This window comes from Pieris rapae, chromosome 10, assembly GCF_905147795.1.
Source record: "Pieris rapae chromosome 10, ilPieRapa1.1, whole genome shotgun sequence".
NCBI classification, from domain to species: domain Eukaryota; kingdom Metazoa; phylum Arthropoda; class Insecta; order Lepidoptera; family Pieridae; genus Pieris; species Pieris rapae.
This window is the reverse complement of record NC_059518.1, coordinates 8,997,335-9,141,513: the sequence shown is the minus strand read 5'-3', so window position 1 is coordinate 9,141,513 and position 144,179 is coordinate 8,997,335. Positions and strand designations below refer to the sequence as shown.

Below are 144,179 nucleotides of genomic sequence, written 5' to 3'. Positions count from 1 at the left end.
TTTTAACGATAGCAATAAGCATAACTTGCTTATTGGTATTAACAATACATATTTTTATTTATTTATATTTCCTAATCTAATCTAGTGTAATTTATTTTGTTGTTTAGCTCATATAGATAAAAATTACTATTTTATCATTCATTCATCGAGATTTTTACACGGCTCCGACGCAATTACCAAATTTGAAAACCGAAAAATTCTTATATCAGTATTTTAAACCCACACTTTTTTTTTGTACAAGCACTAAATTATTAACTGTCTCAAAGCTCTAAGTAAAATAACAAACCAAACTGTCCTCACAACAAATAAGTAAGTATATTAGTGGTACCGACAAGCAGAAAAGTGGCGACATTAATCTGATCAGCGCAAATAGCTCTCGAATGCGGTGGACGCGGGTAATGCGGCGTGCGGGTAGCTCGAGCAGAAACGGAAACGGCCTCGATTCACTCACACCCGTGTTTATGGTAACATTTTATTTTGGCTTTCATAAAAGTTATGTTAGTTTCGTTAAAGGTTTTCGCAAAAATTGTATTTTGACGTGTCAACGTCTTATAATTCGATAGAGCCGACGCATGCAGTTACCTTGCTATTGACTTATGCGGCGTTACCTCACTTTGAGGCGTTCCATTTCAGGCTTGAAGTGCAAGCGAGAGCGCGGAACGAGCGACAAAGAGGCACAATCGGCCACTGCGTTCGACAGCGTTAGTTCGTTAAAAAATTACATAATTGTATTTTATGCGTATAAATAAATGTAACTGGATGAATTCTATTGTGATTTTTATCTCTTTCTCTATATCCATACAAAATATCTATTAAACAAATAAAAACCTTTTCTTGTTTACATGATTAAGACTATGTCTTTTCAATAATGCATGTTATGCATAAATTACATGCATGATTATATTATTAGTTTCTTTATTTTAAGGTCCAAAGTCTCCTATTATTCCTATACTCCTAATATTACTAATCCTCGCCACCTAAAAAGTGCCCAAGCGGGGTAAGCAGAGGCCCATGCGTTTAATAGAAGGGATGGTGATCCATCCCGGCAAGTACTGGTCGATCGGACCCAATCTTCTAGCTGTAGTATGTTGTGTACTGTGTCAAGTATCTTCACAAATCAACAATGGGCGTGGAAACGCGGAGGCAGACCGCTGCATCGCATATCGGGAAGCGCATAAAGCTCTGCTGTAACCGAATCCCGCCTAAGGCGATTGCTGGTTATGCCTTGGGGTTTTATAGGTATGCACAAAAGAGAGTCCTACATAACCCTCCCGCACTAAGCATTCGCGCCACGGTAGGGTATGCGCGAAATACATAGCCAACCCAAGTAAAAAAAAAACTACATACAATGATACTAAACAATTCGAAGCCGTTTTAATGCGGAGCCAAGATTATCAATAATAATTATTAATAATTAAGAGCGTATCAATTCTTAAAAGGCCGGCAACGCACTCGCGAGCCCTCTGGCATTGAGAGTGTTCATGGGCGGCGGTATCTCTTAACATCAGGTGACCCTCCTGCCCGTTTGCCCCCTGTTCTATATAAAAAAAAAAATATAGAATTAGTCTATAGTCTACACGATGTAAGTAAAAATTATATTGTACGATCTTATCGCGAATAACGCTTATTTAAAAAATACTCTAACTATCTTCAAATAAGACTATAACTCCGACACCTTATCGTCTAGTTAAGCGATTCACTGATTGCTGGATTGAGCCATAAGTCTCTCGACACGCGATCCTCGAGGCTTTCACCGCGAATATAGATAAACAAGATTGGATAACTGATGATAAGATCTGTGAATGAGTGGCTCTTTGTAAGGGGTTTTAAGTTTTGTTTAATTGTACCCACTTATAAATTAAGTAAATGAGCACAGATTCGAGAACATCATAGTATTGTCATCTAAAAGTTTTATCGCCTTCCCCTTAAAAGTATTACTCACCACTGATCTATAACTTCTAGGAAGATGATTAAATAGTTTGTTAGTGCAACCTGCGGCCATGTTGGATCCCTCGGTAGGTGGAGGCAAGTTTCTTTAATTGTTTTAAATAATTTTCGATGCTTTTTTACAGTTATTACTGCTTCTAAGATAATGTACTGTCAAAATACCGAATTCGTAAAATAAACGTCTTAAGTTTACAAGAGGCCCAATAATAGCTCTAATATAATTCTGAGTAAAATAATATTTATTTACCGAATTTCTCGGAATTTAGTAAACATCCAAACTTATTATATTAATACGATTTGTTTATAAATCGAAAACATAGATCAAACGATAACAAAGTAACATTAAACCAAGACTAAACCTGTCAGACAACATACAATTGAAGTAAATTCATAAACAATTCATAGATTCCTAGAGATAACAAATTATACTTAAATGTATGAATTGAGTTATTGCAAAGCAAATAATTTTATTGCCATAATATCCCCGAGCAACATTTATGCGATGTTTCGTATATCGCACTCACAATGAATATCCCTTCTAACAAGATATTAATTTTCTCTTTGATGAATAGTTACAATAATTAATTGTTTTACAGCGTCGACATAATTTACCATAGACAACTATAGTCATAAATTTAATGCGTCTTCTAATTAACGATATAGAACATATTTGATGATAATGGCTTATTAATGTAATAGTATTTCTATTGTGTGTAGTAGTAATATATTAATTGTTCATTTTATTTGTTGTAATGTAGAACTTTAGATACTTGTGTGGATATGTAAGCTCCGCCTCCCATGAATGGTTCGGCCGTCTTGCAGGTGGAAAATAATAAACGAAAAAATATAAGAGTCTTTCTACCATCTTTGCTCCCTTTGGAGGAGACTCAACTGCACTGATGCTAATTAAAGGTTATGTTGTCACCTAGTAGATAGAACCTCATACCAGAGGTAGTTTCGTCGCTCAACGAATAATTAGTATTGCAATATAGCGAGGAATGCTGCCAGCATTAAAGGTACACTGCAGGCCACAAACATTTTAAATTTGTTTTAATTTTCTATTTATCCATTTTTAATTGTTATTATTACTAGGTTAAGAATGCTACAACCATATATTTTTAGGTGATACTTAGACTGGTGATATAGGAATATATTAGAATTAACCCAAAATGTCATTATGATGATATTTTTCTTTTGTTCCACCAAAGTCGAAGAGGCACTGGAATAGCTTCTTCAGCAGAGAAGATTTTTTATCCAAAGTACAAATAAAATTAAATATAACTTTGATATACGTAACATAATGGAGACTTCTGAATGTCAAAAAATATTAAACGTTCTAACTTTGTTTAGCTATATACAAATCAGTTTTTGATTACCTCAAATCTCTAAGATTATGCATTTAGACATCGCGCATGACTTGCCTAGAGCGTTTGTAAGAATTCATAATAATTACATTAGAAAAATTAATAAAAGTAATCAACGTTTAAGTCATTAGTTATGATTTGTTATACTTCTGTTTCATTCAATATCATAAGGTGTAATATATAAATCTCCTTACATACGTATCTACGACTCGCTTATCTGCTAATTTTAAGGGTCCAGTGAATAGGCTATCTCGCTCTTACAACTCTATTACAAACATTTATGAAAATATTCATGTGTTTACCAACTTACCTTAACCTTATTTTGCAGGCTCTTAAATCTTAATGTGGTTTAGGTTTCATTTTGTTTGTTAATATTTATTTTTATCTTTTAGTTTTAGTTATTATTGATATTTTTAGTTATTATTTATTTGTTTTTGTTTATATAGTGGTCGTTTCTTTAGTTTTTTCCTTTGATATACTGCTTAAGTCCTAATGTAATTGATGTATATAAGTGTCTTTAGAATGTATATATAAATAAATAAATATATAAATTTGTAATACAAAATTCATACACTTGGCAATTAAGAGATTTGACGGTAAGTATTTGCCAGTTCTTCTGGTCTACCTTCTTGAATTTATGACGTTAATCAGCGTACAAAATTACCTGTATGAGTATATAATACATGAGGGTACTTAAATACCCTGGGAACCATCGTCCACTAATTAAACATAGTTTTTGATATACCCAAATACAAAATAATTAAAATAAAACTTTAACGCTCCGAACTTTATCCAGCTTGATAACAGGAAACGTTATTTGCGTTCTACATTTCGTATATATTTTAGCGGCAAAACTGAAAGGTTGATAACTGTTAGGAACAATTACTAACAAAAGCTACCAGCATAGAAAGGAAAAGAATAAAATTCATCACTATTTTTAGAAAAATAATTTGATAAGGGGAAGTTCAACTATTACGTCACGCAATTTTTGGAGATTAGTTACCCCCCCCCCCCATGTAATGTAACGCACCGTAACGTACTTCTGTACCAAATAGTAAAACGATACCACCCAGGTACTTATTACTCCTTAAAGTTGCCATTTATGTGGTGTGAAGTATCGGAAAGTCGAAAATAATATTAACAATAACGCATAATTTATTCCCCGCCCCGGATCGTATCCCAACCCCCTCCCCCCTAAAATTCGTTACGTAATACATGAATGCTCCCTAACATAATAATATATTTTAATATTGTGATATGTAGTGATAATGATAATACATATAAGAATTGACTATGTGGCGCATAACCCCATTCTAGTTGGATTCAATTCCCGACGAAACCAGATTGATTAAAATTGTATTAAAAAAAATGAATTATCGCTACCACCTGGTATTTGAAATGTAATGTATAGTATAAGCTTATAAGCCTTTATATTTTATTGTTATATAACGATAAGGATAAACGCGGCTTAACTTTAATATTTGCGAATTAAATGCAGTACTTTATACCGGGAATCAATTCCACGGCTCATTGACGCAGAGGTAGGATCATTAATCACCACCCGTCGAACGTTACACAGGTTAATCGCATAGCACTAACTTATTTATGCTACCAATATATGCCCACTAACGTATGTTCTAATTACAGCTATTACAGAACCTGACCCTTAGTGGTCAAAATCCCCATTAGCTAGAGGAATTTAATAGGTTCTATATTGTGTTATTCATAACTAATATTAAATGCCAACAGTCAAACTTTCCTTTTAATTCGAAAATAACCCATAGGTCGAAGGAAAACAGCATGAGGAACTCTGTAAGTGTTTTTGAAGAACTGGGGGCAAACGGGGAAGAGGCTTATCTGATGTTCAGTGGATCTCAATGCCAGAGGGCTCGCGAGTGTGTTGTCGGCCTTTGCAGAATTAATGGACCCTAAGTCGAATTGGTTTGAATCATACTTCGTTCGAAAAATACTTGAATTGCAGCTATTTCCATATAGTGGTAGTGCGCGACAAAAAATGTTTTAAAATGTTTCAGACCCAATTGACAACGCGTGAAAGTTTGCGTATTCTTTACGGTAATCCAAAGATCTTCTATTCTTCTAGTGCCTCTCCATTACTGGTGGTTGGCCGTCAGTCTCTTGAAGCGTGTCTTGCCTTGTGCCAGATGTAGCTGCATCTGGCACAAGGCAAGACACGCTTCTGGCCGTTCCTGGCCTGCCTGTGGAAGGCCGTGCCCGAGGCAGGTCTGTTCCGCATTTGCAATACTCGTCCAATACGTTGCAAAGCCATGATTCCTTTCTTTTACCAACACGCCGTATACCCTGGATTTTAACCATTATAATTAATTGAAGAAGGTGGTAGCGGTCAAAGATTTAATTGCGGCTCTTGAGAAAGATAATCTTAACTTAATTATACCAAACTTCTTATAACTGGGGTTAGTTTAACTCAAATGTTAGTAATAGAATTTCTTTTTCAGACCTGGTTGGCTGGCTCTAATACATTATTGTCCACAACTAAAAGTGACCTATTTAAATGTATCCGTGTGTGTAACGCAATGCAATGCTATATGAATGATATCGTCAGGGGATACATCCATCTGGATTTTGAGCGGTTATTGCGAAATATCAATCGTTTTTAAAAATGCATTGGATAACTTTCGTACGTAAAAAATGTGAAATATCGCTGTGAATAGGTCGACGTACCTGATGTAAAAAATTGCAGTTTCCTATCACAATTCACTGGTACAATGTTCTTTAAAATATTTATTCCAATCATGCAGTGTAAACATTTTTCCCGGCGGGTTTAAATTTCGTTTTGAAATGAAAAATTGAACTTGTGAGACTAATGGTGTTTTGTCATTATTAATTTTAGATTTGTCGTTTGTATAATATGTCACCGCTTAATTGTTAATACCGTTAGGTAGTAATCTATCTCGCGATATTGTGAAACTGCTTACAGTACGTTGAGGTGCAAAGATCATTGAGGTTACATTAAATTGTAACGTTATTTTATTCGGTCAAAAGGCTCTCCCTGATTGGTTATCTCAAGAGTTGACCGTAGAACAAACAAAACACAGCGCGAGGCTTGAAATTGTTAAATTGTAAGCAGTACTTTGCGGTTCAAAAATCTTTCGACAGTTGACAATCTTGCGAGATAGATTACAACCTAACCGTATTTACAATTTTACGGTGACATATACAATCGTATGTAGTGTATTGTTAAATGGTATAGATCTGAATTCATTTGTGTAATGATTGCTATTTTGTATGGGTAAGGGTTATCAGGCGTACAATATTTAATTATAGTTATAGAATAAATTCTCGCTTATTCAACAGTGTTGTTGTAAGTAATAACTTATCCACGTTCTTTATGTTAAGCCGCTAATGTGCTCGGAAATAATCCCTTTGAAGCGTTCGGAATTTACTGAGCCCACAAGAATATAATCCAATATCCAGCAAAATTCCATTTAGATACCAATTTCGTCAACCAAACTATTCTGGCGGTTCGAAATGTTTAGCCAAAATTGATAGAGGTTTTTAGTGGTTGGATAAACTTACGCACATTGCCAAGTATTTCCATAAATGTGTTCCGGATTAACGGATTTAATTATGATATTGCAATTATTAGGATCACTTTTATACTAGTGTTCAAGCAACACTTGAAAGGTGGGTTGACTTTGGACCTTATATGCGACAAAATTACACTCGGCAGTGTAAGAATAAGAAAATCGCTTTTCAAATAAAATCATTCTATTCTATTAAACTTTCCCCTTTTTTATGACTGCAATCATAAAACAGTAGCTAGGTACATGTAGGCTTCTTCTAGCTTTCCACTAAATTCAATCCCAGGCAACTCTAGTCCACACAGGCAGCGGTTTACACTTAATGACTATCTGCCCTAGCTTTCTTTTTTTCCCATCTTGAGGCTGCCATTCAATATCCAATGCCAATCTATTCAATTTCTCACGGCTAGCTCTTGTCATGTGTCCCCAAGCCAATCTGCCACTCTCTTATCCCAACATAGCCATTTTCTCTAAAGCATCATCTTTGTTTAAAGAAACGATATTCTATTAAATCACATATACAGTTATACACTTGTAAATCTCGCACACAATTTAATGAAACGAGTAACCTCTAGAGGTTACAGGTATCAAGTTATCAGACGTCAGAAGCTCATATAAATTCCATCACACGTGCTCATATTGGAATATGTTCGGTTCGGAATGCTCGTGGTATGCTTTTGAGTAACCTGACAAAAGCATGAATTCCTTTCATATTTGATATTAAAAGATATATAGTTTTATTTGATTTGATATCAGAGAAGGTGTTTTTGTTTAATTTATTTAAATGAGTTCATATAACGCTGTTAGTTAAATTTACAGTTTTTATTTTTATGGAACAGGGCGCATCATCTGATGTTCAGTAATTCCGCCCATCGACACACATGGACATGGACAATGTCAGAGGGCTCGCGACTGCGTTGATGGCCTTTTGAGAATTGGTACGCTCTTTTCTTGAACTTACTGTACTGCAAGTTAAAAAATAAAACAAATTTACAATTTCAATTCAATAAACAAACGACTTTAGACACGTAATGAATAGGTTTCTTAATATTATTGGGTTTAGAATGTTATTGTGGGTTATTAGCTAAAGTACTAACAGTTTTTGTTTTGAAGCTATGAAAAAGCCTAAGAAAGTTAAAAGTGCCAGCTAAAAGGCCGGCAACGCACTGTCGAAAATTCTGTCAGTGATACACAAAAAAGAAAGGGGTGTAAAATAGTTGTTTTGGAAAAGTAAAATTAATACACTTTTTTAATAAATATGTGTAATAGATGCTTTGGTAAATAATATGACTTATTCTACAATGCACAAGTAAATAATCGACAAAATGAAATAAAAATAAATCATTCACAAGTGTAGCTAAACTAAAGTGTCTGACATTATTATGTATACAAAACTTGCGAACTATTCTCATCTCTCCATTGTGTGCATCCAAGACTGATTTGTTCGTACAAAGTTCGAGTGTGGCGTTAGAAAGTTGTTTCCTCTGACATTGAAATATGATGGCAATTCAGAGAACCATGAGGCGGGTTCAGAGTCAATCCTGCGCTGATCAAAACCGAGATTGTATTGAAATTGTTCGAAAACTGTTTTGTTTCAATAACACTTCAACATGTTTTTATATACTTTTTATGTCCCGTGTGCTATAAGCACTATTATATATACCTTAGTATTTGTAGATAGTTCTTTTAAACAACTTTTGCAGCGCTAAGTTGGTGTGTTGGGCTTACACGACAGCATACATAGTCTGAATCATATTTGTTATAATAAGTTAAGATCATTTTTGTTCACAAGTAAGGACCCTCATCTTCTTTGATATCGAATAAAATGGATTTTGTATGTTTGCGGTACATTACGGAACTACTAGCTTTCTGCCGCCCAGTATGTGGAACCAGCTGCCCTTTAGGGTATTTCCAAAACCAATCAGACTTAGATGACCTAAAAGAGCAAATGCAGTCGCGATTTTCTTCTGGCATTCAAAAATTTCCGGCATTCTGAGGGTCCACAGGCGTTGGTATCATTTAACACTAGGAGAGCCTCTTACCCTTACTAACTTACTTAATAGATAATAATTATTATTTTATAGAACAGGCGGTTCCATTATATTTTTTCTGTTCAGAAAGTATGTGCTTTTAATATTCAATATAGTTACTAACATTGCCTGGGTTAATTCTTGCTATAAAAGTCTAATACAACGTTCCTTTTCTGCAATTAAGCTTAAAGCTTCACAAGAGTTCGAGTTTCTCAAAGACAACCCTTTATCAAGGAAAGTGCCGTGAACAATTGTCGAAGTCACACAGAATCTTCGATCCGTAAAGTGTCGTCCAATCTTTATCACAATACATGTATGGGAGTAAATTAATAACTATATAAGATATATTAAAAGCTTCTCTGAAAGATAGCTTTATATCTAGTAGCATACACCGTGTATTTAAAATATCCATGCGATGTTTTATAACCTTTAATTTTTATTTCGGCAAACGCCTACGGGTAGCCCTAAAAGGGCAATCTTTGCAGCAGGGATTCGATTTTCGTGTTTTCCGTTTCTGCGTTTCCGGTCTTAAGAGCAGGGTATTCTATATTTAAAAACAATTAAAGATCGTAGCTCCCAGGGAAAACCCCTACCAGGAGTAGATTCTAGAGTTTGCTAGTTTTCAAAGCTAAGACTACCTCCACATCGTGGTGAATCTCATTAAATTTTGAGTTAAAAAGTTTCATACGGTGATCAAAGAGACAGGATCAACACAAACAACTCTTCAAATTACTCATACTCATGAGAGCCCTTCGCCAGGAGAAAAGCTTGAAACTGGTAGTAGTAAATTAAATTTTATTTATTTAATAAAATAACATCGATATCTCATCTAAGGTAGATAATTCTTGTATATCTGTCGCAGCCGACTAGATTAATTGGCCGTTCAATTAACAGCCTAGCCATTTAACTAAACGACGCTGTTTAACTAACGGCCTGATATTCATCGGTAGTGTTTGTCACAACATTTAATAACCTGGCTAGCTAATGCTTAGGCCATTCGTATGATAGAATCAACAAACCACACAAAACCATTTTTAAATTAGTGGGTATATTATGAGTATTTATGTTTCATTATTACCGTAGCATTATAATATTGCATGTGGCGAAATTAATTTAAAACATATTCTAAACATTATCAAATCACTCTCACATTCTGTACGGGTAAGATAAAATAACAAAAATATAACTTAAATAAAACAGAAACGACGCTAACATAACATAAATTAATTTAGCAAACCCAATTTCGTATCAAAGTGGTAAAGGATAACAAAACCTAGGCTGAGCCTTAAGCGGTCATAATCCAAGTGTTTTACTGTTTTCCAGAATCAATTCACCAAAATGATAATTTTATTCATAGAGTTCCAGCCAGAATCGTATTGCTTACTTTGTTCGTGATTCGATTCAGAAATATTTTATGAGGAAGTCATTGTCTATGCACATAATACCTAGGCTTAGGCAGTCTCAAGTTTATTCATGAAACCTGGGATCAGACAATCTCTTTGAATTCAACCTGCACATAAGTTTTTACTCGGCGATTTTCACTTAAAGTAAACATTTTATATTAAATATTCCGTATTCCCGGTTGTTAAGTAAGTGAAATTGGTAGAAGTTTCTGATTATATAATGATACGCTTTATATTTAAAGCAAATGGCGCAGATATAAGATTCGATTCCCGCTGAGTAATATTATTTTATATTAGTAATCTAGAAGGCAAATAATCATTTTCCCTTCAACACTACTGAATTAGTGTAGTAGTTTATATGATTTGAATTGAACTTTTTAAACTAAACTAATCTTCCGTCCTATTCTATAAAATTGTATTAACTGTGTGATGAAAAGAGACGGATGATTTTAGTTAAAACAGTGCTTCCAAGTAATTTATATTTAATAAGGTGGTTGGAAAACCATGTATTTAAAATTAAAAATATATGAATTCTATAAAACATCCAAGATTTTAAAACGTGCAACAAAACACCTGGTACAACCAGACCACGAAAGTACTGCAATAAACTCAATTCAAATCAAGAAGAGTAATCGCAGCATCGCAGCGAGAAACCGCAACGTAGGAAAAAATCTTCTCATTTCTAGAACAAAACAAATGGGTCCTATTAACTCGGCAAACAACAACTGTCATTCGTACAAGCTGACCTCGTCAGGAATGTAAAGTAGGAATACAAGATAAGTAGGTAAGTAAAAGATGTAGAATGCTCAAGGCACACACCCGTGAGTAATGACGCTCGTTTCTTTTCCAACTCGTTATGAACTCGGTATATCCATGTCGAACAAAATTTCGTTATTCTTTGTTGAAATTTGAGAAATCACTCGGGTTAATTTGAATGTGGAATATTTTGTTTTGTACTTGGGGCTATTGTTTAGAGATGGAATATTACGTCTCATAATTAGAACATTTAGAAGGAATTTTAAAATGATCGGATTTGGCCTTTCTGGACAAGACTTATCTGTCAAATAATATTGTAAATCGATTTTACGTTAATTAATAGATATATGTGATACGATATTTTTATTATAATTTATATTACTATTTTAATACTTTCGTATAAATTTATTGTTATGAAAACAATCTTAGTTTCATATCATTATATTACGGTTACCTTATTTTTTTATAAGTAATTAATATGAAGTTGTTGTAAAGTAGAATATAAGGTTTTAAAATAAATATAATATGATCATACCCTCTCTCACTATAGCAAGTAATATTTCACGTAGTATACGTAGAGCAAGCTGCCCAATGCAGTACAATAACAATTTCTTAGAAAGTTGCCAAAGCATTTGCCAGCCTCCATTCGATGTCCATGGGCAATATCACTTAAAAGTTCGGTAAATATCCTGCCCCTTTGCCCCGTTCTAAATAAAAAATTAAACAAACGCTTTCAATCAAACTTGTACTGAAAGGACGTACAGGTTACATAACATTCTTTTGCATACATCGAAGCTACAATATCATGTATTGAATTTCTCCGAAGCCTAGATCAGCCTATTGACGTATCAACAAAGTCGCTATCAGGTAGGCCGGTCACCAATACAAACGAGGTGGTAGACGAGATAAGGGCCGTAAGTGCCATTGTTGCAGCGAACAATGCCCCCCGGTATTATCTGTAACGGTCGGAACATGCTAATGGATACCCCCTGAACATCATTTCTAATTGTTTTAATTTTCTCGAAGAGGACCCTTGATCCCTTCAGGTTTTTGCGGGCTAATTAAAGGAGCGGTTATTATTTGGATTAACCGTTTTAATTAATGGAAAAAATGCTGATTCACTCGAGGTAGAATTTTTATGTTATTAAACAGTTTCAGCGGTCTTAACAGTTTGAATTGTTTCTTTAAATGAATTCTATATTTTACTTCAACAATTCCCAAATGTACAGTAATATTTTTAACCTAATAATATTAATTAAAAATAACATGCGACTTAGCCTTGATTTAATATCGATCTTTAATTAACTCTCTGATTTAACTACTTTCCTGCGACATAAATATTAAGTAAGAGGTATTTTTTTAAAGCGTAAACTTAATAACCTTTTTTTGGATTTCATTTAAATATATCACTATATTCGCACAATACTCGCTGTATTGCGATTCCTTTTCGTTCAGTAAGGAAGGCACTCTCTGCTGCGTTGTTGTCTGTACGTTCTACCAGGCGCCAACTTAAATCTTTAATTAGCGCGACTGTACTTGAACCTTGGACCCAAGAGGCTTTAAAGAGAACAAAATCAAAGTTGGAGAAAAGAATCTTTTAGCCGTTTTGGCCAATTTAGTTTCGTGATTTTGTCTACATAATAATAGTTTGTGTAGTTACAATTTGAATAAGCCAAATAAATTTAGGATTTTTTTATATAAAACCACTATAATTCAAGTAATAATTGTAATTGTGTAGTGTCAAAATGATGTTTTTTTTTAAATATGGTTCTCGTATAATAAATGACGTAAAATTTATGCTATATTCACGGATTTCTAATACCTTTATATCTGTTTAAATATACTTATCATATTTTAACTTAACTTATATACTTATACTGCTGGTATGATACTATTTGAAGACGGATTCACTACACTAGAACGCCCTACGACAAGGACGGAGCAATGTGCGAGAAAGAGATAGATAGTACGTCGTTCTAGAATATTGTGCAATCGCTACTTAGTAGCAATCCTATCTAGAACTTGAAATGATTCTACGGCATTTTCTATCTCCTCGCTCGTAACAACAAAAATTATATTTTTTTAAATTAATTACTTCGATTATAAAAACACGTGCCATTTTAATTTAAAATTCGTCATTGGATATTTCAATAAATGATTTTGCATAAAATATAAAATACTATTCCGTAAATTCTCTTTACGAAATTTTAATTTTAAAAACAGAATTTTGTATGAGTGAAATCGCCCTTCTCACTCTCTCTCAATCGCGCTCTCCTTTTCTTTGACAAAAACGCTGCACATCTTCGTGATATTCCGTAATATATTTACTCTCATGCGGCTAAGGAAGTTTCACTTCAAAATATTTGGAGCAAGATTGATATCTTATTCAAAATGGCTTTTAATTAGCTCGTTATTCGTTTCTGCCGTAGCTGGTTTTCATTAACCTTTTCACCGGTTTTCTGCTTGTGAAAGCTGAGTTTCACTTTATTTAAGCTTTTCCAGGAAATGAATGACAAAATCTGCTGAGACTTTAAGAAGAGGTCTGCGATGTCTGAAGTATATTTTTACTACGCTCAGTTTTTCTGTCTCCCTGTTTGGAAATTACTCTTTCAAAGAAGCGTAAAATTATTATGTTTAACATAAATCTGTTTAATAGTTTTATTATAATTAATTTTTTTAAATATAATGTTCAATCTAATTTTACATTACTCTCTCTGAAGACTTCTTTGAAATCAGCAGCAATGTTGGATAACTTCCAGTAGTATTTAGAATTTTAATGCATTAAAACCATGGCTCGCTACACAGTCGGGACTTAAACACACGACTAAATGGAAATTTTTTATTTTGTTTTATTGTACGTACTTGACTGAATATCGATCTTTAATTAACTGTCTAGAGAATCAATTAACTCTCTGATTTAACTACTTTACTGAGACATAAATATTAACAAATAGGTATTTTGTTAAAGCGTAAACGTAAAAACCTTTTTTTGCATTTCATTTAAATATATCACTATATCAAGTTTCTTTGCATATGAAATGTAATTAGCACTATACAAATCGTTGGTGTAAAACTTTTTTTCAATTTTAGAGAAATGGCGATGATGAAACTCGGCTACCGTTCCGGCCGGAAGGAAATAAGGCGGCGGCAAACTTTCGTAATTATAGTTATGAAAAATAGAGCTGCACGGATCAAGTATTAAAATTGTAAAGAAATCGTAGCACTGTTTCGAAACCACGATAAAACTTTAATTATATCAAACACTTTAGTATTGTCTACCAAATAAATAGCATAAAACCAAATTAAAATACTAACATTAAATAAACGATTAAAATGCATTCATTATTTCAATTATGATGAATCGTAGTTTTCCAAATTTAAATTTAAATTGTGTTCGGTGGCTTTTGTTGATATCTTCAAAATTATGTTTAATGAAACACTTTAAGGCTGGGTGTCAAGTAGCTTTAATTGTTTAAAACGTGAGTTTTTGATAAAAATCTAAAATTAGGGATTGCGATGCTGTTTTAATAAAGAACTAACTTGATTTATTGAACAGTAAGAACTGACTAATTTACAATAACATGAGTGTCATCTAAATGACACTAATATTTTATTAATAAAAAAAATATGACTGGTTGATGGTAAAACTAAAGGACTCATTGTGGTTTGACGTGTGCAATACTCGCTTATATTTTGTTTACACATCTAGTTATTAACTAAAATATAACTTAACTAATGTTAAGTTACCCAAGATTAAATAAATTATAGCGAAAAATAATTAAAGTAATTTATTCACAATAGTCAATATTAGATATAATTCAACGTCTTATACTTATGGTAATAACAAAGGTTCTGAACTCAACTAAAGTGGAATACCGATGAAAATATTCAAGACTGAAGGGTCATAGTTTTACGTAGAACTACTACGTGGAAAAACGCGGGACAAAATGACAAAGGTAAAACGGGAAAAAGAGGTGTTGATTAATAAATTCCACGCTAGCCTTTGAAATTAATTTTTCTCTCACTAGATCGATTAGTCTTGCTCAAGTCCAAAGCCCATAAGAAATGGTGGCGGATTTTTACAGACTATAGTGATCGGATGACATTTGACAATTTGAAACGATTTTCTTATCATATTCGGTGGCATAAGAGGCCCAGGTGCCACTGATTGACAGAGTAGTGGAGTCAGCTCTTGGTAGGATATGGCACAGGGCAAGAATCTCTTCGTTTCGAATGTCAGTATTTTGGTAACCCCGCAGAGTATTAAGAAAGGCCTAATAATTTAAGGGTGGTTTTGTTAAATATTCATATATGGCAATAGGACAATGTGACGAGTTTTTTTTAATAATTTATGTAGATTAAAATACTATTCCAATTGTGCATGCCCCTGTTTAATTTTGAAAAAGCCAATGCTTAAGTTTTCCATATAATAAGCCATAATTAATTATAACTATTTAATGTTCCATTAAAGTTTACCTTATAATTTTACAGATAGAGACGAAAAGTACTAGTCATTTTATCGTGTTTGTTCTTTTATCATCGTAAAATTATGTTATCCTCATCAGCATATCAGAATTCAACAATAATATTGAAAGTGCATACAATTAATTCGACGTGAAAGTGTTTTTTTAAGATAATAATATGCTTGGATTTTGCTGCTAAATTGATAACCTTTTTCAAATAACAGCTATTTTGATGGATGTATTTTACAATTCGTAAGCCCTATGTATGTTTTATTTTCAAACCCAAAACTACTCATCATTGAGCAAAAATTATAAACCTATTTAACATTTACATAACAGCATTTAGGAACAGTGTGTATATATATATATATATCCATACCTTTCCTTTTATTTAAGATTCAGTCTTCATTATAAAAGTTTTGATATTATTATTGTTACCGCAGTCACGGCCAACTTCCGCCATTTTGCGGCCTGTTATTATGGTGATTATCCGCAAACTTATCGATAAAAACGAAATCTTTAGTCTGGCAATCCATCATGAGTGGTGACAGAGGCGCGGACAGCCCTCTATCGAACCATACAACATTTTGCAGAATATATTTTACAATGAAATTAAAGAAGCTTATTATTATCTATGACTTCAAGAGTGTATACAGAGTCGAATAATTATAAATTTGCCAAAAAGTTTGTAAGCATGTAGGCCGAATTAACATGTTATGAAATTCTTAGATAAATGACGTTTACAATGACAAGAAATTAAAGATATAGTGCTTTTAAATCAATATTAGATTAAGTTTCTCAGATATGACAACTAATAATAATCTGTCTTTGAAATTTTAATCTCTTACTCGAAATATTGAATCTGAAATTTGATGATTACATTGATTATACCCGCCATTGTTCATGTTTTTCATTTAATTTTATTACATAATTAGTACATACGAGTATATTGTAGTTTAATGTTAGAGCTTTCTTAGCTGTGTGATCCAAAAGACCAAGTCCTAGATTTGGTCCCTGGCGCATAACAAGCTCAGACAAAGTCCTAAACCCAAATGCTAGTGTGTTCAAGAAGTGATGACGTGTCCATAAATTATGTATAAATCAGAAATTTTGCTTCTTTCCTTCATGCATAAGCTACTAAGTTTATTGTGTTATATCTTCTACTTACAATAAAAAAAATGTGATAGATATTTTATTAGTTCTACATTATCGAAGTCAAGTCTTAAATCAAAATATTTAATATTAAAAACACCCAGTAATATTACAAATTTACAGACTTTATTTATTTAATTAAGATGCCATATATAAGTTCTTTATAAGTTGATAAATCGTCTATGAAGTTTCAAACGTCCAATCAGCATTCAGCAAAAAGTTGTTAAACTAATTTAGTAAAGACTTCGCAACATCGTTCGTAACTCCAAAGTAATTTGGCTACTTATTCAGAAAGGCTTCATTTTTAAGATTGCTCATTTTATGAAAAACTCATTTCATTTCTATACATAATATTTCAATCGGTATCTTGAAGATATACAGAGGTTAATTGCTTTTTTAAGTATACAATATTGCCGCCTACCTGGATGGATACCTTGCCCTGGCATTATTGCATTGGCATTATTTAAATATTTTTGAAATAGATTTATACTATACAACTATCGTAGCACTGTAATGGTCAAATCATTAAACGGTGCAGTAGTGTAATAGGCAAGTATGGAGTCAAAAACAAAGTATGGAGAAGATATTTTGAAGCCCAAAAAACCCCAATGGCAAACGAAACGTCATTGGGACAGATAATTGTCAGCCTTTGTGGTTATTAAAATATTTATTGTTTTATCATCGTACTTATAACCTCTGAGCTATTAAATATTTGAAAGCTAAGCCACGGTGATTAACTTTGAATAATACATGTGTAAGTAGTAGTTTAAAATCTAAAAAAAAGCTATTTATTTTTTTAAGTACTATTTATGACGTTTAAAGGTTCATAATTTACATTTACTTCCAGTTCCCAAATCAAGGTTGTAGAGCGGGCCCGAAGAAGTGGTATTAAACTCTCCATCGCTCATTTTAGTTACAACACTTGTTAACTAAAATTAAATCATAACTAATGCGTATGAACTAGCAGCATGGTGATATAGATTAACGCTCATATAGTGAGAACAAAACACAAAGACGTACCAAATGTGAAAACTATGTGACGTTAATAATCACTTCACATTTTGATTTCAAAGACAAGTTTTATATTTTTGTTTAAAATTTATATTCCTTTGTAGATGGAATAGAAATTAAAACTATAAGTAGGAGAAGTTATATGTCTCTCATAAAACTGAATATTCGATTATATACATCACAAAAGTGTATCTAGTAATCAAATAATATGTGACGTGATATGAGATCTGTTTGGCAATCTGGCGCGACACGTTTCGTAATATTAAAATGTGCCATCTCGCGAGCTCGGATAAAAAGTGACAGAGTGAGATTAATTCATTCTTGTTCCGACGTAAAATAATAAACAATGTTTTTATTTAATTTTCTCATGTTTGAATTATGGTAGAATTGATTAGTTGAATGACGCCTTGGTTGTGTTGTTTAACATTTAAATGTTGTATGTCTAAATCATTTTTGAATTTATTTTTATGGAAGGTAACGATGTGGCAAACAGAATAAAAATTTGGTTATAAATATTGTTTATTAGGTGAGTTATGCAAATTAAAAAAAAAATATTTAAAAGCGATAAATTTTATATATTTTAATTTATTTACACATTGATAAAAATATACAACTATTTGACGATTAAAAACATGTACAAACTTTGTAATAAAAACCCAAGAGGATATAGGGGATTGATATTATTTATTCCTGTTCTGAGGCTACTATCACTAAACAGTTATTATTTCATTGATAATCATACCCAGCCCGCATCATCAAGAATATATGATAAATTACGTCAATATTCCGTATGTAACAAGTACCCAATGTTTAATTAAAGACGCCTTTACATTTTTGAGTTAGGCTTTATTATACATAGTGTACTCAAGGCTGACATTCCGATAATTATAGTTCAACATCCATGTTATACAATACCGAAGTTTAGTTCATATAATGTGTTTATTGGGTTTCATCTTGAGAGCTCTCGCGCGCTGTAGGTATCTGTTCATATTACATTTCAGAACTACAACAGGTGATTAGAAGTTTCATCGTTATAACTAGTCTTCACTTGGACTGCGATGAGAAGTAACGTAATTCGAATAGTCAGATGAATTAAAATGTTATTTTTCGAATTACATTTTATTTTATTTTATTTATTCACACTTCGTTGCTAGAAAGAAACACAAATAACACAATATATATAAATTACAAGGGATGCAACGGGCGGCCGTATCGCTAACAAGCGATCTCTTCCAGGCAACCCTAGTAAGAAAAGAAAACAATAAATAAATAAAAAATGATGAGTGCAAGAAGTGCATAACCAGAAGTTATATAAAAAACAAAATATATTTATAGTAATCTATAGAACCTTAATCTAGAGAAAATAAAAAAAAAACACAAAACGTAAAAAGTGCACATGAATCATGATAATCCAATTCAAGATCGGTCTCACGTCAGTTAGTAGTTAGTACGCAAGTTAGGGATATGACGTGGACAGGTAATGTTTATACAGCAGAAACTTAGAGGAAGATAGAGAACGAGCTAAGCGAATAGTGACGGGAAGTGAATTCCATAGCCTAACTGCTGAAACCTTAAAGGAATCGCCTAATAATAATTATGATATCCGCTTTTATTTATTCAGACACATATGTACAGTAATATTCACATAATAATTATTATTAAAAATTTACAAAGGGGAAAACTAATAAGTCGCGACCTTTTAGCTCTAGGCCTCAGATTTCTGAATCATTTTCATGATGATTTGTCAATATAATTAACAAGTAGGTGATCAGCCTCCTGTGCCTCACACACACCGAATTTTAGTGTCGCAAGCTGCTTTCCAAAAAAACTGTTTATGGCGAAAGTAAAAATTTAAGTTTATTTATAAAAAGGATATCTCACTGCAGCTTTTAACTTAAGTAATATTTCGTCGTAGCGAAATACGTTGAAACCTCTTTCTATAATATGACCTTAGTAACGATTGTTATTTACTTTTGATGCTGGTACTTCTGCAAAATTCTTGGAGAAACCTCTCGTACGAAATACGGTCCTTTGTTATAAATTATTACTTTGTTGCTTATTTTTCCTTCTGAATTCCTCTAATTCTCCACAAAGCAAAATCATCCTACTTAAAGTGATAGGGTTATACGTAGGCTTGCCTACAAATATTTACATATAATTGTTTGTACTAAGGCATATTTTACTGTATTCAACAATAATTTATGTTATACTTCTAACCTTTATAATATTTTTTTACTTTTTTGTTAAACTACTGCCCCAGAGAACAGGGTAGGTATTTAGGAATTTTATGTATATTGTACATGAGGTCAAGATTCTGTCGTCCGTAATTAATTTATATATGTAGTAGATAAACATTAATTAGCTATTTATTAGAATAATTGATAAATACCTGTACGACCATATTTTATCAATTTGAAGTTTAGAATCCGGGCATAGTAATTATATAATTGAGTAAGTACACATTGCATATATAATACGGCAATAGAAGCAATACTCACACTTTATAACATACATTCCGGTTGAAGATCTAGTTATTTGGTCAATCTAGTGATAACTCAATCCAATAGAGTACAAATACTGTTTGTCCACGTTTGCTGATAGAGTTTTGGCCGCAAAATTCACCGGCGGATATGCGTATGTTTTCATATGGGGATCGAAAACACGATTTCATTAATTTACTAAGCAAATTTCAAATTTGGAACGAACCCCGATTTGAAGACTGATTTTACTTGTGCTAAAATGATTAGATCTACTGCTTTCGATGGTTAAATTTTATAGAAACTTGAAATGTATTTTAATTATTAAATTTAAATATAATATAAATTCAACTGAAAAATAAAAACTACATTTTAATAATTCTACTATCGTACTTCATAGCTCGATGACCCATTTTGTTAGTTAGCTAAACAAAACTAAAAAAGATACTGAAAACTAATTTAATAGATTGTAAGATTATCAGATTTTACTGATTCCTAACTTTATTAATTTAAAGTTAATATAATAATTGCAGTTAATTTCACTGCTATTATTATTATTTATTATTTCTTTTACACTTACACACTCACACAAATCAATAGCATTCTTGTTAGGTATCTGTGTGCCCTTTTATGGCGAAGACCCTGCCATTCCTCTCTACACTGTGTTTCTCTCTGCCATTTACCACCTGCTGTTTTTTGAATTAGGTCAATCCACCTTATAAATAGTCTTCCTCCTTTTTGTTTATTTTATCTTAGGCACCAGTCTAGTACTTTCTTCTTTTTCTTTCTCTTCTTTCCGAACATTTCCACTTAAGTTTTTTTTTGTATTGTTTTCAAACATAGTTGTAACCTGTTTTCTATATTTATTTATTCTATTTATTGAGCTGTAATAAACCATTTAATAATAAAATGGCCAACAATAAAATTTTCATCCAACTATCTATATCTAACAAAGAAAGCAATTAACTAGCTAAACTTAGTCGACGGTAGTATAACTCATACACTACTTGCTGTGTCAAGTATATTCACAAACCAACAATGGGCGTGGATAGGCAAACGCAACCGCCGCATCGCATATCAGGAAGCTGATAAGGCTCTGCTGTTGATGCGGTAACGCCTAAAAAGATTGTTCGTGGCGCCGTGGGGTATGCACAATAGGGTGTCCCACATAACCCTCCCGCACCAGGCTGTTGCACCGCTGCAGAGTATGCCCAATGCATCTCCCCAATTAAAAAAAATAGAAGTAAAACTCATACACTTACAACAACTTCTTCCCTATATCAAATCAAATCAAATCATTTATTCATATAAGTAACATAATGTATACTTATGAACGTCAAAAAAAAGAGATATACATTAAATGATTCTAATTTTACATTTACTGCCAGTTCTCAAATCAAGGGCATAGAAAGGAAGAGAAGAACTGGCAAAAAACTCTCCGCCACTCTTTTTAATCGTCAAGTTTTTTTACTCAATATTTGTAAGGAGCTGCAACCATTACACCATGTTCCATATGACATCTTGAAACACATCGTTCCGTCGATGTTTCAGTATACAGTGTTGATATACTAATCAAAAATTAAAAAGAGGTTTTCCACAGTCATTGGTCAAAAGATTTATAACATTCATTTCGATTAAAAAGATTGCAGAAGAGATAAATGTTAATCGCCGGATCGTCAGCTTGTTGCGTGACTGAAAACGATTTATGACTTAATAGGTGAGGAGGTTTAAGCAGGCCTTAGATAAGGTGCCCCTAAGTGAATGTCGGAGCGCACAACAATCGTAATTACTGAGCTGCTATCTCCTTTCAAACGCACGCGAGTTTTCAAACTTGTTAATTGGAGAGAAAGTTTGAATTTGGATGCCTTTGAAACGATTGTTATAGATATACTGCTTCCGCGAAATTCGTTTCTCTTTAATGCCTAGCCTATCCTTTTAGTACATACCAACATGGAAACCTCTGCTATTCTACCCAGAGACTTTTCGGAATAAATTTTTTTTAAGGTCTTTCTGTGATTTCTATCTATATAAACCTCAAATTTCAATTAAGATTATATGAAAATTAAGGGTTGTATGTTTTTTTGTTTGTTGTATCATAAAATATTAATTTTGTCAAAAAAATAAAATATTTTTATTGAGGTAGACACTCATTCCAGAGGAGGAATATAGAAGATTCTCAGTTGAGCTGTTTCGGAGGAGTATAGGAACGAACATAGTGACACGAGAATTTTATACTAATTCTTATTCTTAATTAATAAATAACGTATTATCTACTAGTGTCTCTATTATCATGTGCACTATTTTTAGCTTTATTGCTGTTTGTTTGTGATTATTTGTTAATAAGTTTATGAATAGGTATTTGAGGGCGTAGTCTGATAAATACATGATCTTATTCAATACTCACAACATTTATATCGTGTAATGTGCTATAGCTATTTCTTGCAGCCCCAACCACTTTGAGTGTTTTGAACTCATTGCAAGATGCTGCATATCATTATATTTCAGTTTTTTTACATAAATTACAGATTTATACATCGATCAAGAATTTTGGTAAACACTGTGCAGTAATGCGTTCGATAGTTTTTAGGTTCAGTGAGTTTATAGTATCAGTCAGGCGCGGCCAGGGTACTTCGTTTTGTTAATTGATAGAAATATGATACATTTTAACAACAAGGCAATATCGCTTACTAGTGATCTCTTTCAGGAGTTAGGGGAAAACTAAAAAAAGAAATATGTCACGTAAAATGCAAGAAGTGCTATAACAAATATAATATTATAGAACCTTAATCCAATATAATACAAAAAATAATAAAACAAACAAAAACTCAAAACCTAATCTCTCCCAGATTCTTGAATGGCGATGCGATACAAAGAAAAAGGAAATACAAGTCACGATTGATCAGAAGGGTATAAGAAATTTTTATGAAGAAGAGTTTTAAAAGACGCTAAGTAATGCAAAATAACATTGTTCACAACAACAAAACCACTGGATAGGTATAAGTCTATAATTAAATATTTTACTAGAACCAGTGCCGAATGTCGCTTGTTTATTGCACACAAATCCATGAGTAATACTTGCAGCATGCTTGCGGTGAGCAAAACATAAGGTTTCTATAAACATAAATAAAACATTTGAGGTCCCAGGCGGTAATTGACGAGTTCGATAACTAAATATTTTGTTAACTTCGCTTTTTGCCTCATTTGGAATTGAAAAGTTTAACAAAGACAAAAATGTGTTCGTTTTTCCACAAAAACTTTGTTTTGTTCAGGAAACGATGCTTTTATTGAAAATAATGAAGAATAAATGAGTTGTTCTCAATGCTGGCTCATTTTTTATGGCTTTCAAAAGTTACTCATAAGTCGAAAGTTGGGAATAGCTGGTATAAAGTGGTGTATAAAAAGGCAGCATTTTTGACAGGTGTGTTTTTATTTTTCACAGCGCCCAAGTAAAAGGAAACGTTTATAGGTAACGCAAAGTATCAGTGCAAAGATGTGTCAAAGGTTTTGCTCCAGCTAGGTTGTTATGTTTGCGTAACTAGCCCTTTGATACGTCAAAGCAACGTGCTTAAACTAACTTCATCGGTGCTGTAAATAAAGTATATCACCAGTAGTAATGCTATATAACTTTCGATAGTTGAAACATTACCAAACATAACTATATATTTTGCAATATCTTACAAATGATGGCCACTCGCAGGAATATCCTAGCCCAATGCTAATATTCGGAGGTATAGGAACAAAACTGAAACGTAAGATATACTATGAATCAAAAATTTACCTGTCTTTGAGTGTGCGTGGTGGTGATGTATGAATATTCACATTTCTTTGGGTTAGTACGAAAAATGTGAATAATCGAAGTAAAACGTTTTAAAATAGTTTACTCTTATAATGAAATCTCTTGCAAAATAGATCTTTGTATTCGTGTAAACTATACAAAATGAATAGCTGTGTTGGTGTCTAAAATTATCATTATTATATCAACAGAGTCAATTTTTCATATGAATACTTAACAACTATAAAATTGCAAACTGAAAAACGTGATTTGCAGAAATCCTTATAAATATAATAAAAAATCGCACATTGAACTTACTGTATTTGTGGTCTAATGCTCCGAAGAGCATTGAATGTCAGTAAATTTGAGACGATTTTAAATGCGCTCCGTTTCATTGCCTTCGTCAAGAAATGCAACGAGTGAATTCTAATTTCATTTCTACGGTGCGAATACCTTTTATATTTCTTTAAAGTGATTAAATAATGCTGATAATTAAAACTAACTATAAAATTTAGTTAATTCATTAAATTGGTATTATTACCGAAGATAATTTTCCTTTTTGATGTACAGCTTTTTCTATGAAATACATTATATTTATCATGCTACATATAGAAAGACGAAATGATGACTTAATAGTACATTATAATAGCAATATTGTAGACATGTAGATATTATGTTATTGTAAATAAAGATTTATACGTAAAAAATCATATAATTGGTTGATCTGTACTTGTTGCTAGAGATATCGTTTTGAAAATTAATAAAATGAAAATCAAAACAAATTTAAAATGTTTGGTCGCTGTGGTTGTGTATTTTTAACGTTGGCAGTGTTTCCTTGCTGTATTGTGATACTTATTCGTTGAGCGAGAAAAGCAGAACCCCAGTGACCCCAGAACTAGTCTGGGGTCACTACATGTGCCAACTTAAATCTTTTATTGGTGCATGTACACTTGAACCCCAGAACCCAAGATCTCCAAAGGGAACAAAATTTAAGTTGGAAGAAAGACGCTTATTTTCCGCCTGCTCTGCGACAGCGACAGCGTTTTTGCTTGTCCAAGGGAGGTGACGCAAACGTGTCCACACATGTAGCATCCCATAACAACGCCAAACAAACAATGTTTCGTAAACATTGTTACCTAACTCTATTTATGCAGTATTAATATTGTGCGGGATTATGATAATGTGTATCTAGAAGTCTGGACGAGGAATTTAATAATATAATATGCGCAAAATAGATTCTAGAACTTTCCTCGTTTTGTGGTCAGCTTAAGCTGAAGTTTGGGAAACATATTCTGAAATGAGCTAATAGTTTCAGTTGTGAATTACCGTACACTTCGATATTATGTAGAGTATTATATTAAATAGTTGTACTTCATGTTAAGAAGTATCATTTTATTTATCTACTCGTATATTTGAAATACTGTTCAAAATTATAAACATGAATCGCTGTAGGTACTAATGCAGTCACTTTTTTGAGCGAAACCAAGCAAACTAAAATCAATAAATCTTTTAATTTAAATACAAACACACACTGAAATACTAACCACGGTTAAAGACTTATTATTTTGATTTAAAACCAATATATGCATGAAAACATGAACATGTGTATTTCTTTTAGTTATATTTATTTACGGAATAACGACTTGTAATACAAAGTTAATTTGTCCCCATGTTTTGGGCAACCTAAAAACTAATCTAATTAAATTTTGTTAGAACAACACAACCTCTTGACCCCTATATTTAAATTCACTTGAAACAAGGCGCGTATATAAATCACCTTTTACTAAAAAATTCCAACAAGTTTAATATAATTTACGGGCATAGCGTGAGTTGTAACCTTTATAGTCTGCTAATATTTCAAGGTAGTATAAATCAACTTCAACCGCCTTCATATAGGTCTGTGTTTCATATTCTTTATTCTCCGTTCTGTACGTTCTTTAGACGATCTACGTCCTATGTTCTGTACGCTATGCTACGTGCTGAATTACGTTTTACGTTTCACATTATACATTTATACGATTTCATTATCCCTTGTAGCTGTTTTACTCTATAGCCCCATCTCATATGATATTGGTACTGAGTAAAAGTTAAACACAAACAGTAAGTCCAATTATAATTGACTGTTCTTGGTGATATACTATTTATTTTTAGTTATATTTAATTAAGTATTTAGTAATCAAATCTAGACATGTCAAAACTGCAAATCTCATCTAAAGATTGCATAGTTCCCAGTTTACCTCATTATTAAATTAAGTTAGTTAATGTTAAACTTCGAAAAATGATAACTTAAGTTTTTATCTGTTTTTTTTAAGTTTTTAAAAAGAGCAATACGGCTTTTAAAAAATGTGTAGTTATAAGTTTGTTACATTCTAGGAAATTAATGTACACTGGACATGTAGTACTTTTAATTGTTGCTGAACATATTGAAGAGTTTTTTAAATTGAAAATTGAATTGCAATTGACACAATTTTTTTATCAATAAGAAAATTAAGTGTACAAAACCGGAGCTAGACACGGGTTTGAACTAAGAAATGAATTCAATTGAATTCCTCAGTTCCGACCGCAGTAAAAATGAATTTAAATTCACAAGGCTAATTAGTGAGTTAGATAGACTTCCGGTTATACCCTTATTTCTCTTTCATTATGCGATGAACAATTGTGTGCAAATTAGCGACAACTCGGGGCTTCAAACCGCATTTGATACATACGATCTTGTACATTTATGCAGGCTTTTAACCCTTGCATTTTTAGGGATGTTTGATTGTGGATAGAAGGACGTAGGCAGAAGTTGATTTAGCATCCTATTTATCAAACCTTTTATTTAGATTTTATGAATTTTCATTGTTAACAGATATATGGAACTTCAAGTTGAGCCTCACGTTGGATAATTAAAATGTGTCCTATACAGTCTGCTCAGCTGACAAGAAAATACTAACACATAGAAATGAAAGTAAAGTAGGTATGCCAACAGGTTCACATTTAATGACGTGGAATAAGTGATACCATGATCCAAATAAACGTATTTCATTTCATTTCATTTCAAAGTCAGACTACTTTTTTGTAATGCACACAGAGACATTGCATTAAGCCCCTGGAAAACTATTACTGCATTAGAAGGACAATTAAATACACACTTTTATAGAAACCTAAAGAAAAACATAGTGCTTATTTTTTTATGGATTTTAGCCAACCTACTTGTGATATAATAAAAAAATCATGTCATGAACTCAAAACGTCTCCTGATAGATGTGGTCATAGCAGCTTATCGTATAGCCATAGTGATAGTGATTTCTACTTCAATATTGAGTTTTAGTGACTTTCACAAGTATAATACTCGAAAGAGAACTAATTTAAGTGTATGACCAACCAGGCTCCAGAAAATGAACCACTCCTTATAAGTTGTATTCTTTTTTTGTATTATTTTTAATCAATGAAGCTTATTAAAAAATTTACTATATTTAAATGATCCTAATCCTTGGGATTAATTTACACCAGTTCAAACAATTTGTATGACTCAAAACTTAGCAACTAAAGGAGTGGCGGAAAGTTCTTGCCCGCTCTATGCCCCTGACTTGGGAACTGGTAATAAATGTAAATTAAGAAATAATTTAACTTCATTTCTGTCGTTCATTAGTGTAACTGTATCTAACTTTATATATTTTTGTTTTATAATACTAGAAACTGTAACTGTAATTACATATAATTATTTAACTCATGTATACAAACGTAATCTAATATGTAGTTTCTTGTCCATTCTTCTCCACCCGAAACTACATTTTAAAAGGCACAGAATCATATTAACATTTTATTTAAACTTCAAAAGTTCAATTTTAGGTGGTCTAATTGGAATAAATGATTTTTTACCTTTACCTTTATATATAAAGTTATTTTGACTTTGAGTTTGAGCTAACAACAGAATAATGAATTACTTACAGTCTCAACATAAACTAAGCATCGCAAAAGCCATACATAATTCCATTCTACTCGCAACTGCACTGTGTCCTACAAAATATTAATTATGCCTTTGCAAAGACCTCCATAATGAGACTCAGACAGTAGTTACAATTATAATTATTCCCCTTTGTTAGCACGTCCTACTTTTAGCTATGCAGGTATTTTAACGGGCTCCCTAAAGAAAAGTTACAGAGTTAAGATATCGTCTAGAAGTTGTAATAAAAGATGTTCTGTAGGTGAATCATTGTTTTCATCATCGATAGATAAGAAGATCAAGACACCTAAAAAAAATTTACAAAAAATTTGTTACAATAAAAAAAATGTTTATAAGTCTTATATCTTCAATTTTCTTGTCGTATCATAAGAATGTGCTAACTAAACCACCATTTTGTTTTCATTTCGAGGTTTATGTCCGTTTCAGTTTTTAGGTAATTTGCACGAGAATTCGGCAATAATAATTTGGTAAAGATGATATCAAAAACTGCATATTACCTTTGATTTATTTTTTAGAAATTATAATTAACCTGTCTTATTCATCGAATGCCATCAATAAACAATTGAGTAGAAAGTATTAGCTAAACAAAGATACTCAATATCAACAAAACCAATAAGAGGTATTAAAAATATCTTAGTCACAATCTCATTATTTCTTCGCTGGCGTTTTTAGGACTCTCTAGGGGCTAATGCGTCAAAATTGTGAAAAATTTCCTTATGAATTTCAATTTCCATTTGAAACATTTGTAAAAAATGAGGTATATAAACCAGTGTAAAATAATTGCTGATAAAGTTAGATTATTTATGGATTCGGTTGGTGGTAGTCACCAGCGATGACAGACCTGATAAACATCTTAATGCCAATACCAGGTTCAATTGTCAGTCCACGTTATTCAACTAGGTTACCTATCAAATTATATTATATATATCCCCGAAACTTGGTAAAATAAAACCTTTTTAAAACTTTTTATAAAAAGGCGAAAAATTTATGGTTCGAAATTTTTTTAGAAAACTGGATTTTCACTGACTGTATTGGAGGTTGATGAAAGCCGAAAGTGGTAATGACTGGAGCAACATACAAGTCAATACAGTTTGGTTATTGAGTGACTTATTGGATATGCGGTCATCACAATTTAAAATAAAAAAAATATCATTTAGACTACACACTTATCACTAAACAGTGACTTCACCGTCCACGGAAACTTACACTATCAGAAAGCTCGGAAATGCGGCGTTCGTCTCTCAAAAAAAATGTTTGTGATCGCTACCGTACATCATGTTTCTTATCACACCGCAAAGCATTTTATTGTAACGAAGAAAATAGTAAATAAGAGAAACAAACGTTTTATCTCTATCATAATTATATATTCAACTCTATTGTACAGTAAATATATTTATACGTGAAATATATATGTATATATATTTGTTTCAATAAGTTCTTATGACTACAGTAAGTTACGAAGTTTTATTTATTATCCACTCATGAGTCGCAATATAAACTTTTTATTTATTTAAGTTTTCTCTTTGTGTTATTTTATAATCTTCTAAATGCATTTGCCATGAGGATGTTTACGCAGTTTGAAGAGTCAATTTCATTAAGTAAATGTAAATATGTTTCCTTTTGTTCTCAACTAACTCTGCTATAACATATATTAGAGATAATAACTATTTTTGTAATTACATCAAGTTACTTACGCAATAGTTATAGTTAAAATGTTTACAGTACACTTTATTTCAGAAATGTTGGAATAATTTCGTTTTTGACCTCAGAACTAATACACTAACTAGCACTATGAGATTTATTTCTATTTAATTGAAATCTTCTTACACAACCATCTTAACAGTTAGAGTCTAAAATCTTAAAAAATACAGCTAAATAAAAAAGATTTTATTGAAATATTGACTCATTTGTATATTACTATCGTAATAATCTACTACTACTACTACTAACTACTGAGAATACCGTTGTTTCTCATTAGGCTTGCTTGGAAGAAATCATCTTTTGTAAACTGTTTTTTTTCTTTTTGTTATATGTATGTTTTTGTATAAAGGATAAATAAATAAATAATCTATTCGTAAAAATGATGTACAAAATATAAACATATTCAACGGATTATCTAGAAAGCATAAAGTTAGAGGGATTTTAACTTTGCTTTTAGCCAGCCGGGCTTTGTACTGACCACTTGTCGTTTAAGTGCAACAATGACACAAATTGAATTCACGTGTACTTCACACCACCAACTTTACGAGCTACAAAAGAGTTTTTAGGAAACAATGCTCTTTTTACCTGAAAACCTTCTGTATTCATTATATTTTCGCTTCAATGTATGATAAAAATAAATGCCTAAATAAAAATATTGCCTGGGCGTAGCCTGGTCAACAGGGCTTTGAACCCTGATATTAATGATCTCTGGTGTAATTAACACTTTCTATGTATTTGTTTTATTTAAAGTAGATTTACGTATAACAGTCTTTCAAATATCACATTGTATATGTGAATCAATAAATAAATCAGTGGCGCTACAATATCTTTAGGTCTTGGCCTCAAATTTCTGAATCTGTTTCATGATCATTTTTAAATCTAATAGGCAAGTAGGTGATCAGCCTCCAGTGCCTGACACACCTCGTCGACTTTTTGGGTCTGAGACATGTCAGTTACTTCACGATGTTTTCCTTCACCGTTCGAGCACCTGCATTGGTGCACAGCCGGGGATCGAACCTACGACCTCAGGTTTGAGAGTCGCACGCTGAAGCCGTTAGGCCAACACTGCTGGATTATATTAATAATTTAATTATGTGATTATATAAATAATTAATTTATGTTTATGTAAAGCTAGCGGAAATAACAGCAATATACAGAATATTTATAAATTATATTTTATATCATCAATAAAAAATACCCTGTCTGTTAATGTACATAAACAAGCCTTCGTACAGTTTAAATTAATTAAATTATGTCAGTTATTTATGAAACAGTAAAAGGCGAAACTAAATGATGAAAATTTAAAAATTCATTCTTGAAAATGAAAATCTAAGAGGTACGATGGGAAACTTTAGTACTACTTTCATAATTGCTTCAAAAGTTTGAAAATGAAAAGACCCCGGAGCTGGCGAGTTAAAATAACGGAATCGACATGAAACAGGAAGGAAATTTTGATAATTTGTTTTATTACTCAAATGTAATTTCATAATTTAACTGAGCTTCCTTTTATATTCATTGAAATTATTTTATTTACTACAAATAAAGATGTTTGTATAATAAAAAAGACGGTGATACTTTTATTTAATTCCTCAAAGCGATAGAATTTGGTTAACGAAAGTATATAAACATTTAAGAAAAAATAAATGCTTCATCTCACCATGTAGGTTATTCAACGTAGGCATATTTATAAATGACTATTACCCACGGTTATGACTACTACACACAAGTTCAATATTAATGTATGAGTTAATATGATGTCACTAAATATGTTAGAGAACGATAACATTTAGATGATACATAGACATATAGGATAAATTTATTGCTTATTTATTTCGTAATCCTACAGCTGACATAATTATATATAATGATAAACAAATAAACTTAAAATATAGCCAAAGATGGAAAACATCATACATTTAACTACAAAAAGGTTCAAAGATTTACAAAAGGGAACAAACAAACAAAAAGTATTCAATACATTTAACTAATTGTGATTCAATTTATTTAACTAAGCCTTATTTGGTTGTGTTGTGTGATGGTGTAAAAGTGTGGGTATGTACGTGATGGTGGGTATTATAGTGCAATAATCTTTGATGGAAACAATTGACAGAAGAAATAAAAGTGCGTTTTATGTATGTATGTATGAACGGATCGCATATCATGATGCATGTCAGAGCTTATTCGACTAGAGATATTGTTACCCAAATACAATGAAGAATGATGTCGTTTCGTATTTTATTTTTAAGTTTTTCATCTTTTTTTGACGTTTATAAGTAAGGGTACATTATATTATCTAGATGAATAAATGATTTTTGATTTGATTTGATATCTCAGGGTTCTAAATAACCATAAGCAAAAATAAGCGCGTTTATATTCCTTAAATGACATCAGAGTATATTTTTAACATAAGACGTATATTTTTATATACATCAAGTAAATACGAATTTTATAGATACAGTTGTGTTGTGCGGCTTTTGCAACACTCGCTGCATGTAGTGTGACACACAGACTTGCTGGTACCCACTTCTGTCCTATTATTATATGTAAATAAATATGAGGAACCAAATCGCAATAAAAGAATCCCAATTGAAAGTAATAAATGCAATTAAAATATATTGCTGTATATTTTTATTTAACGACAAAATATAAAGTATTTTTAACGGGAAATGAAAGTTTATAACGAGTTGATATGTGTTTTATTTTATAACTTTGAAGCACATTTCCATGTTTGAATTTCAATTATACTTTTTCAGAGTTTTATGAAAGGGTTATACATCACTTTAACCTTTTGTGTATGCACATGTTTATAATGCATAATAAAAGGTGTTCTAAGCACTTGTTAAGATATACATTCCACAATTGAAATATTAGAATTAACAATCATTGTATTTATATGTATTGCCGAAGCCGCGTACAAATTATTTGAAGAAACCTATTAGGTATGAGGGTGTGCAATTATTTAATCAATTACCATCTGAAATTCGCAATATTGGAGTGTTTGACAAATTCAAAAAGGCATTAAAGATGCATGTTAGAATGAACATAGCTGACTAAAATTGTTATGGCTAATGGCGCTCGTATATAATATATACATATTAATATTGAGTTTCTCATGTAAATAAAATATTTCTGTTTTGTAATGTGAAATAATGTTCTTTAAACATTAAACATTGTATTTATTTCCCGCACAACTACTAAAATTAAAACTAATCCTAAAAGGTTTGGATTTGGGCACTGTATTGCGACACTCGTTCGTTGAGTGAGGAAAGCACCATTAACAATTAGTATTATATAAAAATAAGGAGCAAAAATTACGGGTCTTTGTTGTTTGTAAGTAGTATGTTACCGAGAAAGAAGGATCGAGAAAAAGATAAGAAATATGAGGCTAAGAAACAAGTGCTACCACTGGTTTTTTTCCTTATATTACCGCTATAAAGCCAACTAACATTTTCAACGTTAATATAATATGTCTTTGTTACAATATAGTAGTCTATTTTTTATGTTAATTCATTAGCATTTCACATTTTCATGTACCAGTATATACGTAAATAATTACAGCAGTAAGGCTTTTATTATAATAATATACACTTGTAAAGGAATATCCAAATTTATGAGATCTTTGACAGTGAGTCAAAATTTCAGTAGCAGAAACAGACAATTCACAATTAATTCCAAAGCGAGGATACGCGGTGCGGCGGCTACTTATTGCAATGAGTTACCCAACGCCCCTAGCTGTTGCATGAATAAGTTCAACACTTAATTATAACAAGTATATTGTTACGTTTCTTCGTTAGTCAGCCAAAACATTATGTCTTCATAAGTAGCATACGTCTAAAAGTCTTCCGCCTTTACAAAATTCCAATAGATACTTTTTGAGTTTATCCATGCCAACAACAACAGGGAATGGATTTTGTAAAACGAAATCATAATATAAATACTTTTTCTATGATATTTAAATATAGAATCAAAAAAGTACATTGAATTATTATAATATGCTAAATGCATTATCAATTATTTGTAATTTGAGCGAAAATATAAATTTAGGCCGGCAACGCACTCGCGAGCCCTCTGGCATTGAGAGTGTCCATGGGCGGCGGTATCACTTAACATCAGGTGAGCCTCCTGCCCGTTTGCCTCCTGTTCTATAAAAAAAATGTACAAAATTGACACAGATCTGTTAAAAGTATACTCTTGCTATAATATCAGAGTTTAAACAAGAGTTAAAAGAGAATGTATAGAAAAGACATTACTTATACACTTTAATTTTTATTATAAAGGTATAAACAGCTTTCAATTAGGATAACGAGTCATAAATATTAAACAGTCCGAATGAGCAATAATCTTCTGCCCATTTCCATCGTGATGGCAGATTGTTAGTACGTGGATAGACTCTCGTAAGGATAACTTTTTGCTGCTTAATGAGCTTTGGGCTTTCGCGCCATACTTGCGAAAGATAAATTAAAGTTATTATACGTTTATTTGCGCTCACAAAAGGGTTTAAGTATGGCGATTACGCGTTGACGAATATTGTAACTAATTAACGGGGTAACACGATCCTTAAGTATTACATTAAACAAAAGATATTCAACCGAGTTTTGTTTCTGTAATTTAATAAAATAAATTTAAATGTCACATAGTTTATAACTTACCTTTTATAAACGTATAAAAAAAATGAGTAGTTACTGAATATAGTATTTTGTATTATATATGTATGTTCGATCAAAAAGATAACTAAATTATCAATCGTGCAAAGGCCTTGCGGAAGTTAATAGAACCTGTAATAAGAAAGTAATACACTTGGTGTGAATGTAAAAAGAATTACGATTTGATGCCGTTTGCTTAAGTGAGTAAATAGCATCTCTTAGCCAATCACAGACACGCATCACAATCCGTCTTACCGTTCGGCCAATCATAGTCAAACGAAACTAGCCATTATGGCTTGTACTGCTGGTCGAAATTTCCAGAACGAAAAAGTTAGAACCAAAAACGCACTGATTTTTTTTTTGCGATACCACAGTGCCGCCACACACGTTATTGTTCCTTCGAGCCGTTTCTGCAGCACTAGTGCCACGGTGGAACTTGTACTCTTAAATAACTAACAATAAATTGTTTTTAATGTATAAATAGAGTGATTAAAAAAAAAACGGAAAAATTATATGAATTATGATTTTCGAAAAACAAATGCACGAGTAAGTTGCTGTAAAAAATTCAGTTCGGAATTCCTAACTAAACAGGAGTACTTAGGAGAGGTCAACGTGGCCAGTACGACAATAGTATAAAGTTTTGGTTTATTTGATTGGACAAAATATATTGGTAATCCCAATCACGCGGTTTTTCATGCATGATTACAGATTTTGGGTGCAAGACTGAAATTGTTTACAGGGGGTTTGTTACATAAATATGTTAATACGTACCAACCGTGACCGCTGAAATATATATATGATAAATAATGAAACTTGAGTGACATTGGCAAATTAGAATGTATGTTTATTTCTTTAGTTTAATTAATATAAAGTTGCGAAAAAATTAAATTAAAAAAATATTTATTTCTACAGTTTAACTGTTACTGTACTACTAAAGTTTTACTGGTAGTTGATTGATTGATCTATAGGCCAGTATCAGAAATATGGATTACGAGCTATGTAAAAGTGTGAGTCTTGGCAATGAGTTTAGCCAATATCTAATTGAACGTGTATAACTTAATCCTGTATTGACGAATTCTGTTTCTTGAAGCGAGATTAAAAAAAAATATTCAAAGTCTTGACGGCAACAGTATATCAAACACGATAAAACAATACATTGTTAATTCAACCACTTTTTTTATGATTTATTCCATGTCATGTATCTCCCTGTAATAATCCAGTTGGCGATTTAATTAAGTGCCAAAGGGTTAGCGATTCTTCTCGTCCGTTCTAAGCCCTTGATATGCCGGCACTTAATGTAAATTTGAAATAATTAGTTTTTCTGTCGCATAAGTCTACAGTTAAAAATAAATATGTTTACTTTGACTAATAAAATCTACATTTACACATTAAAAGATGAATATTAAGAGTAGCACAGCCTTTGCTCCTTCGATCTAACATGTCAATACACTTGCTTATCTCAAAGGAATACGCAGCTTGGAGTCACGTATTGTGATGATAAGGGTTTGGCATGCCCATACTCCAATATTACTTGTTCCTGGCTTCCTTTATTGTTTTTGATTATGTTTGCAAGTCTGAACGTGTTTGCAACCTAATGTTTTCAGTGCGTCAAAGCTACAATATTTTTAAAGACGCAAAGAGATATCGTAGAAGCGACTTCTACAAATCTCGCAAAGAACTACTCCACTGCTGGTTAAAGACAAAGTGGGCATCGTGTGTCTTACCGGAAAAAAACGCAAAACGTGTGTATAAGTATGATTTTCGTTTAGATCATTAATATTTATTTATTTTGTAAGCCTACAGCTAACATAAATTATATATAATTACAAAAAAATACACTAAAAATATAGCCATAGATGGAATACATGATACATTTTACTAGAAAAAGATTTACAAAAGAGAACAAACAAACAAACAAAAAGTTTAACTAATTGTGATTTAAATTATTTAACTTAGCCTAAATTGGTTGTGTGATGGTGTATAAGTGTGGGTATGTACGTGATGGTGTGTATGTGGGGTGTACTCATGATGTAGGTGATTAATATGTAATATTGCTCGGTACAAATAATCAACACCGAAGTTCTGCAACAACACTAAAGCCTCTCATTAACATAGCCATCGTTATGTCCTAAAAGTAATTGCTAGTGTTTCAAAGTAAGATACAAGACAGCAATTAAAATTTCCAAGGGACGCAAAACTCAAATTATGCATGAATAGAAAACGGTAGCCGGTTTGCCCGCGACGATTAATATTAATGAACTGTGACACGGCTTTCGGCCAAGCCTCTACGCCATGCTTCTTTTGAATGCAAATCGCGAGTTTCGTCTCGAACTTGTTGCTTTCTGTAAACTAACGAATTCTTTTGAATTTACACAAACAATGTGCAAATTAGAGTCGCACGAGTCACTCCGAATTGATTTAATTGCGGGTAAACAGTGCGAGGTTTTAAGTTGTCATGTCTAGGATGCTAACGATGTGGAAATGCACTCTATTCAGAGATTCCGCAATCAAGGATGTGAGCCTAGTTTTGTATAGTGAAGTTGAATACACGAACATTATGTCGCTGAATATATGCTCGTGATTTTGTTTATAATAAATATAGATGTATGATTTATGTCAGCGAGCAATGCATAATATATTTACATAGTTAATTATATATTTACATTGTACAGACAATTGGAGTCTTGTAAAAATACATTATAAGAATAAAACTTAATAAATAATAATAATAATAAAAGCCCGTTTAATTTCCAATTTTTAAAGAGAACAATTTACATCTATATATTTGTAATATATACATTTTTTCCTTGCTAATATAGCCTAGCTTCCTTTTAGTACTGTTCATCGGATCCCCTTTACGAGTAAAAGCCACATCTAGCTTTTTCCAAATATCTTTATTCATTTTTATTTCTCCATATTTCAATTTTATTATATATATAGAATTTCAAAATAATCTATACGCAATTGTGACATTACAATCAAGTAACATGACAGAGTAAAACATTTTAATTCCATTAAGTTCTCTTGTGAATTGTAAAAAATATGTCGAAAATTTATGACGCCTACAAAATCTACAAGATGAAATCTCGTATGTGCTAAATGGCCTTTTCCAATTTACTTCACGTATTTTGGAGGCAAAAAATATCGCGTAGACGTTGTGTTAATGCTTTACGCAATAAAACCCCCACGGGCCAATCTTAGAGCGCTTTTATAAGACCTTTCGGTTTTATGACCCCTTTCAATCTTCGAGCCCTGATTTAATATTTTCTGTCCATTTTTATTTTAAGTGCATTCGTGGTACATTTGTGCGATAACAGATTCTAAATATTTTCTTCTTAGACATTGTATGATTTCAATATTAAAAAATATTATTGTTTTCATAATAAAAAGGTTTGTTTATAAACTTCCTACTTTATACGATTTCTTCTGGGTTAAAAAAAATAGGAGAAAAATTAGAAAATGTTAGGATAGTGAAGCTGATTGTCTTCTGGATGGTACACGTGCACGTTGAGTTTGAGTAACGAAAGTGGCACGGATCAGAATAGCAAGCCAAAACCAGATTCATGAAGAACTGGTAAGATTAAGTCAAAAGAAAGAAACATACTGGAAAATAAGATATACCCAACTTTAGTAGACAAAAATGAGTAACTACTGTACTTACTATTAGCAGTTTATTTTGTTAACTCGGTTTACTAAAGTATTATAAAAAGTAAATTTGGAAATAAATTAATATGTTTCATTAACCTTTTATAAGATTTCTTTATAGAAAAGTAGTAAACCGTTGCCATATATATTTTATACAACATGAAAACGAAAATGATATACTAATTTGCGTCTAAATCAAACAAAATAAGTTACCACACTCGTAATGTATGTTAAAATATTCTAGTTCCTTTTGGGGCATACGACAACGTTGACATCCGTAGTCGCAGAATCTCTGGGGCATAGGTATCTTGTTCCTATTTTACTCTATCTATCTTTTTATTTATTGTATACATAATCTTAAATAGAATAGAATTTGGTGTTGTGAACATAAACTGGACACAGTTTTTCTGTCCACCTGGACTACGAACATATTTAAATAATTATCTTATGTACTAGAGCCAGTAATACACTGCACTTTATAACCATAAAATTGCACGTTGAACATCACAAACCAACTGTAACATTGACGTTCCATAAAATTCAAATTTAATGACATCGACCAAGTGATACCTGTATTTCATATTCTGAAATAAACATTTTCTTAAGACGAGACATTCGAATTAAATATCATAAAAAAGCAAATTTGGAACACAATTTTATTGTTTCATTAACCTTTTATTAGCTTTCTTAATAGAAAAGTATACTATACTGTCTTAGAAGGCAAGGTGTGCGTTGTTTACTATTAATACGTAAAGTAAAAGGTGTTTATCCATTTATAAGTATGAAACTTATTAAAATTTAATGTTCAGTACAACTTTAGTATGTATAAGACTATTGACGACTCTTCGGTCTACCTATAGTTAGTTCAGAGCGTAGATACGACTGGCTAGTTCTGTCTAGCACTCTGTTTTTTGGTGTCCAAACGTTTGCGAAGGATTTTTTTTTATTATTTTAAAAACAATTCCGTGCGAGCCTGCGCTCGTTAATCCCCTAGTATATAAAAAAATGCCAGCCGAAATTATGTGTCAGGTACAGAATTGGTATAACCTAATTGTCTACAAAATTATCACAAAAACAAATTCAGTTTGACTTATATAATATAGCGGGTAAATAAAACATAGAATAAAATATTGAAGCTTTTATTTACAAAATTATCAACATATAATATTATCACTTTGGGAATTTGCAGTTTTACTTGCATAACACCATAAATATAACTAGTATAAAAACAATAATGGTTACAATTCCTTGATAATTTCTAAATAATTGAGTAATACAGATAATATTTTTCAAATAATTCCATTGTTAGTTAAATAATACAATGAGATATTATGTTTTTAAGAAAAATGTACTTAGTACTGTGATCGATGTTTAGTGTATATTCTTTCACAATTCATCAAAACCGGTTAAGCCAATTGAGCATAATGGATATTTTGTTGAGAGTAAGGAAAGGTCAATGACCTTTCACGTGAAAATTTTGATATAAGAAGTTACATGATATTACAACTGTTTTATGCAATTTTATGAAGCCACGTATGGACTACGAAATACCGATGGTTATTAGCTGAATACAAGTTCAAACCTATGCATGCAATTCAATGTACGTTCAGCACTAATATGGAATTTTAAAATTATGAATTAGGCCAACTATGATAAAAATCACCAGTCTTGTGTTAGTAAAACAAGAAGCTTTAAGCTTTTTAATTAAATAAAAAAAGGTATTTTGGCTTTTCTATTCCTACAAAGCGTAATATACATTTATTGTCACAGGTGTGAATGAGAAGATGACAAAATATATTTGGGAAATAAATTATTATCTAATATGACAACCGATTCCTATATTCAAATAACGGATGCACGTTAAGTTAAATATAGGAATTTAAACATTATATACATCTTTTTACATATTTACCACGAAATAACAATGAATGGTTATTATTACATAGATATGTTCGTTTTATAATAGGAAATAAGTTTAAGCTGATAGTGAAATTAAATCGCTAATATCAATTAAATTATTATAAAAAATAAAGTTAGCGACGCGGTTCACCCGCTATTATATTCTTATTCTAAACCCGCATTATACAGAAGACTAGTTAAACATATTCAACCGTACTTAGAATCGTTCATTAAGATTTAACCCCTAAGTCATTTAATGAAGATTTTAGTAATTCATCCACTAGGCGAAAAACTAATTGTAATTTAATCGACCATTTAATTAAATTGCCTAATTGTTATTTTCCTCAAATGTAGGTATAATTATATTTATTGACCGCCATTAGAGAAACTAAAAATTAATGAACGACTGAGTACGACTTCAATTAACTGTATATACGTTGATTTATAATTTGCGAATAAACTTGATATAATTTAAATGACTTAATAACAACAATATATTACGAAAATATTGAATAAATGTAATGGAAGACGAAGCAAATTAAATGTTTTCCTTATTAAAACAATCTAACCTTATATATTTACATATGAACAATGACATGCCTACTAGACCTCAGAAAAATTATTAGTAGAAGGTACGTAGTATCGAGTAGAATATAAACAAATATAAGCGTTTAGAGAAATAAGATTAATTTTATATTCCATTACAACAATTTCATAGTGGCATAGAAATGCCAAAGAAAAAGCCACTCAAATGTTTTGAACACAATTTTGAGCCTCTATTTAATTGACTTTTGCGAAATGCCTATACAGATGCGAATACTTCAGCACAAAATTTGTACTTGAGTGATTAGTCCGTACTAAATGCATGTTTCAAACTCTTTCATACAACAAAATGGTGCAAGAAATTTAAAAGCCGAGTGTAACCTTAATGCATGTGCACAAAAAATGTTTTAGCTGAATAACGTACCAGAAACTCAAATAACATTAAACCATGAATATAGCTTGTAAGACAATATACAATTTATTCCTATAATTGATCCATTTATGTACTAAGAAATTGTAATCAAAATTAAATATGTAGTGAGTTAAAATGTATCGTTATATTACTGTTACTATTCAGATTACTTACTAGTAGAGGAGCCCGAGCTATGTCGAAGAAATATAATATTATGCTCTTCCATATTTTTGTATGCTGAACAAACTCAAAGTATTCGTTAATTCAAGATCATATGACATCTATTTGAACATTTATGTAATTACATTTAAATAATAGTTTGTTTAAGTATAAGTTTAATATCAATTATGTAACCAAATCATATATAAAATAATCGCTATTAGGAATACTTCTTGATATTTTCGTATGGCACCCATTATCTGCTGTCACAACGGCGAAGGTAACATGTGTTTTTAAAAACAGCTTTTGGTTTAATTATAAATTTTATAAGAATTAAGTTTATAAGGATACTAAACAAAACCTGTCGTAAGTTAAGTATTTGTATAATTTTGAAACAAATGTATAAATCAACATTTTTGAACTCATGAATAGCTTAATAATTATTTTGATAATTTTTTACGTAATTTACAGTTTAATTATACTGTAATACTCATATAACGACTATATATCTTATCATAAAAACCCGGGCTCCCCGACTATATGAAATAAATGTTATACATGTAATTAAAACACGATCAAAAAACAACATTTGGCAATTGACTACTTCTTCCGTTGATTGCTCATTAATGTTCTCACCCGCTTGAGATTTGTGATAGTAACTTGGTCGTTAGGTTGCAACTGCAACGCGCGCCTGTATGAAGAGGCAGCCGCTACATACTTCCCGTTCAGGTGCAGAATAGCGCCAAGATTCGAGTGGTGCTCAGCTTCCTGGAATTGTACGCGAAATATGCTATTTGTTTCGAAAATGTCTATTGGATGAAACTCGGCGGGACGAAGAGCTTTTGTGTTTCGATGCATTGTTCAATTTTAAGAAATAAATGCTATGAACATTGTTATTCAACATTTTAATCTGTTAAAATTCAGAGTGAGAGGTTAAAAGGAACCTTTAGTTTAGTTATGTGTTTTATTGTTAATTTATAAATTACCATAACATTGTTTTAGTTAAACTCATTTAAAGGTTTATATAAATATTTATTTAATCTATACATATTGTCTTTATAACTTTATGTCTGCTTCTTTATACATTATCTTAATTACACTGTTAGAATAAAAAACATACAATTTTCATCACAGTTTAAATTAAATTTGAAGGAAAGCGACTAAAGAGTACTTTACATAAAACGATGCAAAACACCGAGTTAGTTGTAATACAATCCTTAATACTTACGTTAGGATTTAACTCTACTGCCCTCGCGTACCAGCGCTCAGCGGAACGACATTTTCTTGCGTCCCGTAGCGCACGCGCAGCCGAAGCCGCTCGCACGCTATCGGCCGGCGATAAACGCGCTGCTGTTACAAACTGTTCAGCCGATTCACGTAATCGACGTTGTGATCTTAGAAACATTCCTAAAATACACGCAAGAATATAGCTATATACTCGCACACAAACACGCAGTAAACAGATACATAATATCAATAAAAAAAATATTTTACTCAAGTAATTCTTGGTAATTTTTATAATAAAGAAACTGTTGGGTACCTATTAAATAAATAAATAATTTTTACATTGATAAGATATTTACCAAATTGATCTCGAACCGCCGGGTCATCAGGGGCTAAAGTAATTGCCTTCTTAAACCACGTTTCCGCTTCCATGTTTCTACTTGTCTAAAATTTTGAAGTATTGTTAAAGTTAGGTATAAAAGTGAACTTTAAATTATGAATAATGTAGGCCATATAAATACTCACATTTCTAGCTACAATCTGAGCTAGGCTTAAATAAGTGGCCGCGTGACCAGGTGCGAGAGCTAACGCTGATAAAACGCTGTGTTCAGCCAGGGCCCATTGTTGCAATTGTATATAAATATCCCCCGCCATTGTTAGGACATTCTACAAAAATATATGAAGGTAATTCAGGAAAAACATTTTTCAAAGCGACAAACTACATTTAGTTGTTTAAAAATATGAACTGGGAGACATTTTGACTTGTTATTCTTTGGACAGACAATCCAGCGAGGCTTACAAAGGTGCTCGTTGAATGTCACATTTATAAAAATATGGAAATATGGTAAGTGCTTCGTTCCTTCGCTCTAGTTTGTAACACAAAGAAATAATAATAAACTGCACTTTTGCTAGCCTTTCTGAAAATTAAATAACACTGGAATCGCTTCATAATGGAATCTTATAAATCATGTAAACTCAACGTACGTGTCGGGTCCAACCCACAATTGGTGAGTTCGTCACAGGAAGTATCTGTAGCGCTTCCTTGTATGATGATAAGGCTTTGTGCCAATGCCCTCTTCGCGAGTGCAGAGCAGCGAGCTGAACTAATGCTGAAACGCGTGCTGCGTCATGTTCTCTGCGATCACGCACGCGAATTCCATCGGCGCGCGCGCCCGCCCGCAGTGCGCTAGTCGCCTCAGCTAATCTCCCGTCAGCCATCAAAGATGTGCCAAGATTTACATAGGCCACTAAATTAATAAAAAATGATACATTATATAAACACTTTAATAATACATATAAAATAACTTTGAAAGCCTATATACATTATACTTTATCGTTACTAAATTACAGTTTTGAATAAGGTACATTGTATTAGTTTGTGTTAGCACAATTATTTTTACATCAGATGACTACTGAAGTAGTAAAAAAATTGTGTTTAACGTTTTATTGATATTACGTACAATGTTTACAAAGATGGCGTATAACCAGAGAGGTTTGATTTCTGGTAAAATTATTATAGCTTAAAAAATATTATTTATAAATACGGTATGGGATGTTGTATCTTGTTATAAATAACAACCCATTTTTATCTTTGTTAATTAAATTATTTTTCATAAACAACAGTAATTATTCTTATAGAAACGCTCAAGGGAAAAATATATCTGTCGTCATAAAAGTATGTTCTGTGTGACATCTGTTTTTTTCTTTTCTTAGTATGCTCTATTTATGTTGTCACATACATCGAAATCTTATAGAAAATACTACACAATATAGTATCTACATTTTTTGTGTGTATCTACGATACGCTTCACCGCGTAGAGAATTTGTCTACCCCATGATCTTAATAGTAACGTAACAGAACGTAAATATACTGTTATACAACCAATTAACATTTTAATATTGCTTAATTGAAATTTAATAGTGTACATAGTAAACGTTACTCGAGATTTATCGAAGCAGAAAACTGTCGAAAGTAACTTAAATTAAATTAATTACGTAGAAATTGAATATTCACTTACAAGCCATGGATGGTCGAAAATAAATTGCCTTTTCGAAACTTTTGATAGCCTCGGAGTATCGCCTCTGGTTTTGGTGTAAAATGCCTCTGTAACAAAGTTATTTCTAACTTAATATTTTAAACACTATGGGAGCTTGTGAAACTGAATGAAGGCTATTAATTTTATGTAGATTTTCAGTTTGCTTCATGCCACAGCTAAGACAGAAAGTAGGTTTATTGTTGGTAAAAATTTGCAAGAATATACAGATATACAGTCTCGACTGCTATGATACGTTTTATTCCTGAAATCTTGTAAAGAAGCTCTTTAAAAATATATAACAGGCAAGACAGGAGGCTCATCTGATGTTACGTTATACTGCCGCCCTTGACGCTCACATTGCTAGAGGGCTCGCCCGTCCGGCCTTTTAAGAATTGAGGCGCTCTATTCTTAAAGGACCCTAAATCGAATTTGTTCAGATATTTTCCAGAAGCAAATCTCTTTAATCAAAATATGCAGGTCAAATGAAGAAATATCTTTATTTATTTTCCAAACAGTCATTAATCGAACATGTTACTGACATTTAATATGCTATTATAGTATGTACTATGGAATTGCAAAACTAGCGTCCTACGACACAACAAATTGAGGTTATAAGCTGGGTGTAAAATAATGAAGAAATTATAAATGTTTTATTAAATAAATAAAGAGCAAACTTATAATTATATTCAAAAACACCGATATTTCATTAATGCAATTTTGAAATGCAAATGATGTTATTTTCTCAAACATGTTCGAATTAATACAATTTAAAATAAATCAAGATGATTTAATTTTCCGATATGTAGGTTCGAAAAACAATACAAATCAAAGCCTCCAGCACGCAACTCATGTACCAATAACACAATATATGGAAACTTTTACTCTTTGTGTCATAAAATATAGTTAATATTATTTTATCTACAAAACATTATTCTGATCTATACAAGCCTCTGGCTGGTGGTATAAACTTAATATCGCTTGATGTGGATTAAGATATACAAGGTAAATATTATAAGTTATATTTAATACAGTGGGTATTTTGCTGTTGGGTTTATAAGCTATTAATAGCTGTGTCAACAGTCAATTGGCGTTCATATATATCGTAGTAATTACCAATAAGAATAAATAATCCGTAATTTGATATACTGGTAAGCGACTACGCCTTACGACTGGTCGTCGTAGGAGTTTAAGCGAGGGGTTTAATGTGGATAATCTTATCTGTATCCATCTTTCCGTCTTTACATTAAAATGAAAATTTACTCGTTCATTTTTCGATGAGTTATAATACTAAGAGCTAAGAGCAGTGTTGGCCTAGTGGCTTCATCGTGCGCCTCTTTCATAGATACATATACATTTACATGTTTTAAATGTATAATATGTATCTATCATTAAATATTTTCTAAAGTCAAAAGTTGACTACATATTACATTTTGGATAAAATTATTGCTGTAAAGAGATTTATTTTCAATATTTGCGTACTCAAATTAAAACAATATATGTTAACTATTCCCTTTTAACAAATTCATACATTTTGAGGGCTCAAAATGCAAACTATGGTTTCTCGTGAAAAGGGATGATAAATATCCGAAAAGGGTATCTGGGTCGATCATTGTATGAAAATCACATTCCAAATTTGAATACATCGGAAATGTGTTGTTCACATGAAACTCTTGTGATATTTGTTTAATTATTAAATGAAAATAAGTAAGAATGAAATTTTTTCTCACCAATAAGATATAATTTACGTTAATTAAGTAACTTCTGGGAAGGTGATTAAATAGTTTTATAAATGATACTTTGATAAAACTTTTCAGTACTTTAGTAAATTTACAAAAAATTAATAAACTAAAGAACAGTGCATACGATTCGCTTGGTGTAGCCTATCGATTCTTCATACGTTTGAGCACCAGCCGAACAGTTTAATATACTAATACCGGAACAACTGCATTTGTCATTTCTTATAAAAAACTAGTTTAATAACATAGATGCGGCAGTGCAATATTGTCCGCATGAATAATGCAGGCTCTAGACTCGGCTCAGCGTGGGCTCAGCGAACACTAATGAGAATGGTCCGACCCGGGCATTGTACCTCGTCTACGCCAGCAATAATTTGCTCCTAATTCCCCTATAATTATAGTGACGTGCTCTGTATTACATTGTATTATTGAAATACTTTTATTTCATTTAAGTTTGCGATAACACCCAAATTGCATTAGTTACCTGTAGTTTGATATCGAGCAATTACATAGAGAATTCAATGTGGTGCTGAGAAGTTGCACGGGCTCTCACTACAAAATAAAGAATGGGGCTACGGAAGGGAGAGAATTGTATCAAAGCAGTATTGGAGGCAGGAATAGATTGAGATCTTTGAACAATTAATAAAATAAATATATTTAAATAATGCATAAAGTCTGACTTTGATACATTATATACGTAACATATAAGATACGTCACAGATAATAATTGTAACACGACGCTTCACGAAACTAGTGGCAAACATAGAAAGAATATAATCACTGCGAATAAGATTTCTAAAATTACATGTAAATAATAAGACAAAGATAAAATGTAAAGGGGATTACTTTAAACTATACAAAATATGTAATATTTTACCGGCTAGCCTAACAAATCTTCTACTTGTAAACAATCATACACAGGAGCGTTTATCTGATTTGATGCATCATAAAACTGGCTCAAGGCAAATATCCAAAGGTAAATTTGAAATACCCATGGTACAAAACTATGGAGATAGAACATTGAAAAAACGAGTCCCATACTTACTCAATAGTTTATCCGGGGACATGAGCCAGCCTAAACTCGCTAAATTTAAAAGTTCATTAAAAAAAACACTTGTTAAATACTTTGTAACTATTTACGTAATTTATTTGTGTTAATGTTTTTATTTAATAATTTATAAGCTATGTTTATATAAAGCTAGTTACCTGCAGTCAAACTGCGTATGTAGTTTTGCAGGATATGTTTGAATTGAAAGTGTAGCTTTTTATGAATAAATACATTACATACATACATACCCACTGTGTATGGATACTTTCTTAAAAACGTAGTAAATTTAGCTACTGAGTCTAAATATATATAACATGGTTTCCCTTTCAAATGAAACGTGCAACAGTAAAAAGTAACGCTTAAAAGTATTTTCGTGTCCATTTTATTTAATTACTTAGAGGTAATTACACGACACGTTGTATCATTAATTTATTTTACGTTGATTAAAAATTCAAGTAACAAAAGAAAGATAATGCTTTTACATTAAGAGTTTTAATGTTTAAACGTTATATATAAGTATTGGCATTTTTGATGAATAGGACCTTTTTATAACTTATTTAGAGTGGAAATTTTGTACTAATTTTGCTTCTGGATTTATACTTGAGCTGTTTTTATTGTTGAAGGACTAATTTCTATTACTTTTTCATTCACGGTTTAAAAACAAATGAAGATTAGTAGATCCAGTCATAAACATTGAAATCTGTAAGAAAATAGACATTTCTAATGACTTTTATTTCAGCTAAATGTAAAAAACCCGATGCTTTTGACGTGTAAAAACCTATATTTGTCCTCCAAATTAGTGCCCGTATTTCGCTTTTAAATATTGACACATTTTATCCAAATAGTAACAACAATTTAACTATATCTACACTAATATAAAAGCTTTTGTTTGTTTAAATCCGTGAATCAAATTTTTCGAATCAGTAGATTACAAATGGAAAATTATTTTCGTTTTGATTGATCCATTTATAAAAGAAGGCTATGATCGACTTATATCTACAGAGATCATCTAGTTATAATTAATATTTTGATTACAACATACATTAATATTAGCACAAATTTGTTTACAAGTTCAAATATCGAATTCAAAGTTAGCTTTACAATTGAACAGTTGAACGATTTGATTCAATACAAAACAAAGTCTTTAATATTTGTTTGATGTGGTTTGAATCGCTCGGATCAATTGTAAGTAATTTATGCAGCGAAGCCTCACGAACAGAGCCTTCCGGGCGTCACGCGATCGCGACATTCCGCGATTCAGGTAAGGTGACAAATTGTAAATTGAATTAATGTTTAGCTGCTCACTTAAATTATAACCTGCGTTAACACAGGTAAGGTTTAGGTACAATCAAAATATTCAAATGTTAGTTGCGATATTAGTTTCGGCAACTAGATAAGTTATTTATACATTTCTTGAATCAAATTAAAACTAAGCAATTTTGATAAGTTTCTATTAGCTTCAGTTAAATTGTAAAGGTTAGTTAATAAGGTAATTTTAAGTAATTTATTAAATAATAACTAACAACAAAAATAATTATACATCTACAAATTAATAGTGTATGTGTAAATGAGATGAACAATATCTCGTTTTTTGATTTGAATTTTAACTGTTTGCATCTGCTAATTCTGAAAACATTGATGGACACAATCCAAATATCGAAACATATTTAGGCTAAACGATTAAATCCGTAACTAAAAAAGAAAACATCGAACGTATGAGAGGAGGCGAAAGCCCGTAATCCCATTAACAAACCATATTAGTTCTTGCAAATGCGTTTAAAACGAAATTGTTTCGCAAACAGGCGATATGCAAAATAGCTAGGCGTTGTCGCAAGTCTAGCTGTCGGGAATGTTAAATATGTGTGTGCAAACATGAGCTTAATCTACGTCTTATCGTAAGGACACGGTATGTTGTACTGGTACAAGTCCCGTGTGTACCCTACATTGCTTCCATTTTACCGTAATGGAAGCGGTGTGAAGTGAATTTGGATTTGCATTGGTGGAAATGGATTTTAACACACCATTTAGCACCTACAGCGCAGATAGTATCGTGAACGCGATTTATGAGCTAGAAATATTCTAATATTTGGCGTACATTTATATAAGTGTGCGGTTAGAAATCAGCATGTTGCTTTAATGGCTTTATTACTTATTAGGTATAACTACAAATAATTTAATTACATTTTATATTAAAACTGATTGTAAAACATAAAATGTTACGTTAAGGATAAGCTATTGATTATTAAATAAATCACAATTATGATTATGTTAATTAAGTGAGGGCCAGCGGTGAATCCCAAAAAAAGAAAATACATTTAAATTCATTTAATTAAATTACTACACTAAACTGACTTAACTATTAATATGATAATTGACTAGGCCTGATGTGAGATGCACGATCAAACCTGCTGGTATCTGTTGTCCATTTCGTTTTATAACGGTGTTGAGTCAGAGGGTGCAGGTATTAGTTATCTGGGGTAAAGGGAGTGCAATGGATATGTAAAATGTTACTTCATTGTTTTGTTAAATAAATAATAAAGAGTAGCTATACTTGATGACGATATCAAACAAACCTCATACAATATATTATTATATCAATACTGCCATGCAAATAAAAATGTTGATAAATTAAATAGGACGGGCGTTGGTGTGAGATTTTGTGTGGACACTTTTGGTCCCGTCTCACCGCCCTTGGACAAGCAATAATGCTGGGGCGGCCGCAGAGCTGACGGAAAATAATAACCGCTCAAGTATAAACGTCCAACTCCAACTTCGATTTGTTCTCTTTGGAGTAGAGGCTCTTGGGGCGTGGGGTTCAAGTGCCCAGGCGCTAATTATAGATTTTAGTTTGCGTTTGGTAAATACCGTTGACCCCGTCCCTCAACGAATAAGTATCGCAATACCACAAGGAAATGCTGCCTTTAGCTGCCTTTCCTAGCTTTAAAGGAACACTGCCACAAACAGACAGGGAGAACTTAAAACTTTATTTTATTTTATTAATTTTTAATTATTTTTATTATTACTATGTAGGTTAAGAAAATTGTAAATACTTTATATTTAGTTTTATTTATACAAATATAATATAGATACTGTATAAATAGTATAAGTCTATGAAATATGCTGACATCATTGTGATAAATATGATATTTTTTATACAGAACATCTATTAAGTAGACGAAAATCCTTGTATTAAATAAATTATTAGCGAATACTCGGGGAAACAATTGTGTAGACACGTGCCTACGTGCTCAAGTGACTGCGTACCAGCAATTGAACTGAATGAATCTACTTATACCGTAATTTACATGATTATTCACAAATTACTATGAAATTTGGTTACTACGAAATGTATAATGATACGATGAGCTAAATGTCAACTACAATTATTATACAATTTCAACTTGAAAATGTTCGGATAAAATAGTCTGTATCTACGTCATAGAAATAGGTAAAACATTTGCACGTTACGGTATTTGATATTCCCAAGCAAAATATATTATTTTCAATCGTTGTATTCATAGTAACTAAATGTATAGTAGAAAAAAGCACCCGAGAACTTTAAAATCTAACAATTATTATTGTCACGACAATAACAATAGCGTTGGCGATTCCGATATCAATGTTATTTCTTTGCACAATCGCAAGGTTTACATCAACACCACAGATAGAACTAGATGGAAATTTTGCCCACATAAGGGTAGAAAGAGCACTTACCCTATTATGTTTCCAATAATATATTTTCCTTTGAGTTCAGGTATTATTTGAGTTTCAAATATATAGTACTGTGTACCATTTAAAGGCACACCATTAAGTTGAAGTTATTTTTTAAACTACAAGAATACATATTAGCTTTGTATTCCTGTAGAAATACAAACACAAATTCACCTGCTTGTAAAATAAACACGAATATTTTTACGCCGGTTCATTCGTTATCAGCGTGTTAATAAAATGCCTATATGAGGTAATAACAATAACTTTGAGACGAGTCGACACGTCAGCAAATATTCTTACAAATAAAAAGTTTGTTTTGATTCGTGCTGTAAAATAAATTCATGAAATTTATGTATGTTTGTTTGTATTGTTGCAATTATAGTTTTTATCATAATTGACTTAAGATGGAACCTAAACCTAGTCTGACACGAGATATTAAATAAATAAAACGTATGTGGTATTTAGAAGCTTTAAACTCAATCCAGGTAATATATAATATAAAGTCTCATGAACATTTGGAGACATAATTATTACGATTACCTAGTTAACGAATCTTAATAATAAGGTTTTTAGGATATGAATCACTAACACAGGATAATGTATTATACTTTTTTTGTAATCCATGTTTGGAACAGTGGTTTAATGGACAATAAATTCCTACCTAAATTTCACATTTATCTGTGCTCGGAATGTTTATTGGTCAACAACCAACCAAATATATGCGAGTAGAAATATATGATGTTTTTCGTTATAGGTAATTTAAAAATACTTTTGAAAACAATAATAAAACATTGTTTTTTATAGAACAGGGGGCAAACGGGCAGGAAACTCACCTGATGTTAATTGATACCGCCGCTCATGAACACTCTCAATGCCAGAGCCTCACCAGGCTCACGAGTGCGTTGCCGGCATTTTAAGAATTGGTACGCTAATTACATCAAAGGCATAAATTGTAGTAAATAAAATGTAACATTTCTTTCTATATAACTTTATACGTGTGTTAAAAAAATGGGGCGTACTTTTTGCGTCTAAGCCCCGAGCTTACACGGAATACAATGCCACATTTTGCACTAATTACATGCAGATGAAATCAGCTTGTATCATCACCTTTTTAAACATCAAATGATTTTTATTTAACTCATATCAAAGGAATTCAATTATTAAAAGCAGACAAAAGCATTAAAACCTCTATTGGAATGGCTTACTTACTTTTAATTATACCTTTTCGATCCCTTTTGTTACTGAAATACCTTTTCCCTAAAATAATAAAGCATTTTTCATATTTCTAGCACCAGGGCATTAATGAAATTTTTGTCGCATCGAGGTTATCAAAAGCCTGAATTACAAAATTAGTTTAACATCACATATATATTTGTGGTTAATTTATATTTTCTTCGTACTACGAAAATATCAGTCTTCGTGCGTGTCTCTACCCAGCGAAATTGGTTTCGAATTTGTTGACACAGAGTACTTATTACCTATTTGCCTTAATTATTTACATATCTTAATTATATTAACTGTAGAATCATTCAAGCGTACCAATTCTTAAAATGTTGGCAACGCATTTGCGACCCTTCTTGCAATGTTCATAATATTATAAATAAAAAATAACAGTAATAATAAAATGTAATTTGTATAATTTTTTTTTACAATACTAATGCTACGATATTGCTTTTTTTTTTATATAGAACAGGGGGCAAACGGGCAGGAGGCTCACCTGATGTTAAGTGATACCGCCGCCCATGGACACCCTCAATGCCAGAGGGCTCGCGAGTGCGTTGCCGGCCTTTTAAGAATTGGTACGCTCTTTTCTTGAAGGACCCTAAGGACTCTAATACCAAGACCTTCGCTATTCTGTTATTTAGTTGCTTATTAAGATAAGTACCATAAATACATCAATCAGTATTATCTTTGGTACTCACGATTACTACACCTAATTAAACTTCTTTAAGCAATCGTGATCCTCGCAATCGTTTACTTTTACGTAACGGAAAAACACTCAAAATATCAAGAATATTTTATTGTTACTATGTACATACAATATAAATAAAAACGAATATGTTGTTGACACAAAACTCTAAGACGGCTGGACGAACCAAGTTTTTCGTTTATTTATTTATTCATCGAACTCTGAAAAACGTTTTTTTTTGGAGAATAATGGAAATTTGCATTAAATAATCAACGATAATAATAAAAAAGAAGATTCATTTCAAGAACATTAGTGTACTTATGTGTAAGTAAAAAATACCTGTGTCAGGGTTCCCAGCTCTTCAATAACTAACAATTACACCAAGCTGTACCGCAAAATGTAATTCCGTAAAAAGGTAGGTTGTAAAAAATCCTTTAAATTAATACCTTCGTTATGAATTCTAATTCTAGTATGTTTATAAGACGGTAAATTGGTGAAGATATTCGTTAATTTGAATTTGTAATGAGCGCTACGCAATCTGCGGCAAAAACCCAATAAGTAATGAAACTTCACTCCCGTATTGTAATTGTCTCCCCTTTCCTCGATTATACTGAGCGCATGTTATTAAAGATAATATCAGCCCCTCTAGCCAATATCACTTCGTTAGAGAAAACGATGACACAATAATGTTAAGAACCTTTCGCGCGGCGCCGTGAACGTTGGAGTTATAATACTTTAAAACAGTATATATATCTGCTCTAATCATACCACATATATTAAAGGAATATCATATATTTAAAACATAATACAAAAGACTCAGATTTCTATCTGAGCACATTGTGTTAGAATGTATTTCACGCGTCCAAATTCAAAATCGAGAAAAGCTTTTGAAATGCATGTTCCACATTCAAAATAATTAAAAAGAAGAAAAGCTTTTATGTTATATTATATTATATATTATATGTATTATACATGTAATTCGTTGAAATATAATAATATGCTGTCTCACGTATGCTGTAAATTGTGTATTAATGTATATATCATGTACATTTCATTACCGCTTACTCATTTGTTAGGAACATGAACTGAATATGTTAGAATTTCTCAGTAACACGAGCGGAAATGTAGGTATTTTGATAACTCAATTACAGTATATAATTGTACTTTGTGTATTCAGAAATTAGACAATTAATTCGATCATTTTCACCAAATTTTAATTTGGTTCAATTTTGCGTCAATCTGATTTTCAAAATATTAGTGATTAATTAAAAGATTTTTCTACTATTATCAGTAGATTAGTTCAGGAACTAATAAGACAGAAAATCTTTGACCCAATCATTACAAAGGACGCTACACCTACTTTCATCAAAGAATAATCCATGAAGTCATCACTCAGATGTTAAAGTTTAAAACCTATAGGACTTACCATTATAACAATTCCAAACGCCATATCGCCTTATTTGAAACAGTTTAATAGGTAAAGTGCTGTAAGCCACAGTGAATCTCTATTGAAATACAGATTTGGTATACCTAAAATGCGGTAAATGCGAGCATACAATAAATCACGCTGACTAATGTGGCCTAAATTGTCAATCTACTCTCATCCTGCCAAGCGATGCTCTTCATACAAGTAGCATATATTCGAATTGATAATTCAATATGCAACTCGTATATGAACGTGGTATTGATACAGAATTGTATCATTGTTCATTACTGGTTACTTAGTGTGGAAAATCATTCCAACTACTATAATAATATATAGAACTTCTACTACAAATTTGACGGCGCTTAAAAACACAGTTCCCGCAAGAAATGTTAATGATTTAGTTTATTTGCAAACTATCTTGAATTTGCATGATTCGTCGATTACACGCCAATGGTATAGCTGGGTGTAAATTTTTTTTTTATAGAATAAGGGCCAAATTGGAGTCTCATCTAATGTTAGGTCGTAGATACTCTCAATACTAGAGGCTTTGCGACCGTTTTAGGAATAATTACGATCTTTTTTTGAATAACCCCAAGTCAAATTTTTTCGGAAACACTTTGTTGAGTAACTGTTGTAAGACAAGTTAATTGTTTAAGAAAATATCTTGGACAGAGAAAGTGTGAATGTAATTAGAGTTTTGAATATGTAAATAATGGCAAGCAACACTAGTCACATGTACATAAAAAGTTTTAGTTTAGAATATTGGAATACCTATTGGAATTTTATATAAAAAGATAGTTTTTTGTTTTTCTATTGGTACTTCTATTCTAGACGCGGACACGTCTTTAGCTCTTTATAACATAAATCAGTGTGTATATAATTGCAATAAATATGTAAGTGTAAGAATGCTGTGCTTAGGAAATATATATTAAACAACATGAAGTGTATTTTAAAATTCACATAAATTCACCACTAGAGCTCAGTCCCCTTATCGGAATCGACTAACAGTAATCTTCCACTTTGTTTATACTACTTAAAACTATTTAAATATGAATAATTTAAGAAACGTCACGCTTTCATGTCCCCCAATTAAGTCGACATTTCACGTGGAGTACTAACAGGCATTTTTGGCCAAATCATGAGGCATCAAAGCTAAAGAAAAAAGTTTACGCTTTCAGTAATTAAGTTGTATGGGCTGACGTTAATTTGTGAAACTGCACGGAAACCCGACGCTTAGGTGGTGTAGTCGAGAGGAGCGTACCCGATTAATTCAAGTATTCGAAGCTTCAGTGAATTAATGGGACAGTCTGTGTGTGCCTATTGATTTTGTGTCGCTATAGAAATCTATTATTATGTTCCAATTTATTATAGCGTTTCATAAACAAACGAGACAAAGCGATGAACTTTGCGTTATTGGCTTTGTATTTTGTTGATTAATTAACAAGATTTATTGGAAATAATTTTGATATTGTTTTACAATAGGTGTACCACTTTTATGTACATAAGGATAACTTTTACTTGGTTATTTGTTACACCCCAGGGCTTCGAATGATGGCTAGAGGTTATTAAATTGTTATATTTATCCTTGAGATGTTAACAGTTACTCTAAACAGATCTCTTTCTTCATTCAATGACACCCTGAGTACACGCGAAGCAGAAACATTTAATGACAGTCTCCATGTCTTCAGCCGTAAGATTCTGCAGCCACTGTTGATCCATCACCAATAGTGCAAAGTAGAAATAGATTACATTTTTAAGTTGCACATTTATATTTTTTAAATCTATATATAAGTAATTTTCTCTTTGTTATAATATATCCCATGAATGCATGCATGAATTGTTTTTGTGTGTCGTCTGTTCTCTGTTTTTGTCTATTTCGAAATAAATAAATAAGTGAGCGATGTACCCAATGAGATATGAAGTGGTCTAGTGTCTTTATGTGAGTACGAATTTATTTTCCATTAATACCCACGCCGCTACACAAATGTAAAATGCTTTGTAATTAGTTTCATATGTTCCCCATATCATTTCCCCTCCTTAGACAGTCCGTTAATTAATCCTAAAAGTAGGTCGTTATAATGTAGTTGTCATTTTTTTAAGGCACACAGGTACCAATAACAGCATACAGGAGTACAAATACCTAGTTTGTGAAGGTTTTTATGCTGTTTCGTAAATACTACAAGTAACGAAGCCTACATATAATAGTTACTCAAACTTTGTTCTATTTACCGTTCGTCACATCCATATATCCTCTACATAATACGCCTAAAAGTTACAATACGTGTATTTCTTTTGCCAACTAATAAAATATAAATAATATATGCGTTTGCGATGTTGGTAACCCTAATAAAGGTCGAACCATTTACCTTCCAGTTCCCTTGAGAGGCAGCAACATTACTTTACCTAACTGAACTTGGAAACCTTTTAAACTTTCCCACTTGTATTTAGATTACAATAAATAAAATTTACCAAAATACCTTTTGTTTTACTTTACAATGCTACTGAATATTTCATACTTAACATACAATTATTATCATATTATTATCTGTATTGGAGATCACAATCAAATCGTTTTTATGTAATGGATTCCAATTTACCTAGTAATTAGTTCGAAAACACACCTTTTGTTTTATTTTATAATGCTATTGAATATTTCATACTTAACATAAAATTATTATTATATTTGTGTCTGTACTTGAGAATACAATAAAATCGTGTTTAAGTAATGGATTCCATATTTTTAGTTCGCGAGCAATTTGAAAAACATTGACTGGAACATCACTACATAATTTACGCTTTAACGACAACAGAAATTGAGTTCTTCGTTAATCAATTTAATATATAATACACATAATACTGTGCGCAAATGTTTATATCTATATGAAATAATACAGTGACTTTTCTACGGGGACGAATAGCAGCTGTAAGAGCTTTATTATTTTTCTATTTTGATCGAGTAACCAAATAAATGTTAGTAAAGCAATTATATTTTTATACGGATTCTCATTGTAAAAGCTTATTGTCAGCTTCTGAAGAGGTTTTTTATAGGTGGTCCATTTTTACTATACCTTTTATCAAATATCAATTTACATCATCGGAATTATTAATGTATTTTCAACCTTAATCAATTTACTAAGCTTTGAAAATGAAGATGTTAATAATTAACGTACCCTACGTTTATCCTATAAATAAAACCATGAAAATCAGTGGCATGGAGATACTTCCGTTGAAGTAATCAAATGCAAATGCAATCAAAATATAACATTTTTATTACCATACTTTGCAGCGAGGATAGCTAAGCTAACCTTTCTACCATTTTGTATTAACTTCACTACTATAATAAATTGAATATAAGTAAAATTTGTATTTGTTAGAAACTATATACTCACAAGTTATAATGTACATCGGCCATGTTTGGTCTGTATTTTAAAGCTCTCTCGAACGCTGCTTCGGCCTCCACGACTCTCCCTTGTGTAGACAAAACGCTGCCAAGATTTCCGTACGCTGTAAACAAACTACAGTTTACTATCGTATTTTAAGTAAACTATGAATGCTAATCAATGCTTCTTTTATCTAATATAACACTGATCTACGCAAATCAGCGACTAAATTTAAGATTCAAATCCTACCCTAACGTTTGATACAAACATACAAGTATATACGTTTCCTAGTAGTACAAAAACCTTTGTAGCTGCATATTCATATGATATTCTTTAATAGCTTAATAGTAAACAAATAATATAGCTATAGTATATAAGAGCATTGGCCTAGAGGCGTGCTTTTAATATTCGCTCGAACGGTTAAAGAAAACATCGGGTGAAAATCGGCTTGCTTTAGACCCAATAAGTCGGAAGTGTGTCTCAGGAGGCTTATCAACTACTTCCCTTTTTTATTGACATATAATCATGAAACATATACAGAAATCTGTGATGCCTAAACCTGAAGAAGTAGTAGTGCCACTGGTTCGTTTATTTTTTATCATGTTTCATTCATGTACCAAATAATATGTAATACCAAAAATGAAGTAAGAATCTACCGATTTTAACGTAAATTGCTCTGACCTGATTCTGAGACGCCGATTACTACTGTTTCATAATGGGAACGGTGTTGCCAATTTCAACTTCATTAGAAATAGATTAAGTTTTAACCATAGACTAGAACAAGCATGGAGCCGACGGTAAATGATTGCCGAATAATGATGCCATATAATTGTAATTACATATAGAATGACACAGCTCCATAGAATGTTGCTTTTCGTGGAAAAGGCGCTTTGTATAAGTAATTTTATCTTTGGCACATACATAAAGCAGGTATATGATATTTTAAATTGTTGAAACGAGTAAATTTGATAATAATTATATATTAGTTTTAATTGGATTATGTAATATAAAAAATCTAAATAATAAACTATTATTTGTGAGAAGTAATATTAAATTTATATCATAATGACTGGGAATGATAGAGTTTCTCATTATTAAAATCCAAGAATCAATATCAGTAACTCAAATTTTGACTTTTAGCTTATGATAGATGATATTTTTTATAGACACAACTTGACACTATCAGTTGTATTTTTTAATATACCTATGTGTCACAGCTTGTTAATACATTATACTGTCTGGACGGTAGAAATCTTTTCATCCGAAGATAAGACCCGTACTCAGTATTTTTTATTGTATCCGTATTGCACCTATTTAAATATTGATTAAATAGCTTGTTCAATTGTTACCTCTTTATTAACTACTCTGGGTACGATTTAAACTGGTTTTTGGCTAATCATCATACATACGTTATAGCATATATTGACCACGACAATCGATTTCAACTTAATATATAATAAATATTCAAACCTGATAACTTACATATAGTACTAAAATTATCGCTAGATCTATTATAAGCGCTATCATAAGCCTTAATCTTTTCATCACGCAAGAAAACACGTTTCCGAGGCAGTAATTTCCGTTGCATTTTGCATTCGTGATTGACATGAAATGAAAATAACAAATAGACGATATAAACGGCTAATGAAGACCAATTATTGGTTTTGGCTTTATGAAACATTTAAATGCTTTAGTATTTTCCATACTGTCACGTACCTGGAGGATGCGACATGCATTATTGTAGAAACTATTCGAATGAATTGTTTTGTTTATTCAGATTACTTATGTTATAATATGTTTATGTGTATGTGTTAAATTTGTGATGTGATATTTTTTTGAATTTTTATTCATACACATTGTTATCGAACATATTATAAATAATATTTATATTTGAATACGCTATTTTAGAGTTTTGAATACAGTAACCTGATTATATCAATGCCATATTGACTTTATAAATTACCTCCTGTATGTCAAATTTAATATTATAGGTGTAATGTACGCCAAAAAAGAAATATACATTGCAGGCTTCTAATTTTATATTTCCAGCCAGTTAATAGTAATAGTAATCAAGGGCACGGGAACAGAAGAGAAGAACTGGCAATAAACTGCAACCATTACACCATGTTCCATATGACATCTTAAACAATGTGTATATATCATTTTAAGGCTTGAAACATGTAGCAGACTTATTTTGGCATCAGTTAATCTGTTATTATATAAGTAGGTGATTTAAGATATTTTGGGGATAATACGAGCCAGATTCCTGCTGTTTTTAATCAACAAGTCAACATCAACAGTCTTAGAATATAGTAGTAGCAAAAACAGATTACATACAATGTTACATACGTTAATTTAAATATTTTTAAAAATCTGGGCATTAAATTTCTGTATCTATTTCGTGATCATGTTTTTTCTAATAGGTCAATAGGAGATCAGCCAAAATACACCAGATGAGAGTCCCATATTGAAGCCACTAGACCAAAACTCCTCAGTTAAAAAAATACCAAGGGAAAGTTCAAAGCAACTAAGAAACATATATATGTCTCTTAAACAATAGGACCTGGATGACCGAGCTTAGCTCGGTATTTTTTTTTATAAATCGTGTTTTTGGAAATTTTATTTAAGTACGAATTACATACTAATAAAATTATGAAATATGAATATAATTCTCAAATAAAGATAATTATATTCATATTGAAGTTTTTATTTGACTGACATCTTTAAACGAGCATTGGAGCGTCGGAGCCGATTCCAAGATTCCAATTATATATATATACAAGAATTGTTCGTTTAAAGATATAAGATATGTGTAACAATTTATTAAATTCAATTAACCTTATCGTAATTGGACACAAAACCGCGAATAATCACTAAATACATCGCAAAAGCTGGCAACGTTTTTAATGAATCAATTTCCGCAAACAGGCCAATGAAAGTGCAGCGTTAAGCCTAGCATGGCCTACTTAATAAGGACGTCAATGCAAATTCATTACCCAAACATCGGATAGAGGCCTCCACTCGCCCCGCTAATCTGATGCCTCCCGTCATCTGATATCAAATGCCAAGCCCATCCCTATTCATGAACTAGGATTTCGTTGAACGTCTAGTCCCCAAATTCATTTGATATTCTACAGTCCATTAAGAAAACTATTAGTTAATTTAAATGTTACTTTAGTCAATTTGATGTGAATAATTGGGAAATTCCAGGTCAAGTTGGTAAGTGTGGCTATGTTTTATAATTAACAATAATTCGTTCAATTAAGCTGTAAATGTGGATATAAGTAATTAATAGTTATTTTATAGAATTGGAATGGAAATAGCTTGACAACCTTTTAGCTTATCTCTTTGTTTAATAAGTAAAAGATTTTTGCGATTAATTAATTTAATAAAGATTTAATAAAGAACGTTTTTATATAAAAATTACAAATTCTATTCGAAATTCAAGGACCAAAGATATGTTATATATGGTCATTTAATTTTTGTAATAAAATAATAAAAACATTAAAATGACATTTATAATTTGTCATAAAATGCTTTATGGAATATAAGATAATTATACAATACATTACTATTATACAAATGAAATCATCAAAACAAATTAAAAGTAACTGCCTCAATGTTGTTGTTTCCTGTAATGTTGTTTATATTGCACTGTTTAATTAAATGACGATTGTCTCTAATTACGGATTGTCATTTAATTACTAAAGGGTTGCTAAAATAGGCTTTAATTGTAAGCAACTTATGAAATCGTGCTCCACATAACTATTATATATTTTTTCTTTATCATTCCTGTTGAAGAAACAACATATTTCTCTAGTTAATACCAAAATATCGCTACAAATAACTTGATATCTTTATATTTATTTATTATGAATCTTACAGCTAACACTGAAGGAACCAGCTGCCCACTGAATTCGATCCAATATTTATGAATATATCCGATTCGATTCGACTTAGGGTCTTCAAGAAAAGAGTGTACCAAATCTTAAAGGGCCGGCAACGCACTCGCGAGCCTAGCATTGAGATTGTGGACATTGTCCATGGGCAGCAGTATAACTTAACATCAGCTGAGCCCGTTTATATAACACAGAAAACATAAGTAAGACGAAAACATAATAATAAAATATAAGAAAACCAAAATTTAACACTAATCATCACCAATATTTCACAACCTCTTTAGTGTGGTGTAAGGTGGTAATTAGTATTTGTATAATTGACTTATTTAACTACGAAATACATGTATCTGATCTATATGTTCACTTATATAGTATATACAGTACACACACGGTAGAGTTGTGGGCTTGTATATGGTCCATTGATGTAGCAATTCGATGCGATCACATCACGTCACTGACTGCGAATATAATGCCTTTAGGGCTTAATGACAGTAATGTGAACCCATGGCTGAGTAGTGTGTGGGTAGGAAAGTAATTTTGATACGAATACGTGGAATTTAAATTAAAAAGTATTTGTTTTTTTTTTTTGGGTGTCATTTGACATTTTAATTACCAACACACACTTATAGTGTCATCTTCTTTCGGACATCGAAGATCACGATGACTATTTTATTTTAGTATGCCGCGTTTTGGATCCACGTTTGCAAACCATTGCCGAAGAATCTTTAACCAAGAGATTTTTTTTTATTGGGGAAATGCATTGCGCATACCCTTCCGCGGCGCGACTGCTTGGTGCAGAAGAGTTATGTGGGACTCGCCATTGTGCATACCCACTAAAACCCCAAGGTGCCACCAACAATCGCCTTATGCGGTAACAGCAGAGCCTTATCCGCTTCCCGACATGCGATGCGACGGTTGCGTCCGCCTCTTCAGACTCTTAACTAAGAGATCGGCCAGGTCTTCTTCAACTACTCTGAATGTTTAGTTAAACGAAACTGTATTTTTTCGTGGAACCTACGTGACACGTATCCGAATTAAAAGAAAGAGAGAACAAGTATTTATAACACTAATGTAATATGAAAAGATTCGGCCCTGTTAAATCTGTTTTTTCCGTATCTCCTTGTCACTAGAAGATTCGTTATCACTAAGCAAGTCACATACACGTATTAGCGGAACAGCCTTCTAACGTGTTAACTAAGTTAATCTCGGTAAAGTCTCTGACTGTGGCCGATAGACCTGATAAGAGGGTTCTCTGATTTTATCTACGACTATGAAAGCTCTTAAAACTTTCTCTTTTATACTGAGCTTTTTTATTCCTTTCTTTGAAGATAATAAATATACTTTTAACCTTTATTAATGTTGTAGGAAAATGTAGGGCATAGAGCTCATATTATCTTTTTTTTTAACTTTTACATTAAACTTACTGTCGTATTATATACTTTTCTTTGTTGGCCTAATTAAAAGGTGAACAAATAAAAATGTAGGTAATTACTTTACTAGTCATAGTCAGCTGGTAAAAAACACATTTTACAGTTAAATTACTCAGTATATTAACTCGGAGACCGGCCGTAATGTTTTATGACTAATTTAATTTAGTTGAGGAGGAAGGTATACTGTTCCTCAAACTTAGAAGAACAAGAGGAGGGTCCTCGTCTCCAACCACTAAATGGGTGGTCAGAAGACCCCAGTGGCTGATGTCAAGCAGTTGTTTGAAAGTTCAGCGGCCGGATGTAACGTCATCGCACTGATATAGCCACACATTATAGGTGACTCTACAAAGTTATAAATAAAACTTGTGAATAGGCCACAAATACTATTTTGTTTTTCCAAGACTTTAACTATATGAACAAGTAATTTTTGTCTAATTACTGACTTGTTTTAATTAATTTTGAGACCATTATAGTTCAGGGTCGTGTTTCATTATTCATAGGTAAAATAGTGGCATCAGTAATTAAAACAGTTTATTTAAACCGATAATTACTAGTTTTCAATGAAAGAAGAAACTTTTTTAAATCAATTGCCAGGATACAAATTGGTAGGTTTTTTGTAACCGGGAGCTAATTAAAATCAAAGCAATTTTCCAATGTTGATTGAAAGGCAGTATTTGAATATAAATTTACAGTCGTTATTACATTTCTATTACTTAAACGGCTTACTTGACCTACATTTTGAACTTGAGGATTTTAATTACAGAAATAAGAAATTATTTTTCTATACAAATGTTGCCTTGATATAGGTTTAAGCTTCTTAGAAAAATTGAATCTAATAAAAATATTCAAATACAATAAAGCTGAATGTCATCCTTGAGGTTGTGAGTTCGAACTCCGACTGAGCACCAATGCAGTTTCTATGAGGGAGTTTCACATACTTGTCGTAGTGAAAGAAAATATTGCTCCAATCGGCGGTCGGTTTTTTGGCAACTCCCTTTGAATGTTACATTACAAGTCAGTCGCTAACACCACGACGTCCGCCATTTTGACTGCAACTGTGGTTGGCATGAGGCACAGGCGAATCGCGTATATTCAGGTGTTGTAAGCATTGTTGTGAGCATTCTCACAATGAACAAATATTCATGCGAATATTCCCATCCAGCGAAAATTCGATGTCAGTCACCTTTAGGGCGGGCATACTGTCAACGGTCTGTAAACGGTACAGAACTAGGCTGGCTATTAATTAAATGGCTAGGGATTATATATAATAATTGTTAATTAGACGAAACGAATACAAAATGTTATATTTCCAGACATAAAGACGTCATTGGTTACAAGTAAACAATAAAAATAAAACTCAGACATAAATGAATGTTGGATACAGGAGGCCGTATAAGCTTCTGGTGAAGCTAAAGTTAAGACAAGGGGACACTCGGTGTAAAAATATCGTGTTTAGTTAATGTCAGAAAAAAGGCTCAACGAAACATGAAGAAAAATAAATGAAGTCTTCTTTGAAACGTTCACCAGTCCAATATATATTAATATAATGTTAACTAAATAATATATAAAACGAGCAACTTTGGGAGCGCTGTCGAGACACCTCGATGAGCCAGCAGACCAAGCGACGCATGAAGAATCGGATAAGCCATACACTCCGAAGGGATCCCAATCATATTCCCAAGCAAGGAACCCGCAAGAAAAGCTGAAGCGTGGCCATCCCAAGCAAACCTGGCGCCGTCTAGCAGCAGACGAGGCAAATAGAGCCGGAAAGACTTGGAGCAAGGTGAAATACAAGAAACTCACTGCGGATGCCCTCTGCTACATCTAGGCATTGTCCTATACATTAAGTTAATCTCATGAGACTGACATTTGCTTCTCCTGAGAGTGATGATGATGTCATATCTATGTCTAGGCCTATATCTATAAGGCAAAGAAAATAAAGATAGTAAAATGTATACCGTTCTTTAATTGGTTTTCAATCTATTTCAAAGTTAATGCATATATATTTTACATCATAAAATATGAATAAATCTAGACTAAGACGTGCGTCCATTTAAAAGTTATAATTTTTAAGCGGTACTCTGCTAATTGTCAACATGGCAGAACGACCCTCAAACGAAGTAGATTCACCTCTTAAGTGCCATCAACTACGGACGTGACTTATGAAGTCTCTACTCCGCGATTACGAGTGTTTATTAACATACTCAACCGCTTGGGGACTAAAAATGTTATATATTTACAAAATATTAGAATTTTAATTATTTATTATTATGTACAATGTACATATTTTTGTGTGTTTGTATAATTATTCTCTAACGTCAGTATTTTATGAGTTCATTTACAAAAAGCCTTATATCAGAACTACAAAATATGTACATAATTACTATTGTTTTCCTATATACGATAACCGATTATGTGTGACTACGGGCATATGCCTCCCCCATTTTCCCCCATTTTTCTTTATTGTACACGGTTTTTTTTAAGAGTCCATACAATCTACCAACCCATAGCATAGCAATAAAATATAAATTTAGTACGGTATTACAGCCATCTTCGTTCTTTAAGAATACGGGCTTATAATTCTACTATAGATTTCCTTCCACAGACAGTATTTATTTTCATACTTGCTATATTCGCCCGTACAAGAATCAATACTGGAGTTGAAAAAAATTCCGTTCTCTGTATGGTCTCAGTGCATCATGCTTATTAATATGCATTAGAGTATGTTAATATTAGCGCCATCTGTTTACTGTAACATGATAGATTAGTAATTTTACTGTAATCGAGTGCATTTCATATAATTGATCGTATATTCTATAGTCTTATTAATATCTACAAAAGTAATCAATAGGTATTCTTTGTATACAAATATCTTAGTATACAAAGAATTATAAATGTAAATCTTTCGTCTTGAGTCTACTTAGAATAAATTTGGACTATCTTTAGAACAGAAATCTGTACAAATTTTACAGAATTTAAATTGAATTTTCACAATTTGTGTTGAGTCTGTAAAGATTTCATGCAGATATACCACATTAAGGTATTCGTTACCTGTTATATACTTAAGATATTAATGTAATTTCTCTGGAATTAATTGGTTTAACAGTTGTCAGGTGTATTAATGCACTATTAATTCTAATGTTTCTTATAATATACCAAATTGTGACTATCTCAAAACATTACAAATAGTTTAAATAAAAAAATGACTTAAGGGATTGATCTAAAGAATCGGGAAATGCTAGCAATTCGTGCTATATAAATTAGATCGTATGAAGCCATTATATTCCCTTTAAAAAAAGTCTTAATATAAGTAAGGCCGTACACTGAAAATAATACTCAATAAAAACTCAGAAATACATCCTTCATTTTTTATAGGTCTTGGGTCTTCCTTTGATATTATATCTGACGCCTACTGTTAGTCTACCCTCCGGTTTCCTTCATAGCGCGTGTACAAATTCTGCAAGACATATCCATAAGTGCCTCCACACTACTAACATAAATTCATCTTGTATAGGTCTTGGCTGTTCCTTTGTATTTATATCTGACGCCTACTGTTAGTCTACCCTCCTAGTTTCCTTCATAGTGCGTGAACAAATTCTGCAAGACATCGCTCGTCCACACTAATCACACAAAACGAGGATCTTAATTAATACTGTTTGATGACCCATTAATTAATAAGTAAAAAGAAACTATAGCTGACCACATAATACAATTTAATTCAATATGTAAATGTAATCAATGATTTAGATTGCAATACCGCGAACAAAGCATGACAATTTACCGTTTACCTATAAACAGGACTATGGTGCTATCGAATTCGAATTTTCAATTACTTGGCTACGTTAGCGTTAATCCCACGGCTTTGCCTGTTCGAGGGCTGTTATCAGTGTAAAAGGTATACTCGATAGAGGCTGTACTGATTAGATCACATTTCCTGTTCTAAGCCTGTGATTGGTTTGTATCTAACCCGCTCAGATAAATTGATTTCAGCTGACCTCTAAAAGCTTAAAGAATATTCCCTGTAACCTCGTTTATTTTATGAACATATTGAATTAGAACGATCGATTCACGTATACAATTCAAAATTACACGGTAACCGAACACGAACAATTTTCGGTAATTTATTTTAACTACCAAAGTTACCCGATAATGGAAAAGTTAAATAACGAAATCGAGAGCCCTTCGATATATCGTGTATAATTCGGCATCAATTACCTAAATTGAAATGTAATTATAATGGGTCGCCCTGTCGTAATAATAATTTAATATTTATTGACATAAAGATGATTGACTACGTAGAAAGTTTCGATTGTGGCTTCTTAAAGCGTATTCATACGAGTATAATAATACAGTGTTGGCCAAGTGGCTTGAGCATGCAACTCTCATACCTGAGGTCGTAGGTTCGATCCCCAGCTGTGCACCAATGTCTTTCTATGTGCTTATTTAACATTTCCTCGAACGGTAAAGGAAAACATCGTGAGGAAACCGACATGTCGATGACGTGTGTTTAGCACTGGAGGCTGATCACCTTCATGCCTATTAGATTTAATGATCATGTAACAGATTCAGCAATCTGAGGCCAAGACCTAAAGAGGTTGTAGCGCCACTGTTTTTTTTGATAATAATACAATACACTATCGAAATACATATAGACAATTGTTAGTAACAATTTTTACCCTATGTATACGGTAGCAAAATATATTCCATATATGTTTTAGTGAGATATGTATATAATTACATACACACATATATATTACATATTTTACATGACGAATTTGGAACTCATTTATTAGTAATAAGTTCGCTATAAATACGAGAACATGACATAATGTTACATGCTATAATGTCTTTGAATCTGATTATGTCACTGTATTTTATTTAATATCTATTATTTACTAACAACAAAAATTCGCATATGTGCATGTATTTGACATCTGCACTTTGCGTAAATAACTCGGCAGCTATGTAAACTTCTACGTAGAGTTTGTAAAATATTCTTAGTTACCAAAATACGGGCATATTTTGGTAACTAGTACTTGGTAACTTTGGTAACTTCTTTTAGTATTCTTTTCCTTTTTTTATATATAAAAAACTCAACACAGAATGTACAACAGAGAATTGTACTGTAAATAAACGAAGGCTGTGTGTTCAACACAAGAGTTGCATATTTAGTCAAATTGATATTATTTAACATTTATTTTAATTATTTATTTATAAAAACACTCATGTCTTAATAGGTGACCCTAAATTGACACGAGTGAATAATAATAACTTTACAGATGAAACACAAAAAAGAAAACCAAACATTAAATTACAAAATAAAAAATACAGGAAAACTAACTAACTATAGGAACGTAACAAATAATATTACTTTTGCCAGCTAACTCAACGGACGATGAAAAAGGTCCGCTAACTTAAGTATTTTGTTAAGTAAATTAACACTAATCTCAAAATATCTATATATAGAAAATACACACTCTGTATCTTTTTCGTGATCATTTGTGTGACCTTAATAGGAAAGTAACTGACACCTTCGAAGAAAAGTTATACACGGCTAGGGTTCAAACCTCAGGGATGATGCATGATCAAGCCTAATGGCTGTCCTAATGATGGCAAGTCTATTATAAGTATGTACTAGTTAAAAATTCATTATTTATATGTACATGACGTGCGCTAAATTATAACGCTTGAAAGTAATGCATCCCGAATGGAGGAAAGCAGGTTGCCACCACAAAATAACATTAAAATGTAGGCCCGCTTAGGAAGTATAATGTAATTCCTACGACTACGCTATGAAAATATTTAATAACATTGTAACTCTTTATTGCTGCAAGAGATATTTTTAACATATTTTTTTATATGAACGTCATTATTTATTTATTTAGAGCTTAGTGGCTTCAGAAGCGTCTCTCATACCTGAGGTTGTATGTTCGATCCCTGGCTGTGCACCAATGGACTTTCTTTCTATGTGCGCATTTAAGATTTGCTCGAACGGTGAAGGAAAACACCGTGAGGAAAACGACTTGTCTTAGACTCAAAAAGTCGACGACGTGTGCCAGGCACTGCAAGCTGATCACCTACTTGCTTATTAGTTTTAAAAATGATCATGAAACAGATTCAGAAATCTGCGACACTGTTTTTTTTTTATTTATATAGTTATTGTATACAAAATTTTAAATAGAAACGATGTTGGTGTGGTGAAAACACAAACTGGACACAGTTTTTTGTCCACCAGGACGTCGAACATAACAATTAACTTATATACTGATGCCAGTGATATTTACACTAACATTGTAACTAATAAACCATTAAAATTGCACTGTTTTATTAAAAAGTTATTATATTACACTTAGGTCCTGTTTCACAATGTTCGGATAAGTTCCAAATAAGCTATTTATTACTTATTGGTAGGATAAACAGTAGTTTTGCGAATCACGACTGTCAGATAGCCCTATTCGTCATGAAATGCCAAGTAGCTTATTCGGAACTTTTATCTTTCAAATGATTTATGTGTTGCATATTATTATGTAAAAAAAACTTGGCGATTAAAAAGAGTGGCGGAGAGTTTATTGCCAGTTCTTTTCTTCCGTTCATATACATATACAGAATATATTTTGTTCCCTTGATTTGAAAAAAATAGAATTAGTTTAATGAATATTTCCTTTTTTTTTTGACGTTTATAAGTGTACATTATGTTTGTTACCTATATCAATAAATGATTTTTTTGTTTTGTTTTGTTTGTTTGTTTGGTACTTTGTCCATACATTGAATATAAATATGTATAAACAGGGCCTTAATAAATTAGCAATGACATCTCGTGGTAAGATTTGATTGAATTTCAATTTAATACGTTTTAGACGTTAAGCTCATACATGGCGCCTCCTGATTCTCAAATGTTAATCTTCATAAATAAAAAGTTGTTGAGAGTATTTTTAGGGTGAAATTTATGTTCGTTTTGGTTATTGTTGTATTCGAAAGAGTATCATTACAAATTAACTACTGTTTTTAAAGTTATACTTCTTTTGGCGCGCACACCGTCAGAAAACACCGACACTTTGAAGTAAAATAAAGAAAATTTATTATTAAGTAGAATTTTTTTGTTTGTGATATTAAAAAAAACTTTATTTAACTAGATGCGTTAAATTCAAACTATAAATGTATGTATTAAATTCCTTTTTTATTGTTAGTGTCCTGTGAAGTATAAGTTTTGACGCATGTACATAAATAGGACATGTTTTTCTTATGTTTATATTATAATTTTGGAAATAATACAGTTTTTTAATTGCTGCGTTCATTAGAATAAAATAATAGCTCATAGTGGTTTGGTAATTATATAATTATAAAGCATCGAAATAGCTTATCACACACACAGTGTTACTTTAAGTTATAGAACTCAAGCCAAGAGTTATTTTGGGCGTAATAAATAATTCATCAGTCATCTGTTCTAAAACAATTCATAAATTGGAGTAGATATAAGGTCTATCGTAGAAACTTCTCGCTTTGCACAAAGTTACGCGAACTCGTGTCAACTCGGTGCGCCCGGGAGTCTTACATGTATGATTAAAGCACCAGGCAAAGGTCAAGAGCCCAACTAAGGCAGCGAGTGAATACATAATAAGCTCCCTAGTACTCGGTAGCCCCTGACAGCCTCTTTTCTAACTTTGACGAACTAACGCGGCGTGGACAGGTACTTTGTAGTTGTCTCTCAAACAAATTAATTATGTCTCAAAACTAAGCAGTAACAATGAAGCGAGCGCCTCGAATGAACTTTCGAGAAAGGCACAAAATGAATGCTCCGCTTTCAACAAGTCTAAGTTATAGCGTAAATTAATGATAAATTAGGTCAACGATATTCCACAAATATTTAATTAGATTAATAAAATTGACGTTGTTTTAGGCCTAGTTTGGAATTATATTTAAATTTATTTACAAGTGTGATGCTCTAGATAATATTATTAACGAACTTCCTGTTGTGTGTTCTGTGCCTGTGCCAGTAATGTGGCAAATTTTAGTAAACTCACAACAATATAGATACGTCTATCATCTTCTTTATTTGAGATTGTTTCAAAAACATTTACAATTGTGTATTTTTTTTCAAAACCGAAAGATGTAGGATGTGTAAAGATATTGACTCCAGGTCCTGTGTACGTCTTGATACAGGCATGCTTACTACTAACTATTATTTCTATTATGAACAATTTGCCAGTGTATTAAAACTTTTATAAAGCTACAATAATCTTACCTTTCGGCGGATTGATGTGTAAAGCGCTTCGAAATAAACTTTCCTCGTCACGCCAGTCTAAATTCCTCCGAAGCGTAGCACCACACATGGCGCATAAAGTCACTAACAAAGTGAACATAAAAATACGGCTGCGCAATTCATTACGACGCCAAGTTCTTGTCAAAGCTCCCGCACCCAGCCCGAGCAATAAGCAAAAACCAACACTGGGAATGTACAAAACACGCTCTGCCACTACGAATCCAACGTAGAAAAGAATATTACTGGCTGGCACAAACGGGAGCACCATAAATGCCGTGAATAACAGCATTGCAATTTGAGGACTGCGGTACGTGTGTTTATGTGGACTCTGCGACTTTGCCTTGCCGAAACCCGTCGGACACACACAGGAGTTGTGCATCATAATATTATTGTTATTGACTGTCCGACATATGGTTGTGTGCTCCTCCGTGAGAGAGTGCTTACATCCGTTGCACGGACATAACGATCTTTTCGAAGAGGCATTCTCTTTTTGCGGCATATTGCTCTTTCTTTCGCTACAATATTGTCGCCTGCTAAAGTGCTTGCAATTGTTATTCCATTTTTGCTTAGTCTTTTGTTTCTTATAAAACCTCTCTTTCTTTTCTTGTTGCCTCTTTATTTCGCTAGTGAGAACTTTCCAGGAAACTTTCGATATCGCCGCGTAGACAATGAGAGAGGATATATTTCTCGCGTCGAATATTGACGTTATTTTCGGTATCGCATCCATAGACCAATCGAAGCTTAGATGAAAGGGGTATAAAAGGAGAAAAAAATTAAAGACGGGAAGGTATGTGAAGGTATAAAATCTCGTAAAAAAGGATAGGTCACGGGCGGTCGGGTTGTCGGCCGCGGCGAATCCCGAGGGAGCTCCGGCGATACGCAATCTCCAGTATAATAGTGTGAGCCCACCTGTGCTAAGAGCGCAGATGCTCCGCCACCGATACTGCAACAAAAAGAAAATTACGTTAGCTATTTAATAAAGTGTAAATTTCAAACGAAGTACTCTAAAAAGTGATATACTGAAATACTTAATATTTCAGATTATAACTATACTAAACAAATGTTTTACAATTCCAACCAATTCATAAAAAGATCATCAAAGTCATCCTAGTTAATAGAACTGACGATTAAAAATGTTTACATTCACTAACAACGGAAGAATTCTTTTTGTGCGTATAACAGTAGCAGTATACGTAGTTAATAAAATGTAAGTACATGTAATGTAGAAATTATTACGTCAAATGGAAGAGACAAGCTGCCCACAACACAGGGAATCCCAGTGTGTTTGTGTCTAATAAAGTTATTTCTTTCTTTCTTTTCTTTCAGTGTGGGGGCTATCTAAATGTCATTTTTTATTGTGTAAAATAATTATTTTCTTTCTTTTCTTCTCAGAATGGAAAGAGTATATAAGAGACTTTACGACTATGTTTTAATAACTTGACATCCCTGATATTCAATATATTCACCGAGCACTACAATAACAAGACCTATATATTATTCAATATACAAAGATCTAGCAAATTATTTTATCATTTATATTTCCGCAGAGACAAATGATGTATCGATTCCATAAATGTTCTCTTTTGTCTGGCAGTGTGTTACTATGAGGGGCTATAAGAAACACCCAAGATTTGAATGGATGAGTAATAGCCTCGGCTTGTTTCGACGAAATCCCCCCAGCCCCAATAACTTGCTCACTTTGTTTCGATTTACAAGGGAGAGAACATTTAAAATTCTAATATAGAACACCTGAAGAAGTATGAATAATTTTATACAATAAGGCTTTTCTTGACATAAACTGATAAAGTATTGTTACACTTTGTTTTAGATAATACACCAGTAAAGAAATATTTCTAGATTATAAGTTTCTTTTTTTATTAAAGTTTACAAGATCATACATACATAAATCTACGATATATCTTATCTGGAATGTATGACGGTTTAGGTAAATTTCAGGTATTTCTTTTATTCTATATATACATTTAATTATACTTATTATTTTTTGTATTATTTTATATTCTTTTAATAGGTGTGTATGCAATTCTTGTAATTTACACATCATATTTATTTTTTTAGTTTTTCCCTTACTATCATGGAAGAGATCGCTTGTTAACGATAAGACCGCTTGTTACATCCCTTAAAAAATGTTATTTGTTTTTATATAAATCTAACGAAGTATAAATAAATAAAACAATATTTGACGTTAGACAGTAAGATGTCACACAACACTAAATCAACAAAAAGAAGTTAATAATTTGACTATTGATACGATAAAAAACTATAGGAAATAATATCTGAAGAAGGGCTACTTTAATAGCAATTTTTCTCGAATGAAATACCTCAAGAATTTCACGCAGCATTAGCCAATTTCCGTACCATAAACTAAAACTTTGTAACATCTCGATAAAATTGATTTAGGTTAACGTGAATCGTCATTTTAAACAGCGTGAAATTGGCTCTGCAGAATATTATTAATGCCAAATTCTAATCTATTTGGGGTATTATGAAAGTTATTCCTTAGGGATTTGGTTGACGGCGTTCTATTTGCGGGTAGCTGTTATGCGTTTAGGGTACATGAAGAAATATCATACCCTGAGCAAAATATTAAAATTCTGATCAACAATATAAGAGTTTTAACAGAAATTTATCTTCGAACAAACATCACACACACATGGACATATTTCTACCATCGGCACGAAATCACTTTGAATTTTTGGATTTCCAGGTTTGAGCGTCCTACCACCATTTGGAACTTACTAGTCTCGTGTTCATGTTTCAAGACTGGTATTATTGAGGGGCAAGAGAATGTTCCACCCGCTAAGGCCGCAATAAACATTCTCAATCTTAGGAGAATCAAATCGAAAATAAGCCTTTGATTCAATACAATCAATTTAATCCATCCTCTAAATGATCCAACAGACGATGTCCTGTATACTAAGTACTGTCTAAAATATTGTATTGTAATTCAAAACCAATCTCGAATCCCCGCACACAAAAATATCATCATAAACAACTGGACGTTCGGAAGTATAATTATATATTACAAGAAGTAATGTACTTTAATACAAAAATAACAACAATACATATATTTTGTGTATTCGTTAAGCTTGGCACGCGATAATAATGCTCTAGTATAGTTATACAGCTTAGGATTTGTGTTTATGGCGTTAAGAAAACGCTGTATGCATAGTTATTTGCGTAGGGTTATTGAGTTGAAAGTACCGTAGTTGCGGAAACCCAATGGAAAAGATTTATGAAGGTAAGTGCGTCGACCCCAGGGTATTGTAGGTTCTGGGTTTAGGCATTGACATGAATTTATTCGAGGTGAGAGGCTTGGATGCCTATTTTATGAGTTAATTAAAACAGTGTGAATAATATGTTTTAGGAAGATTTTGAGGGAGTTAAATAATATTCTTGTCTTCATTAGGAAATTATTATATTGATAAAAGCTTGCTCACGATCAAAACACTATTACATTTGTAAAAGAACCAAAAAATCCTAATTGTAAATTGTAACATATAGGCAAACATGACATACACGAAGAGATTATACAAATATTAAACAAAACAAAAAATTACTAATAAAAATTAAACAAAAAATTATTTTAATGTGTGAGTGTGCAACTATGGATATCCAGAACTAGCTCGTTTAACAGAATGAACTGAACATCGGTGAGCTTTAACCAAAATGCATTCTTCGAAAAGGAGGGACAAATGGAATAATAAAGTTTCTTAGAACTACCCAGATATAAAATTAGATTTCGTCAACAGGATATGAATAATAAAAATATTAGTACAGTTAAAAGTAGTACAGGTAGTTCAAAACTAAAACTTTATCATATTATAAACAAGTTATTCCATCTCATAAAGCAATTCTTTCAAGATAAAATATTCAGTTTGCATTCAGTTCATAGTATGTACGAGAAAGTAGGTGCCTTAACATACACTGCACTACATTTTCTTGAATATTTGATGATGACTTAGCATTCTCGCTAGGGAAATGAACTTAAAATCGCACAAATCTTTATAACTATGAACGTATTTGGTCATTGTGTAAATTTTCGTCTAAACTTTTACATTTAAGAAGCGATGTTTACTCTATAGCTTTAAAATTTCATCTTTTAAAATCGGTTAAGTAGTTAAGGAGTCCACCGCGGACAAAAATCGTGACAGTAGATTTATATATATAAAGATTAATAATGTTAAGTACATTCTCAATAAATAATGTATCTTGTAAGAATAGAAATGTATTAACTATGTTGGAGCCTCTCACAACATTGATGTGCCTAGCCAAGGTCCTTGTTGTAATAAATTATAACGTGTCAAAATTAACATAAGGAATGCAATAAAGATTTGAATTTGAGTTTCAGAGATCGATTGTCTATGCGTTACGAAGTAAGGAGTTTTTAGTAACGAATGCAATAAATATATTTATTTTATTAATGGCGCTGTTTATTTCCGCTCGTAGATCAGGCTTGTATTTAAAAACTAAAAAACTTAAACGTGTAAAACTATGTTGTTAAAATCTGTCTCTGTCAGAATGATTCTGCTATGAAGTAAAGATTTATACACGGTTAGTTTATTGATTAATTATACACTTATTATTATTTGAAGTTGGACGAACACCTGGGACTAACCGAGCAATTATGTACAAGCACGGAAATAGGTCAATCATCTAATCCGACTCAGCTGAAGGTTCAAGACTTCTCAACGTCACGACTGTAACGATATATTCCTAACGTATTAACCAAAATATCATATTCCAATTGATTCTATTCCATTATTAATTGACTTATCTAAATTAGGTACAGGTTCAATAAGAAAGACACTATTTGCGAGGCTTTATTGCACTTAGAGTTGGAGAGTTGGAACCGTTTGTCACAAATCATAAAAACATTGACAATAGACCATTCATTTCATAGATAATTATTACAATGTCAAATCAAATAATTCTATAAATAAACCACCGTACACTAAATATAGCTTGCAAAAAAAACGCGGGAACCTTTGAATTTGGCGAGCGCGATTATTGTTTGAATTTGCTTTTTTATTAAGCATAAACTGTAAATAATTAAAACAACGAATTATAAAAATCCCATACTTCGCTGGCAAATGCACAAACCGTTTAAAAAGAAAAAAAACTAAATATATAAACCATATGAAATAAATAAATATAGTTAGTCTATATCTAAAATAGCTAATAGCAACCAAAAAAGTTTTAAGGGTCCAGTTTATTTTCGCCTGACCCATTTCGTGTTATGAAAAGGCTCCATTTCGTTTTAGTGAAAGTCATCAATCGAATATAGAAATTCGATTCTAATATTTTTAGTTTTTATTTAAACTCAATCGAATGGTAAATTCAATTTAAACCTTTCAATATTAATCGACCATGGCTTTTTCAACATTGCATATGAAAATGACCTATTTTATTAATCTATGATTTAATGTCCCAGTGAGTTTATTTGACTCAAATTAGTCATTTTTGTTTAGATTTCTATCTCTCTGTTTTAACAGAAAACAACTTTTGAAGTTACTTATTTCGTTCTTAGACTCCTTCCGTCCAAGAATCAACGTCTAAAATATGGAGCATAAGTAAATTGTTTAAACTAATAGAAGCATTCAAAACTTCTTCTTGATTATTTAAATAATAAATTTGCGTATTCCGTGTAATGACTTTGTGAACGATTATTAGATTTTATCTTCAATTATATATATTCAGAAATGTATGGGCGTTCTAATTAACATTTTAATTATGAAACGTTTTTTTATATCCAAACATCAATTTAATATTTACTAAACATATAAAGACTTTTCAATCGTGCTTTATCAAAAAGGCACGTGACAACTGGAAACTTTTTGCGCAGTTACTATCATTTCTTTTTATTGGCGCGCGTCACTGACAGTTGACGTTAGACGACATTTTCAGCCAGTTTTACAGTACCACAAACTATTTGAAAGAACATTTATATGGATTAAAAAAAATTACAAATGTAAATTAAAGTAGGCTCTGTGTATTTTATATGAAATTAAGTGTTATTTGTACACGTGAACGTACTTTTCTTTGGTACAATTTATATGAAGAGTGTCAATCTCTTTTTGGGTACCTATTTTTCATTGTTTTTAAATGATTTTTATTTATATAATATAAAAAGTCAACTTAAATGCTAATATAAATTCAAGCTTTATTTACTGGAAAATGATCATTTAGGTTTATGTTCCTAAAAAATCCCTTGCTACCGACATTAATAATATAAGAATTTTTCACGAATTTTTAACTAAATTACAAATAAATGTCACCGTCGAGATACCTTACCCATAAAGTTATAAACTCAACGCGCCGAGGGGTTCATTAATTTTAATACACTCATAACTGTGTCATAACAAAAAATGTCACAGAAAAAACCTTTTTAATTTCATCTAGTTAGTACAGATTGCAATAACATTTCGTCATAAAATGTTAATTATCTACTTGGGCTATTAAATTTCATTAGTGGAGTATTTTTCATTAAAGCCAAATCAGTTGAAATTTATTATGAAATTACCTATGGGCTAATACCATATGAAACAAAATATATATGTAATAATTTAAAATAGCACTAGTATAGAATATAAATTAATCATTCGAAAAATAATACATTACACACACACACATTACACGAGTGAAAAGTTGTTAAAATTAAAGGTTTGTGAATATGGAAAATGGTTTTAAACTACGTTCTTTTATTTTTCAACTACGTACACATTTTAAAATCTATATTAAGTAAATACAGTCACGTAACAGATATCACGACAATTAAACAAAAGTGAGAAAAACGATTTCAGTGTTTGTCATCTAACGAAGCGTGTGTAAATTAAAGTTTAGATCTATGCTACGGTCATAAAACAGACATACATACATTGTTATATATACAAAGTTAGACATACATTTATTACATGTTAAAAAAACTGTGTGTTACTTGAAGCATTGGACGGCCTCCATCTAGGTGGACAGACGATTTGGTTAAGGAGGGAAAGCGTTGGGTGCAAAGCACCGGTCGTAGGGGAACCGGTCGTACTAGAAATTTAGGGGAGTGGCATAGGCCACAGCTGAACATAGTTTTAATAGTGAACGCCAACAGGCTGAAACGACGAGCCTGCTATACAGTTTTAATGTAACATTTAATGATGAAAAAACATTTGAAAATAGTCCAATAGTTTTATTCGTCACAAAAGACGTATTTTTCGCATTTATAACATTTGTATAGACTACTTGTATAATTAATTACATTATAAACATGTTCTGTTACTCGCATTGTAAATTCTGATTTGAATTATTTTGGTCTTGCTATTCTCCAAAAGTGATATAGCCCTTGGAGAATTTTGAGGGATCGTGGGGATTACATTTGTTTGCCCTTTTATTCCGTACAAAGCGAGCATTCTATTGACGTGTGTTACGGTAAACACTCAGGCGACCTTTATTTACAGCACTTTACTAACTGGTAATGCGAGTTTTTAGGCAAAAACGATACCTGAACCCATGACAGTGGCCAACTTTGTAAAACGTATAATGTTTTCTTGGTAGCAAACCAAACCCAGCAAAGAGTAAAAAAAATGCATCTTTATATGAATCAGTTCCGATGATTTACTTATTAATAATTATATAATTGCAATTGTTGTACAACTTTTGTATTCGAACTAAATGCGCCATTTTTTTATGTGACTTGCCTACATTGTACAGTAGTATTTGTTCAACATATTCGTATAATTAAATGTAATAGAAAAACATCACTGGGTGCATACCATTCAATTTTACTGTTTTGATTGGAAATTTTAAAAATACATCACATAGAATTGGTTTTTCTTAATTTTTGGGGTTTACCACTATCTACCCTCTTTACTCCTCTTTACCCTCCTCCTCTTCGTCACAGCAGTCGTGTAAACAAAATAATTTTAATTTCGAATATCGGAGCGGAGAAACCAATTGTTATGAGATTTATAAGTTAACTGGCGTGATCAATACGTCAAAAGCTGGAGTAACAATATACAATAATTAGCAGTCAAGCATTGATTGATTCGACAATCTATAATACTATTATCCGAAGGTCTTAACAGATTACCGAGATATTGAATAATTGACTTCCCGCTCTGCACGGAGCGAAGTTCGTAGCAATACACATAAGCTATACGCTGAGCTTGCAAAATTGATAAAGGGTCAGTGGCTACTTTTACATACGTCATATGAACACACGTGAACTAAAGTTATGTCAATATTTTCCGTCATATAATGGGCTTCAAAAAAAGATTAATAATCTGTACAAAAATGCAATAAAGTGTTCCTAGTGGCTTCAGTGTGCGACTGTCATCAATGAGGTACGTCCGATCACAGGCTGTGGACCAATAGACTTTCTTCAGAAATCTGATGCCCAGACCTAAAAAGGTTGTAGTGCCACAATTGTTTATTTTTTATACAAAAATATGCAAAGACTTCAAAAAAAAACTTCACTATCTATTCCACATCTAAACAAAATCAGCTTATAATAAGTAGTAAAAGACTGGCAGAGTATAAATTATATAAACTTGTTTCAGTAACTACAGAGTAATTCAGAAGAATGCAGATTTCTTATTGTCCGTCTGAATAATGTAACTTAATATAAAACTTAAGAAATACGTGGCATAATAAAGTAAATTTACACAAAACATTGAGTTTATTAGGTGATTAAAAAGATCAATATGGTTTTTGATAAATTAAAATCCGAGTGAAAGTTTCGTGCTTAAGAATCGTTAACATATAATTTCGCTCTTATCTTGATGTTAAAAGTGTATTTCTATTTTCAGAAGAAAAAAATTATGATTTAAAAACCCAAACAATTTTGTCGTGTAACAATGTGTTTTTCAAAGTATAGTTCAACTGTTAATTTGCAGAAATTAATGATTGTCCAGAACTGAACTGTGTCGGTTGTAGCTAAAATTTCTGCATTAATGAAATGAATTTACTATAAAATGGTACATAGAAAAAAAACTCACAAATGCGGAAATTAAATTTAAACAAACATATGACATATATTTGTTAATATATGCAATAAACTCCTTTAAAAAAATAGAACTTAACTGAAATTCCAAAATCCTTAATTGACAATATTTTTATCTTTATTGATTGGTTTTTTTATTATCTAAGAGTAGTAAATGTAAGTGTAATATCATTCATTAAGTTTGGTAATTAAATATACACTTAAGAACCTCCAAGGCCCACGGATGGTTGAGCTACGATTCAAGATATACAAAAAAACAATACAAACAAAAACACAGTTTTAGTCACACACATTTGGACTTTTCTTGTAAACAAACTTAGTAATTTGTCTCCTGTAATTGAACGTTTATTTTTTCATTAAAATTTAAGTAATTCAAAATATAATTTCATAAATATATAAATTTTTAATTATTCAATAAAGACTCATTGCTTACTTTTCACACAAAAATTTAATTGATTAATCCAAACTCTTGTTATAAACAAAACCTTGAAGCGCAACCTCTTTTGTTTTTTACTAAGAAACTACTTATTAAAATTTAAATTCAAGTTTCGTGTGACACGATCGCAGTTATCACAGTGTTATATATTAACGGGATTTTATAAAACCTTTTAACTTTCTTATTATTGTAACATTACATGATTGTTTGTTTAATATTGTCCAAAACCTACGTATCATTCTCATTTAATTAAAAAAAAATAACTGACATTTGCATAATAAATTAGGTTTATTTTTGACATTCTGTCATGTTTATTACCGCGTATGAATATTTTAAGTTAATTGTCACTTTTGTTAAATACACAAGACAGCTTTGTGATTGAATGTTTGTATTTTTTCTTTCAATTTCAGCTATAGTATCTGTTTAAATATATCAAATCCAAAAAGCTGTATATATATGTTAAATATATTTTTTGTGAAACTATGCAATTTAGCAATATTGGCTAAATGGCTCAAGAGAGACCCCTCAAGCCTGGGTCGTGGGTTCTGATTATCAATGGAATTTTTTTCCTTCCCATTAACACTTGTCTTGAATTGAACACTTGTCCGTACTTGGAAGACAAATACCGCAAATAGGAATATCTAAAACCCAAGACCCACTGGTCTGAGAAGACTGAAAATAGAATGACCTTTTTAGGCCTGTAGCGCCACTGGATTATTATTGGTGTTTTTTCTGAAATTATTTGTTGGAATATTACGTCAATTGTTTTATCTAAACCAGATAATGTTCGGTATCTAAACATAAAAAAAATATCATTTTTGAATTATCAAAGCAGGAATTAGATGTTAACATTCAGCTTTACACGTATATTAATTTCAATAACAATTATTTATTAAATTTAATAAGTTAAATTGCACGAAATTAACTTAATTACGTAATTTAACAAATTATATTAACTCTGGAATGAAAAAAATAAGTATAATAGAAAGGTGAGCCAATTATGTATATTGATTTTAATAACAAATATTTATAAAAATTATTTATTCAAATTGTACAAATTTAACTGAATTACTTTAATACTAAATTTATCAAATTAGGTTAACACTGGGATGAAAATAGCAAAGGTGAACCAACTTCTCTTTGTATGCATGGTCACGTGTAGACTGAGGTGTAAGATGTCATTGCAGTGACAGCTGAAATTAGTGTTGCTAGCTATTTCCTCCGAGATGTGCCTTAGATTCCCCGGAGAGCAGCCTTATTTGATTTGGGATTATGGCAAAATTTTGAATATGGCTCACGGCGTTTCCTTTCATATTAAAAAAATCTATTTAATTATTTTGATCTTGCTTTGCTTTGGTAATAGCGTATATGTTGTTTGTTTTCTTAAAATGTTGATGTTAGCTAGAAAGGATTCAGATTGGCTTAGTATATTTACATGTTCGAGAAATAAAACACAAAGCGATATTTTTTTGCTTATTTGGGTCCCATAAACAAACGCTTTACCACCGACCTCTTAAGGTGGTTAGAAGCAGACATGTAAATTAATCAATTACGCGACTCGAAAAATGATTCTGTTCTCATTATAGCTCTTTCTAAATTCTAAAACTTCCAAGATCGTAAAAGAAACTTCAAAGTAAAGACGTGTCAAATAAACCTAAAGTCACCAAACAATGGCACGTATTTACTCTACAATAACGTCTTGCTACAATTTGGGACAAAATAAATCTTCGAATTTGTGCATCGACGTCGTAAATATTTGAACAAACATTTAACTCACGAAAGTGATAGCCTTACAAAGTTTCCCCGAAAGCGCAATCAATTCGTCTATCCAAACAAAATTACATTGCAACGGAAACGTCTTTAAAAATTCAGTGCATGGTCGAATACGCAAATAAGAAAGACACATAGTTTACTCAAACTCAAAAATATATTTATTCGTCTAGGTAAACAAGTACACTTATGAACGCCAAAAAAAATTTAATTAATTGTAAATTTACATTTACTACCAGTTCGCCAGTCAAGGGAGTAGAGCGGGCAAGAAGGACAGGCAAGAAACTTTCCACCACTCTTTTCAATCGCCAAGTTTTTAATACAAATTGTTTGAACTGGAGCAAATCAATCCCAAGGTTTAGGATCATTTAAGTATTCGTCACATTTATAAAAGGCTTTATTTATTAATTTACTTTAAACTACAAATAGTAAACTAAATATTTACTATTTAAACAAGTTATGAACTGTGCAATGCCTATAAGTATGTTGGGATTGAATTATTTAATTGAAGTCGATTTAAATTAATCTAATCTTTTTTGTTTGGAGACCACTTCTTTGAGCGTTATCTGTAGTTATGTTAGATGAACAAAGTATGATCAAGTGTCATTTATGAGCCAGACAGATAAGTGGATAAAATCGTTCAGCTAGAATCAGTCGGAAGAGAAACAACATGGGAATTGAGGCCGCAGCAGTGCTAAATTACCTTTTTGTTATTCTTACTTCGACACTTCATTGTATTTCGACGAAATCATGGATTTTAATATACAAAAGTGAAATTTTTGTGAATAAATGAAATTACGCTCCAAATTGTATTATATAAATTCGCCTAATCGTGCTCAGACTCAGATTCTAGTGCCTACAGCTGTGAAATACTTTATAAGTTCCGTATTACTTTAAAAAAAGATTATTATTTACTGCGATTTCTATTATAGTATGAATAAGGATACAACTTACGAACCGAATAATTAATCCACAATCTGTGACTTTCAATATCAGATCAGACCGTGACAGTCGATTGACCTATCTGCATCCCAATAACCAAACCCTACGAAAACCATTTTTGGCGACGGATAAAACGCAATCTCTTCAATCTTTACACTCATGTTTGATAATCAATATAAACCAAACAATGTATATAAAACCGTACAAATAATATTTTTAATTATTTTAAAAAGTGGTGTAAGTTACAATCTTAAGATATATATATATAGGATATCGGCACAGTTGAACTGTCATTTTCATACAAAGGTCTATCCACCCACCTACCATGGATAGCTTGTATCGACAGACGGCTATTACAATCCGTCGATCGGTAATGGTCACACTTTCATCAATGTTTAGATTAAGATGATCTAAATCTCAATCCATTTTTGACCATCTCAGATATTGGGTTTGGGCGTTAATTGTTAAAGGCCCAGGTAAAACAAATGCTGTTTTTACGCTCTATAAACCTAAAGATAAATAAAATAATATTTTAATAATACATAATTAAAGTGATTTTATTTCACAGACCATACTGGTTATCTTCATAGTATTTTTGGAGAGCTATTCATAGAGGCTTGGATCGTCTTTGCCTATTAAACAAACCAGAATATGTAAAATTAAATCTTCTCTATTATTTATTGTATCTTATATTATAGGGCTCCTATTATCTTTTGATATTACCACAATGCATTTAAAGATACAATACACCTTGCAATTAAATGATCCAAGAAGCTGTTCATACAAGTATTTTATAACACAGAGCATTAAAGGAGACTGCACTAGTCATGTTCCGTATTTGAACAATTCCCACTGAAATACGAGGTCATTGTCGGTGGCACAGACAGCTGGAGGGGCAGGGGAATGGGGCTAGGGGGCAATGGGCGGGGCCAAGCAGAGTGACGAGAACAGAGAAGCTATTACTACTCGTGAGAGTGAAATAGTACGTCTGTCGAGTCCTGTTTAAGTAATTGTATTTCATCTATTCTTTTCTACGTTGAAATATTTTGAATTTTCATGAATGAAAAAGTTTCAAATTTATGAATGAAGTTTAGATGGAACGGGCTCCTGAATGTGGACAGTATTACGGCTCATGTCCATTTGTACATACGGCGTTGACAGGTCGTTTGTTATTGTATGGTGTCATTGTATATGACCTAACACGATAATGTGCGTTTTCATTGGCATTAATTCTTAAAGAAAATTCTAAGAGGAGTATATAAAAAGATATTAAATATACTATTAATAGAGTTATATACATATAATCCTTACTGAATATAAGTGAGTATATTACTATTAAGTTAAATCAATATTATTTGTGTAATAGAAAAATATCGTATTACAAAATAAGATCAATTTATATCCATGCCATATGTACCTTGGAAGGCTCTGTAGGTAACACGTAAAGCAATTAGGCCTTTAAATTTGGCTAAAATTGTTTTTAGATTATAAACTAAAAGCCTATAACAAAAATGTAAGAACATATGAAGAATTTCAGCACCATACCTCATTGGACACGGATTTTACCAAACTCGATTTTCTAAAAGACAAATTCAGAGGCAAAAGCTAAGTGGAACGAATTTTTAAATTCAATAAAGTTACAAAGGCCTCTTGGTAATGAGGTAAATAGGACGCATCTGTTTGTTGTCTTCATTTTGTTAGCAGGCAAAGAGGGTTCTGATTAACTTAAAAAGATATACTTAAACTATAAGCAATGAACTGTATAATGTCTTATAGCAAGATTCAAAGAAATTGTAGTATTCACATAACCGGTTGACACACACACAAAACTTGGGCCATTCATAATAAATAATACAATATACTGTTTATAAACAATAACCCGATTTAAAATTGATCTAATTTCGTCGTATATTTAGTAGACATTTTAAATAGGAATTGGTTATTTGGGAACTAGCGAACTGTGGAATCGACTTCCGGTGTGGGCGGTTAGATAACCATTTAAAGTACTCCTTCCCTTAAAGGCCAGCAACGCATCTCTAAAAAATTGTGTCCATAGGCTGCGATGACAGCCCTTTTTAGATAGAATGTATTATAACATATTAATTACTACTGAAGTAGCTGGTGCCACATTTTCCATATATAGTACACTTTATTTATTTATCCAATGATTTATTGCAAAATTCGTTTCATTTTAGCTTTAACAAGATTATTTTGTTGTTACTTATACTCGTCATGTGCTCTCTACAAATTATTTTTCAAGATACAGAAAAATTTAATCTATAAAGGAATCATTTTGATTGCTCAAGCCTAAAGAAATAGGAAACTAAATAAAACGTCGTTTTCGATAATGTTTTATTGTAGATAAAAAAGTCGTATTTGCGGCTAGAAGAAACTTGACTTGTGCAACAAGATGTTGCTATTTTCTTATCTCAATTGTTCCATTTTCACCACATGACCGCAACAGATTGCTGGGAACAATTCCCCCTTACGTACAACTTAAATCCCGCGTTTTCCTCTGTTGAGGATAAGGGTCATTTTTTCCAGTGTATTTTGTTCGCGGTAATGATAAAATTATATATCGATACCTAGAGTATGAAGCCTTATATAACAATTATTCATAGATTTTGCGCCTGTAAAATAAAATAGACGAAAATAGACATACTATGTACTTTATTTCCTAATTTCCTTTTTAACTATGGGACGATATTAATTTTGTCTGTTTTTGACGGAATGACAATGAGAGAGAGCGAGAAAGGGAGATCGAAAAAAAACATGCTTCCGGTTGATGTATTTGTTTTGTAGTTATATATCAATTCTGTCGCATTCATGTCTTGCGGAGTAAACGCAGAATTTTTATTTATGTATTGTTGTTTGTTATAATTAGCACGTATACAGTGTGTAAACAGTGTGGATATAGATATACAAATACATGGAGTGACCATATTATACTTGATCATCTATTATGTCTAAACTATTTTTAACTTCGTTAAAATACTTTGAAACAGAAATACACAACAATGGTTGGTTAAATTGAAGACTCATTATTTAAATGATATTTAAATTAGGTACAAATAACAAAGTACAGGTCGGTCACAAAATTAATAACCAAAAGAACAATAAATGTGTCAAACAAATAATTTCATTTCAACTCGTGCAATGTTAAATTAACATAATTTTCCAATGAATGTGAAATAAAATAATTTCGATTCAATAATTGTTTTTACGCCAATACATTGTACCCAGTATGGTCTACGCGGTGGAAAATTAATTTTCTTAATTACCTTACATAAAGCTGTACATAAATCTGATTTTATAAAAAATAAACTTGGTACTACAGTCTGTAAGAACTTTTTTGTGCAGATGAAGTCAACGTGGTGATGATCCACCTTTGTCTTACTGTTAATAGAAATCCAGTAAAGAAATATATATAATTTATTATGAGCGCTAAGTAAACTGGTTGGATCTAGACTAATCAACATGAAACATATTACAAACAAAGCAAACGGTTATGACTACTACACACAAGTATAATATTAATGTATGAGTGAATATGATGTCACTACAAGCTCTTTAGTAATGGCCTCATACGTTTTCTATTTATAAAAAAATTACCGTAAAAGACATGAAACCAAAGAAATTAAATAGCAATTGCTTTCCAGCCACAACTGGGGTTTAAACGCATGACTTTAATGTTGTCCATAGCCTTTACATTAATGTCAAAATGCGCAATCATTATTCTATAAATTTTGGTATGAACGCTAACACTTTCAGTTGCTATCAATGTAGTATAATTCATACATTGGGCACATAATTCACTGTATATATTGCATCTTACAATAGCGTTTTATACACTTATCAAAACACCTATTAAAGTAATAACACAATTTCCTTCAAGTCTCCGTCGATTGAAACGTAAGAACTTTTTCAGACTCTTAAAAATACTCAAAGTAGATTGAAAATGCGCTGCATTTTCCGTTCAAAACTGCTGATATCGGTGACTTCTTTAAACGTGAATAAACGATTTTCACAACGTCTACAAAGTATAAGGATTTGATTGACAATCCACTTTCTTTGCGTCAAAATTTTATAAGATTATAGTTGACCCGGCAAACGTTGTTTCGCCATGTGTATTATTTCTAGATTTTTTTTTAATAAAAATAACTATGTACTAAAATAAAAAATATAAAGGGTCGTAAGTATCTCTGTATGCTCTATCATAAAAAAATGAAAACTATTTCTTTTTTCAAAAATGTTTTGGTGTGGACTTTGAATGGTATAGCCGATTCTGAAAACAATTTTATGCATAAAAAATATCATAAGAATCGGTCGAGCTGTTTCGGAGGAGCATGGTTACGAACATTGTGACATGTGTATAAACAAAATGCAACAGACGACAAAGCTTTATTATATATATAATCGAGAACACTGTTATGCTATGCAAATTATTCTCATGTATTTATATTACTGGGTATTTAGTTTCATAAGCCACATTACTAAATAATTATTCCAAAATATTATATAACCTAACTTAACAATAAATTGATTATATTGTGGTTATGTTTATTTCTGGATATATTTTTATGTATTAGTATTTAATTAAGGGAAGACAAATTATTTACGAAGTTTTATTTGTTTTGGAATCACTATATTCCAGGCATATGTAACGCGGATACTATTACATGATTATTACTAATTAAATAGTATTCACGATATGTGAAAAAGATTTTTTTTACAAAACGTTTTATTACAGAAAAGATTTAGATTACAGAAGTAAGCTTTCTATTTAATCGGCCAAAGCCAATACAATACAAGTTACATAAAGTTATGTTTTTTTTTCATATTTTAATATTGCGCTGGTATATTTTATTAATTCAAATTAGACCAATAGACGCGGAAAGTCTGCAATATTTACCATGTAATTCCTTATTAAATTGCCCACACTCTGCCAATACTAGGAACTGAATAGGTCAACTTCTGCCTATGAGCTATTCAATAAGTAATAAGATTTCTGAACGACCCATATTTCTAGTTGTGACGATCCGACTTTGGCACCCTATAATATTTCTCTTTTAAGAATATAGGATTAGGGATTAGGGATTATTGATTATAGATATGATTCATATTTTATTAGTTTCATTATATGCCCTAATAATGTATTCTGCAATTATATTATGTATGTGTATAACTTCCTAAACTGGAATGACGGATATTTTTCTAGATTTAACAATTTAATATTTAGGAACCTAGCCTTTCTTATACATCAGTGCTTTTAGATCGTATATGAAAATATTTGCATATATTTTTGATACTGATATTAACTTGAATATCAAGCTTATATACTCCAGTGAAACATGATGAAAATCTCGTAAAATAATGAAAACCTAAAGTGTCAACAAAGTTCTGTGAACATACCTCAAAATTACGATTTTATCAAGAAGGGTAGAACCATAAAACATGGGGAAAGAAAGGGTGATTTTTCTCAATAGTTTCAGAGTACGACATAAAGCCAGGTGCAAAAAGGCTCTACTTCCGCCTCCAAGGTGTAGCTACTACTCAAAGTTTGTTCGACGTCGCCTCTATCGATTTTAGATTAAGCTTGGGACGCCGATAAAACGTTCTATAATAAATTCACTTATTTAGGCAAGGAAAACATTTTATATCGATTAAAGTAAGACTTATAAAACAAGTGCTTTAATGTTGTTATAACACTTTCAGAGAATACAAAGGTCTCTTTTACCGTCACTGGCATTTGATTGTGGCTGGCTACGACCACAGATCTCGAAACATTAAAAAATCAATTACCAATAAACTCATTTGTTATTTACCTTTGCAACTAATTTTAAGTTTTTTAAACTTATGTGTTTTTAACGTTTGGGTCTTAATATTTAAATCCAATTCTATCCTTTGTCTTCTTTTATTTGAATTATTTTCTCATGCTTAGTAGGATTTTTAATTTAATGATATTATTATTATATAGGAAAAGCAAGTCGGAAGAATAATAAATGACAGCAGTACTATTCCTACTTGCATGTATGTAAAATTCATCAAGTACATAGACTTGATGAATTTTACATATATGCAGTGAGTAAATAACTACTTCCTTGAGAACTCTTTTATAGCACGTGTCGTCCCCTGGCAAACTCATATTGAATAGCGAGAAATCGTCTTGTTATATTATAGCAGAAAAATTGTCATAAAATAACCCTTTTTATAACTAAAGAGTATTTAATATGAAATAATTGAACAAGAATATTTTTCAGTTATACGTCATACTTAGAACAAGACGAACCTTTGATCTTCGTCAGAATATATTATTTACATATGACCCATAACCGCTACCTCCCATTATTATGTATTAATAATTTAGTGGCACAACCCACAATATTTCTGAATCTGTTTCATGATTATTTTTCAATCTAAAAGGCCAGTAGGTGATCAGCGTCCTATGCCTGACACACGCTGCCGAGTTTTTGGGTCTAAGACATGTCTGTTTCTCATTATATTTTCCTTTACCGTTCGAGTGAACGTTAAATGCGCACATAGAAAGAAAGTCCAGTGGTTCACAACCGGAGATCGAACCTACGACCGATGAGACACGCTCGCCGAAGCCACTACGCCAACACTGCTTTTATTATTACACATATGGCATGTTTATATGTCGTTATTTATACACATACACAAATATTATGGACCTAAGAGGCATCTATTGATCGGCTGAAGCTTAAAGAAACGCGTCTAGTCTAACTTCCGGCTCGTAGGACCAATACTCTAATTTCTAGTTAGTAGGTTATTTTGGGTAATCAAATGAAAATCATCGCATATGTGTGCACATTTTCGCAGGCGTTAGTCTACTGCGATTGCATAGGAACCTCCCTTAACGCAATTCCTTATTTGGACGGATATAGCATATACATACTTTATTTATGTTGACATATACATCTAGATATCATTTCATCGACAGTAAGCAGAAAGAAAAACTGGTCTTACATGATTCAACTTCCGATCCAAACCAAAACTATAATAAAGTAAATGTATTTTTATATCAGACTATTTCTTTTATTTAAAACAGTACCCAGGACAGACGGTCTCTAGTTGATTCAAGTCAAACACAATGACTTAACATCGATTAATTGGAAAGTTATTTCAGAACAACACACTTTTAATTTCATTATCGTAAAACGATTTCGAAGTCCTTTATGGAAGGTCAAAGCTGTAAAATAAATTCTTTTAAAGAAATTTCGGATCCCCACGAACACTAAAGAATTCTCTTTCGAAGCACATTTTCAATTACTCGGCATAATAGATTAAAGCACCATTGTATTTTATGTTAAACCATAGTGTTTGCTTGAGAAAAAGAGTATTTATATAGGCTTTCATTGTTTTATTGACTATTTTCTATATACATTCGTTTTATATTATTTGCCCATGACGTATTGATATCAAATTCCACTGCAACCCGAACATAAATGATAATTTCATAAAAAGTAGGCGTTTTCTAATGTCTTCTCCGGCTCGCGTTAAACTGTAATTAAAATATTATAAACTCCAATCGAGTATTACTTCACGAATTTCGCAATCAGATATATACATACTTTATACCGATAACTTCATAAGTTGGATGTTCTTACACCGCTAGCTTCCTGACAAGCTTTCATAGACTGAGCAAACTTTAAAGCCTGCGTTAAGAATCTTATACCTAATGATCTAATATCATCAAACCAATGATGAGACCGATAATTATGTATTTATAAAACAATAGATAGAGAATAGTACAGTGTTGGCCTAGTGGCTACAGCGTGCGACTCTCATACCTGAGGTCGTTCGATCCCCGGCTGTGCACCAATGGACTTTCTGTCTATGTGCGCAATTAACATTTGCTCGAACGGTGAAGGTAAACATGTGAGGAAATCGACATGTCTTAGACCCAAAAAGTCGACGACGTGTGTCAGGCACTGGAGGCTGATCACCTACTTGCCTATTAGATTTAAAAATGATCATCAAACAGATTCAGAAATCTGAGACCAAAACTTAAAGAGGTTGTAGCGCCACAGACTTTTTTTAAACAATAGATAGCAATGTTTGAATACTCAGAAGCCGTTTGTTTTATAACTTCATATATTATGTTTAACCTGGGCGCTGTAAACGGTCCGCTTTTGTTCAAAAAAATTTTCCATATTCACGAAGTGCTGACTTTCCAAATAGGTATTCATTTTTAATTCACATCAGTTGGCTTCATGTACAACAATTCAGCTCGCCTGTGAAGTACTCGGCCCTTGTGCATATTTGATAGAGCGCAGAGCATAGTGCATCCAATTAATTGAATCGCCGAAATATTATAAAAGGACTATAAAACTCCTATTGTTTTCTCATAGAATAATGAACTTCAATTTTCATTTAATAATATAGTTTTTTTATATAGATTCAAAGCATAAACAATACATCAATATTGAGAGGCATATCTTGCATTGTCTGTAATTATTTATTATTTTTAATATTTGTTTCGATTTTGGCCTGTTTCACTGATAACATCTTCGTACAGATTTCAAATGTTGAATTGAGTTTCAAACTCATCTCATATAGCACAGCAATTGGACGATTACACGTTTTCAGCCAATTATATCGGATGTAATTTAACTCGAAATTCGTTTGAAAGCACAAAATTGTGATCAGCACCCTTATTGCGAGAATAAAGGTTTTAAATTCATTGAAATCCTATTTGGAATATGGTATTTTCTCTTAATATATCTAAAAAAATTCTATCAAATCATTTACGTACGGTTAAATATTTTTAATACATGTTCAATTTTTTATTAGCTAATAACGTGTTATACGTTTTATTATTTAAAAACTAACACATCATATATTAATTGTTGTTTCCATATATATTTCTGGTGTAAAAAGAAGATTTTTTTCTTCCATATATTAACTAAGAGCTCAGCTCAATAAGTACCACTTCAGGTAAATAACATTTCTTATGAATTTTATTTATAATCTATTCGTAGAAACAAAAACAACCTTAATCATCTTTCCACCACGGATTTACTAAAGACAAATTCACGAAGGCTATATTTATTAAATCCCTCACGTAATTGGATAATGTAATGACAAAGTAAAACACAATTTAGCAAGTTCAAAGGGTTGAACGCTAACACGGCACTATGTTAATTAGCATATACGTACTATATGTAATTATAACGTGTCACCTTCTAATGGCCTATAATGAACTATGCAAATATGTATAAATATATCCACGCGCATAACTTTTAAACGAATGTACAAAATTGAATAATATTATTATGTTTGTTACTGTACTGTAAACGTTTTTATCTCATAATCTGTATCTGAGTGCATTATTACGAAAGATTGGAGACCCTAATTATAAAGACAGGCTTTATATCACTATAAGATCGAATTAACGCGGTTAATTGAAGGGAATAGCCAGCAAATTATATTTTAGTATCAATAAAAGTCAATTAGGGGATTTCAGCCTTGTGTACAAACCAATTTCTTTGGCTGGGAGTCAAAGTACCCTAACCACTAATTGTTAGAAAGACATTGTTACGAATGGTAGATTTCACGGGACGTACCACACCGAAAACGTATTTACGTCGTACGATTTGCACATATAGAAACCGAACCTTAGTCTGTGGAAAGTGTGTCTACATTACGAGACGTTATAATAACGACCCGTTTTATTAAATTAAAGCCTTGAGGTATACAATAAGGTTAAGGCTGGAAGTTGAAGGGCTTAATAAGGCGTGCTCAGTTCAGTTCGATGGTTTCATAACAAGCTAAAATAAACACTTGGCATACTTAAGTATGGAAATGGATTTTTGAATAATTAAAATTCTGCCGGCGTCTAATACGATGCTAAGCATGAATAACCTTCAAATAAATAGAAATATTCAGTTTATAAACTTGTTGATTTGAATATTTTTCGTTAATTTTTTATCAAGCATTAAGGGTTAGTTAATTAAAATTACGTTTCAGCATATATTAATGGTGCTACAACCTTTAAGGTTTCTGTAATTGTTCCGTGATCATTTCTTATAGGTGAGGCTTCTGAGCCTGACACACTGTCAACTTTATGGGAAAAAGCATGCTCAGTTTTCTCATAATGTTTTTCTTCACCGTACAAGCGAGTGTTAAATGCAGAAATTTATACACGGGAACTGTATCAACGACCAAAGGCATGAGAATCTTTATTTTATTAATGCTGCTGATCTTTTCTCTTTCTTAAACAGTCTTTCCTGCCTACACATTTCAACCCTTAAAATTAATCTCTTCCACCTTTCTTCTCTACCTAAAGCTATCTTTTCTAAAAATTTACAATACCTTTCACATAATATATATTGTTTAATCACACATTTATGGTTTGTAAGAATTCTGCTTTCATATATTATTGTATAGGTTATATTATTATATTACAGGAATATTATACAATGTATAGAAGTTTATTAAAATTCCCGTTGCCAAATCTTTTATAAATAAATGAAAATCTTTACCGACCGAGCACTGTGAGTGGTGGATATAGAAAATTCCATAAATGCAACGATGGGAGGAAAGAAGAAAGTCCCATAAACGTTTAATATTCTTGCTTTATGAAACATTCGAATGATATGCTAAGTCATAATTATTTGTTGGAGTTAAAAGCTTCCAACTTTATTGACTTTTCACACGACGCAGCTTTTCACCGTTAACTAGGTCACACAGGACATATTAACTCAAATTACTTGATTAAATTATTTCACTATAGTTCACAATAGTTGAATGTGTAATAAATTGTTCTAGATTAAATCCCGTTTATTTTACTGATTCATTGTTGCATTGCAATTTTTAAAACTTACAGTTTTAAATAAAAATTTTGAAGAGATTCACCTAGGTAAATTGCTGTGATATGGTAAATGTAAAACAAACTTATTTTTTTAAAAATAAGGTTAAGTCTTTAAAAGTTATAATTTCTATATGGAAATAAATAAATATATTTTTTTATTTTGTTTGAAATATAAGATACAGGTATCACTTACTAAACATTATGCAATATGTATATAATATATGGTATGTAATATTAAGTATACATAATGACAATTGATATTTTATATATATGTAAAGTTCACTCAATATTATTAATTTCTTTAAATAAATAAAAACTTCGCGTAGCCAACGTGTGCATTTCTATTCAGATTTTTGGTTATAAATACTCATTTGTCTCTTCCTGACACTTTGTATTAATGCTATCATAGAAAAAACTTAGCTAAAACAGTATAAAATTAAGAAGATGGATATTTTTTTTTTAATAAGTTTTAATTTTCCGGACCCTATACAAAGCCTTGTCCAAACTAAAAAAGCAAAATTAGGCCATATCTTGGAAAAAATAATGGTATTTTCTATTTCGTTAGACCGGATTCTGTATAGTAACGTCCGCTCGGATTGCTGCCAGCTGTGTGCTACATAGATATAAAACTTTGGATAAGACGCAAATATATATAGTATCACAAAATTTGTTGAATGACTTAAATTAATTCGGGACATACAGCGTTATTTAAATATGAACTGGGTTTTATTAAAAACAACAATTTAAATGTTCCAGGAAGTGCAACCACAACTAATCAAATATTTAATACGAGAAGCAAAACTGGTCAACGTCATTTTAATAAAATTGTTTTTTATAAATGCATTTCTGCTAACAGATTTTTATTATACTGAATTTCATTTATATGATCAAAATCTTAATACCTTTTAAGGCCAAAGTTAAATATGGTATAACGAGATTTATATATATAAATATGTATAAAAAATATACTAGAAAGTCTAAACAGCTTCATCATCTTTGTAAATACTATAAACGCAGCTAATATTATAACCTTAGCTTACATAGCACGCAGTAATGGGGACTCCTCGACGGAAATCAAATATTACGAGATGAGATAAACTAGTACTGCTATATTTCAGTTAATTTACATAAAAGCAGGATGAATTATTCACTTAAAGCGAAGCGAAGAGCGATTCGAATCGTCAACGACCACTGACTTTCCTTGTGGCTTGATCTCTTGGCGTTGCGTTGAGATGTGGGGTCTCTGCATTTTATATAGCATTTATCATGGTTTGAAGAGTTGTTCGGACTAATACTAGCAGCTGAGTTTCTTCATCCTCGTTTCCTGGTAGTTTCACGAACGTATGGCATAATGTCGCTCTTTCGCGAATTTTGTAAACGTTTTTGACATTCATATTATTTTGATCAGACCTGAAGGCAGTATACAAAATAACATCCGTTTCACCTCTACGTTCGTCGTTTCACATCTGAACGTTACTTATGACAGATTTTGTCGCGCACCACCATTATATAGAACCAGCTGCCCAGAAGTATTTCCAAACCTATTTGATTAAGGGTCTGTTTCACAATATCCGGATAAGTTCCAAATAAGCTTTTATTACTTATTGGTACGATAAACACTATTATTGCGTTTCACGACTGTCAGTTAGCGCTATTCGTCGTGAAACGCGAAGGTCATATTTTTATCTTTCGAATAATTTATGATCCTTTGATACTTTATCCATACATTGTGAAACTGACCCTTATGGACCTAAGCGTACCAATTGTTTAAAGAACAGCGAAGAGACCAACATTCTGGCAATGGTAGTGGCCGTGGGTGGAAGTTCATAACATCAGATGAGACTTGCCCGTTTGCTTCTTACAAAAAACCTTAATCTTCAGGAATCACAGTATCTATTGCTGAAAAGTCTATAATGTCCGTTGCAAAGGTTTGTTTAAAAACATAAGAACTTAGATATTTGGTCCTAAAAGTACACTAAGGTACACCTTACTCTGTCACAGGGCACTAAACTTTTTAAATTTGTTATACTTTTATTTCTTAATTTTTAATTATTATTTTTACTATGCATGAATTCGTTGTGTTAAAAAACATATTTCTGTGTAGTTCTACATTCTAATCATGGGTTAAATCTAGCGTCAATTCCATTTATTCACTATCTTTTGACTGTCCTAAATCAAAGAGCTGTGAAGTCTCCCCCATGCTTCCATATTTTCGCACCCCAACACAGTCGTATAATAGCTATTGACTAAATTTATAGACCTTTATGCCGCATTTGTTATGGAATTAGCTAAATACGAAAGAATAAATGTTTTTCAGGTATTTGTACATTTAAGCTACGTTGACTTTTTTACCTAAACTAGATAATAAATAGTTTATTTTATAGTAACACAAGGACAACTTTGAACATTTTATTCTTAACATATTTAAACTAGTTTGTTGATTTAATAGAGGACAATGGGGGAGGATTTTTCCCGTAGGCAGACATAATCGGTTATCGTAGATAAAGAAAAACAATAGTAATAATGAATATATTTTGTATTTATGATAATATAAGGCTATGAGTAAATAAATAATAATATATTGATTCAATATTTGTACAATTAAAGTAGTACTTTATAACGTATATATTTTATAATGCAAACTCAATCGGAACAATCTTGATGACCATTAATTATCGTGATCATCTTACAATCCATTATAACATTACGAGTCACAGTGAAAAATATTATGTATATACAATTGCAAAACCAAGTACGTAGAAGACATATTTCGCTACTGTTCTTATTCGGCAATATTTTATTGTACAATATATTTGTAAGAAATTAATCATAACAAATCACACAATAATGCACAAAATCATTACAATTCCTGAATTGAATGCTACTTACTATACCTTCACGTATAGTAAGTAGCATTCATTTGTTTAAATGTGTCATTCACGCTCACCAAGATGTAACTAACCACAAAGCACTTTAATACTCTAAAAGGTCGTTCGTCCACGTATGTTCCCATTCAAAGATGGCGTGAGCAATCACAAAAGAGCGGAAACGAGAAGCGCAGAAACACAGCCGTTAATAAACGTCCTTCCTCGATGTCGTACGCCATCGAGATTTCAAAGAGACATTTTTGTTTCATTTAAAATCAAGTTTCATTTCACAAGCTGCATCTCTTTGACATCTATTCACGAACACGGTTCATTCAACGTTAGCGCACGCATGTAAAGAATTGTAAGGTATATGAAGTCTTTAGTCAAATTTATTACACTGAAGCTTTCATTGCGTTATACTTGTATTCGAAATTCAAATTTAATTGAATTTCCATATGGGCTTTTGATTTGAAACATGTCTGCATTTATATTTTATTAAAGAGATTATTTATCTCGCATCATTCAATATTTCTTATGCAAACACAAGACAAGCTTGCAGGATTTAAATTCTCTTGGTGTATGTCATGTATGCCATTGCTTATCATTTTAAAAATTGTACATTGTGTTATAATTAAATGTATGAATGCCGAGCGGGCAACCTTTGATCAATAAAATACTACAAAAATAGTTTGTTATCATCGTACTGTTTCTTATTATCTAAAGAGATATGTTTTATACTAACACGTATAAAAGACGTTTTGTACACAAATTGAGAATCTTTTTAAGCTCTTTGCAACAAAAGAATTCAATTTACTCGGATAACATGAAAAATAGCTCGAGTGATATATTTCACAGGCAGACGCCCGTTTTACTGGTTCAGGGCAATCTTGGGACATTCAAATTGATGGTAAGGGTACGTTTCACCATTAGGGGGGCCTTATTAATTCCCCTTTCGACAGGCCGACCGAGGAGGTCATAAATTCACCTCAACCAAAGGGATGACCAATTTCAGAACATTTACGAGCCACAAATTACGCGACCACTGAAATATACTCGGGACGAGTGGCGGGTGAATCGAGAAAAAGCCCAAATGTTAATTTAATGGTGAAAGCTACAGAGCTTTAGTATTCAAGATAGGAGAAATATCGGCCACCCGCGAGCTCCTAATTTTATGCAGAGTAAATGAGCTGTGAGCAAGGCCTCCCGAATCGATACTAATTTAGGCAAAGTTACAATTATGAGTTACGTACAATACGGGGATCCTAAAATATACAGTATATTGTACATAATAAATAGTCCATAGCGTATTATAAGTAATAGTAATATAATCGGAAGTTACTGCGTGTGGGTAAGTACATAAAGATTAGTAAGTGGTACATGGTACATGTTTAAAACAGTTTCTAGAGAAATATATCGGTGAATAAGTGGTACGATATATTGTCGTGTTTTTTAATTCCTTCTGTGCATCTATGGCTTTGTCTTCGTTAATTTCGATTTAAATAAAAAAATGAACATTGTGAGGAAACCGTTTCAGCTGATCCAATGAATCAAACGTGTTTATCAACCGCAAAGCCTACACGAAAAAAGCTTTTAATGGCAATTTTTAAAATCAATAATAACCTAATAAGTAACGTTTATTATAAGTGATACTAATCGACTACTAATTAGTGAATTTCAAAATCTTCATTCGGAAGCAGGATAGCGGCTTTTTAAGATCTAACCATAGCATAACCAAAGTGTGGAAAGGACGTTATTTTATACTTAATAATTATAAAAAGATATCTCTTATATTAATTTATTTTTAACATATAGTATACGCCTTTCAAAATCCTATTATACTTGTTTCTAATCAGTAAAGGGCAACAACACATCCGTAATAAAATAGACACGTTTAATATTTATATTCTTTTATTATAATAATAATAATAACAAATCATTTATTTGCAAGAAAGTGGTACATTTATAACGATCAATTATGGATTTTCCACACAGCTAGCCACACAAAACCGGTACTAGGTATCTACCAGGTGACAACATGCAACCTACTACAAAATTTATCGGGAGTATAGGTGGCACAGGACGGGGTGATTGTCATTTATGAGGCCAAGTTACTTATTGGGTAGCAGAGCCAGCGGTGTAAGTTAGTCATCGAAGATATTTATATTATCTTTATTTACCTAACAACATTACCTATACTTGACCGTAAAAAGAACAAAACATTCAGCAACTTTGTGTTTTGATGTTTGTTTTATATGTACGATATATAGTTGGGAACGTTGAAGCTAACTGTTTTATCACTTTATTGCATGAGATGGCATAAACTTGCGAAAGCTTTGGCAATAAAACGCTACTATTGAGCCATTGTATGTTGAATAAGGTCGAACCTAAAGTATTCACAGATGCGAAGAAAATAAAAAGTCATTGGCATAGTTCTACCAAACGAGAGTCTATAACAAGGAACTTCCTTTGGAATATCAAGACGAATAAATTCTTCAAAGTTTTATCCTATGAACCACAGTACACAATTTTGAATAACATCGATTCTACTATTTTATTTATTGCATTTATCGTTTATCTTACTCAATTAATCTTATTCAGTATACGAGTATTAATTGTGACACTCTCCCATGTGGGAAAGGCATAAAGTAATTGATTATCTTTTGTTAAGACATAAAATGGCATAGCTCTTTCTTTCAATTCAATACAAATAAAATCATGCCAAACCAACACAAGTATTGATAAAGTTAGCGATTATCTAGTTGATAAAAGGGCCTGGGACTAGTGCTAGGCAGGCTACTTCCAATTAATTTGCTATATTTGTTTTAAATATTGTAATATTGTTTGATGATTTGCTTTTTTAAAAGAGTACCGAGAGTTTTTTACGCCGGTTTTTTCTCTCGGCCTACACCCTCTGTCTTCTTTGCCGATGAGTAGGGATGCCTACAGGTTCAAATTGAATGACGTGGAATAAGTGATACCTTGATAATCTTATGTTCCAAAATAAAAGTGATTTTTTATTTTTTTTTAATGTTGTCTTGTATTAATTTTTAAACTCTCTTAGTATAAATACGTTAGTGATTTCAGCGTGGAATCTCGCAAACCTAACCTAACCCCTCATATGTTCAATTCCCGGCTGTGAACTGTCTGTATGTTCCCAGCTAACACTCGGTCGTATGGTATAAGAAAACATACAGAGGAAATAGAAATCTTGGGTACCTACTTACTTTTACGGAAAAACGTAGGATCACGAAGCAAATACAGAAATCCCCAACCCAAATCGCTTATTTTGCTTACCAGCTCGGTACAATCGACCGTACCAGTAGCAATTTTCATAAGGTATATATGTAGTATAGGTAACAAGTATTAAATGCTTTCATATATTAATTGCTTGCGCAGTGTAATGCCTCATTTAATGGCAATCTTTCGCTCACTCAACCTGGGTTATAATGGCTTCAGTATTCACAATCGAGCAAACATCATATATGGAGTGCTAATTGGAACATTAAAATTAATTATTATGACCCTTCAAGCGATTTTCCATCATACAATTTGTAAATGTTTTAAGTTAATTCTTTCAGTGCCTGTTTGGTGCTTGCAAGCAATTTAGTTTGTGCACTCAAAATTTTGTGTTAATTAAATATTAAATAGTTTAGTAGCAGAAAATATTACGTAATAGAGTACCGATATCATTTATACAAATCTCTTCCAACTGATCTTATAACACTGGCTATAATCGTATTATAGTTTGACGCTTGTACTAAATTCTATACCCTAAGATACTTATCATGCGAAAGCGGTAGCATTTACCCTACCCTACAAGAAACGGTCCTTATTTAAACAAGACTGTTGACTCGGTTGAACTAATACTCTAGTTGAGAACCCATGCGTAGGCATATTAAACAGAGAAAACAAACACAGAATTACTCATAATAATTTAGAAACAAATATGATTGTACATTATACATCTACGTATCAACCCGTTGTTAGACTGTTTTGTTATAAGAAAAAACTAAAGAAACAGTAAGATTAAAATATCAAGAAGCAAGACAGAATACATTTATTTATTATTACCCTAGTCCTTATTTCAAACTCAAACTTACTTTATTCATACTCGTAACAATTACAACTTACTTCTAAACGTCAACAGAAAAGATGTTAAATTAATTCTAATTTACAAATACTGCCAGCTCGAAAGTCAAGGGCGTAGAGCGGGCAAGAAACTCTCCGCCACCCTTTTAAATTGCCAAGTTTTGAGTCATACAAATTGTTTTAATTGGAGCAAATCAATTCTAAGGATTGGGACAGTGTCGGCTTAGCCAAGCGTAGCGTAGCAATAGTAGTAAATGCTACGGGCCACGAAGATTTGGGGGCCCCGCGCTTCGTAACGCGTATTTATTTACATAGCATCATAATAAATCTTGCCTAACTTCCACTTACAAATCTAAAACTCGATTTCTTCGCGTTTAATCATAAAAATAAGTAGGTATTTTACAAAGTTTGTCCAATATAGTAACACTTTCAATAAAGACTTATTGAAGCTGATGATTTTCTTTGCTTAAATAATTCTTAATTGAAAGTGTTACTATATCTAAATTTGTCTGGTTACGGGCCTGTAGCAAATTCTATTAAGGGCCCCTTGATAGAATTTGGTGCAGGCCCCGCGCCCGGCTTAATTTGGCACTGGATTAGGATCATTTAAATAATCGTCAATAGTCGTTAATACAAATTATGATATGTAACGAAATGTTTTTGATGAAGTACAACATATAATTTTTAATTTATTTTTATTTCACAAAGATTTTTCTGATACCTTTCTTTTTAGGTCAGTTGGATAAATATACATTCTAAGTACATCAACGGGCAGTTAATTAATTTTACAAATATGGTAGAAATTCTCATTAAGCGAGACCCACGTAATATCATCTGCATATCCATGTCCAAAAATTTAATTTAATTATATACCTGTCCTTTTTAAATGCTCTTCGTGTCGGCTGAAGGTTTTATATTCTTGGTTTTGTTTTTTTTATTAACAACCGATAGCTCCATTTCGAAAAATATTATAAAAAAGAAGGTTATCTAATAAACTTGTATCCAGACCAATTAAAAAAAAAGTGATAGTGGAATTTGGTGGTTAGTAATTTCAGTGCAGTTTGTCTTATGTCTGTAGTCTATGATGTAGAATTACTAAGCTTGTTAACTATTATCATTTGTAAATATTCATAATATTATATTTTATGCTTCCTTTAATATAATGAAACTTGATGAAATCTATGCTCGGCCTATTATTGCATGTGTATTTATGTAGGCAGCAATAGCATACAATTTTAAATTTAAAAAGCCGTTTTAAATCGCAAATAAGTTATATCCAAATCACTGTTTAAAATAGACAGTCATTATTATATTAAGCTATTGTAAACTCATTAAATTGACTGAACCAGATTTACTTTAATTGTAACGAATTGTCAGGATGTTTACATATAAATAAGAGAACTTTAGCAGCCGTCATCTAATCAAACTTCTGACCACGACTTCAAAACAATCAAGACGTTCAGAGATACAAATTGGATTAGAAGGATTATGAAGGTAGTTCCACTATTTTCGCTAATAGTTCCCAAATAGTATTAATGAAAATGCCTTGTGCAACTTTATTATATAACATGCCATATTTCTTTAATGTGAAATTTATTACATTTACGTTCGAGTTTTCATACCAATCGCGTACAGTGATACGTTTATATTATTTAAAGAAGTTTTATTTAAATGTGTTGTACACTAATAATAGTGTATTTGTGTATATACTGTATAGGGTATATGTATATATATATATGAGTATAATTTGTATTAAAAACAATCAATGGGGCTACAACACTTTTTAGTTCTGGTCCTCCAATTTCTGAATCATTTGTCAGTCTAATAGGCAAGTAGAGGTAATCAGCCTGCGACACGCCGTCGACTTTTAACGGCAAGCCGGTTTCTTGACGATGTTTTTTTTTCACCGTTTGAGCCAATGTAATATGCGCTCATAGGAAGAATATCCATTCTTGCTGGGCATCGAACCTTCGACCTTAGCTATGCGAATCGCACACTAAAGCCACTAGGCCTACCGTACTCTGAATAGTATTAAATAATATAACCTATATTATACACTTTTATAAATGTTTAAAGAACTTTATTTCTCATTACAAAAACAGAAATATTTTATTTACATGAGAAACTTAATATTAATATGTATATATTATATACGAGCGAGATACACGTCGCCATTAGCCGTAACAATTTTAGTCAGCTATGTTCATTCTAACATGCATCTTTAATGCCTTTTTATACTATAGTCTCATCTCAGTGGATAGTATTTAGTAAAAGGAAAGGAACTAATGCGAAATATATAAAATACTTAGTATATCATATTACACAAAGTAGGACTCAAAGGGAATAAAAGTTGATATCCATATCCCGACCTTTAAACCCCGAAACAAAAACCCTTCGATTCCGTACCCTGATATACGATATCAAATGGTTTTATGACACCTTCCTTTTAGTCAAATAATACATCCAATATCCCCGGAACGTAAATCTAATATCTATAAAAGAGAATTTTACATCTTACCTTTGAAAACGGCTCGTCCTGTCGAATATCTCTCAAGAAGTCGTATATTATGCAAAGAGGCACCACCATAATAGCTGGCTCCTTGCACAAAGTCGCTGCTGTCGCGAACAAAAGTGTCCCCACTAGAGTGCACCATTGTAAGAATTCACCTGTATCTTCACTTGCACACCTGTTACAATGACACTTATTGAGTTGCACGGGCCCCACGCTAACTTCACACACATTAAACACTTTCAAGGGCCCAGATTTACCAGCCTTCAACAATCTTCTAACACTCATCAATAATTGTTGAACGAGTCCATGACAGCTAAGGCGAAAGTTTTGATCTTCAGCGTCCAGATGACGCGTGAGAATTTGTTTGTAACTGTCCCTACAATGTCGACGATGGCTCCTATTTCTGATTCTCAAATGTTCCGTGTATAGCAGGAAGCTCAGTAGAAAAAAGTTGCATGCGGCCAGGTCTGCTCTGCCCACAACTCCGGCGACGGCTTCTGTGTGGATTGGATGTGAGGCGAAGGACAAACCGGTAACCACGGTTCCAACTTTCATGCAATATGTGGGTAAAAGCCGCTTCGCTGTTATCACGACAAGTGCAGTGGCCGTCGAATGGAAGAAGACATTGAGGAGATGGTAACTCCAGGGCTTGAATCCACTAAATGCGTAATTGAGACGATATGTCGCGACGCACAGTGGTCTGTACGAGCCGTGGGATCCAGGATCAGTGAGTGGTGTTCCCCAAAAGTCATTTTCAAATAACGCCTTAATCGGTGTATGTCCGATGACATCGGGATTCGAGAGTATCGCTCGCCTGCAAAGAAATAATGAAATGTTACCTTTCATGTATCATAATATCGTACTTGTTCCACTAGGTTATAATCTATTGATGCAAAAGTGCGTATAGCATTAGACGGATAACCTGCATAAAAATATATATTTTTATATAACAGCCGCAAACGGCTGTGGAATTTTCTGTTGTTATATGGCAGCCCAAAGACATTGACATGGCTAGAGGGCTCGCAAGTGGCTTTTTTTAACTAGAAGGAATATACAGCGGGGGACATTATTTTTCAATATACACTACAAGTAGTCTTTTGTTAATAAAGTTGAAAAAGAGTTTTGAATGCCACGTATGCGATATAATGTCCCAAAGATGTCGTTAGTTTCAACTTCAAAATTTATGCCTAGCCTTCGTGACTGTAATATTAAGAGACACCGAAATCGGTTGGTAATCGTGACAGTTGGCGTAAAATGCCATGGGAATTGCTCGAAACGACTTTTGTCACGTAGGTTTCATTACTAGATTAAATGCCGTGACTATAATGTTTTTATTAAATTAACTTTTAACTTACATCAATTATATTAAACGACTAATTATACCATAGATATGTAGTTAATATAAGGTGTTACATTTATATTAATAAAGCCTTTGTTTAATTTGTATATAAACACGATGTGCATATTTTAACAAATATCAAAAAAGTATTTTAAACTTACAAGACTCTAAAGACGTCCAATCGAAGCTTCGCACAAATGTTTTTATGTGCACAATGACTGCTTTCTTAAACAGTGAAGGAAAGCATTATTAAACCTTCGACAGCCAAAAATGACTTAAAGAATAGAAATGAAGACGCAAATTGTGTCTATCCTTCAGCCAATATGTTACTTAAATAAAACAGAATCAGAAAGATCTGGATTTAGGCGTAAACGGTGAAAGATATAATATGCAAATGTCGGGCAGTCTACGAAAAATCTAGGATACATTCCACGTTTTTTAACACGGAGTTTGAAATAAGGACAGGATGTGCTCTTGTGAAAGAAAGCACAAAACAGCAGTCGTTTCACATTTTTCTTTAAAATAATATATAATGTTAAATACTTTTGGCAATGCACAATGAATATGAACGTAATGAATTTAATTTAATTCGCAGCGAAACCATCATTGTTTCGCATTGGCCGGCACTTATCCCTTGAATCCTTGTCTTATACCCCGGTCCCCCACGGGATTTGTGTATACGTAGCTAAAAATAAGTAATAACAGTTTGACGAGCCCTATTTTTAACTAGATAAAAAATATATTCGTATATTATTTAAAAAGATTTACTTTTCAAATATTATTTGTATTATATATTTTCTATTGGAAAAACAAATTAACTTGGAACTTAAATACAGTTGATTGCTCCCGGATGCCTCGAAAGTGAACATTAATTAAGGTCCATACGAAGACGAGAAATATTATTAATATGTATAATTTAAAGAAATGATTTAAATAAATTTGAATACCTGGAGAAGGCTATTTCTAAATGGAATTGCAGTTCTTATAAACCGAACACTAAACTTTAGATAATAAATAGTAAATTAAATGTAGTATATTGTTTTTGTTTTGTATTTTAAATATTTTATTCGGAACGAGATCTATACTTCGTTTAAATAATAGTTTCCGATGTTTGAACACCAAACCAAGCAGAGGCAGCCAAAAATTATCGTTTTAATAAGATAGAAATTTAGTAAATTGCTATTTGCGCAGTGATGGCTTAGTGGATTTGGTGTGCTTCTATAGTCACTCGTCCGAACCCCGGCTGAGCACCAATATGGACTTTTCTATGTGCGGTAGCACTCACAAAGTGAAGGAAAACGTAAGGAAATCGGCATGCCTTTGACGCAAAAGTCAGATACATAAAGTGGGTCACCTACCTGATTTTTAAGAAAACAGATCACAAAGCAGATATCAGAGGTATTTATTTTCAAAAATACTTTGCATTCTATATTGGAAGACAGCAACATTATGAAAATAAAACCCGTTCCTTTTTGTAAAATTGTCCTGTTAATTGGCTCCCTATTTAAATAAACTTTGAAAACATTTTCAATTTAATATAAATCGGATATGTGGTTATGATGTAAGATAAAATCCTATTTTACATTACGTTCAAACAGAACCCTTTTATCCGAGACTATTAAAACTTTCGTTAAATTAAGCCTTGAATATTAATAAGTGTAACCGACAGTGAACATTTTAGATTACATTTCCTTATTTTCGACTATATTAGTAAGTAATATTTTATTATGTATACTACCTACTCAGTGAGCGATATTGGCCTTGTGACTTAAGAGTGCGACTCTCATCACTGTGGTAGTGGGTTCGATCCCCCCAACTGCTCACCAATGGACTTTCTTTCTATATACGCGTTTAATATTTTCTCGAACAACGTGAGTGACAAAAAGTCGACGGCGTGTGTCAGGCACAGAAGGGTGATCGCCTATAAGATAAAAAAATCATCATACTGATTCAGAAATCTGAGGCCCAGTCGTAAAAAGGTTGTAGCGCCATTGATTAATTATTATTTGTTAAATAGCAACTAAGACACTAAGATAAAATAGAGATTTATATCACGCGGAAGATTACTCGTGAACCAAGTTGTCAATAATCGATTTAAGCAGCTGTTGCGTAAGAATATAAAATATATATATAAATAATCATTATATTACACACAATCAAAAAAAATAGCTTGTTGTTACAATCGAATAGAAACCGCGCGGTTTAATTAGTATTGCAGCATTATGACGATAAGTAAAGATTCCGGAAATCAAATTCTTTCTAGAACATCTGATTATTAACGCCACAACATAGGTGCCTAGAATAGTACTTAATTTTTCCAAATGTCCCAACAAAAACATTTTCATGTCAAATGCTGCCAAAAAATGTTATTAATTCTCACAAATTCTACACCTTATATCCTGAGACTTCTCTACTATTGACATTATATTCAGATATATAGTTTAGTTTATCTGTATCACAAACCCCAGATATGTGGGTACATAAAAATGACAGTGCCTTTAGAATGATAAGGCCCTTGCACTTTGCTTGGCTCGGTTAATATTAGGCATTTCTTCTAAATTCTCTATAGAATCTAAAAAATGCAAACAAGGATATGTAATGCTGCTGCGAGTCATTCTATTAATATAACACTTACTCTTATGATATTTTTATTACCAACCCGTACGTGCAGAAAACGTATTTATTATTCACCAATCGAAAAATTTACCTATTGATCCCTTATATGTACCTTCATTTTAGATTTGGATCCAGTAAATAGCCGATTGAATAATATATTTTTATGGGCCAAACCGTGCTTACTATGCGAAGAGGAAAAAATCATCCCTAAAATTCAGCTATTGTATTGCAAATTGTGAATAAGACGCCTATCCCTTCATAGTATTTACATAAAAACTTTTGTGAGTATTTTGTTCATAAACGACTTTTATTTCGGACTAATAATACTTGAACGACGGAAAATAGAATTTGCCGGACACGGTGAAATCGTTCTTTCATTAAAACTGAAACCCTTTGTGACGCTGAATGAAACTACTTTGTACTTTGAGATTTTGTTTTGCTATATATAACATATCGATACGATTTGGTCTTTAAAATGGCACCGGTTGTTCTTTTGGCAAATAATTAATCAACTACATTACATATTATCTACAGCTATATATTGTTTTCACTTATTGCTTTAACTTCAATATTGGTTTCAGATATATTTTTATTTTTGTATTTTTTTTCTTACAGCCCATGCATGTCCAAACTTAGACTAAAAACATACTAAAATCTATAAATATTAAAATTCATTAAAATAAAAATTGCCAGGAAATGCTTTTCTCTAATCCCCTCCAAGTATATAGTATACGACCATAGATATTATTCAAATAGTTTTTAGAACTTTTTTTTTTTTTAAAGAGTACCGAGAGTTTTTTACGCCGGCTTTTTCTCGGGATGCCAACAGGCTCGAATTTAATGACGTGGAATAAGTGATACCATGATGATCTTATGTTCCAAAATAAACGTAAGTATTTTCTTTTCATTTTATTTTCTAGTCTTAAAGGTTGTTTTTGTACGTGGAATAACAATCGTTTTATAACAGTCCGAAGAAGTCCAACAAAAATGCATGATTTCCGGAATGGTTTCAATAAAAACTAGTTTCATTTCCGAAACTTAGATTGAGATAAAGTTGTGAAAACTCGAAGAGAAAGTTGCGGGCAGCTGCGGCGCGTCGTCACGTAAGGCTTCAATTACGAAACACTGGAGTGGTTTGCAGTGGTACAGGACAAAGTTCAACGATCATTATTGTGCAAAGAAATTTATTACAGCGAGAATACGCCCCGGATTTACGGCACTACGCAGATAGACTACAAATAACATAGTTATTTTTATTTCCTATAGAATCAGTGAGATAGCAGAGACAACAAAGAGATGTGATCACATCTGATCGATTCTGTGTTTATCTTGCGTGATGTAATTTAGCGTAACGTGACATTCGATTGACTAGACAAACTTTGTGTGTTATTATTTCCTTCTTTGATATGTGGAAATCAAATCAACTCTGTACCCCTATAATGGGCATGCCCTTTACATAACAAATATGTTTTATACATATTCAAAGTAATGGGATAAGGAATATTGAGATATGTGAGCAGCAGGTAAAAAGTACACGTGATGGAATCAAAAGAAAATGCTTACATGGTTTGGCGATGTAGAACGAATAAATGTTAACAAGTCGATTATACAAAGCAATTATGGTGAAGTCGGGCTGCGTAAATCTAGGAGACAAAAATTTAAAAGTACCCATTACCGACGAGCATGCATGGTGAATGTCATGAAAGTGGGTGAAAGAGAGAGAAGAGAGATTAGATGTATGTCAGGACCGTAGCACTATATGGAGATCTATGAAATCTGCGTACTTCTTCGGGATAATGGTGTGAAGATATAAATAAATAAAATTGATAACCTTAAGGCATCTTATTAGTTTATTATGATGTTTATTTAACATAATTTTTATTATTATACATATACTTAATCTGTATTTTTATTTTATTAAAACATAATTTAATGTATCTTTGTCTATTAATGCATTTGCTTGATTTCTGTTTTATATACATATATTGTTTATCTATGTAATCTGTTTTGGCTTTCTTATGTCTTGTCTTATAATATGTATAAGTATAAACTGTTAAATTACTTATAATCAAATAAAGAAAAACAGCGTGCGTGGTCACCGTGACCACGCACGCTGTAAAGCACGCGAAACGTCGGTTTAAATTTAAAATTATGTACAAATAATTATAAGTTTAAATATAATAATACATATCTATAATCCGTTAAAAAAGTGTTTTTCTTTAAATGTGTAAAAGTTATGTAAATAAAAGACAATACTATATAATCAAATAAATAAATAAATCATCTAGCACTTTTTATGCTCTTCAATTATACTTTTTAATTACACACGGAACTTTAATAAGCTTGATACGTATCAATTATTAACTATTTTGAGTATGAATCACAAAACTATACCGGCTTATCTCGAAACCAGCCACGGTGTAATTAATTAAAATGTAAATAATATGATGGAAATGCAAAACTTATACAGAAATCCCGGCGGCGCTTCCAAAGCGGATTACGTAGACGACATCACAGTAAGCTTCATAAGTAGCTGCATATCAACGAGCCAGATGCACTGCCTTGAGTTGCACTTACCACTCAATATGTAGTGATGTTAGCAAATAGCCTGCATATGTCAGTACTCTGACTGGAGCACCTGAGCACCAATAATACAATTTCAAACTATTTTATTGCTACTGTATTTCAAATTCCTTTAACTTTTGATATATGCAGTGAAAAGACGTTTACATATCCCATAATTTTTATTAATAAAAGTATTGAATTTACGATATTTAAGAATCTGGTTGATTGATAATATAACTAAATTTTCATGTACCCTCTAGATACCACAGGCATCCGATTTGTCCTTTCAGAAGAAACCGTTTTCGCAGAACTCGGGGATATCTAGATTGAGCATTCTGATAAGCGTGCTAGATAACCATAGTTGCGTTCACACTTTGAAAATAATCATCCTTCAGTTTTTAGAGTTTAATCGCTTGTCACATTAAATCTTTTATTGTATTTTCTTGTACCAATGCATCAGTGTGCCGAGCGTTAGCAAGCTTCTATAAAGAAATAAATGTACGATAAATTTATAATTCTATTAAGCTTGTAAGAAGATTAAATATATTCACCGTGTAGGTGTTTCTTGTATTCATATTTGGGTTGCCTGGAAGAAATCGCTTGTTAGCGATAAGGCCGCCCGCTGACTAATAACTTATGTAACCAGATTAATATTCTTTTATATGTATGATTTTGTACAGTCGAAAAAAAAACAGTCGAAATAAATATTAGCCTAGCTTGTTATTATTTATTTTGATGACTGAATTCTATATATAGACCATAGACATGACCTTGCCCTCTTTACCCTTTGATCCATCCCAGAGCCGAGAAGTCGCCAAGGAGTTGCTTTGTATTGTAAGGACGTAACTATTTCGTAACCGCAACATACAAAATAATCCGCGGAATGAACTAAATTTTTCAAGCATTTGGCAATCATGTGGAGTACGTGGGTTTCTTCAAACTATTAATAGTTTAGAGTTGGTTGGTACTAAATCTAAATAAAATAATACAGTTTTAGGATATAAAAAAAATTAAATGATATTATTGTTTCCGAATTTTAACTTCGCTATGAAAATTTTATCACGTATGTTATTTCAGCACCTGCATCTATTTTATTGAATCGTCCCGGATTCGAGTACTGGCGGTAAATGTAAAATTAGATTCATTTAATATTTCTTTTTTTTTGACGTTCATAAATGTACATTATGTAATATATCATAAATGTACCTATATGAATAAATGAATTTTGACTTTGACTTTGACTTTGACTGGCATACTGCGACTCTATCCCCGAAGAAAGTATTGCTAAGCGATAACAGGATATATTTATATATATAGGAAATCAATGGCGGCACGTAGCGCGCAATGAAAGTGAATGGAGAAGGTGCTACATATAATATCGTTCGAATAAGATCTAATATTGTAAATACTTTATTATCCTAAAAAAGCTTTATTAATATTTACAAAAATATTATCTTCACCGTTTAAAACCATTGGACAGCTAGAGTTCAAACGTACAAAGCCTATGTGAACACAACTCATAATCACAGGAACAATAAAATGTATATACCGAATATGATCGCTTATTATCTTGAAATGCCTCGTTAGTTGTTACTACAATCGACAACTGTGTTAGCTTTCGCAATTAACATCGCAACGTTATGAAAACAATCATTGTTATTAAAGTCAAATTTATTTTAACGAGCTTTTCATCCTTTCTCAAATTACGTAACTTTTGAATCGCACTTAATGATACAATAAAGCCTTTTAATTATCGAGGGTTATTTAAATAATTACGCTTCAGATTTAAGTAGGCATATTGTGAATATGTTCTTTATATACCTATAAATAAATTAAAGTTTAAAGTTTAAACAGTCAACTGTAATAACTCAGCCATAATTTATTATCATAACATAGTTAGGCAGAATTGTTCAAAAATAAAAAAAATATCGGTTTTTTGAGGAATTAATATAAATGTATGTAACAAAATTGATTTCCTAATAATATTCCTTTGGCAGTTTGAACTCAGATATTTGCATCGTTTTCAATACACGTATCTAAGTGTCTTAGTGTTGGGTTATATATAGGTCTTAGGAATCCCATATTTCAAAAGGTTATAATAAGTTATAGTAATTTTTGCACAAAGTTTCGGTTTTGAATCTCATCCATGCCGGTTAAGCAGTTTAAATACTAAAAATTATTTGAACACTGCCTGGAGTCCATGTTTAATAAGGAAATGTATGAATATAAAATATTTATATACCTGTCATCGTAAACAAATCCCGCGTCAAGCGTATTGTAGTAGAGAAGGAACGCCAATAGCGAGCTCGCAGCTGTCACCCATTGATCCATGATGTCTGACGCTACATCACTTTGTTAGCAGTTACCACTTCTGTAACAAAAAAAAAATTTAATACATAAGTCTAATTAACCAAATGTATTTGTTATTGTTACAATATTAAGTAGTTCATTTTCTGTACAGTTTTATATTTGTATTTATTACAATACTTTCGACATTTAAGCTATTGCATAGATTTTATCGCGGGCTCTAAGCGCGGCGGCTGAATCATGAAATTCCGTAACGAAAGAAACCTAACACGATGACGTATATAGGTGTAGCCGGTACGCATTAGAGTGAGACAGACTATATAGGCGTTTATCTGGTAGAGTGGTAGATTGAATTAATATCAAAGAAAAAATACTGCATAAATAAAAAGTAAATAAATGATTATAATTGCATAAGTTGATTGAAAATGCTATGCAATAGCTTTACCGCGGCAGTCCCCGAGTGTGTTTTTTTATTATAAATGGACTAGCAGTCATACTGTAATAATGTCAATACATTCGCGAGGATGACTATATCTACTTACACAAGACGTAAGGACCATACGATTTGTTTATGAATTAATTCATTAATAATTGTCACAACTATTGAACAAATTCATTATGTCAAATATTAATTTTCTTTTTATTAGCCTGAGCCGATATCAACGATGAAACCTAATTTAATCACCTTCCTAGAAGCTATAGGTTGCCTTGTATTGCTTTCAAGGTAAAGGTTACTGGATGTTTAAAGGAGCGAATGGGCGTGGGCGAGTATTTGGAGCATAAATTGACAACAATTAATTATAAATGGTTTAACTTATTATTGTGATGTTGATGTTCTTACTTAATGAATTAATAAAATTAATATGACAATTGCATGCCTGTTTTTATGTGGCTGATTGTTTTATAATTGAAATTAAGTTCTAGTCATAGTCATAAACAATAGTGATCTAGAGACAGAAATTAATAGTGGAAAGGATAGGAAATCTGCTTTTGATAAGGTATCTCTTTCCATGAAAACATTGCTTTGTATGAAACTAAATGAACCCATACACATTTTAATATGGATTTTTGTTGCTTTTAGGTACAATTTAATTAATATTTCCATAGCCTCAAATTAGTTTTAAGATGTCCGCGTAGAATTCATTATGAGGTCATCTTGTTAATTTCTTATACAACGATTAAAACTATTTCACCTTTTTTATTTAACTTACAGTAAGACTACCTACTTGAACCCTGAATAATATAGCCAGGAAAATACAAGTGACATTTTAAAATTGTTTTAACTTACTACACCCACATTGAAGCTTTACATAGCTATTTATAAATTAGAAAGAGCAAAAACAATACAACAAATTAATTTCAAAGTTCCACGTTCTAAACTTATACTCGTATTTATTTCAAGTATATTGAACTTCCATGACTGGAAAAACACCTTGTAATTTACGGCAAAAGTTCCAATATAATGTGGCTGTGGAAAGAAACTGGCTACGCGCTTTGCTGTGTGGCTTTAATCAATAATAAGAGTGCTAAAATATGAATTATCGATAATTCTTAAATAAAATGATAATAGATAATATAGGCGATTGGTTCTAATCATTGAACATTTTTGATAGAAATGTAACTTTAGGAAATCAATGAATGTATGAAGAATGTAGCAAATCGATGGTTCTTCTTCAATTTTTTACATATAACTTCTTGAATTTTGGATTTATGATAAATAGTCATATAGGATTTGCTACAAAATGTATCTTTGCAAAATTTGTCTACGATGGATAGTTTATGAGATATAGCCAAAAACGTATTTCACCCCTTTTTCCAAGATGGCGGCCGGGGGACAAGGACGCTAACCCCAGAAACTTGAGGTTAAGCTGGTATTGAATCCCTACTTGTCCCATAAATAAAATTGCGTCCTCTGACAAATGTTTAGCAAATATAACATTTTAATGGACTAAGCACATAAGATTATTCATTACACATCCGTTGCACTTTTAATGAAAATCAAAAATGGATCCCTCGCATTAATCCTTTTACAAAGCGTACAACAGAAACTGCATTATTTGGATTACTTACAGAAATTCAACAAAAATTTTCTTTCAAAATCACATTTTCCTACGTTTATTTTAAAAACCCTTTTTACTTAGGAAAAATATAATCCTTAATCTGCCAGAGCTTTTAGATTTTACTGTGCTTAACATACCACTCCTTTCACTATTATAATTAATGTTTTGTTTCTTTTTAATGTCAAAATGTATTCTAGCTTGACGTGAATTCTTCTAAACATGTATGTTTTTGATTGTGTATATGTGTTTACTTGACTTCATGTATTTTCGCTAGATATTTTCTTCCTGTTCTACTAGAATATTATAGTTAATTGACATAAAATTATAATATATTGCCTAAACACAAATTTTCTCGGAAGACACTCTCCCTAAAGCCTCAGCTAGCAACAGAATTCTGGGCATTGACATATAACATATAGTTCAGTTTCGCGGTATTCTCAATAAACTAATTAAAATTAAAATTGTTTAATCTGGTACATGTAAAAAGCATTCATTATATCTAATTATTATATATAGATTTATTTTTTATTAGAAATATATATTATATATGTATATATTGTCATAATTATTTATTTGTATGAGCACCTTACTAGATACCTTTATGTACACAATTAGGAAGTGTCAGTAAGTTTTATAAATCATTATCGTTATAGGTTCTTTTTATAACTAAGTATATATTATATAATACATAGAAATGCACACTGTGACTTTGTGTTCGTGCGTGTTCGTCCACGGGAACTGTAAATATTTCCTAATACATCTCATCTCATCATAATCTCAGCACAAAATGGCGTCCATTCCAGTGTGGTATAACTATTAATATTTAAAAACGCCCAAACAGGTTTCTATGGTGATATATATAAGATTTTATAATTCTTTAAAGTATTTTTCTCAAACTTTCATATTCCTGGCTTCGAGGCTGGCTTGACATAAACAAGTGATTTTAAGTGACTCGTTCAGAACATTATTCACGGCCGCGTCGTCACATTAAACAGATTTACTTCCCTCCCTTACTTCGTCAGTTTGATTTTTTTCAGTTTCACAGGATACTTACGAATTATTAATGGTTTTATCCAAATCAGAAGAATGGACACGTTATTTTCTAAACAAAATGTGATCGTGTTTTTAAAATAAATCTATCGGGAAACGTATATTTATTGCCGTACATACGTCATCAGCGTCAGCCTACTTAATCTAGAGGTAGTGCGTTCTAGCTTCGGCTAATACATTGCAGTATCTAATTAAGCACAGATGACGGATTGTATTTGCATATTATGATTTAAAAAAGCACAAATATTTAGCGCGGAAGCTAAACGTTGAGTTTCATTTTATATATCTATTTCAGTTCTGAATGAGACATCTTATATTTGTTAATGCTTTTGTCAGATCTAAAATAGAGCAAGCTAAAACATTATATAACTATTACCAAGCGGATGGAAAGTTAAATTCCAAACTTTGTTTTTAGTTCTGTTAATACGAAGCCAAGAAAACAAGTTTACAGCCCGTGTTTGATCTGCGACTGGGTAGGTGCGTAAGCTTATTCTGTTATTTGTAATATACACCAAGTTATATGTGTGTATGCGTTACAAAAAGTGAAAAAAAAATCGAAAATGTTGAAATCCTTATCAGACATAGTCGGGTTTAATTACTTTTTTCTACTCTATGGTTCAAACACTAACCAAGTCGTAGACTAATAGCAATCTAGATATGAATTTAAAAAAATTAATACCGTGCAATCTCAAGCGTATTATCACGTATTTAGAATCAGATAGTCAATATTGCTAAGCACATTAATGCTGCGTTAGCTCATCAAAGAGTTTCTAGTGTAGATTAAAAATAAAAATAGATTACCGGCACTACAGGAGGCTATGATATGATATTTTATTTAAATGAGAAACTTAATATTAAAATCAATACGAGCGAGATACACGTCGTCATTAGCCGTATTAATTGTAGTGAACTGTGTTCATTCTAACATGCATCTTTACTGCCTTTTTAAATTTGTAATATTGCGAATTTGAGGTGGTTAAATAATATGCTTAATATATTATAATTTTTTGAGTCCAATAACATTTCATACAAAGTTATGAAACTAAACAAACCGACAAAAGACGAACAAAAAATCTCATAAAGCGCTAACGTTTAGTAATCAGCTGAACCACCTCTGAATGGCAAAGGTCATTCACACCATATTTCACGTACTAGAAAAGGCTGTATGTAGGCTGTCGCAAATTTAGGAATAAGTGCAAGCTCTATTGTTCACGAAAACGACAACAAAAAAATATTTTGGAAAAATTAATTACGAATTCTGAACGCTATACGCTATGTACTTTTAAATGTCCTTTAGGATAAGTGTTGTGTGTTAATACAGATACACGTATTTTTTTACGTATTTAGATTAATGATATCTCATTTTTGTATCTCCTTGGCTTGGTGGATTGCATAAAAACGGAAAGGCGTCTGAGAGAGACAGAAAGAGGGAATTTAAATACATTAACAAAAAAAAAATATTTCAGTACTCTATCTCTATTTAAAAAATGTCGGTGGTAGAAGAGTGAAAAGTATTAGAGTTTATTTATTACAAAAAAATAGTTTGCAACCCATTCTTAAACTTACTGAATATCCACAAAAAAATACTGTTTGGGTGGAGTTTGTTTACAAAAATAATAAATATAATTGTTAACTAGTATAACACAGAACAAAAGGGAGAGATTCCTTCACGTTTATTTTTAATGTCTCCCAAAAATATTATATAGTTTTTTACAGATGTAACTGATAAAGCAACAAAGACGCACTTCAATCGAAAACCTTTTTACAAACAGGCTTTATAAAAGTACTTTCATTCAAACTAACGAAAAAACATATACGTAATTGAACCATTCGAATAACAACTATATTCTCTGAATATTTCTGATAAAACACACACCACGTTAACAAGATTTATGTGTTAACTGCTTCCGTTAGAGTTGCAACGATTGCATTAAAATACATTTGATTCGACGTTTTTGTCGTTGTGATATTTTGTGCACATCTTCACTAATATTGTAATTCGATTTAGGGTCAAGAAAAGAGCGTACAAATTCTTAAAAGGCTGTTAAGGCACTCGCGAGCCCTCCAGCATCGAGAGTGTCCATGGGCGGCGGTATTACTTATCATCAGATGAGCCTCCTGCCCGTTCGCCCCCTGTTCTATAAAAAAAAAAAGATTTGTTTGTTTTTATATTGTATAGGCCTCAAAACTGGATTGATTTTAGAAATTATTTTTGCTAATTGAATCTTAAATTATTATTGAACATAGGCTAGTAAATTTTCAAAAAATTTTGTATAAAAACTTCGAATACCAAGGTGAAAATACCGATAAAAACCCCGATATCACGTACACTGCGGATACAATGACAGGAAGAACTACGAAGACATCAATATGTAAAAAAAGTTCGTGATACCATATTATCTAACTATTTTCTTGTGAAGCCGGAATTGAACGCTAGTAGTTTAGTTTATTTAAATACGATTTGGGGCATGACACTAAGATAATGGAGCTTTTTCGTTACACATTGTTTGTAGTTATTAATATTCAAGAAAAGAGCGTATAAATTCTTAAAAGACCGGCGACGCACTCGCGAGCCCTCTGACATTGATAGTGTCATGTCATGTTATGTCAATGTCAATGGGCGGCGGTGTCAGATGAGCCTTCTGCCCGTTTGCCGCCTGTTCTAAAAAAATTAAATGAAGCATTTTGTAAGTTTATTTTTAAGTCGATATGTTTTATAATGTATATATAGAGATATATGATTTTATAAGAAATTAAAAAATTAAAGTAAGATACAATAATTATGTTTTTATATACTAGTCCATAAGTTCTGTTTCAAATGTCTAATCATAATAATTTATAGCAACTGAACTAAATTGCATAGGTATAGAATGTCCCCCACATTCTGTTGTCACTTAACAATCCCCTCGCTGTGGTATTTATAAAATTACATCGTGCTCCAATGGAAAGGTCAAAGTATTGCAATTTTATTTTTACATTCTACCTTTAAGCAGATTTAATAATATCAACTGTCTTCCGTAATAAAACACATTTTTTTTTATATTAGTAATTTTATTTATAAGTTCCAAAACAACGTTTATACATAAAATTATTAAAGAAAATTTTAAACGCATATAGATAAAAAAATATATTAGAAAATAAACTAGGTATCAAGGGAAAAAATTAAACAAGCAACCGCAGAATTAAAAAAAACAAATCATCAATAAATATAGACTAAAACCTCATTAAAACGTGATAAACAAACTAACTTGAAAGATTGTTGTAAAATATTTTTTCTGTCTCCTTTGAAACCGCATCGTACTATTATCAAGAGATATTTAAATTCTCGTCTAGAAATGGTTTCCGTTCTCAATATAACTTTATAATAAAATGTGACTGCTAAAGTATTATATTCCTCTTAGTAAATAAAATGTATATTAGATCCTCACTTATGAAATTATACTTATAATAATTTCATATGTGTGATATAAAATATAATAAAACAACATTATAAATAAAAATAACCATAAAATATAAAATCCAAAATAAATTATAAAAAAGAGTCCGTTTAAACCAATTCGACGTAGGATCCTTCAAGAAAAGAGCGTACAAATTCTTAAAAGGCCGGCAACGCACTCGCGAGCCCTCTGGCATTGAGGGTGTCCATGGGCGGGCGGTATCACTTAACATCAGGTGAGCCTCCTGCCCGTTTGCCCCCTGTTCTATAAAAAAAAAAAAAAAAAATACGAGATTACTTAACATCAAGTGAGCCTCCTATTACATAAAAAATCAAATCTCTCTCTCTGACAATCTTTCTCTTCTCCTTCTTATCCGGTTCACTCTTGACGGATTAATAGAAGGGGCAGATGTGATGCGCTTCATGACGTTCCGCCATCGTTGCCTGTTAGAAGTAATCTTTCTCTACAGAATATCTAATTTAAAAAAAAATAGTTCTAAATATTTTAATTTTTAATTTTTTTAACTTTGATTATTGTTATTATGTGTGGTTATGTGTGTGTGTATTGTTTGTAATAAATGTTATATCTGTCAAATCAATACGTAGTGTCGATGCTATGTTTTCCTCCTTTTGTCCAAAAGTAATTAATTCTCAAATAATACGCCAACAAACTTGCTCTCATAGTTTATATTATGTACCAATATCATACAGTAATATTACTGAACATTTGTTATGGTAGAACGAACCAATCGCCAGGAGCAAATAAAGCAAAGTTTGTGGAGCGAAAATAGACAAAGAATCATATACAGGTAAACAATCCCGCTTGACTTGTAGAGGAAGCGTTTGCGCCATTATCAAAGACAGAAGGAAAATAAGATGTTTACCTTCACATTTGGCACGATTTTTATTACTTTCAAGATAAGGCTTTAATACAACTTAGAGAACGCTTAATCAAAACTTTATATGAAAATATTGTTTTGGCTTTAGTTCGTAACTTCAATGAAATTATGAGGGAGTTTGAAGTTCTGCGTATTTATAAAGCAATTTAGAGTTTTATCTCATCAATTTTTCTGCTTATATAAGTGAAACTTTTTCGCCTTGCGTTCTCGTTCTCGATGGCAGTGTATCTATAGAATATAGAGGCTTGCTACGTATGTGTAATATGCACTTAAGCGCATTTTCAACGAGATTCATACATAATTTTTGGATATCCGACATACGAACGCGAGAAGGCACAGGACCGACAGCTTAATGTGGTCATACAAGGCATGAGAGTGTTCTTAAACACAAATTAGTTAAAATTACCTTATTCTTAGCCCTAACACGAGCAACCAATAAGAAATTTACGGTGAAGAAACCATATTTGTTTAAATGTAATTCTAGATATCTTGTACTTGCAATAAAAAGTTAACAATAGATACACAAAGCCAGTCCGTTTAAATAAATCGCATTTAAAATGGCGTCCAAAGTGTATTCGTAGAACCTATCTTTAACTTACAACACGACACTTCTTTGTATTCAAAGAATTCTTTTTCCTACGCTTAAGTTTTGCAGAAACTTGAAGATACAAGCGAATTTTATATAGGACGCGGCTGTAAAATACTAGGAAGTAAAACAAATACGAACGCTGCAAAGTCGTTATTTCTATTAACAGAGTCTATAACAGCATGGCACAAAAGCATAATTTTGTATTACGTAATTTTTTACGTGATTTATAAAATGGGTGCATGTATATATGGTGTTTTTTCTTTGTTATTTTATAATTTTATAGTTTAAAGCCGGAGATTGCGGAAGCTAAAGTAAATAGTTATGAGTTTGTTCTCAATATCTCATGACGGCATTAGATTCAACAGTGTAGGAATTTAATAGAACTTTATCAGCGTATCGGTAGATATTGGTAGGGTATAATAATGGTTTTTTTAATATATTTCATTGCTAAGTTGGTTAATTTTCTAACCAATATTAGTCAAATAGATGCTGGAGTGAAGCGTCATTCTCTTCCTGACGATAACAAAAACGGGTCAGATCATATCACGGTAACATCTACACATAATTAGTCTTCCTAAAAAGAGGCTAAATTTTGTTCCTATTAAATCATATGCAATGTTGAAACAGTATGATATGTACAATGCCAAAATCAGAAACTAATATTAATATCATAAATGTATATACATTCCTCGAGCCCAGCTTTTTAATACATAAATTATTTAAAACAATAAGGCAACTGTCAGTGAAATTGTAACGATATAACGATGTAAACGAATAACGATAAACAATTGTAATTCAAAAACAATAACGCGTTAAAAATCATAAACGGAAATTCATAATTCACGCGAAAGCGCGAATTTTCACACAAGATTAACGCCCAATTCTTTGCTGGATGGCGTTCCAGAGGTTATAAATTTCCCGCCGGCTCGTTACACCCACGAGTAGACATAAAATCGAAAATTAGTACGAGCAACTTCAGTAGCAGGGATAGAGGTTGGGCAGTGGGTCGCGTAAATTACTGTTTTAGAGCATGGGATCGTCTAGGCTTAGCGCGTTATTGGTCTTAGATTGCCTTAATTGCTTTTAATTGTTTACGTAACTAAACAATGCATACATTGTAGCAATAGTGATTCACTCTTCCTCTAAACAAATATTATAGAGAGGAAAGATTTGTATGTTTGTAACGAAATGGTTCAAAAAGTACTGGACCGATTTCAAAAATTATTTCACCATTTTAATAAATGAAAAATAAGTATCCCTACTAAAACATGCAATAATGTTATTTAAGGTGTAAAAAAATATCTATAAATTATCTTTCATCGCATGCACGGTGAAAAATATTGATGATAGAAAAAATGTGCGACGGGCCTGCTAGTATTAAATAAATAGATCTAACTGTATCCGATTTGCAAAGAGTCAAATACATAAATATATGACAAAGATACTAAGTTATTACTTACTACGAGGCTTACCTTAGCAGATAACCTGGAAAAATCACCTTAAAAGGATAAAGTGTTCTAATTTAATTAGTTTTGTATTGCAAAAACATAATAACTAAACTAAAATTCCATATAATATGATTCTGTTTCCATTTACAAATTGAAAGTGAAGCAAATGTATTATTTATACATCTAAACAAGGGTCTATTTCGAGATGAGGCTCTCGGAAGACCTAGTAATGAAATATAATATGATTTATGCAAACAAACCGCTTCGGTAAATCAAATAGCTTTTTATTTATATATTCAGCGATCCATCAAACTTACTCAAAAGTCCCTCAGGATTTTATCCTTAAAGATAAACATTATAACGCTTCTACACGCAATAACTTTTCAAATATTTTCTCATATTTTATTTCGTGTTAAATTTGCTTTGATGTAATACAAATTAACATTACGAATTTCAGTTGTTTCTAATAAAAAAACATAAAGATTAATGAATAATCTCCGTACCTATTTTTGGTATCAGAACTTATATCGTTACATATAGTTTACATCGCTTCGACATTCTGACAAACAGAATTTGAGTATGAATATATAATTTTTTTTGAACATTTTATAAGTTCCTATTTAAATATGAACTTTATCTAAATTAAAGACTTTTTAAAAACATTTTTCACGGAATTTGAAAAATTCACAAAATCCTTTATGTCGCATATCCAATATTTATTATATATTTTATTAGTATTTTTATATAAACAATAGCATCATTTCGGTGCAATATTTTAAAGGAAACATATTATATTATACTTCTCGAGATTATAATTTAAAAAATCCTGTAATTTGGTTTACGTAATAGATATTTAAAAAACTTACAAGTTGCAAGAATGCAATTTCCACTTATATTAAACAGTAAACAATTTATGGCCGACTATAACCTTAGTTCAGCCAATTAAAAACAAACAGCTCACGTAACGTAATAAGCGTAAACATGTACATAGACACCTCATAAAAATACCCATAACCCGCACAGATGATAAAAAGCTTCATTGTCTGAATTCCTGATCGTAAACACGCAAGACACTAAAATTGGGGGAAAATGTGCGCACGTGCAATACCAAGTCATAACCGAAAATTTGCCAGCTGTAAAATATATTGCCAATAATGTCATTAGTATTCGATCCATCCACGAATCGACATATCGTTAAGCGTTCAGTAACATTGGACTCATAACATCAGATATCACGTATGAAGTGACAAGTATAACGATAACGGAAGATTCTGACATCCTTTAATACGTTCTAACGGAATTATTTAGCCGTCTACGAAAGTGCTACGAAACTTAATTTCGTAGACATCGTAACTCGATCATAGCACGTTCTAGTAGATAGAAGTTTATGAATGTAACGTAATGTATTATATTATTAAAGCCTTTATTTATTTTATCTTATGATAAATAGTTTATAATAATTTTCTGTGTGTTTGTAGTTCTCGTAAGGTATTTAATGACATACAATACAATTATTTGTGTTTCTATGTACAATAAAATACTATTGTTGTCATTTCTTCAGAACATTCACATCTTTGAATTGAAATTGGCTGGTATGAAATGGTTTCAAATTACAATCATGAAGCCATGCAAAAATAATGAGTTTGCAATTGATATTAAGAAGGTACTATTTTAAATTTACCTTCAATTATATTCCTTTGTTCACTTCATTTCTTAATTCATCTTATGAGCCACAAATAGAATCGTAATGAATTTTGCATTAGCTTATAGTATATCGTGTTACAGTTTATTTAAATTCACAGCGCTTTGACCGGTCGCATAGACTGCGATAATTTAAACTGGCTTAATAACTCTGTTATTACAAAGAGACGCGTGTGAAAGACGTCGCCACATCGGGGCCATGCTCGGGTGGTCCGGTCGAGCCCTGCTCACCGACTAACGTCGCCGTATACGACACATCTGCATTTAAGAAGCCGCTATCGTTATGCGACTAATCGATTGGTCGGAGCGAGTAGAACTGTCTACTGTCCCTTTCTCCTCCTGTCTCTCTCCTTTCACGCATGCGTACACACGTTCCTAATTTAAAAGTGGTGAAAAGTAAATAAACTCACACGAACAGTTTGTCAAGAGGACACAAGATACGAAAATCGTAAAGTGAACGATTCTTAATTAAGCCTTTAGAATTGTTAACGAAGTTCGGATGCGGTGTGTTTTAGGGCGAGAAAATACATTCATCTTAAGCAAAAGGCTGAGTCCGAGGAAACGTCACTTGTTGCGCAGTGACTTTGTTCGGGCGATGAAAAGCCACGCACGCTACTCACATTTGTTACTTAACCGGTAATTATGAATGTTTGCCGCAAACATCACATCGCTGTAATGACCTTTTATATTTATTTCAACCGCAACGTGATTGTACATTCCCATTTATATTTTATTTAATTACTTCAATTAGCTTAAAGACTCTTACGTGACAGACGTACAGATAAATAAGCATCATTAAAAATAGAGAAATATTTAAAAAATATTGCAAATATAATGGATAGAAAAAAGTCGTTGTAGAGGCAAGCGCTTTTTGAATGTATAAGTGCTCTCTTGAAAATTTTAAATGAATTTTCAGAGATTCAGTTTCTATCAAATAAATATTTTATAAAGAATTTTATAATAACTCTTTAATTAGACCGCGATAGCCTCTAGATATTATGACTCGAGGTCAAAAGAAAAGAAGCCGCATTAAAATAATTTTAAAGGATTTTATCAGATATTTTTTATATCGAGAACGATTCTATATAATTCATTAGCTGCTGCCTGCAAGTTTGTTAAACTAAATGGTAGTACAGTAGCTTTACTCCAAAAGGTATCTAAAATTAATATAGCATTAAAAACTTATTGTTTCTCATTTATTTAATTATTAGTGTCTATTTCATTCATAGTTTTTATGGAGAAGTATCATCATCATGATTTTATGCCTGTCACATCGCCGGGTATTAAAAAGTGAATTAAAAAGAGTGGCGGAGAGTTTATTGCCAGTTCTTCTCTTCCGTTCTATGCCCTTGATTTGAGAACTGGCAGTAAATGTAAAATTAGAAGCATTTAATATACATTTCTTTTTTTTTTGACGTTCATAAGTGTGAATTATGTATGAATAAATTATTTTTGAAAAAAATGAAGTTTGCGTTCACTATGTCAAGCAACTATTAATTAAATAGGCACAAATGTAGAGAACACCATTGGGTCTACCAATGACTGAATACTACTGTAATAATACATATAATTTATTACATTAACTTTTTTTTTTTTTTTTTTTTTTTTTTTAATAATTTTCACTCTACTCCCCTGCCATAGTGTCCAGGGACTTTATATTTCACTGATATTATTTAACGCGTCGGGAATTACGCCCCGACTACATCGGTAATATTCTTATTAACAATATTCATGGGCGAGCCGGGGCGCAATTCCCCGCGAGACCCGCTCTTTCTGTTTTATTTGCCGCCTTTATATATACAACTATTTTTTCACAGAACCGTTCCAGGCACGGTCTGTGCTTTATTAATATGTCCTGTAGGCCGTTACGGTCTACAGTCGTCCGTATTTGTTGCTCCAGGTCGTGCCTGGACGATGCGAATATAGGGCAGTGTAGAAGCACATGTTCCACTGTTTGCTCTTCATCACTGCAGGCACATGTTGGGCTTGTCCTAATTTTAAATCTGTGCAGGTAATATGCAAAGGCTCCGTGCCCTGTTAGAATTTGCGCCATCTGGGGTGTGAAACGCTTCTCTTTTACCAATTTATACGCAGTTTTAACATTGCCTATAAATAATTTTGTAGTTCCAGCTGTTTCACCCCCCAGGTAGCGCTCATTCCATACTTCCAGAGTCCTTTGCCTTATCTGATGTTTAATATATGACAGGGGGTATGCAGCGTATTCAGGTATTATTATTACCAGGTAGTGTGTGCTTTGAGCTGTGTACATAGGTGTTAATTAAATCCGATTACTAAGCATGAAAAGATAGTATGGGTAGAAACAGCTCCACAGACGCATAGAAAAGCAAATGAAAATCGACTTTCCTACGTCAGGGAAAATGCAGTAGGTAGATAATTATGGAGCTAAAATATCTAGTCTTAGAGAGTGCGGACTGCGAAGAAAATTTATTTTAAAATCTTTTTAAAACTTTATGTTTACTGAAACCTAAACGTATTTTAAGACAGTAAAAATGAGCAAAATTATTACATTTCACAAAAACCATATGATCAAATTCCATGATTTTATAATAATAATAAGTTTGTATTATAAAATCATGTAATTTATAGAACATCATTTTATTATGATAACTCTAAAAAATAAAAAATATTACATAAATACTAGCGGTTTTTAATTCGCATATTTCACTCATTCTTTTTTAAAGCTAAAATGTTTTAAATAAATGCTTTATAATTTGCCCAATATTGTATTTTATTTCGTGCCTAATTCATATCTAGTGTTTCTTTTATAAAATAAAAAAATAAAAAGCATAGAAAATACGTAAAAACGTCTGTGATTCTCAAAGTATTGAATATTCTAAAGCTTGGTGGGACACTCGAAGGCGCTCCAATACTTTCAGTTGAGTGCGTACAAATATTTCTAGTACTCAGCCAGTTCTTTACTTTTACTTGACCATACGGACGTGTTCTTTATGTATTCCTAAAAATCTGTTGCAAAATTAAGTAAGAAATTATTGTAAATAATTATTAAAGAATACTTTATGCGATAACTCTCTTCAATGTTTCTGAGATAAAAACAAAATAAATATTTGTTTAAATAAATCGATTTTTTAGTAAACCTTTTTAAAACGATTTCTAACACTAATTATTCGTATTGGGATTGAAAATTAGCTCTAGCTACTCCCGTGTGTACATTGTACATACAAGTACATTAAATTTTTGACAAGCGTATGACGTATATGTATTGTGACGAAAGATATTTTACTTAAATTATCTGATTTTAGCGTTAAGTCCCGATTCCAAATCAATTACTAAGAATCTTTAATCAAAAATCATAATATGAAAATTCAACATACTTTCATAAGCTACAAAATATTCGCTTTGTGAAAATACAAAAAAAAATCCGTCAAAATATCCGGCAAAGATGAAATTAAAACTTTTTTACTATAAATATTTACGCTAACTTTGTCGTGCAATGTTAAAGAATTTTTTAATTAGTGGGGTTGGGGATTATGTGTCGTAAGAAAACTTTGAAATCTTTGCGAGCTGCAAATTTTGTAGTTAATTTTGAAATTTTCACCAAAGTTTGAATTGACGTAAACAACTAATTAGGTTTTATAGTTACTGTTTTTAATTTCAAGTAAAATAGTTATTCTAGTGGCACAACATCCCTTCATGGTTCTTGGCAACCGGCTCTGCAACTAATCATTTTTTCTTTACAAGTAAGTAGGTGATTGACCCTGTAAGTGTAATCGCTGATTTCCTCACGATGTTTTTGCAATCAAGTGTTGGGTAGAATGTAATACTTTCATAGGGAAGATAACACGGTGCCTTTATTGTACGAGATCATAAGTTATAGGTTTTTAAATTCATTAGTATAATAATTAATTAAATCATTATATTTCGATATATAATACACAAATATGATATTTTTGGAGTTTCTTGTAATTCTATTATCCCTATAGTAGTACACACTATAGGAGTGTGACTCCTAGGAACATTACAAATTATAATAATAAAAAAATGATTAGTATATGTATAAGTTGTGTGGTTGCGGTTGTCTATGGTTGGAAAACACTTAAATTTAAATGAGTAAATTTAATTGGTTCAAGCGCCCATTGCGGGGCATTGGCACTTGAACCCGAAAAAAAGATCCAAATTTATCAAATCAAAATCATTTATTCATATAGGTAAGACAGCACACTTAAGAACGTCAAATCAAGGGTGTGGAACGAAAGAGAAAAACTGGAAATAAACTCTCCGCCACTCTTTTCAATCACATTTTTTTTGTTTTGTTTATGACATCTTAATTAATTAATAATAATAAAATATATTATAAACATAGATTTGTCCTCTATCAGCAAGAGGCTGAAATAGAAGCACGCACTTATATTCTCGTGGTAACAAAACGTAAATACATAGTCAAAGTAAGTAAATAATTAAACTTCTAAAATTAATGACATAATATAACTTAATACTTCGATCGACTTCGACTCTTAATTACAGTCTTGATTAACCACGGGCCATACTTAGAAAGCAACTGGCTTGCATAGGCAACATTTAAGTCTAATTAAAATTCAATAATAATACTCTTTCATTCTAGATTAATCTCAAACAAAACGACATCTAAACGAAGCCATACAACGCTAAAGACTAATCCTAGGGGTTACTTAAACTTGATAAGCTCTTAGACGACTTGCAGCCCCAAAACATCACTGTATTTAAATTACTATGACAAACTTGTAATGTACCTAACATCCGTTTGTGATTTTAAAATAATCAAATTTACTTGCATTATCAGATATATTTGACATTCATATTCATAAAGATTATAAGGCTTTTTTTAAGGCAAAAGAATCATTAATTTTAGTGAAATATAGGGAAATTATGCATTCAAACGTTTCTAAAGCAATAGTATTATTATGCAAATAATTAAAACTGGATAGATTAATTATAATTAACAGAACTAAGGATCTAAGAGTAAAAAACTCAGTAGACACTTGAGGTTCAGTAGTAGATACCAAGCAAAACTTTCTAAATGTATTTAGTTACAGACCGATTGACACTGAAATCATCCTTTGCTTTTTTGTACATCTGGAACTATCATAGAATAATAAAAAGTAAACTTATGTATAGCAATCTAACCGTGAAGCAAATATCACTCTGATGTTAATTAACCCTGCAGATCTTCGAGTCAATAATTTATCCAACCACCCTTTTATATAATTTACATATCCCTTAGATTTGTTAAGGAACGGGAGGGATCTACATAAAATAACGTTTAAAGTTACATTATGTAAATAAAAATCTATGGGTGATCCTTGTTAAAGGATTATTTTATCCTTGATTTGCTCCAACTTCACCATGACTATTATTGATTGAGAACTAATCTTTGTTTTTAATTTTGTTAATTAACAATTTATTATTTAAGATGCCATATGGAACATGGTGTAACGGTTGCAACTCCTTACAAAAATTGTGTAAAACAAAAATAGAGAGTTTATTGCCAGTTCTTCTCGTCCGTTCTAATCCCTTGATTTAAGAACTGGCAGTAAATGTAAAATAAAATGTATGTATTTCTTTGTTGACGTTCATAAGTGCACAATTGCTACCTAAATAAATTTATGATTTTGAATTTTGACTTTTTTTCGTCACGTATACACATGTATAAATATTTTGCGAGGGTGGTCCTCGCAAAATATTTATACATGTGTATACAGGATTAAATATCAATATCATAATGTACACTTATGAACGTCAATATTAAAAAAGGAAGATCCAAGTTTACATTTACTATTAGTGCAAATCAAGAGCGTAAAACGGGTGAGACGAACTGGCATATTTTGATTGAATTTAAGGAAACTGTGAACACTGCCAAAAAGAATTTTGCTCTATTTTCAGATTATCATAGATTAAGGGACTCCAAGAATGCAATATAAGTTCATTTTCAATTAATCACATAGTTAAGTTGTAAACCAAATCAAGTAAGGAAGAAACAGTGCTGTATATACTTTTTATTTTCTGGATTTAAATGTAATGAACTGTTTTATGTTTCCTGTCTTATCGTTTCTCCTGTCGAAGGTTGTCGATCATATCATATAATCATATTAAACTTTATTTATGACAAAAGGTAGTGACAAAATTCATATATAGCTAGTTCCCCACACTAAGGAGTCCCTGTGTCATGGGTAACTAGATGACAAACATTCAATTCAATCAAGACATTAAGAATGAGTGAATGTGTGAGTGTGAGAATGGGTGTGTATTTGAGAGTATAAAGGGTTATTATGATCGTATGCGTATGCACTGCATATAAAAATATGTCATTCATTATTATTTCACATAATTAATGTAGCAAAATTGATTTATAGTACTTATAATCAAAACATTTTAATTTCTCAATACCATACATATCGCTTCCAATTTCTGTTCGAATGGATCCCGCGGTTGAATTGAACTAATGAAATTAATAAAATTTCATTAAAATTAAACTCGGAACGAATACAGTTTTCGCTCCGTGCACAATGGGGAACTGGAAAAAATTTCATAATTAAATTTTGTATTCTAAAAAACTATCTTGGTCCTCGGTGTTCAACAAAACAGAAGCATTTAATTAATAGAAATGAAACTATCGTTCTGTGTATTAACGTCTGACACACGGAACAAAGAATCGCAAACAACTCGAAAAATATCCATGTTATTCTTATAAAACCAACATTCTAGTGGCTACATATGGCGCAGTATTCATATGTCTAACCAAGGTTAGATCCGATACTTTTTTTAAAATATCTTTTTATTGTGACTGCCGTACGTGCAATAGGTGTAACAAGCTATCAAGAAATCACTATTTTCGTCCACTCAAACATAAAAGCGAATTAAAAGACATTTTCAAATGATAAACGTCAAACGTCATTTTAACAAAGTAAAATAACTCTTCCTATACCACTGTATAGGCAATATTGACTCTTTTATATAATCAAAAATTATTGTGATTCATATATTAAGTCATGTCAAAACATTGTATTTACATTTAAGTTATTGTATGCTATTTGTACTTTTGCACTTTTTGAGCTATATTGAAGAGAAACTTCTAATTCGACTTTCAACAAGGTTGCGTTACACGTTTAACGCTACTGAGAGAAGAAATAGAAAGAGACAGAGCGCGAGAAGTGAGAACTCACTCGAACTCGTATACTGTAACAGGTATACTCGCTTGCGCGTAGTATACCTATTGCAGGCCAGCGCGAGTAACGAGTATTGTCCAATATTCCAACGCAAAAGGGAGTGTGGAAAGAGATATACAGAAGGGTATAAACTAGGAGAAAAAAAGAGAGTGCGTCGGTAGAACCCAAGCACATTTCTGTAGGTAAGTAAATAGTGTTCCCCTTGTACTAAATTTTAAATACATAACCACTAGAATATTCATAATTTTCACCCACTTTAAAAATTGACTCTCAAAAAATACTACTAAATAGAAATGTTACACACTCACCATACATTGTGTACCGTGTTATTAATCGAAATGTTGGCCGCAGTTTTCGGTCGTGAGTGACATTAGAGGGCCCTACTCTAGCGGCGAGCTCTCAACATTTAGCTGGGAGCTGTATCAAACGACGCGGAAATTCCCACTTACTCCCTGATTGCCACACTACGGGGTTAATGACATTGTTGATACGCTAGGCCGATTACATTTTATTTCGTTTACAGCTTACCGCTTTTCCAGAGAACATTTAAATAAAAACAATATTCCACAAAGACTTGGTTAGGTATTACAAATTTCAAATACTTCATAATATAATGTACTAACTCTTATAGTGATGATGCAACATAACTCAATTATGACTTTAATTGTATTTCATATTAATTATCAGTATAATTATAAAATTTAATTAATACGTGTTAATTTCTTTTGTTTCTTCAGATTAAATTGTATTTATAATTTTCATAAGTATACACACGAAAGCCTACAAATTATAGAGCTTTGTACTGCCGTTAAAATGTAATTCTTACATCAACAAAGTACTGTCGATAACAATCAAATTAGTATAAAAATATAACAACTGTTCTAAGTTTGAATGTTGACATATAACTTTTAAATTATCGTGGAACAATAATGAACTAGTGGTTTCACGTGCGACTGAACTTCGTGGTCGTGCGTTCGAATCTCAACCGTGCATCAATTGACTTTCTATGTAACACTGGCTTGTGTAAAAAGATCACTACCTATCTAAAGAAATATATCATAGTAACAAACACAATCTGATGCCAAAACCTTAATAATGCTAGCTAGATTATATAATTCTTTAATATCTTCAATCACATTTTACTTAAGCACATACTCACAAATGAAATACTTAAAAAAATATCCAAGAACCTTTACGGTGTATTCTATTTATTCACCGTCATTAGTAACAAAAATTTATAAAAATAAATAAAGAAATAGAATAGTCGATTTTTGTAAGTTTTTTAAGTCATATGTTAGGTGCAGTGACTGTTGTGCCATGTATACGGCCTCCATAACCCGGAGGTCCAGGGGAAGTATATCCGCCAGCAAGGCCGCTGTCATCTTATATGTTTCTGTGTGAAGCCCCTTGTCATACGATATACCCCTTCTACAGCTGACACCCAGCCGCGGCGTAGAGGACTACAGGCTCAATCACTGCATCTATTGCATCTATCTTTGCTACTTTTGAAACGTCTATACATTGATATGGTCTATTTAGAAGTTGAAAATAATGTTTCTCTTATTTATTATTTCTAGATAATCAGCGACGGTTGGTCAAAGGTGGTGACAATCCAATGTTAAATTTAGGTATTAGCGGATTAAGTAAGGCGAGACTTTGTCAAGAAATGTACTTAAAGGCTCCATAATTAATGGGACTAGCCCGATCGTTTGTTGTCATTCACTGCCAATGAATATAAATGGCAGACATCTTAATTTACTTATCTCAACCGCTAATCAACGCAAACTTATCTGTCACTCAAATACAATAAACAGTTGAACAATAAACGTTCAAACAAGACAAGCCATCCGCAAATGATTGTTTACACAAACTAAACATAAACTAAACACTACTTAAGCTGACAGTTTGTTGTCAAGCAGATGCTTTAACGTGATTAATAGACGATTTGGGATTAGCTGATTAATGAACGAAATAATTATTGTATATCAGGAAATTGCAGAATTATGTCTGTGTATAAAGCTTACGTTTAAAATACCTTTGGATTTTGTGTACATTCGCAATTTTCTATTATAGCTGATTTCAAAAGCCAGTTCCAACTATTATTTATTACGCAATCAATGCGTCTTCCATCAAAAGAAATTCATATTTCAAAACCAAATCATTATATTCTTTCAACATGACATATCAAAAGCAAGTTTAACGTTTTCTAATCAAATCTTATACATATATAAAATTCTCGTGTCGCGGTGTTTGTGGTTAAATTCCTCCGAAACGGCTTGACCGATTCATTCGAGATTTCATCCCCCTAAATGTTAAGCGTAGTCCCTAAATATTTTTTTTTATTTGTAGACAAAACAATTATTTTTTTATAAATTGTGTCAACAGCATTAAAAAATACATACTACCCTAAATTTTCAACCCTCTACGATCAACCCCTATTTTTTATTATAAATGATATACATAGCAAAACGACGTTTGCCAGGTCAGCTAGTAAATTATATATTTGCAGAAGTGCTTGCTATACAAATGAAGAACGTTGGGGTTTAAATCGTTCATGATCTTGCCTATAAAGCTCGGAACATTCATTATTCGTATTTCAGATTTCGCACGTTTCTCTGTAAGCGGAAGAATGAATATTACGCTTAATTGGAAGGAAATTAGTAAAATGAAAATCAACTCATTAAAGCGGCTGTGAAATAATAGATAGTATTATAATATTTGATTACAAATCAGGTAGAGCTTTATTCTACTACTTTTTTTTTTATTTCGACTATCTCAGCAATTTAACAGCAAGTATTTTTTTTCATTACAGGAATAATTAAATATTTCGATAAGTAAGATATTCCAAGTAACTAATGCGTAGACTTTTTGTTTTTATAGAACAGGGCAATCAGGCAGCAGGCTCTGTTAAATGATACCGCCGCCCATGGGCACTCTCAATGCCAGAGGGCTCGCGAGTGCGTTGCCGGCCTTTTAAGAATTGGTACGCTCTTTTCTTGAAGGACCCTAAGTCGAATTGGTTCACAAATACTTCAGTGGGCAGCTGGTTCCACAGAGTGATGGTGCGCGGAAAAAACTGCCTTGAAAACTACCCAGTTGTGGAACGGCAGGCGAGGTGATACGGGTGGAGTTTTGTATTCTGCCTCGACGGCTATTATTTTACTTGAAAATGCGCAAACTTCTTCTTAGGGTTAAATTGGACTACTATATTTCTGTCAATACTAATTGATTGAAATTAATAATTAAAAATTAAATAAGTAAATATATATTCAGAACTATCCATATGCACATCGTTTTTGTTCTTGAGTAGTACGGCCACATATGGCGAGTTGGAGATTAAACCACACAATGACGTATGTGATTGACGACCGACTTCTCTACGCTATTCCTAGCAACACCTGACGACACAGATACTAAGACAAAGCTAAACATAACACGATTAGGTAACACAGATTTGTGTAACCTAATCAAAGAGTATTAAGTCTTTTAATTTAAAATAGTACGTAAAATACATAAGAATATCACATAACTCACAAGATAAGTTTAAGATATTATTGTTTTTCTTTGAAAGGGATATCAATGGTGACTTAAATTGCTTTGATAGCTCAGCTGGGTTGGTTAGATGGGTTTTGCCAACTAGCACAAGGCCATGTCGTCTCTTGGATCACCAGAGTTGGCCAGTGGTAGACCATTGGGTCCGAACTTGCGCCATCGTTTTTCCAATTGCAGCCTTGCGTGATTAGGCTTGCTTAGTTAATGAAGATGAAGATCTTAACCTATATAAACTGTATGTACATTAACGTAATTTACAATATTATCAGCATGTTTAATTTATATTATCCCTTAGAAAACCTGAAATGGTATCGGTTTAGCTTAAGTGTTAAAGTTAACTGAAAAAAGATAGCTAGTGCTAATTAAAAATAATTGTTTCGCTGGAAATGAAACTAAAAACGCATTTAACGCATTTAAAGGAAGCAAGTGGTAAATGGTTGTAATTGAAAACGGCCATCGGTAATTAGAATCGTTATAAACTTACAAACTGTTTCTATGAAACTCATTTAATTACAATTGGTTTCGGCGACTCGTTACTATAAAAAAACGAGTGTACTTATGACCTCACGACTACAGTGAAACTTCTTTCGCTCCATCTGTATGTATTTATATATATGTATATGTGTGTACAATATATACATACATTAATTTTCTACAAATATTTAAATTTATTTCATGTTTTCATTGTTAAATTAATATTTTTGCATAGATCTTTTATTTTTATTCATTATTTTCATTATTGGATACATTAGTAATTACTGTGGTTGGTTGTAAAACCGAGACAATAGGCTTAAGGTATGAGAAATAAGATACATATATTTTCGAACTTCATTTTATTCGTTTTGTTCAATATGTTCCAATTTACCAACTGCACCATTTGCCAATCCATCTAATACATCAATGTTACAATAGGTCTGCAGTGTGCTTAGATATACGAAACGTATTAACAACGTAACGGCTATGAGAGGAAGAAAGAAAATGTACACGCGCACTTCTGTCTCTTGCTTATATCCCCCACTCAACTTCCGTTCGCCTTGCCCGATCACACTTTTCGTAACGCTTAGGTCACGCGTTTGCCAACTCACTCCTCAAGTCAAGCGTGGGTAAAGAATTTTCACTTCAATAATACAACTCATGCTATGATTGTTTAATGTAAATACGTAAACGTTAATATGATTTATATTGATAGAACGTCGACCTCTTTTGCATGATTGAATGTAATCATCAGTCTCTTTGGATACCGTATATGGGACCTATTCACTGCAAGTTCCCTTTGAGATGATGGACATCTAGATTGGTAGATGAATCGTGGTATTTTTAGACGAATAAAATTGATACAACTTCTTATGACAGTCTCATTTCTTTCTATATTGATATAACAACAACACAAGTAATATGATACATAAAAATTATAAGGGAGGATACGAGTGGCCTTATCGCTAACAAACTCTTCCAGGCAACCCTAGAAAGAAAAAAAAAAGAAAAAAGAAATATGATGAGTAAAGTCCAAAAGGTACATAACCAAATGACATAAAAAATATTATATTAATATATAAAATAATACAAAAACATATTAATAAAACAAACGAAAAACTAAAAAGCTAATCTCACCAATTCATTAATGACGATGAAAGAAAAGAAGAGAATACACAAGTCACGATTGATCTGGATATAGTTAAGAAATGTTTGTGCGGAACAGTTTAAAAAATGTTAGGTAGCCAATCGTATGGAGTCGGGTAGCCTATTCCACAACTTAATGGCAGTGATACTAAATTAATTACCTAAGAAGCCATTATGGAATTGCCATTTACACACTTACTGGTAATCATTTTGAAGATCAATATTTTAAAGATTTTATAAACCCAAATCATTTTTTACACAAAGAAGAAGCCAGTTTGAAGTAAATATTTTTTGTACTAGAATTTTTTTATTCCTCAACTTATTCTATAAAAAACATCGGCGATTAAGCTGGGTCGGGCGACTGGTCTCAACCTCTCGTTTCCTGTCAGAGAACATGTGTGGAGCGTTATTTATAATCATCCAGAGCGCTTTCCTTGTTTTCGTTTTCAGAAAATCCCGATAACGCAAGAACACTTTATTAACGAAGCTCGCTGGAAGTTTCAACACTAATTTTAAACTTTAATAAATGAAATCTCAGTTTATTAAAACATACTGTAACGTCTGAATCTCTTGTTATTTCCAGCTGTTATTTCAACTTCCAGAATATAAACTTATATTTAATGTTAATTATTTCAAGATGACTGTTTCAATAAATGCAATAATATATTCGAATAAATTACAAATTAGCCTTCCAAACGGAAATATAACTAACAGCATACTTGGAACTTATATTTGTTTATGTTTGGTGCCGTAACTGCCCACTGGGGCATGAGGACTCGCCACGATCGTTCTCTATGTGTATTCATCTAAATGTTCAAGAAATTAACAGAGCAACCTTGCAATGCAAACAATTATCACTCAAACACTGCTAAAATATTTATTATTATTTATATTTTTCCTATTTTAACAGTAACTTAATACTACAATAGAACACTAAACTAAAAACATAATATAAATAATGAAATTCTTGTGAATTTAGCCAGAATGCAACTAAATACATCTGTCTCACACGTAATAATATTTAGGGTGCGCAAGATACGTCTAATGGTGCTTCTCTGAGTAAGTATGTACGCGCCCGAGGCACTGCCAGGAATTGAGATCGCTTACCATGCTGAGTGTGATTATTTGGCACACGCAGCCCCAGTCTCTCCAATATTTCTGCATTATATACTTAACCTATAAGGACCTTAAAAAAATATAATGTGATAGAAGTCCCTCCAAACCTCTAACTTGTTATACAATGGCTCTTAACCGGCTTTGTCGAAATAGTATTAATTGAATGTATTTTTTTATATAACAAACAAACCAAAAGAAACGGGCAGGAGACTGACTTGGTGATAAGTGCGATAAAGGCGATCATAATAAACAAAAAACACTTTCAAATTCTCATTTCCAAAAATAGGTTCCAAGTATATAAAATTTAAAATGCAGCCATTAACCAAAAGTTTAAATTCTATTAACGGTCCAAATGCAATAAAATGTCTGAGTAGCGTTAATTAAAGTACAGTCGCAATAAACACAAGTACTATATTGAAATAAACCTTATTTAAAAACGAAAATTAAAATGAAACGTTCCTTGTCTATGAAATTACATTAAGATCGTTTTAATGGTATCAAAGAGTTTTGACTTTAATAGAAAGCCCTTAGGCGGTTGCCTTTGTATTCAAATTCTATTGCAATAATATTAGTGCTTTTTATATTACAGATGTTTAAATTTAATTCCATTTGCATAAATACAATATTTGAAATGTGTGTTAAAGTAAAGCTCAATAATGAAAATGAAAATTGGAAAGTTTATGTCTTTATGTATGTTAATATTGGCTGTTATTAATAATCAAACTTTTCATATTCGTTATTATTGAGTATTTATTAATAAGAATTATAACTTTAACTAGATTAATTTATTTCCGCAATCTCCAAGTGGCGCTATCCAAAGCTCACTTTGGGTGACCGTGCTAGCGGAGTAAGATTAATTATAGGTATGATCAAAATCAAGGATTAAAAAAAATAAAAAAAATACGTTTATTTTGGAACATAAGATCATCATCGTATCACTTATTCCACGTCATTAAATTCGAGCCTGTTGGCTATATAAAGTGACTATGTGTTTTAAACCCGCGCAAAATTTTACGAAAGCAATATATTTCCAAAGCGCAATTTAGTAGAGCTGTACAAAGTTTTTGGAGAAGTTTATTGAATGTTATTGTGGCTTGACGAACGCAAATCCGCATAAACGTTACGTAACGGCCCCTTCGTAGAGGCGGTTTGCTGCCAAAGAGGAATTGCGCGCACTTGGTGCTACACTCAAAGTTTTCATTGTTACATCCCAACTTATGCAATATAGCGTCTGCTTCTTTAATACTTTCGACGCTCGATTACATTTTACGACGTAGTCCGCATAAATTCCGGTGATTTAGCAAATACATAAACATGCGTTAATTTCAAATTACGAATGCTTAAATTTAAATACTAAATTACGGGAGTTGCGACTCTAATACCTAAAGTCTGAAGAAGAAATATGTCTGATGAATACTATATGCGCAATTAATATTTGCACATGCGCTAAACAATGGCATACTAAAACCAAAGAAAAACACCAATTTTTGGTATGTAACTTTTTTTTATAGAATTGCTATTGGGCAAGAGGCTCACCTAATGTTAAGTGATACCGCCGCCCATGGCCACTCTCAATGTCAGAGGGCTCGCTATAACTCTCGAATTAGAAATACACAGATGAAACCGCACGACAAAGTGCTTAAGAATAGGCCGATAATTAAAAATAACAAAACGAAGCAAAGTCTCGCCAGACTTTATTTCTGAACATTCTATAAACACCGAAGTTTAAAACACAAATAGCACTAAATTACCTTTCAATTTTCGATATTGAAGCTCTGGTTAGATTTTATTTTCGAATATCCGATAAAAAGCATCGATACGGTGTATCACGCTATTATTTTAATCTATCGTTTTAATACGGGCCCAGTATTGGAGAGTTGAAAGCGTTATCGATTCAAATTTAAGCTTTTATGCATGGAACACGGCGTACATTCTTTACGCGTTATAATGGAAGCTTTTGTGCGACCGACGCGTTCGGTCAACGCGTTATTAGCTGAGTTATTGATGACGCATCCTTTGGACGCTCCCATATCGATCTAATATCAATAAGCTATCATCAAAAAGCCGCTTCGGTATATAGTGTAATTTAATTTCAGCGCAAGCTGGGAGTGGTCATTATAGAGGCCGTCTATTAGGTATATAGGTTGTTGGCCGTGACTATAATTTCAAACTATATTTTTATCATCCGAGTTAGCAATAAGTGCCAGCTCTGGGAACACCGGTACTATCTACCAGTTTTTTTTATATTTTTCCATAATTATGACATAAAGTTGGTGAGGCGTATGTATTACACGAAAGCGTTTCTTTGTTTTGAAAACTAATATGGCTAACTCAAAATAAATGTATTAAAGCTGTACTCAAATAAAAAGTTGTTATTTGTGTTATAGTTGTAACGTTTTGAAACCATTTTTATTTATAGAACAGGGGGCAAACGGGCAGGAGGCTCACCTGATGTTGAAGTGATACCGCCGCCCATGGACACTCTGAATGCCAGAGGGCTAGCGAGTGCGTTGCCGGCCTTTTAAGAATTAGTACGCTCTTTTCGGAAATACTTCAAAGGGCAGATGGTTCCACAAAGTGGTGGTGCGAGGCAAAAACTGCCTAGAAAAACGCGCAGTTGTGGAACGCTGGACGTCAAGGTGATACGAGTGGAATTTCGTATTCTGCCTCGACGTCCGATGATGAAACTCAGCTACAGGTATTAATCATATACCACTAGTGTCAACATTGAAATATAAATACCATAATTGTGTATCATAAAATTATTTTATTAAATATATTGTTTTTACAATTATTTTCAATATTTAAAATGTTTAATTAATTATATGTTGCGCGGGATTTTTTTTCGTTTATAGAACGAAGTGCGTTGCCGGTTGATTTAATTTAATCACAGTACGTATAATTCATATTTGCATTTCCTTACGTCTAATGAATTTAAATGCTTATATCAAATGATTAGATTTATAAAATAGTAATTATGCATAGACACTGGCTACCTGCTTGCGTTATGGGTAATCAGCCCCAAATTTAGTAGGTAGGGTGAAGCGCTCACAACATATTATAAGCGACACTGCCTTCTAGCAATAATTATTATTAATGGATGGTTTCAGAAGCTTTTGAAGAAATATTATTAAAATTACTATTACATACAAACAGATGTATGCCTTTTATAATACATATCTTATATCTTTAAACAAGCAATTCTTGTATATATATTTTTTTTATTTTTTATACGGGTTTCGAGGGCGATAAATCGATCTAGCTAGGAATCATTTCTAGAAGATGTCATTTTATTCGTGTTTTATCAACTTTAACATGAACTTACTTTTTATTGGAAGAAAAATTACAAATAGGTGGCTCTCACGATTTTTTCATTAAATAACCAGTTCATATTTTTTAATATTCTGTCGCTAAGATCGAAACATATTATTTATATTTTATCATTTTATTAGTATGTAATTCGTACTTAAATATAATTTCCAAAAAACATAATTTATAAAAAAAAATACCGAGCAAAGCCTACATATAATTTGTATACTATCTATGTCTGTACCTAACCACCCTCATGGTTTAGAGCACAGTGCAGCTATCATCCGGGTGCCAAGAACCATGGGCGGATAATGAATTTGTGAGGCTTTGGTTGGTATTATGGAAAAGTCCCCGATAAAGACGCTAAACCGACCGAAAATAATCGACTGGAATTTCCCCGTTTTGTTTGATATTCCCGTATCGCACATGAGTTGATGATCACAGGAATTAAAACATTATAATTGGAATTTTAAAAATTTCAGATAATTTTTTTAATTAAAATATCGCCTATTGTTTACAATAGGAACTGTGGCCCTAGGCTGCAACCCAAAAAGCCCTTAAGTAGGTCCGCCCCTGATAACAAAACTATTTTTTTTATAGAACAGGGGGCAAACGGGCAGGAGGCTCACCTGATATTAAGTGATACCGCCGCCCATGGACACTGTCGATGCCAGATAACTCGCAAGTGCGTTGCCGGCCTTAAAGAATTTGTACGCTCTTTCCTTTTATACTTGTAGTATAATCCAGCGATTTATTATTTCATTGTACATAGGTGTTAATTTCGGTTTAGAGCTGAATGCAAAACCTCTGAATTCTCTGTTCATCTATAAAGTAATGAATGAACATACAGAATTACGTTTCAACGTATAAGAGATTACAGGACAAAGTTTTTTCAAAATCCCAGAATATACATACTTTAAAAAAATTAAAGCTTCTCTCGTTTTATAAAAGCTGTCAATAATGTCGCAAGTTCGATAGTCACCTTAATACTCTTACGACAAAATATCTCGGCTTTTTGAAAGTTCTTAAAAGATTTTCGAAGTTAACCTAAATGCCAAATGGACAAGCTTAAAACTAACACGTTTATATACTATGTTCATGGATAGAAGGATATAAAGTAAATTTATGAGAAATTAAATTTTACTGAAGATAAATAACCAGATTAAACAATATACAGTCAGTATTTGCTGGTTTAAAAATTTCGTGAAAGAAAACATACTATAATGGCTGACAAAAAACCAAGAAGCTCCTTTTGTGATGTAGAGATATATAGTAATAGTTACTGATAATCTCTGACCATGTATTCGGTACGGTGTCATTAAAGTAAAAAAATTGTAAAAAAAAAAAAACATTATTAAATCATTGTTTATTTATTGCATTTAATTATTTAATATTTACATTTTTGCGTTATTAAAAATTAGTATCTGTAATGTCATACTTATGTAGCAATTCATACATAAAGCCATAAAGAAGTTAATTATAACCCATTATTACATAACTGTTATTTTAAAACATTCTTTAATATTTTCGCATTATTAAAAATCAGTATCAGTAATGTCTAATACTCCTACTTACGTAACAATTCATACTTAAACCCATAAAGAAGTTAAATTTTACTTTACTCATAAAAAAACACTTAAACCGCTCAATTTTGATCTAAAACCTATATCTATTACGTGATCATTATTTAACTTAATAGCCAAATGCCTGATACACGCCAAATTTTCGATCTACAGCATGCCACTTACCTCGATGATTTCCTTCACAGTATGAGCGAGTGTTAAACGCACATTGACAGAAAAGACTTTGATTCGAACCTACCACTCAAGGTTGTGAAACTCAAAGCAATACTCATAATAATCAACAAATATAAAAATAATAGAAAAATGTATTCACTGATGAAATCAACAAAAATCCCTTTTATTTGAAATTCTCTTATACGTTTATATTTTCCTTGTTTATTCCGCTTGTATATTAAATTCTAAGGCCCTATTGTTTTAGGTTAAAGGGAACCGGTTTAAATTAAAATTTATGTATAGGAAACGGAACGTTTCGAGATATCCTACAGATCTTATTGTTAGTAAAGATCAGTTCATATCAGTCTTCAATAGAATTGATTCACGAAAACAAGGTAAACAAAAGATAAATGTAATAGTAATTTCTTCAATTAGTAAAACTATTCGTTATGACGTCCAAATATATTTTTTAAAGTTTAACTCGGGTTAAAGCATTGAAAAACTATTTGGAACCAGCCACTGAAGTATTTTTAAACGAATTCGACTTAGGGACCTTCAAGAAATGAGCGTACCAATTCTTGAAAGGCTGGCAACGCACTTCCGAGCTTTCTGGCAATGTGAGTGTCCATGGGTGGTGTCACTTAACTTCAGGTGGTTTTTTTCTTATTTTTTAAAAACAAAAGAATTACTACGGACTTTCAAAAGTCGATAATATTTATATTGACGTTATTCATATTTCGTAAACCCTCAAAAAATATATGAGCAGTTTGGTGTGAATCCAGTTTCCGGGACGCTTGCCAACTTTGTTCGCATTGCAGAAAGATGAGGTATCTATAAAAATTGTATTACACCGTTCACTATACGACGTGTAACTACATTTCCACTGAATAGATGCTTACCAAACATTTTCTTCTCTCATAGCTATTTTATTTATGATTTTATTGGAGACACTTTTAATATTTTAAACTTAGAACATATCTTAAAATTGACTTATGACTGATAATGATTATACTCATCCTTTAAATGTTCAACTCATCTCCACACCTTAACTATAGAGCCATGCCTCAATATTTAGCATAGTCAAGGTCCGTTTTACGACGTCCTTGATTTTTGTATTCCAGACGTATCGCATGTTTTCCATATCTAAGAGTTGGATTGGCTTTCAGTTGTCTTTGACTGGAATACCGCTTTACTTATGAAACTTAGATCTTTTTAATGCACAATTATGTTTAAAAAATTAACCAACGAACATGGAAATTTTTGAATTCTAAAAGTTATATATATAGACAAATGGGTTTAAATCAATTATATTATATAAAAGGTGTACGTTTCATCAAAAACAGTTCAGTAGTATTTGAGATATGGGTAGACTCGCATTTTTCGTTACTAAATAAATAAATCACTCTAAAATTATATCGACTTTTCACTCTCATTACTTACTCTTTACATAACATGAAATCAATTTTCATTTAATTAAAATACTTGTTTTATAATATAAAATCATATATGTTCATATAACGATAACCTAATATATAAACTACTAATTTCTCAATGGTAATATAACATATAATTACCTAGTTGCCAATAATTAACCAGCACAATTAGCAATTACATATTTACATAATTATCTATGATATGAATCAATATGCGAGAACTAAACTTATAAGTACAGAAAGCTTCGAAATCTTTGAATTGTCTTCAGCATATATTTTAAGCAAACGTTTAATACTAAATAAACATGTATCGATACATTATTATCAGTAGCAATTTTGACATAGAAATAATCTACATGTTATGTTCTAGCTTTAAGATCCGTTACAAATGCAAATGCATTTTTTTTATTGAAGTAATGTTATATTTATTATAGTCTCAGCAAGATATTAAAAAATATTCTAATCGAAGTGACAGGCTTTTATACAGGCCTTTAATTTGTTTCGCCACAAATCTATGGATTTACAAGGGAAATTTCACTACAGCTTGCACCAAAGATTATATTTTAAGAGACTTAACGAGTCGTATAAAGCAGGCCCTGGTCAACCTAACGATAATTTCAAGTCTTAAAGGTTGAGGTCTGGGCTAGATGAGGGCCAGTATTCAGCTCTTACGAAGTCCGGAACATTAGTTTTAAGCTAGTCTTGAGTAGAGACTGCATTTTGACCAGGAGCAGGATACTGCTGAAAAGTCCACGGTATACTTTTAAAAAGAGCACTGCTATGTTGTTTTACAACATGCTCCAATGATTTATCCTGTATG

The 144,179-nt window shown here is 32.0% G+C and overlaps 1 protein-coding gene across 1 annotated transcript; it reads right to left on the bottom strand.

The window, feature by feature from the left end:
- Positions 1-41,072: 41,072 nt before the first annotated feature.
- Positions 41,073-123,679, bottom strand: LOC110994008 (protein O-mannosyl-transferase TMTC1-like). Its single transcript, XM_022260474.2, has 11 exons — positions 123,393-123,679; positions 112,165-112,293; positions 103,409-104,216; positions 70,928-71,888; positions 57,366-57,480; positions 44,129-44,214; positions 43,095-43,357; positions 42,636-42,776; positions 42,470-42,554; positions 42,115-42,293; positions 41,073-41,654 (listed from the first exon to the last, which is right to left on the bottom strand). Exons 2-11 carry the CDS (start codon positions 112,251-112,253, stop codon positions 41,487-41,489), a joined length of 2,895 nt encoding a protein of 964 aa, XP_022116166.2. The 5' UTR covers positions 112,254-112,293; positions 123,393-123,679; the 3' UTR covers positions 41,073-41,486.
- Positions 123,680-144,179: the final 20,500 nt, after the last annotated feature.

Excerpts from the sequence above, each read along its gene's own strand:
- LOC110994008 (XM_022260474.2), bottom strand. The coding sequence starts at position 112,253 with ATGGATCAATGGGTGACAGCTGCGAGCTCGCTATTGGCGTTCCTTCTC. Across the intron at positions 104,217-112,164 it reads GGATTTGTTTACGATGACAG|GCGAGCGATACTCTCGAATC; the intron begins GTATATAAATAT and ends ATTTCTTTGCAG. Across the intron at positions 57,481-70,927 it reads ACACATCAATCCGCCGAAAG|CGTACGGAAATCTTGGCAGC; the intron begins GTAAGATTATTG and ends GTTTGTTTACAG.